General features: G+C 38.9%; 2 protein-coding genes across 2 annotated transcripts in view; both read right to left on the minus strand.

Annotated features, from left to right (window-relative positions):
• Nucleotides 1-4,342: 4,342 nt before the first annotated feature.
• ebpl (EBP like) lies at nucleotides 4,343-50,843 on the minus strand. Its single transcript, XM_028790480.2, has 5 exons — nucleotides 50,542-50,843; nucleotides 48,039-48,108; nucleotides 17,906-18,044; nucleotides 13,898-14,665; nucleotides 4,343-4,464 (listed from the first exon to the last, which is right to left on the minus strand). Exons 1-4 carry the CDS (start codon nucleotides 50,725-50,727, stop codon nucleotides 14,425-14,427), a joined length of 636 nt encoding a protein of 211 aa, XP_028646313.1. The 5' UTR covers nucleotides 50,728-50,843; the 3' UTR covers nucleotides 4,343-4,464; nucleotides 13,898-14,424.
• A 13,887-nt stretch (nucleotides 50,844-64,730) lies between these two features.
• kpna3 (karyopherin alpha 3 (importin alpha 4)) overlaps nucleotides 64,731-144,179 on the minus strand; it is a 287,088-nt gene continuing 207,639 nt past the window's right edge. The window contains 8 exon segments of the mRNA XM_028790479.2: nucleotides 64,731-66,687; nucleotides 70,517-70,611; nucleotides 82,698-82,860; nucleotides 87,312-87,383; nucleotides 104,265-104,369; nucleotides 104,820-104,948; nucleotides 123,452-123,583; nucleotides 123,715-123,759. Of these exon segments, the coding sequence (XP_028646312.1) occupies nucleotides 66,589-66,687; nucleotides 70,517-70,611; nucleotides 82,698-82,860; nucleotides 87,312-87,383; nucleotides 104,265-104,369; nucleotides 104,820-104,948; nucleotides 123,452-123,583; nucleotides 123,715-123,759 (840 nt within the window). The 3' untranslated portion in view covers nucleotides 64,731-66,588.

Raw genomic sequence — 144,179 nt, forward strand, 5'->3', positions numbered from 1 at the left:
TTTGACAGTAAACTATTTCAACCATATATATATATATATATATATATATATATATATATATATACTGTATATATACACACACACACACCAAACTTAGATTTCTAATTTCTATATTGTTCCCAAAACACAGAACTTGGGAAATAACACATCACTTAATTAGCCCAGGAGTCCAATTAAAAACAGAAGTTGGTTGGAACAAAGACCTGCAACCACAGAACCGAGGTTAGGAAACACTGATGTAGAAATTACAACTCTTTTTATACATGGTCTCCCCATTTCAGGACATCATAATGTTTTGGATATAGCAATGGTAAGTATATTAAAGCAGTAATATTTAGTAGTTTGTGTCTCAATCCAAGTGGTGCGTCATGTGGTGGGTGCAGCAATGCGGTATCAACACATGCTCCCAACCACCACTTGCATATCCCTTCCATACAATGACTGCTGGTAGTCTGATTCATAGACATCACCCGGTTGCTGAGGATCTTCTCTGGTGATGCTCTACCAAGCCTCTAATGTAGCCATCTTCAGTTCCTGTTTGTTTTGCGGGTTTGTCTCCTTACATTTTCTCTTCAGCATATGGAAGCCATGCTCAAATTGGTTTAAATCAGGTGACTGCCTTGGCCATTCACTAATTTTCCATTTTTAAGCTTTGGAGGAAAAAATCCTGTGTTGCCTTAGCAGTATGTTTAGGATCATTATCTTGCTGTAAGATGAAGTGCCATCCAATGAGTTTGGTTGCATTTACAAGAACTTGAGCAGATCAGAGGTTTCCATACAACTCAGAATTAATTGCACAACTGCTGTCAGCAGTTACATCATCAGTGAAGATAAGTGTGCCAGTATCTGTACAGGTCATACATGCTTGCACCATAGCACCCCTGCCCCCATGTTTAATAGATGAGGTGGTATACTTTGGATCTTAGGCAGTTCCTTTTCATCTCAACACTTTGCCTCTGCCATCACTCTGACAGAAGTTAATCTTTGTTTCACCTGTCCGCAAGAACTTTTTCCAGAATTCTGCAGGCTCTTTTAAGTACTTTTTTGCAAACTGTAATCTGGCTGTCCTGTTTTTGTGGCCAAGTAATTAATGGTTTGCATCTTGCAATGTGGCCTCTGTATTTCTATTCATGAAATCTTCTGCTGATAGTAGTATCTGACACACACACACACGCACACTCACACATATCTACCTCCTGAAGACTGTTTTTGATCTATCAGACAGGTGTTTGGGGTTTTCTCTTTAACATAGCGAGGGATCTTATGTCATCAGCAGCAGAGGTCTAACTTGGCCTATCAGTCCCTTTGCGATTTCTGAGCTCACCAGTGCCTTATTTCTTATTAATGATATTCCAGGCAGTGGATTTATGTAGTTCTAAGGTTTTACCAATGACTCAGATGGTTTTATTCTTGTTTTTCAGCCTCATAATGTCTTCTTTGACTTTCAATGGCAACCACAAACTCCCAAAGTAATCAGTCGGTAGAAGCAAGCCTAGGTATCTTATGCCTACACTAATGAAGCAATGGAACACACCTGAATAAATCACAAACACCTGTGATGCCAATTGTCCCAAACATTATGGTGTCCTGAAATGGGGGTACCATGTATAAGAAGTGTTCTAATTTCTACCTGGAGTGACTGAAATGCATGCAAATATCCTCAAAGTCTATAATGTGCACTAATCACATCTGAATTGTTTTGTAATTTTAAAATGTGGAGCAAAGGGGTAAATCAAGGAAATATGTATATTTGTCCCAAACACAATAATGATGACAAGTCCACTATGACTCTCTAGCCTTTTTACTTTCTATATGTAATACTTTACATTTATTCACATTAAACCTCATTTAGTACAAGTCTGCCCATGCTTGTCTGCTATCCAAGTCTCTCAGCTGATTCTAACATTATCTTCCCTTCCACCTAATGTGGCATCATCTACAAACTTAATCAGCTTACTCATTATATTCTTGTCCAGACTGTTTGTGTATATTAAAAAGAGCAGCAGATCCAGCAGTGATGCCTGAGGGACACCACTTTTATCATCATCTAATTCTGAAAAGGTTTCCCTCATCAAAAAGAAAATTCGAAGGTGAAATTAATTTCTTACTGCTTAATTTTTTTTGATGAACTTGCCCTGCATAATATAAAAAATTGCTCCACATGTCCTCTGCTGTCGCCACAATTAAAAGCCTATACGTTTATCTTACTGAGCTACTCTAGATCTGCTCAAAGTTTGCCCAACTAAAATAAAATTGAACTCTTTTTGTTTTAGAATATGCACTCTGCCAAAAGACAGTAGCCTTTTAATGTTGTTAAAAAGATGTGAAACCATACTCTATATCAGGGGTCTGCAACCTTCACTATCAAAAGAGCCATTTTGCCCCCTCTTCCTCCAAAGAAAAATAGTCTGGAGCCGCAAAACATAACACAGCTTATAAACTTTTAAAAGTTTTAATCTTTTTTTAGATTTTACATGTTACAACCACGGAATACAACAAACAGAAGTGCAGTGTGCATGTGTAGGCCTACTTTGAAATAAATTTAACTGAACTCTGCAGGCCTATTTGAGTCCTTCCTATACCTGTATAAAATTAAAATAAAAACTAGCCCACTTTAATATAAATAAAACATTTAGCTGTAGCTTAGCAGCTTTAAAAAAGTAAACATAAAATTCCATTTCAGTGTGCTCTCATCCTCTTCAGGTTTCCCTCTCAGCCAGCAATCAACTGAAGCACCTGAACATACAAAAAAACCTACATCTGCTCCGGGTCTGAAATAAATGTGTTTTTTTTTTTTTTTTTTTTTAAATATTAGCCTATTAAATGCTATTGTTCTCACCTGTTTAATGTGACTTCTGTTTCTGAAGTTCGCTGCAGATCATCTCTAGCACTTTGAGCTACTTTTTGTATGAAAATGTGCTATATAAATAAATGTTGTTGTTGTTCTATGTCGGGGCTATACAATGTGACTTTGACCTTCACACAGGACTGCAGGCTCATGTGTGAGGTGGGAGAGATAGTTGGACTTTATGAAGTTCATGCTTGAGAAAACTTGCTCACATAAGTATGTTGAGCCAAAGATGGACAGGACTCCAAATGCATATTTTTTCATGTTCATATATGTTTCGGGAATGGCACTCCATGTATTGAAAACAAGTTTGTCGGGTTTGGGGAGGTTTTCAATATCAGTCCATTTGTGCTCTTTAGCGAGAGTAGCCTTCTGATGGGCGACTTCTTCAAGATCCGCTGTCAGGCATTTGAACTTGGACACCCATAAATCTTTATCCGCTATGCGGCCAGTTCAATTTCTAGATCGGGCTTACTTACTCCTGTGAATGCGGATGTGTTCAGCAGGGATGGGTCGATGTCCAGGGAAGGAGAGAGTGTTTTTTTTCTTTCTGAACTCACTGAATCTTTCTCTAAATGCAGCTTGCATTGCAATAATTGTACGGTGGAAATAATCACAATTTATGTGAATGTTCACTGCTTTGAACTCTCTCAGGGAGGGGAAGTGAGACAGTGTACCTTTCTGTACATCTCTGGCAAACACTGTCATCATGCGCTCAAACACCAAAACATCCTACGCCAAAACATTTAAAGTCAGAGAATAGATGCTCTGTTATTTTTATGAACGATTCTTTCATGTATTCTCCGTCTGTGAACGGCTTACCCCTCCTTACGATCTCTTGAGCTGCCACAAAACTAGCAGCTGTAGTTGATTGTGGAGAAGTGATCCACTTTTTGAAAGTATGTTTGCTCTGTTCAGCTTTCCGTTGCAGTTCCGAAATTGCTCTCTTTCGCTCATCTTCATTTGGGTATTTTTCAGTGAATGCTGAGTGCTTGTTTCGAAAATGTCTTTCAACGTTACATTTTTTGTTGTTCGATAATTTATCGCCACATATTAAGCACACCGGTAAGCCAGCGTCGTTGGCGGTGAAGGCAAATGCTTCTGTCCATGCAGAATTAAACTCTCTGTTCTCTTCTGGGATTTTTCATTTTTGGGATTTATTCATGGTTAGTGCAGGGGGTCGCACACTCCAGAAGCCACCTGCAGGTAAAGGCGAGGGCTATAGACGTAGATGTGACGCATATTTTAGTTGACAAATTATAAATAAAAAATAAAAATAAAAATTAGATGTTAAAGTGTATAACAGTAGTAGTAGTAAATAAACATTATATATATTACATATATTATATACAAATTAAATTAAGAAATTGCCGTTATTCATTTTCATGTTTTTTTTTTTTTTTGTCAAGGCCAAAAGGAGCCATTACAAGGAGGCTGAAGAGCCGCATGCGGCTCCAGAGCCGCGGGTTGCCGACCCCTGCTCTATATTATACACCTAATTTGAGTCCTCAATCTCAAATGCTATCTAGTCGAATCTATACGTCCTCACTAAGGTGTGGTTCATCATCTAACTTGAAATGCTTTTACATGTAAATTATGTTTTACATGAATGATGACTCCCCCACTGTTTTGTCTAACAAGGTGCAAAACAATGGTTACCGCAAAATCCTGCCGGACTACGCCAATTGTTTTGTCTTGGTAGAGTTATTGTATTATTAATATGTAGCCTTAGAATGCCTAATCTCACAGATTTACCACTGTTTATAAGGTATTATTGTATATAACTTATCCCCACCTTCCCTTCTATATCTATAACCTCAGGCAATTAGATGTAGTAAAAAGACAAGCAGAAGTTACAGTTTAAACAACGTATTAGTATTATTGATAATATTCATAAATAATAACAAAATGCAAAGTACATTTGAATATTGGCAACCATACAACCTGATTAAATGGTGATATGTAGTTCAGGCGGCACACAGTCTTCTAGTTACTTAAATGTTTCTAGTTAAGGCATCATTGGTGCTCAGCTTTCAGCCACATGTCTGTTCAAAATGGCTGCTGAGCTGTGCTCTTCATCACAGGATAGCAAGAGAGATGCTTCTTTCAGATGTTGGTTAATAAGAGAGAGATACTGAGGTTAAACACATACATTTATAGATGTTCTGTCCAACCCCGAGAGCCAATAGGACATCATGGTACTTAAAGGCCTCTGAGACAAGCCAATTCCAAACAGCCATACCTCAGACCAATGGGGAAAATAGAACATCTTAACACCTGCCCCCAAACCATATGTTAAAGTACACCTTAGCCCATTTGCGGGGGTAGAAATGACTTTAGCAAAGAAACACTTGCCAAACTGGTTTAAAACACATATCCCCCCAAATCCTGTCGTAAAATTCAAACAGACCCAATCCTAAGGGTGGGGGGGTAAACACTAAATTACATTGCTTTGCCCAAATTAGAAATAAAAGACATACAAAATATTTATCAAGTTATATGTAAAATCTCACACCACAACACTCCACCCCGATGAATGTTTTGTACAATGTCTTTATAAACAGTCTTAATTGTTTAAATAGTCTGTTGCATATCTTGTGCATTGATTTGCAGTATTTGCTGCCCCAGTGTTAAAAGTTGTCCATGACCATTTGTCCATTACATATCTTCTTTATTTCAAAGACAATCTGAAGAACTTGGATGCGCTTCTGATGACTTGTATCTGCTCCGGCTTGCTTCAACTGTTCCTTTAGCTTTCTGCAGTCTTCATATGTCATCAGATCTGGTGGTTCAAAAATGAGACAAGTCCACACCTTCCACTAAATTAGCCCACTGCAATTTAGTCTGTTGTGTGAATTCCTAAAAGTGACCTTTGTTCTTTACTGGTTTTGTGTCTAACTGCTAATTAGACCCCTGTCCCAAACTATTCATTTAAGCATATGCAGCTGTACAATTAACATCAAAATTTCAAAGGTAACATGCCACAGGTGCCAGTACAACCAGTTCTGCCCAAGTGAGAGCACATGTGCCACTGCATAAACTGTTCACAAACCAACCTCTGTGGCCCCTCTTCACACATTTGGGGTTGATTTAGTTGCCTCTTGTGCTTTCCTATCCATGGTGCAACTCTTGACTGCCATCAGCCTTTACTAGTATAGGCTGGCATCACCACCATGAGACATCACAGCTATGCATCTCATCATTCCCCCTGTAGGTAACCCCTAGAGTTGTTTGCTCACCATATGCATACTCGTTGTGCTAAACACCTCAGTTCAGAATTGGCCCACTGGTCCTCTGCTTGCACCACAGCTGACAACCTCAGCAGGGCTTCCGTATTTTCCCAATTAGACTATACCTAAACATCGGAACCCATATGTCTTGCAAATGTACCGGCTGCACCTGCTCTTTTGAAAAGTTTAACAATTTTCTTAGTATACCTTTTCTTAATAATAGTATTAATTATATTAATTATCCCACTTAATTAATTAATACCCAGAATGTATACTGTATGAACCCAAAATTAATCCCCTTATTTTGGCATTCCTAACTGGTTTGTTCAGTTTCCACCCCTTGGAATATAAATTTGCTGCAGTAATGAACAAACCTTTCCTTTTAAACTATAGCTATTCTGACTAGTCCTATTATTATGTGACTTGTGGACTTGTTACTCACTTTAACCCCAGTAAGTGTCTTTTTCTTGCTGTCTGTTCGGTTCTTCTTCATGTCTTTGTCTTTAATCTTTGCTTATTGTCTTTTCCTGTTTCTTTTTTTTCATTCCGCTATGTAGGCAGGTCTGCAAAATGGAAGGTGACAAAGCAGTTTCTGTCCATCTCAACTTTTTGGTTGTTAAACCTGGTGCCAACACTCAAACTTTGCTTCCAGGCATTCATTGGAACAGCTTGGCCACACTGCTACTCTGCTCCAATGTGCTAGTGGTAACCTAATCTCCTGCATGGATTTTACTCTGCTAATTGCCTTCACTATTTGTTACATGCACCAACCCAAAGTCCGTAAAACCTTACAATAGAAGTAGCACTATTACAAAAGACCAGAAAATGGAAAGAGAAATAACTATTTTCTCTTCCCTGTCTTCCTGCGCTACCCTTCTATTTTTTTCATTGCCTGTGTGTCTTTTTTTATTTTTATTTTATGGTAACTGCTACTTGAAAGTGTGGGCTATAACCTCTCCAAAATCCCAGTGCCAGATCCAGCATCTCTCCTAAAACTGACCTGTGTTCTTTACTAAAGACCAGCTCACTTTTCTCCATTTTATTACAGGGAGATTCATAGGCTGTCTTTTTAAACAACTGGTCAGTCAGGTTTTGAATTACTGAGCCTAGTTGTGTGTGCTTTTTAATTACTGCTGGCCCCAGCACAGCTGTTAGGACTTTCACCTCCCTGTGCATTCCTGACTTGCTGCCTGAGCTTGTAAACCTTCCTGCTGCACCATCCCCCATCCTTTGTTCTTTGGCTTGTCCTGTTTCATTCAAACCAAATCCTAAACCAAATCCGACTGTTACAACAATAATAAACTCATCCCTTGACACTGGCTCTGTGCCGCTCACTTTTAAAATTGCTTCTGTAACCCCAATGTTAAAAAAGTCTGGTCTTGATGCTGACAATCTTAACAATTTCCGGCCTATTTCCCACTTACCTTTCCTGTCAAAAGTTCTTGAGCGTGTTGTAGCTTCCCAACTCACCAGTTACCTAACCTCTAATAATTTGATGGAACCCTTTCAGTCTGGTTTCAGGGTGTGGCACAGCTGTGAAACTGCTCTGCTACGGGTAACCAATGATTTGCTTATGGCAGCAGACTCTGGACAAACCAGCATATTAATTCTGTTAGACCTCAGTGCAGCATTTGACACTGTCAGACATGACATCCTACTGTCCAGAATGGAGAACATGCTGGGTATCTCTGGCACTGCCCTCCAGTGGTTCAAGTCCTATCTGACTGATAGGCAAGAGTCTGTTAGTCTTGGCAAGATCAGATCCAGCTCAGCGCCAGTCACACAAGGAGTCCCTCAAGGCTCTGTCCTCGGTCCTCTGCTTTTCTGTATTTACATGCTTCCCCTTGGCCATATTATCCGTAGCTATGGACTGGGTTATCATTTTTATGCAGATGATACTCAACTCTATTTCAATGTTAAAAGTGGAACTTCATCAGAGCTTTCTCAGCTCACAACCTGCCTTAGTGAAATTAAAACCTGGATGGAGCAGAACTCTTTAAAGTTAAATTGCAATAAATCTGAACTCCTGCAAATTGGGACTAAAATGCAACTTAATAAAATGAGCTCCCTTCCCAGTCTATCTTGGCGGTGATCTCATCAGACCTGCATCTACTGTAAAAAATCTTGGTGTCATTTTTGATTCCTCCCTCTCTTATTCCACCCACATAAATCACATTAAGAAACTTCTTACTTTCACCTCCGTAACATATCCTGTGTTCGCTCCTTCCTCTCCTTTTCTAACGCTGAGAAACTTGTCCATGCTTTTATCACATCCCGCATCGATTATTGTAATTCCCTACTGGCAGGTGCCCCTTCTAATCTTATATCACAGCTCCAGCTTATTCAAAACTCAGCTGCAAGAGTCCTTACACGAACCAGCAGCAGCGAGCACATCACACCCATCCTGCTCCGTCTCCACTGGCTCCCTGTGTCTTACAGAATCGAATAAAAAAAAATCCTACTAATAATTTACAAAGCCTTAAATAACCTCGCACCAAACTACATCAGTGACCTTCTCCATCACTATTTGCCTGCCCGCCCACTAAGGTCCTCTGATTCTGGCAATCTTGTTGTGCCCCTCACTAATCTACACTCCATGGGTGACAGGGCCTTCAGCTGTATAGCGCCCAGACTCTGGAATGACCTACCGAAATTAATCAGGTCAGCGGACGCCATGAATTCTTTTAAAAAACAACTCAAAACTCATCTGTTCAGGAAGGCTTTTAGCTCTATTTGACTTTATTACCCTTCTCTCAGTTTACTTCTCTGTCAAGATGCTAATGTAACCTGTATGTGTGTGTGTCTGTGCTAGGCCATCAATTATGTTGTCTGTTTCTTTTTTTTTTTTTCTTTTCTTTTCAGAATTCACTGTCTTAATCTTCTTTATTTGTTTATCTGGTGTGTACAATGCTATATACTGTATACGCTGCCGTTCTCTATTACTGTATATTCTGTAAGTGCCTTGAGCATGGGAAAGGCGCTATATAAATAAAATGTATTATTATTATTATTAAACTGGTGCACTTTTTTTCCAACTCAGTCATTCTTGCACTAGTACATTCAGACCTTTCACACACAAACACTTGAATTCCCTTAATTTCCATTATTCTTTGTTTTAATTCCACACTTTCTTTACTCAGTATCCTTATGCCATTATCCAGTTCTTGCCCTCTAGTCAACAATTGCCATTCACACTCACCAGCTTCTCTGCCTTCTATCTGATTTCTTTGTCCTAAATCAAATTTCAATACAGCACTGGCTACCTTTCCTAACAGTGGTGAAATATCTATCAGTGTAGCATGTTCTTTAAACACTGGACAGAACTCAGAATTATCTGGAGATTGTGGTGCAGTGCAGAATAATAATGGAAGAAAACATCCTTTCTGTTTTCCCTTCCTTTCATCTCTCTCCTTTTCCTCACATTCACATTCCCACTCTTTATCTGACTCATCTGTCTCATGTAAGTCACCCACCCATGTTTTAGGGTTCCAGTCAGATCCCGTTACTATTGCCCTAACTTTCACCATGGGTGGTTTTCCCTCCTTGTTTCCCCTGCTTTCTGTGCTTTCCACTTCAGCAGTGGGTGTTCTACATGCTGGCACTTCACAATTTTCACACCAACTGTTACGTCTTTCAAAACTTTCACACAACATTCCATTTTCACTTTCATTCACTTTGCTATTTTCTTCCTTATACTGATCTTCCTTATTACCAATAATGCAAGATAGTAAACCTCTTATAACAGCAGCTGTCTTCTTTATACCTGATTTCTGTTTTCCTGCTTTTAATCCTTCCAGCCCCCTTCCATTTTGTGGCATGCTAAGCTCAGCTTCTGCTTTCTCTACCTGCACTACAGGTTTCCTAGCTTTAGCCTGCTTGTTTCTGCCACTCCACTGGAAGATGGCTGACTTTAATTTAAATTTAGGCATTTCTGAGTCTACAGTTTTACTCAAATACAATTTGCCACCTTTGTTATGGGTTGGCCTACTTTTGCCCCTGTAAGCAAACATACACATACATACACAAAGATCCTAAACGAATAAGTGCCGTATGAATGATGCATGCATGTCCCATCACTCCCTGGCACTTTAACCACTTAAATGCTGTATGAATGACGCATGCATGTCTCATCACTCCCTGGCACTTTAACCACTTAAATGCTGTATGAATGACGCATGCATGTCTCATCACTCCCTGGCACTTTAACCACTTAAATGCCATATGAATAACGCTTTCATGTCCCATCACTCCCTAGCACTTTAATTAGGGACTCATTACCACCAGCACTAACAAACATGCGGGTTTCCTCGGGACACACATGAAGTCTCTACACTTTGTTGGTTATATTCCATTCAGCAACCAAACAATGTTTTAATTCCACCGCATTTGTACACTGGATGCCCTAAAATTCACATACATAAACACACACATATACATCAACAGTATTTGCAAACAGGGTGCAAAACATGGTTACCCCAAAATCCTGCCCGACTATGCCAATTGTTTTGTCTTGGTAGTGTAATATATATTGCTCTATGTTCCCCTATTGTATTATTAATATGTAGCCTTAGAATGCCTAATCTCACAGACTTACCACTGTTTATAAGGTATTATTGTATATAACTTATCCCCACCTTCCCTTCTATATCTATAACCTCAGGCAATTAGATGTAGTAAAAAGACAAGCAGAAGTTACAATTTAAACAACGTATTAGTATTATTGATAATATTCACAAATAATAACAAAATGCAAAGTACATTTGAATATTGGCAACCATACAACCTGAATAAATGGAGATATGTTGTTCAGGCGGCACACAGTCTTCTAGTTACTTAAATGTTTCTAGTTAAGGCATCATTGGTGCTCAGCTTTCAGCCACATGTCTGTTCAAAATGGCTGCTGAGCTGTGCTCTTCATCACAGGATAGCAAGAGAGATGCTTCTTTCAGATGTTGGTTAGTAAGAGAGAGATACTGAGGTTAAACACATACATTTATAGATGTTCTGTCCAACCCCGAGAGCCAATAGGACATCATGGTACTTAAAGGTACTCTGAGACAAGCCAATTCCAAACAGCCATACCTCAGAACAATGGGGAAAATAGGACATCTTAACACCTGCCCCCAAACCATATGTTAAAGTACACCTTAGCCCATTTGCGGGGGTAGAAATGACTTTAGCAAAGAAACACTTGCCAAACTGGTTTAAAACACACATCCCCCAAATCCTGTCGTAAACTTCAAACAGACCCATTCCAAACGTGGGAAGGGGGGGAAGGGGGGAAGGGGGCGGTAAACACTAAATTACATTGCTTTGCCCAAATCTATACTAATAAAAGGCAAAGCCCTCACTGACTCACTCACTGACTGACTGACTGACTCATCACTAATTGTCCAACTTTCCGTGTAGGTGGAAGGCTGAAATTTGGCAGGCTCATTCCTTACAGCTTACTTACAAAAGTTAGGCAGGTTTCATTTAGAAATTCTACGCGTAATGGTCATAACTGGAACCTCTTTTTTGTCCATATACTGTAATGGAAGAGGCAGAGTCACGTATCGTGTCATCACGCCTCCTATGTAATCACGTGAACTGAAAACAAGGAAGAGATTTACAGCATGACTCAAACGGGGGAACGAAGGTAAATGACGTTAATTGTTGAGTGTCTTTTAATACTGTGTAAGCATACATATTAACACGTGCAATTAAACGTGTGCATTTACGGGGTGATTTCTCAGGCTTAAAAGCTCGCCTTTTATCAAACGCTGGAACGAAGGTAAATGACGTTAATTGTTGAGTGTCTTTTAATGCTGTGTAAGCATACATATTAACACATGTGCAATTAAACGTGTGCATTTACGGGGTGATTTCTCAGGCTTAAAAGCTCGCCTTTTATTAAAGAGGTAAATGCAAACTGTTTTCATTCTGAAGGGCGCAAACCACGTTAGATTTCAGCCATTAAGCGCGCAAAAATGTTGGTACACCAGATAAATAAGCGCAAAATATTATTATCAGTTGTATTGTATGCTTACAATACACATAGAAATGTGTTAATCGTTAACTAATAGTATGGGATGGTGTTTTTCGACTCGCACCTTGATTTAAACGATTCCATGTCTTGGTGGGTTTGCATGGCTTATTGTCAATATCTTTACACCTGTTTTTAAGACTTATTGACTGAAACGGGCTTTCACGAAAAAACTTAGGGCTTTGCTATAGGATACACCCTCCACAAGTTAAGGAAATAAAAATAAAGGTATATATTTCTGTTTTATTTAAACCTTTTAAATTCGTATGCATAGCCCCATTTGGCTGTTTTAGTTTTTTTTTTTTCTTTCTTCAGTAATATTTAATCTCCTTAAAGAAAAACAACATATGCATTTTACTTTTTTTGTATCTCTTTAGTAATATTTTAGTGTAAAAGGATAACCAGTATTTAAACCTTTTATGTTACTTTATAAAGTTATTTTACACAATGTTGAAAAATTAATAAGAAAGCTACATATTTTGGCAGCTGCTGCTTTAATTTTCAATGAAATGAAAAAAGCTCTCCAAGAGAAAACCTCAATGAAGAAGAAACAGTTTGCAATATCTAAAAAGGAGAAACCCTCATTTATAAAGGTTTGCTGCAGATGACTTGACTGAAAATAAATTAATAGTTCCTATGTGTATAATACATATTTATCTATTTGACTTATGCCTTTATTCCACCAACTTGCAACATCTGCGGTACAATTTGTTACATTACTTTTGTTTTTTGCAGCACAGGCAGGTGAAGTGACTTCCTCAGGGTCACACAGTGGTGTCAGTACCAGGATTTGAACTGACAAGCTCCGGGTTTGCTGAAATATTACTGAAGAAAGAAAAAAAATGAAAATGGGCAAATGGGGCTATGCATACAAATGTCCATCCATCCATTATCCAACCTGCTATATCCTAAATAAAGGAGCCAATCCCTGCCAACACAGGGCACAAGGCAGGAAACAAACCCCGGGCAAGGTGCCAGCCCACCGCAGGGCGCACACACCCACACACACCACAGACAATTTAGAATCACCAATGCACCTAACCTGCATGTCTTTGGACTGTGGGAGGAAACCGGAGAACCCGGAGGAAACCCAGACAGACACGGGGAGAACATACAAACTCCACGCAGGGAAGCGAACGCGGGTCTCCTAACTGGCACCTTTCACTGCGCCACCATACCCGCCTGCATAAAAACTTAAAAGGTTTAAATAAAACAGAAATATATACCTTTATTTTTACTTCCTTAACTTGTGGAGGGTGTATCCTGTAGCAAAGCCCTAACTTTTTTCATGAAAGCCCCTTTCAGTCAATAAGCCTTAAAAACAGGTGTAAAGCTAAACTTCCAGCACCGCTATTCAATTACACTTGCCTAATGCCTCTCCTAAGGGGAGATACTGTGGGATCTGGGCATCAGTCAAAGTACCAATCACAGGCCCGATTAGAAAGCGGGAAGCTGTAATTTGTCGTCTCCCTCCCATGTAACAATCACAGCCCGTGTTACAACGCACTACGTATGTATGTATATATGTATATATGTGTATGTGTGTATATGTATGTATGTGTATATATATGTTGATATGTATGTGTGTATATATATATATATATATATATATATATATATATATATATGGATGTGTATATGTATATATATATGTATATATATGTATATGTATATATATGTTTACATAACCTCTTTAACACACTACTTCTCCGCTGCGAAGCGCGGGTATTTTGCTAGTTAGAAATAAAAGACATACAAAACATTTATCAAATTATATGTAAAATCTCACATCACAACACCCACCTTTTCGGTTTTGCCTGGTTTTCATAAATAATGTGTACCTGTATATGATACTCTTGGTAACCTCTATTATCTGTTATTCCTATTACATGCACAGTTATCTACAATTCCAATTGTTATTTTATTCTTAATACTCCTGGCGTTAATGCAAGCAATGTTTAATGTATAACCTATTCTGCTATGGTACTAACTTTGGTCACATATATCTAAGCCCCACTAGGTGGCAGCCAAAGGGTCAGGGGTCTAGAGACATCAGGGCAACTAGATGATTTCTAGTTTGGTTTCCACGTTGTTTAACAAACCCCTGAACTTATATGTGAAACTGGGAGGAGGTTCAGGTCTGAAGTCAGTAGAGGAGCTTGGGATGAAGGCTTAACTTAAGCTTAGTCTTCTCCTTTTGTACATCCCTCCATTGTGCTTTACATTTGTCCTGAATTGTACACTTTTTTGCTTTTTAAAGCATCTTGTGATGTGGGCTTGGTGAAGAGTTCTGTGTAATTTTAAAATGTGACGTAGAAGTTTTATGAATATTTTTTTCCAGGTCTTTTTTGTAGGTAATATGCATCCTGAAACCAAAACCAGGACTGTAAAAGCAACAATACAGGAATAACTATCCAGAGGCCATTGAAGAACACTAAGTAGATCCAAAAGTATAACCAGTTACTAGTGTCCAAACTGGGGCTTCCCATCAACCATTCCGGACAGAAGGTCATCCAGCCTCCATACAGCTCACAGACACACAGGGCAATCTGAAGGAAGTGCCTGAAAAAAAAGTGCAGAATATACTTGATATAAATTGTACATGAGCATTCTTGTAAATCATATAGGTACTAAAATTACTGCTAATAGTGTTAAGTTGAGGAGCATAAATTGTACACTACGCACCCAGAAACACTACATAGAAAAATGGTCAATGATCAAAGAAATTTATAATGAGTCTAACATTTTGAAGTGTAATATATTAGCATATTCTGAAGGTGGTGTAATATTCAAGCAGATTCATTCTTCAGGAAATGCAAATCAATTCATCAATCCAATTAAACAGAAGAAACTGTCACTATATGTCACTGTTGTATGGTGTGCAACAATGACTGTGATCTGGATTCACTCTTTGAGCACATATTGGACCCTGGGTGAAAACTGTCAGTTCATCATATTTATTGATTCCCCAGCCTTCACTCCAACAGAAAAGTATTAAAACCAGAGATGATATTCTTGTGGTCAGGCCTTGTGGTCTCTTGTCCCATAAGTGCATGAAATCCAACATGCGATGGGTTTTCAGATTAATTTCAGTGTTACGCTGGACAAACTTAAATGGGATATAAACTGGGATAATACAAAAAGGGTGCTTCCCACAGAAGGTCTCCTCCACTGGAAAAGGACCCAAGAAAAGATGGTAGGATTATATCTCTTGGCAAATATTAGGTTCATTTTTAAAAGATTTATGATATGTGAACAAATAAGGAACATTACAATCTTTTGCAGGGGCTGTCTCTGCCACAAACACAAAGTTCCTTTCAAAGAAAGCACTCCAAAGTAAATTTAAACTGATGAAACCAGTGTTTAAAAGGTTCCTGTTCTGCAGAGTTCCCCATTTACCAAGAGATTATCTAGGAGAAAAGTGGTACACTAGAAATCAGAAAGGAAAACCATATTAGGAATAACTGAGCAAACAGACATTCCAGTCCATGGGATGCAGCACAGACATGCGGCAGTATGTCCTGTAAGTGAAGTGGGTGCTATAATGAAATTTATGTAAGGTGGTCCGGGTGGGGGTGGAGAGAGAGAGGCAGACACGCAGACAAACAGGTACAGAGATGTCTAAGACGAAGCAGAGTACAGGGAATCACTTTGATTTGCATATTTTTGTAGCCTCTGGCAGTCTTTAGGGTGTTTCCTTATTTTCAAGAAATCACGCATCTTTAAAAAATGGAAAGACTGCAGTTTCTTTTTTGTAATGTCATGCATAGTCATATAAATGTATAATACAGTGATTTGTTTTAATTTCATATTTATTAATATGTACAGCCTATCTATTGAATACTTTCTGTGGCAGAGAAACTAAGGCATTTCAAAACTGGATTAAATTAATCCACACAGTGTATTGTTTAAAATTTTTGTTTTAATTTCATTATATTTATTAACTAAGTGTCCCCCACGGCTGCGCCCACGTAGCAGTGAAACAGAACAAACTTTAAAAATCAATAGACATTGGCACTGTATCTGATTGTGTTCAGGTCTGACAGGAGAGCGTCCCCCACGTGGGAAGAAAAGCACATGGCTGAGATATCTCTGGCAATAAGGAGTTACACTCTATAAAGTGCATTGTAGCTCTAATCTCTCTCTCAAAAACGTTAAATGTTACTTCTTAACAATCTGTAGATGATAATGTCTATTGCTAGCTAAGCGGAGGCAAGGTACACTCCAAGTGGTGAGAGGTAGGCCAACTTGAACGGAGGCTGAAGCGTGCAGGGGGGAACCCCCTAGTGTGTGTATGTGTGTATATATATATATTATATATATATATATATATATGCCTTTTATGTGCCTTCTGTCTTATCCATTTTTCCTTTGTTTCTGTTCTCATGCAAAAACAATGTGTACAAACAATGTGTACACAAACCAATGAAAACTATAATTTTGAATATAACTAGAGCATGTCAATGGGCATTAATCTTTTATATTAAAAATTATTTAGGAAATAAATTGCTTTAATTTGAAATATATTATCTGGGGAAATAAACAAAAATGATCCTTTAGGTAACGACCATGTAGAGCAGTTGGTAGGGACTCCTGGGCGCATTTATTTCTTTATCAAATGCACCATGAAAACAGGTCAGGTTGGGGAGCATGCATGTTGCTGCACCCACCACACGACGAAACAGCTTGGGGATCCTGGTTGGTAACCCCCCAGGCAGACCTGCGGTCAAGTCCCCAAGGTTGGTCCAGCCACTTGGGTCCTCAACAATGAGGATCCTGCGAGCTGGATCAACCTGGGAGAATCGCTCCACATGCAGGTAATGTGCCTCATTCACTAGTCTGTGAGCTCATTCGACACAAAGTCAATCCAGCCATACCCAAGGATTCTCAGAAGAGACACGGTACCGAAGGAGTCCAGTCTTCGTCTCAGGTCACTGGATAGCGTCCATGTCTTACAACCGTATAGCAAGACAGGAAGCACCAGAACTCTAAAGACTTGGACTTTTGTCCTTTGGCATAGATATCGGGAGCGCCACACCCCCCTTTCCAGTGACCTCATGACCCCCCATGCTCTCCCAATTTGTTTACTGACTTCATAGGAAGAGTCACCAGAGACATGAATGTCACTGCCACGGTAAGTAAACCTCTCCACAAGGTCGACACTCTCTCCACAAACAGACACACTGCTGATGGCTGTGTCTAAGAGGTCATTAAAGGCCTAGATCTTGGTTTTTATCCAGGACACTCGTAAGCCCAGATACTCAGACTCCTCACTCGAGCGCCCTGATCAGAGCCTCCATTGACTCCGTGAAAATCACAGCATCGTCAGACAAAGATCAGTGAGTCTTTCTTCACCAACAGATGCATGCAGGGCCGGATTTATATGAAAAGAGGCCCTAGGCTATTCCACTTATGAGGCCCTTTCACCTTCCATTTTTAAGTTTGTAAATTACATGAGAGATAATAAAATTTTGCTAACAATTTGAATGTAGGCCCCTCTTGATCTTGAGGCCCTAGGCTGAAGCCTAGTTAGCCTATAGAAAAATCCGGCCCTGGATGCATGTCATGAAAACATGACAGAATCATATATACAGTGGACAGTTGTTGAAGACACCATATAGTAGCACTCAGATATTGCACATTCTGACCAACAAATGTGCTTTGTTGTCAATTAAAAAAATTTGTTCTCCCAGTAATATTATTTTCCAACAGTGTTGGAAGTTTTCTGGAATAAGATGTCATGTGTTTGTATTTAGCTTTCATTAAATCATTAAAAGTAAATAACAGAAGGAAAACTTTTACCTGTAGAATGTATCCTTGATGATAGAATAAATTAGTATGACAGCTAGGAGGCCAACGAATATCACTGTAAGAAGTTCAATGGATACTATTGTTGGGTCTGAATAGAGCCATCTTTTGTCTGCCTTTCCATACTCTTTCCCTGTGAAAATATAAAATAAATATTCTGTTAGGCTAATGATGTCAAATAAAGAACAGCAATAATGACACTCAACGTTTAAAAAGCCAACACAATGCGACTGAAGCGATCAGACTTTGTCAGATAATTTCAATTTTCAGACAGTTATTGCTTTTTTGGGGGGTTCAGAAGAATTCAGTAACCTCACAATATGAACAGGAAGATTCTGCTTCTGATTGATAACTATGCTGCTCACAGCATGTTTCTACATTTAGATAACGTTCAAGTTGAGTTCCACCCACCCAATTGCAAAGCAGTGCTTCAGCCATTGGATTTGGGCATCATTCGCAACATGAAAATGTTTTATCTCAAAGGAAATGCTGAGAAAAATTCTCATCAGGTATAAGTTTTAGACAGGAGATGAAAATTAATGTGAAAGAAGCTATTGAAATGACGCAAGTTAAAGAAAGCACTATAGCAGGGGTTCTCAAAGTCAGTTCTGGGGGCCCACTATGGCTTCAGGTTTTTGCTTCAACCAGACTCATAATCAGTGACAACTGATAACACTGATCTCAATTAATTATCTGGTATTTTTTTCTCTTCTCTTTATTCTACATTAAGAAAGCACAGCAGCATGATTTTTACATTTAAAAGACATTTAGAAATAGTTCTGCTTTTGCTATAGATTTAAATGTTTAACTCACTTTTGTTGCTTTCATTATATTTTACCCTTTCTTTTTGCAGTTTGCTCCCTTCATTGTATCTTATTAATGACAATTGAAATTGAGTACAGCAGACATGCTGGCAAACGACATTAAACCATGAAAGGCTGCACCTACTTTAGCATTAGACCCACTAATTAGAAAACAATGATCTTTTCTGCTGTGTGCACTATCTGTTATATAACATTATGGTCAGAGGCACTGCAGTTCCCAAACCAGACAGTGATGCATCTGGACAGAATGCTCTCAACGTTGCCCCTGTAGACTGTGGTGAGAATGGGGTGAGGCAGGATTGCCGCCTTCTGTAGCCAATGGAAGTAGAGATGCTACAGCACCACCTTGCCAAAGGAGTTAATTGACCAAGTAGGGTCAACTGCCTATTGTATACCAAGGAATTTAGTGGTCTTGACCAATTCCACCACAAAGACTTCAATGCACAGTGGGATGTGGACAGCATAGATCTTCCTGAAGTCAACAGTCATATCTTTTGCCTTGTCCAATTTTAAGAGACAAATTGTTCCACTTGCACCAGTCTGTCAATTGCCATGTCTCCATTCTGTAAGCTGACTCATTCCCACCATTGCCGATGAGACCCAGCACTGTTGTATCATCCACAAACTTACTGATATTAGAGTTGTATGAAATCATACAATTGTGAGTCAGCAGAGTGAGCAGAATTGGGATGGAAGCACAGCCATAGGGGCACCAGCGCTCAGCGTGATAAAACTGGAGATGTTTGACACGGACTGTCTGGTGTCTCTCTATCAGGAGGTCCAGAATCCAGTTGCATAGGAAGTGTTGCAGCTTAGGGGACTAACTTCCCTATGAGTTTCTAAGGTATGATGATGTTGAAAGCTGAATTGAGGTCAATGAAAAACACTCTAGCACAAGTGTCTCTATTGTCCAGATGGGACAGGGGCAGATGAAGAGTAGATGACATGGCATTTTCAGCAGAATTGTTTGGGTGAAAAGCAAACTGGAGAGGGTCACTGGATTTTGGGAAGTTTTCAAGTGGCTCATGAATTGCCTCTCAAAACACTTCATGAGGACATGTATGACTGCTATAAACAGACAGTCACTGAAGCAAGAGACAGGATTCTCCTGGTGGTTTTAAATCACTTGGAGGTGCTTGCCTGCCATAGGAAAATATTGTCACCCATAGTTCCTGATTTTCATATGTTTTGATAGTCCTTGAGACATTCACATCATTTATGCACTCATTAATGTAGCCAGTGACTGATGAAGCGGACTACTCTCAGTTGAACTGATGGCCATAGATGACAGCTGCTTTAAAAATGGCTGAGTCCCTGTGATTAAAACAGTCCTACAGGGCTGAAATCTGGCCAAACCCTGATCTGTCTGAAAGTTGTTTTGGGCAGTTTGTATAGTGTTCTGTATGCAGGCAGTACTTCAACTAAAACATGATCAGAAAAAAACAAGATGTTGGCGGGGTATGGCTTTGTAAGCATCACAAGATTTTGTAGACATGAGGTCTAGATTAATCTCTCCCCTGATTGGAAAGTTCACGTATTTATAAAAGTTAGGGAGAACAATCCTCAGGTTTACTTGATTAAAATCTTCAGCCACAGTAAGAAAATCACCAGGATTTGTGTTTTGTAGCAATCTAACAATTGTAAAGTACAAAAGTACACTCAGCGCTTCTTTAGAATTGAATTCCAGAGTGATGTAAACAGCCAGCATAAAGATAACAGTAAAGTCACATGGCAAATGAAAAGGACAGCACTAGTGAGCAGTGGCTTGACTCTACTGCACAGTTTAAGCACAAATTTGTTGTTCACATAAACTGCCTTGATGCACCTTACCCATCGGTAAAGCAACTTTGTTTGCTCAGAAAGTGGTCAGTCCATCCAAGTGAATGGCTGTGTTAGGGATGTTACTATGGAGCCACATTTCAGTGAAGGTAAAAATGGAACAGTCTTTCATTTCTCATTGGGTTATCCACTGAATTCAAAGGTCATCCAGCTTGTTGTCCAGTGAGCGAACAGTTGAAAGCAGGAGAGAACTGAGAGAGCTGGCCTGGTCATTTTTTTTTATCTTTTCTGATGTGTACACTAGCTCATTTACCTCTCTTCCGTTTCGGTTCACATTGTTTATGGTGGCAGATCTTTCTCTGGATAGCTTACGTGTGTGAAGCTTTGTTCTCGCTGCCTGGTTTTTGCAGAATAAGTCTGCTCAACTGCTTCCTCAATGCTGGGGTAATGTATGCCGAGTTCTGATCACTGCCTTTGCATGTTATATGCTCAAAATGTTGACTACTGAAATGAGGTGCCACTTTATCTGATGCTCCACTATTATTGGCACCCCTTGTAAAAATTTGTAAGAATGGTTAGAGAAAAAAAAATCACTTTTTGCTGAAGTACCGTCATCCTGCACTGAAAAAATGAGAAACATCTGACTTTTAATTGAAACAAGTTTATTCAAAGAAAAACAAAGCCCTCATCAGGAAGTAAATATTTTTAACAAAAAACATGTGCCACAATTGTTGGCACCCCTGCATTCAACATTTTGAACACCCTCCTTCTGTCAATATAACAGCACTGAATCTTGTAACCTTTTATAAATTTGGGAGAATACATAGCATGGAATCTGAGACCATTCTTCTTTACATAAAAGGGGACAGCAGCCACAATTCAGACAGCTAGAGTCGGGAGGTAGAGGATGAAGCTTGAGGGAGGAGTGGAGGCTGAAGAGACAAGGAAAGAAAGGAACTATGTGGTAATCTGAAACTGTAAATAAAGTCTGTGAAGTGCTGGGATTTGTGCCCCTGTGTGTCTGGTTAGGTTTCACAATATATATGTAAAAAAATTACAGCAGCCCTCGGACAGAACCCTGTGGAACACCACTCTTCATGTCAGCCATTTTGAAAGGGATCCTGGCACCATAACTCTCTACTTCCTGTGTCTGAGCCAATTTTGTTTCCATCTTCAAAACACCTTGAACTCCCACTTCTTTTAGTTGGATGCTCAACTTTTCATGTGGTATCTTATCAAATGTTTTCTGAAAGTTAAGATAAATAATATTATATGCTCCACTTTGAAAATATCCTTTTTTTACTTCCTCATAGAATTCCATCATGTTAGTAAAACGTGAACCCCGGATGACTGTACAGTAAACATTGGTTCTTGGCATGCGTCGCTCAATCTTTCCCTTAATAATTCCTTCCATTAATTTACCCGTGATGCATGTTAACTTACTTTCCTATAGTTGCTTGGATCTGACTGGAAAACCTTTTTATACAGCGGGATATATATATTATATATATATATATATATATATATACTGTATATTTGCCGCATTCCAGTCCTTCTGAATTTCCCCAGTGTGCAGTGATTTCCTAAAAATATGCATCAAGGGCTTATATATGTACTCGTTAACTTCCTTAAGTACTTGAGGATAAACATTATCTTGTCCAGGTGGTTTGTTTTAATTCAGCCTATTTAATCTAAGTAGTAAGTCTCCCTCTATAATTTCCAAATCACTCTGTACTTCCTTAGTAGTCCCTTCTACCACTGGGAGGATATCTACTTCCTGATATGTGAAGACCTCAGAAAAATGCAAGTTGAGAGCATCTGCTATGTCACCGTCTTTCTTTATTAATTGCCCTTTACTATTCCTAATGCACTTCGCCTCCTCCTTGACTGTTTTTACTACTAAAATACTGCAGGAATCGCATTGGGTTATCGTTCATCGTATCTGCTATATTTCTGCTTTTTAGCCTCCCTAATAACTTTAACAGTTGCCCTCATGTTCTTATATGTCCTACGATTCACATTTAATGTATTTATTATAGTTCAAAGAGATATTTTTGAAAAATAAAAACTTGTCTGAAGTTAACATTTTGTTTTTGGTTTAAAATGCTTTTTATTTACCTTAATGGAATAATAGTTAGCATTTTATTTAAATATTATATGTGTAAAGGCCTACAGCACCCTAAGCTGCAAGTGGGAGCTGTATTACTTTAAAACAATTAACAACTGGCCATGTTATGTACTAAAAAATGTACAGGTATTTTTGACACAAATAAATACATCTGAATGAAATGATCGGGGGTTGCATCATAAATCTTTCCCAAATATGTTTATTACTTAAACCAAATTTAAGAAAGAAACCAAAGGCCCCTGTTTATGTGAGACTCTGACCATCCTTTGCAGTACAGTATAGTCAATAATGTCAAGGTGTTAGCTGGCTATCTATAGCAAGACTTCAGAATTATTGTCCATCACCCTTCTCAATGAACTATACACAGCTAGAAAAATTGTTAAGGAAGAATGGGCAAATATTGTTTATTATAATCATCCCAAGCCACCTGCAGGAGCAGATCACAGGACTACTAAGGAGGTACTGATGGATTTGGAAATTGTGAGAGAGAAGTACTTATCAGATTAAATAGGCTGAAACAAAACAAATCACCAGGAACAGATAAGATTTACCCTAGAGTTCTTAAGGAAGCTTGCGAGTACATATATAAACCCTTGACACATATTTTTACCAAGTCAATGCGCACTGGAGAGATTCTGAAGGACTGGAAAATGGCAAATATCATCCCATTATATTATATTAAATTATTATATATAAGCTGAGGAGACTTCGTGCCAGCAAAGCAGTGGGTCCAGATGGAGTATCGCCACGACTGTTGAAGGCCTGTGCATTGGAGCTGGGGAGTCCTCTACAGCGCATCTTCAACCTGAGCCTGGAACAGGGGAGAGTCCCGAGGCTTTGGAAAACATCTTGCATCACCTCAGTCCCAAAGGTATCACATCCTAGTGAGCTGAATGACTTCAGGCCTGTCACCCTGACATCAAATGTAATGAAGAGCATGGAGCGGCTGCTGCTTCACCACCTGAGGCCACAGGTCCGCCACACCCTAAACCTTCTGCAGTTCGCATTACAGGAGAAGGTGGGAGCGGAGGATGCCATCATCAACAATCCCTCTCCCACTTGGACAGAGGCAGTGGTGCAGTAAGAATTATGTTTCTGGACTTCTCTAGCGCCTTCAACACCATCCAACCTCTGCTCCGTAGGGACAAGCTGACAGAGATAGGAGTAGATTCATACCTGATGGCATGGATCGTGAACTATCTTACACACAGACCTCAGTATGTGCGTATCGGGAACTGCAGGTCTGACATTGTGGTCAGCAACACAGGAGCGCCGCAGGGGACTGTGCTTTCTCCGGTCCTGTTCAGCCTATATACATCGGACTTCCAATACAACTCGGAGTCCTGCCACGTGCAAAAGTTCACTGACGACACTGCTATCGTGGGCTGCATCAGGAGTGGGCAGGAGGAGGAGTATACAGTAGGTACTAATCAAGGACTTTGTTAAATGGTGCGACTCAAACCACCTACAACTTAACACCAGCAAAACCAAGGACCTGGTGGTGGATTTTAGGATGCCCAGGCCCCTCATGGACCCCGTGATTATCAAAGGTGACTGTGTGCAGAGGGTACAGACCTATAAATACCTGGTAGTGCAGCTGGATGATACACAGAGCATCAGTATTGGCAGTCCAGTCCAGTTTAAGAAAGGACAGAGCTGACTATACTTCCTTAGAAGACTGCCGTCCTTCAACATCTACAATAAGATGCTGCAGATGTTCTATCAGACGGTTGTGGTGAGCGCCCTCTTCTTTATGCTGCCTCCCCAGCACACCACCACGTAGAAGAGGGACACCTCACGCCTGGACAAACTAGTGAGGAAGGCAGGCTCTATTGTAGGCATGGAACTGGACAGTTTGACATCTGTGGCAGAGCGACGGGCGCTGAGCAGGCTCCTGCCGATCATGGAGAATCCACTGCATCCACAGAACAGTATTATCTCCAGACAGAGGAGCAGCTTCAGTGACAGACTGCTGTCAATGTCCTGCTCCACTTACAGACTGAGGAGATCGTTCCTCCCCCACACTGTGCGACTGTTCAGTTCCACCCAGGGGGGTAAACGTTAACATTATACAATGTTATTGACTGTTATACCTGTCTCACACTCTCCGCCTTAAAGTTTTTAACTTGCACTGTGTTTTTATCACTCTTTAATTAATATTGTTTTTATCAGTATGCTGCTGCTGGAGTATGTGAATTTCCCCTTGGGAATTAATGAAGTATCTATCATTATATTAAAAGTGTGACAGGGCAGATCCAAGTAACTATAGGCCAGTAAGTTTAACATGCATCACAGGAAAATTAATGGAAGGAATTATTAAGGATAAGATTGAGTAACACCTTTCAAGGACTGGAGTTAGTAGGAACAATCAGCATTGGTTCAGAAGAAGGAGGTCGTGTTTTACTGTCATGCTGGTATTCTAAGCGGAGGCAACAAAATGATATGATCAAAGTGGTGTATATGATATTATTTATCTTGACTTTCAGAAAGCATTTGATAAGGTGCCACATGTGAGGTTGGGCATCAAACTAAAAGAAGTGGGAGTACAGGGTGTTGTTTGTAGATGGGTGCAAAATTGCCTCAGAAATAGGAAGCAGAGGGTGATGGTGTGAGGAACCTCATCAGAATTGGCTGAGGTTAAGACTGGTGTTCCACAGGGGTCAGTGGTAGGGCCGCTGCTATTTTTAATTAAAAGAGCTGAGCCTATACAGTTTAAACAAAACAAGATTAAGAGGTGACATGATTGAAGTGTTTATAAATTATGAAGGGAATTAGTACAGTGGACCAAGACTGCTATTTTAAAACGAGCTCATTAAGAACACTTGTTAAGGTTAAATTTCGCACAAACATTAAGAAGTTTTTCTTTACACAAAGAACAATAGACACTTGAAATAAGCTACCAAGTAGTGTGGGAGACAGTAAAACTTTAGGGACTTTCAAAACTCGAACTGATTTTTTTTTTTGGAAAACTAGGGGGCTTTGCTCGCTAACCCCCCGGCCTGTGCTACGCACCAACCACTTTGTGTCTCTGCCGCTCGCGTATGTGGATTTCACTTTCACCAAACAACAAATCTTTAAATTCTCACGGATATGCCTCTTCATTGGGAAGAAAAACTACTTTTACCTTATGGCAACACGAATTAGACAATCTACAAGTCTCTGACTTAAAGTTTAAATCCAAACAATATATTTGATCTGTTTTTGCTGTTCTGTTACTTCACCGAGTAATAATTTCCATTTGTTTGCGCTAATGCGATCTCTACTATCATTTTTTTGACACTTTCTAATTTTAGTACTTTCATTATATCTAACCTGCTCTGCATGGGTATTGCACCAACATTTTTTAACCTCTTTACGACGTTCAACTTTGTCATCTACTCTTTGTCTTTTATTTCCGGCACCGGTGTGGTTAAGTCTCTTGGCACAAAGTCTCCTCTTGCAGGACTTGAAACTATCTCTTTGAAAAATTCACATCTTGTCCCAGGCTAAAAAGTCTTGTCCCAGAATTTTTTTTATATAATAGAGAGAAATAAGTGGATAGAACTATCGAGCTTTGTTGGGCTGAATGGCCTGTTCTTGTCTAGATTGTTCTAAGGTTTTAGTAGTTTGGGACCGAACAAGACTGAGGGTGTAATAATAGGCAGATGTAGATTTTTATTCCATTACAGCTAATTTTAAAACAAGAACTCACAGTTCTTTGTGAAAATATTTACAGTGAAATGTGCATGGTACAAAAATCTCAGCAGCCTTCTGGTCCACCTCCAAGTCTGGTGCACCTCGCACACACTAACTCTGTCTCCCCAAGTCTATACAGTTATTCAAACTGTCTTCCTCTTGTTGCCACAACTGTACTTATAAGACGACTCAGTTCTCCGTTGTAGCATGCATACGTACCGGGAGACACCATTTTTGTCCTAGAGAGGGAACTGCACATATAAAAACAGAAATCAAAGCATCAGACATACATAACAAACACAAATAAACATACTCGATCACCACCTAACATAACCATATATAATCCTACCTAACCTCAAAGTTATTTAAAAAAAATGCAATAGTATAAATCCATCAATAAACAAACTGGACTCCCCTGTGGCTGTCATTCTGGACTCCCAGCCATCCACAACTGCACTAAGCCTTGGCATCAACTTTAAAACACTGGCCAATAATCATGGAATAACACGTGTGAGGTCCGAGGCTGAAACTAACTGTCGATAGACGGAAAATTAAGACACAACCTGCCAGTAAACCCAAAACCTTGTTAAACATTTTCTTTTCCACTGTAAACTCTCTACCAGTTATTTATTAGTGCTGGAGCGAACGCTTTTGGTGTGTCTTGCTTATCTCTGTCAGGTTGTACCATGCTGCTTTGCCATCATGGTGAGGCTATAGTGTTGCAATAAATGCACAGTAATACAATATTAAGATTAATGTTTCCTAGTTAGTTCAAACCATTCACTGACTCCATTGTTTTGTCATAGTAAGGTATTGCAGTAACTCTGTTCTCCCCTTTATTTTCTTTATTATGCAGACCTTAACAGCATGCTTTAAGTCCAGGACTGACTGCTTCTGTAGTCTTGCGCTTCTCCCATCCTTTGGCATGTATAACACCAGGTAACAAGAGAGAGTACCAGAACAGGCAGGAGAAAAGTTGCATTATATTTACATTCACATTTATTCATGTATTGTAGATAATATGTCTAAAATAGTAACATACAAATAAGTGACAAAAATACAATTACAACCCAAGTATATGCTTGCTACACTGTGCCTCTCTGTTTTATGTTCTGTTCCATCTTTTAACCCACAAAGCCTTTAAATTGAGACAGTGATGACAAATGCCTCTTTATCCATGGATGGAAAATGGCAGCAAAAGAGTTGCTTTGTTACCTCTATCTTTACCTTCTCTGATGTATGGTACCACTTAAACCAACAGGACAAGCAGACTCACTACTTCATAGCAATGTGACGATGCACGTTCTACTCTATGCTCCCATCTTCCTTTTGGGAGCTCTTGAACCTGACACCACTGGTGATGTCACCGGATGAGCTGTACAGCGAAGACATCACGAAGCAAGGGGATGGTGCAAAAAGGTGCAAGTGTTTTTATTAATAACAACAAAACCAAAAACAGTGTTCAAAATAAATAGTGCAGTGCTTCTAAAAGTCATTAAATAAATAATCCATTAAAAAAAATCAGTGAAAAGGTGGAGGTTAAAACCCAATGAATAAATCCATAAAAACAAAGTTAAAATACTACAGCTGGAAGCAGTCCTTTAAAACAAAGCACTGTACCTTCTTCTACTGGCAGCTCCCCTGCTTCTCCCATCCAGGCTATGCACCAGGGGAGTCTTCTTACCTGCAGCTGACCTCCTCCTTTGAGTCTGTAGCCCTGTGGTTCCTGGCTCCATAGGACTCTCCAGACTATAACCTGGGTTCCCCAGCGACCAGGATGCTCACGCTGGGGCTGCCACTTCCAAAGCCTCCTGACTCCTGCTACATTTTGCAGCAAGACAACCACCTTCCAATAACTCTTGCTCCTCCAAAGCGCTCAGCAGGAGCGACCACTTCTACCTTGCCCAGAGTGTTGGCCTAACACTCCTAAGGGGCTCTACTCCCAGCTGCCTGCTCTCTCTAGTGAGCCTGCCTTCACCCGCTCGCTCGCTTGCTCACGCATGCACGCACCGGCTTTCAGCTTCCTGCCGTCGTCTTCTCCCTTAACCTCTGTTCACTTTGCACTTTCAGTTCCTTTTCCTCCCCCTCCGCACTTGCACTCCTACTATATATAATGGGGATGTGGCTCAGGTGTGGCGATTAGCAGTTCTCAGCTTCAATTACAGATGTGGACGATTCCTCACCTGTGCACATAGAGGAAATGTCCACCTCACGTTGCATCTGAGAACCGCTCTGGCCACACTACCACCTACCCGTGAGTGCAGCGATTATCTATTTAAAAACTGGGCTTTTGTTCTGAGCCATGGACCCGCTATCACAAGCAACCCCATTCAACCACAACTCCAGTCACAACCCTATTCTAGCCCAGGCGTTCCCCTTGGAGAAAGAAGGGGCATCATAAAATTCTATCTAACCCTTATATTCTAGGCTATGTCAGACTATTAATATGGACTTTGATCTGAGCCCACTGACTGACCAGCCATCTTCCGAGATTTTAACAATACTAGTTTTAACCTAGTTTTTTTTGTCAAATTACATATTTTTATCATAATATTATACTATCTTCATGACATGTAGCGTGGAAGAATAATTTTAGGGTAACATAGTATTCATCTTTAAGAAATAGCATAAAGGGTTAATAAATGTCAGAAACAAGATAAAGATCAAGTGAACAACAAAACGTACACTGAAATATAAGAATTGGTTTAGGAAAAATACTGAGATGGTCAAGTAAATAAAGAATGCACCAGAAGAAAGGTTGATGTAATATACAAAATGTACTAAAGGATGACTTCGGGCTCATTTATACTTCACGCTCATGCATCATGGCTGCCACGCACATTCCCAGCGTTCATTTGATGCGTCCTCGGAGCAGGTCCTCAGAAATTAACGTGACACGTGAGCGAGTTGTAGTACCAGGAAAAAGTCCGGGGGGGCGCAGTGTGATAAAAGTTGGAATGTGACGTCAGAGTCTCTGGTTACTATCTACATGTGACAGAAAGCCGCTTTGCAGATCCTATGAGATCGGTGTGCGCGCTTCTATGTTTGATGAATGGTTCGAAGTGGTGAAGCAAAATGCCGACATACAGATGCATTCGTGGTGCTTTTATATTCAAGCGTTGCATATTCCCGATCATAATGACACGATACATTTTAAAACTCTCACATACCGTCTTCTGTGCCGTCTTTTTTTTCTAGGGATTCCTCTGGTACTGACAGCACTGGCAAACAGCAATAGATCGCCACACTGAGCACATTAAATGTATGATATTCCAACTCTCTGCACATTTAGAATCCTTAGATTTATACTTGATATCACTTTCATGATGAAATGCATTGAACTATATGTTACATTTTACAGATAAATTAGTAATTTCGTTTAAATAATGAATACTGTTAATAATGACACACATGGGGGTGACACGGTGGCAGAACGTTAGCACTGCTGTCTTGCAGGGAGTCATGTCGCTGATATTCCCTGCCTGGAGTTTACATGTTTTCCTGCTGGGTTTCCACAGTGTGCTCCGGTTTCCTTCTAAAAATATGCAGATTTGGTTACACTAAAATGACGCTAGCGTGTATGTGTGTGCTTGTATTCACTTTGCGATGAGCTGATGCCTCATCCAGGGATTGTTTCAGCCTCGTGCCCAATACTAGCTGAAATGGACAAATCCCTGGACTGATGGATTTAATCATTAAGCATCCTTTTCAGAGATATTGCGGTAAGGTGTCATCGGAGTTTAATGGGTGTTCCAGGCAATTCACAACACAGCAAAGCCAAACCTATTCTCCCCGTGATAATATCTCACACTGCCACCTAGTGGATTCCTCCAGATTTACGTAAAGTACGCGTGCAAGTATAAACAGTACAACACTTGCATAGCAGGAGCATCCTCTGCAGCATGCGTCGCGTCACGTGAAGTATAAATCCGGCCTAAGAGATGACTAAGAAATCAGCAGATGTCCTATAAACAACAAATGGACAGAATGGACAGTTATATGCACAGACATTTCAAGGATGGTGGCTCATCTCATAGAAGAACCAGAATATAATAGACTTTTATTTTATATCAATCATTTGGGTGTAAACCAACAAACCAATCAGAGTAAAATGGATGCATTGATTGACACTGTATGTAAATTCAACAGTTTATAAAATGAACCTCTATTCTTTGTTTCTCAGACCATTCTGATCATTCTGACCATGCTGTAACGACTGCTTTTGAAGAATGCTCCCTCCAAGGCATTTTGCTGATGACTAATTCAAATATACAATGAACAGCTTTTCTCCTGCCTGATTAAAGAATTGTCCTGTTACAGGAGGTTTCTTTCTTTAATAAGATGTTAAATTTCAACCACAGTAGCTATTTAAAAATAGTCCATCCATCCTCCTCTGCTTATCCAAGGTCGGGTCGCGGGGGCAGCAGCTTGAGCAGTGATACCCAGACTACCCTCTCCCCAGCCACTTCTTCTAGCTCTTCCGGGGGAATCCCAAGGCGTTCCCAGGCCAGCCGAGAGACATAGTCCCTCCAGCATGTCCTGGGTCTTCTCCACAGCCTCCTCCCGGTTAGACGTGCCCGGAACACCTCACCAGGGAGGCGTCCAGGAGGCATCCTGATCAGATGCCGGAGCCACCTCATCTGACTCCTCTCGATGCGGAGGAGCAGCGGCTCTACTCTGAGCCCCTGCCGGATGACTGAGCTTCTCACCCTATCCTTAAGGGAAAGCCCAGACACCCTGCGGAGGAAACTCATTTCAGCCGCTTGTACCCGCGATCTCGTTCTTTCGGTCACTACCCATAGTTCATGACCATAGATGAGGGTAGGAATGTAGATTAACTGGTAAATTGAGAGCTTTGCCTTACGGCTCAGCTCCTTTTTCACCACGACAGACTGATGCAGAGCCTGCATCATCACTGCGGATGCAGCATCAATCCGCCTGTTGATCTCACATTCCATTCTTCCCTCACTCGTGAACAAGACCCTGAGATACTTGAACTCCTCCACTTGGGGCAGGATCTCGCTCCCAACTCTGACAGGGCACTCCACCCTTTTCCGGCTGAGGGCCATGGTCTCGGATTTGGAGGTGCTGATTCCCATCCCAGCCGCTTCAGACTCAGCTGCGAACTGATACAGAGAGAGCTGAAGATCACGGCCTGATGAAGCAAACAGGACAACATCATCTACAAAAAGCAGTGACCCAATCCTGAGTCCACCAAACCGGACCCCCTCAACGCCCTGGCTGCGCCTAGAAATTCTATCCATAAAAGTTATGAACAGAATCGGTGACAAAGGGCAGCCCTGGCGAAGTCCAACTCTCACTGGAAACAGGTTCGACTTACTGCCGGCAATGCGGACCAAGCTCTAACACTGATCATACAGGGACCGAACAGCCCTTATCAGGGGATCCGGTCCCACAGGATTCCCCGAGGGACACGGTCGAATGCCTTTTCCAAGTCCACAAAACACATGTAGACTGGTTGGGCAAACTCTCATGCACCCTCCAGGACCCTGCTAAGGGTGTAGAGCTGGTCCACAGTTCCACGACCAGGACGAAAACCACCCTGTTCCTCCTGAATCCGAGGTTCGGACCCTCCTCTCCAGGACCCCGAAAAGACTTTTCCAGGGAGGCTGAGGAGTGTGATCCCTCTGTAGTTGGAACACACCCTCCGGTCCCCTTTCTTAAAGAGGGGGACCACCACCCTGGTCTGCCAATCCAGAGGCACTGTCCCTGATGTCCATGCGATGTTGCAGAGGCGTGTCAACCAAAACAGTCCTACAACATTCAGAGCCTTGAGGAACTCCGGGCGTATCTCATCCACCCCTGGGGCCCTGCCACCAAGGAGTTTTTTGACCACGTCAGTGACCTCAGTCCCAGAGATGGGGGAGCCCACCTCCGAGTCCCGATTTAACTATTTAAAAATAGTTTTCTTCCTAATTTGTTGTTATATTTTTTAACCAATTTCATATTTGTTGAATGAAATCCTATGCCACGGAAATCTTAAATGTAAAAAAAGGACGACAGGTGAAAATATTTTTCAAAACATGTCTGAAGATTCCCAGTCATCCAGGTGAAATTATCGGGTAGTTGAGTCATGGCAACTGGACTTTCACTGCTCATCCAAGCAGCTTCGTCAGTCTGCGGAATGTTGTTAGAGACCACAATTTTATCCTCCAGGTTAGTTTCACTTCACACCTGCCCTGATTAGACTTCTTGAGTAAAACAAAGGAAGGGGGAGGTGTGGGTAGATGTAACCGTCACACCTTTTGACAGCCCCTCCTACCCCCATAGAGTGGGTTGTTAAGAGTGGTCCACCTGGTGGAGGTGTGAAATGGGCCCGATTTTCCTGGGGATGGATGAAAGGGAAGCACGATAAATTGAAGACAGGTTATGCCTAAGGCCTCCACCTCTGTTGAGTGAGGGGTTGTTGATTTGCGCATGCAAAGCTTCCCTCACCCCTCTCTCAAACCACTGCTCTTCTCTATCCAATATCTGGACGTTAAAGTCCTCAAATGAGTGTCCTTTGTCCTTCAAATGGAGGTACACAGCCCATTCCTCTCCCCCCCCATCCCCCCCCAAACACCGAGGTGTTACTAATTCTGGGCTGGGCCATCCTCCTCTGTAGCGGCTGTTTGGTCTTTCCAATGTATAGTTCAGGACACTCTTCTCTGCATTGAATGGCATATATTACATTGCTCTTCTTCTGTTTCGGTGGACGAGTCTCTGTCTCAGTGTGTTAGTGGGTTTGAAGTAGACAGGTATGTGGTGTTTTCCAAAAATCCTTTTTAACTTTTCAGATACACCAGCCACGTATGGAATAACCAGGTTCTTCCATTGGTCTTGGGACTTTGACTTTACCGTTGTCCTTTTTCTGGAACAAGATACTGCCTTGTTAAAGGTCCACTTGGGATATCCACAGGTCTTAAGGGCTGTCTTCAGATGCCTGTTTTCCTTCTTCTTAGCTTCTCTGGAAGTGGGAATATTCTCTGCTCTGTGGTGTGGAGTCCTGATAACTCCTAGTTTGTGTGAGTCAAACAAAAGATACTGGTCAGTGTGGGTGGGTTTTCTGTAGATTTCTATTTCTAGCATTCCCTCAGTCCCAAAGATGACTGCACAATCCAGAAAAGCCAGCCGGTTATCTTTGGAGTCTTCCCTAGTAAATTGTATGTTTGTGTCCACTGAGTTAATGTGGTCTGTAAAGGTCTGAACCTCCCGGATCTTGATCTTTACCCAGGTGTCATCAACATATCTGAACCAGTGGGTTGGTGTCGTCCCTGGGAAAGAGTTGAGCGCTTTCTCCTCCATTTCTTCCTTGTACAAGTTAGCTGCAATGGGTGACACTGGGGAACCCATGGCACAGCCATGTCTCTGTCTGTAAAAGTCACCTCTGTATGAGAAGTGGTGTTCAGACACATATCCAAGAGTAAGCAGATTTGATCTGGGTTAAGGTGGCTCCTGGTGGTGAGGGTGCCATCTTCTACCAGTCTCCTCCTTACAGCTGTTAATGCAGCAGTGGTGGGGATGCTGGTGAAGACAGATATGACGTCAAAGGATACCATGGTTTCATCCGTATTCAGTTTCAGCTCCCTGACCATGGAAGCAAACTCTTCTGAATTGTGGATGTGGTGGTCCGTGTGTCCAACTAAAGGTGCTAGGATTGTGGCTAGGTATTTGGCAATGTTGTAAGTTACAGAGTTAATGCTGCTGACAATGGGTCTGAGGAGGGCTCCTTCCTTGTGTATCTTGGGAAGGCCATAAAGGCAGGGGGTGGCCTCCCCAGGATACAAACGATGATAGGTTCCTCTGTCAATGGCGTTTTCCATTTCAAGGTGCTTCAGTAGTACTAGGGTGTTGTACCGTGTTAGCCATTATGAATGTAGAGAAAAGCCAAGCAAAATGACACCTTTTATTGGCTAACTAAAAAGATTACAATATGCAAGCTTTCGAGGCAACTCAGGCCCCTTCTTCAGGCAAGATGTAAGGTGCTTCAGGCAGTCTATCACTTTTTTGTTGATGTTGGTGAGGTCCCTTTTCAGTTTTTCATATGTGTGTTTATCCTCCAAAAGTGTTTAGAATAGCAGTGCATCTTCCTTTGTCTGCAGGCAGTATGGTGATAGTTTCATCCCTGCTAATGGATGACAGGGCCCTTTTCTCCTTACCTGGTGAGGTTGGATTGTGGTGGTTGCGCAGTGATGAGCAATGAAACGTATTTACCTAACAAGAAAGAAGTCCAGTTGCCATGACTCAACTACCAGATATATTTCAAGACACTGAATTATTTCTGGCTCTTCACCTGAAAATTACTGTTTTATTGACAGAAAACGATAATACCTTTGTCTTATGGTGCAATGAGGTCCACCAGTAATTGAACATTACCAAGAAAAAGTAGCTAGTGGACTTCTGACATGCCATAGGATGATGAGAAAGTGGTCATGTTGCAGACATCAATTCCTGGAGTTCAACTAAATAGCAGACTTGACTACATGGACTACAGAGAGCTGTTCTACTAAAAAGAGTGGGGTCATGTTTTTAAGGTCTTTTAATGTGTGTGACAAGCTTATATGGATGCACTAACAATCAATCAATACAGTCCACTGAAATAATTAAAGCTGTTGTCCACCAGGAGAGTAACACCAGCTCAAGGGATGTCAAACACCTGAATAAACTAGTCAAGAAGGCCAGCTGCATTATGAGACAAACTCTGGATTCACTAGATACAATGAAAGTAAAAAGGACAACAGCAAAAGTTAAGGCCACTATGACTGTTTCAATGATACTGTCCTGGAGCACCTTTAACTTCAGCCTCTACCACAAATACTCTGACACTCTACCAAGGGGTGCTACTGGGGCTCTTTTTTGCCTACAGCCATTATACCTGTCTTCACCCTAACCAGATATAACGGACACACTGACATATGGACACAAATGTTAAACATTACTATTAAATGAAAACATTTTTTTTATTTTTATATTTTACTGCTGTGACAATGAAATCACTATTGTCATCAGTTTGTGTTTCTGATTGCTATGTGGTACTGCAGTGACAGTTATCTACAAGGAGATTCAAAAAGAAACTAACACTTTTGAAAATGTATTATCCAGTAGCGTTTCCAGTGTTGGACCAATAAAAAGTTTAATTTATTTGGTGTCTCCTAATAATGGACTCAGGTGAGATCAAGTGTTCACTGCCTACAAAAAAGAGCAAACAGAACCATGTGGGACAAAAAAAAACCTCACTTTGAAAGATCTTGGTTTATAATTTTCCACAATCCTTTTGCTACTATTACATTATCTACCCTTCCTTTTCAACTATATCAACTTAATAAGATATATATTATCTGCCTACTTCCTTAAGCTACAATAAATCTTTATGTTGTTAAATCACATAGTATTTAAATGATTTTTCAGTATTTACATTTGACTTGACAACCCTAACCTCTATGACTTACAAAACATCCATCCAGTTTCTGAATTTGCCTTTTCTACTACAGGATCAAGGAAAGTTGGAGCCTATAAAGATAACATCAATCGCATGAACTTTCACACAAGTACACACATACATCTGTTATATATGAACATGTGTTTTAATATGAGGATAATTAACTGTAAACATTCATGTTTATGGATTTAACCATTTTGTTTAGTTAAAATTCCAAAATAATTTAGTAAATACTGTGAACATATTTACAGTACCCTCTATAATTTTTGGAATAAAGACCTATTTTCTTGATTTACCCCTTTGCTCACAAGTTTAAAATTACATATCAAAAAATGTGCACATTGCAGACTTTAAGGGCATTTGCGTACATTTTGTTCTCATCATGTAGAAATTCCAATACTTTTTCTACATGGTCCCCACAGATTACAGGGCACCATAATGTTTGGGACATAACAATAGAAGATATATTAAAGCAGTCATATTTAGTACTTTGTTGAATATCCATAGCATGCAATGACTGCTTGAAGTCTGTGATTCATTGACATGACCAGGTGCGGAGTAGCTTCTCTGGCAATGCTATGCCATGCCTGTAATGCAGCAATCTTCAGCTCCTGCTTGTTTTGGGGGCTGCTCACCTTAAATTTTCCCTATAGCATATGGAAGGGCTGCTCAATTTGATTTAAACTGGCTTGGCCATTCAAGAATCTTCCATTTTTTTAGCTTTGAAAAACCCCTGTGTTGCCTTAGCAGTATGTGTGGGATCATTATCTTGTTGTAGGATGAAGTGCTGGCCAATAATTTTGGAAGCATTTACTGGAACTTGAGCAGATGTTTCTACACACCTCAGAATTCTTTACTTAAATGAAAGCCTGCAATGTGCACTTTAATTGCATCAGAATAGTTTGATTTGCAATTTTAAACTGTGGAGCAGAGGGGTAAATAACATTGTTCCGGCTAGCCTTAAATATAATCTGTTGGCAAGAAGGTGGTATCTGATGGTAGTTCTGGATGCTTGGTGCCCCCCTAAATACTGTTTTTTCCCTGTGTTTCTCTAAGAGTAAATCTTGGGGATTTTTTGTACCACTCTTATCAATCTCTTGAACTTTGGTTCACTTCCAGTCAAGGTGATAACAGTTCCAGTTGATATGAACTTTTTAACTATTGCTCTAACTAAAGATATTGGCATGTTAGGTGAGTAGCTATTTTTTATTGCAATTCCCTGACTTATGAATATCAAGACACTTTCTTCTCATTTGAATTGTGTTCTCTTAGGTTTTCCATAATGATGGATGAATAAGGGAATTTGGGTTTTGTGCCACCTCACATTTATACCCCAGGTAAACTTTGGTTAGTGCTTGAAAGTGTCTACACACTCAGATCAACCTAAAAAAAAATAAGATATAGTGGAAAAATGCTTCAGTTACATTTTCTTCATAAGAATTTCTAGGAGTGCCAATAATCGTAGCACAAGAGGTTTTGTTAAAAATAATTATTTCTTCATGGGGGATTTGTTTTTCTCAAAATAAATGTACTTCAATTAAAGGTTGGAATTCACATTTTGTAGTGTGAGATTATGTGTAATTCACCAAAAAGTGATTTTTTTTTTTTTTTTTACAACCCTTTTTTTTTTACTCATCTTTACAAGGGGTGCCAATAATTATAGAGGGAACTGAAAAAAATATTTTATATATATTATTTTTCATATATACATTTGTAGCTGGAAACCTACAAAGGAAGCAAATGAATCAGTTATCTTAAAATAGATCCTGACTGTGCCTGTTTTGATTAAAAAAAATAAAGTTAGTTTTCCTGAAGCCTGTGGACTCAGTGTCTTCTCTTGGGTGTAAGACAGAGAGACTCACATGTCAAATGGTGCCAAGAGTAAGGTCTTGCACCAATAGATCTGCAACAGGCAAATGATATTCCTCTCCCACTGGAGCCAGATCAAGCTCCTGCAGGTGCTCCTATCCTTGCCAGGCTGGTGAAGATGGCTCCCTCTAACGACCCTGAGTGTTTATTAGTCCGTTTTAAAAACACAGCAACAATAATGTGCTGGGGCAAGAGAGGCTGGGCAGCTATTTTGGTTTTGAACAAGGAGGCCCTACAGGTTATGCAAAATCTTCCTCCCGAAAGGCTGGATGATTATGACTTCCTGGAGCAACAGATTCTCCTCTGGACGGCTATGAGCCTCTTGGCCAAGGGATGTCAGTTTCAGTTGTGGTAAATCGATCAGGATTGGCTTATACAGGGACAGGTCAAGGACTGGGTAGACCTAATTCAAAGCTGGTTTAATGGAGACATCATTGAGCACATTGTGGAAAAGCTCACTATTGACACAGTCTTGTCAGGGACCTGACCCACAGACTGGAGGGCTCCCAAGCCACCTAGAAACATAGGGACAATCCTGATTTGGCATGGACTTCGACCCAACGATTGCGTCACTGCCTACTGGCCAGTTGCTGAAGCTATGGGTTGCAGCCTCTGCCTCCACCTCATCCTTGCCTCTCCTCAGAGTAGCAGCTACTGCAACACCTGTCTTGGTTTTTCCTGCTCAAGACCAGACTCCTGGAGTTGCTGACGACACTGCTGGGGACACACAAAACGATGCCACGAGTAGAAGGCACTACTGTAGGAAACCCCTAGCAGGGATCAAGTGCAGGTGCTTTTGCTGTGATCAACTGGGGCATCTGGCTCAGGAGTGCTGCTCTCACCTGCACAGTCCATGGACCTCAGTCTGGCTCAGACAGTTTAAAGGTCTCTATTAAATTGGCTGGACGCGAAATCCCAGCTGTGTTGGACTCTGGTAGTGACCGCTGGGTAGTCTGTCATGACTTGCTCTGGCAGATTACCTACACAAATTAAGGGCCGGGTTAACATTTGCTGTGTTCACAGAGATGTTAAAGATGACTATCTTACTCCCTCTAAAATTTAAGGGGAGGAACTTTAAAGTTTGGACTGCCATATCAGACACTTTTCTCTGGCCTCTTTATAGGGAAGAGGATTGCCCTCTTCCTACGGATCTTAGCCACCTGCAGGGCACCCCTCTCTGCTGTTGTGTGCTCGCTACTGACAAGGTCGGTCAAGGAGCCAGCTTAGAGATTGACCCTAATTTCTCCAGTGAGGTAGGGCACAACCCTTCGCCGGAGGGTATGGGACAATTGGAGGACTCTTTGCATCAGGCGCCCACACCTTCAACCTCCACAGGCCAGACAACAGCTACAAGCCCCAAAGAAACAATGACTGGAGAAGAGCAGGGTGCTGCATCGGGCCTTGGGGAAGCAGGGACTGGCACTCCGACTGAGTCTGCACACCTGCAATGAGCCGACAGCAGCATAGACTTACATTTAAACAAGCACATGTCACAAATAACTCTTACTCTTATGGAATAGGAGGGCCGGAATTTCAAAACACCACAATTTTTGATTTAAGGATGGTTTCTTATATCGGGTGATCTCTGGTTGCATATGGGAAGGGCTGATTGAGCAGTTGGTGGTCCCGTGTGGGCACAGAGACATATGGTTTTAAAAATTGCTCACCATGTCTGGAGGTGTCATCTCGGCACGATGCCCAGGGATCATATTTCAAATCGCTTTTATTGGCTGAATATAGGCCAAGATGTGGGACAGTTTCGGAAGTCTTGGTCCGACTATAAAGTTGTTTCTGCTCATAGACCCACTAGGGTTCCCCTCTCACTGATGCTTATTTTGGATGTCCCCTTTGAGCGGGTTGGGTTAGACATTGTTGGCCCACTTCCCAAGAGTAAATTTGGCCATCACCACATGCTTGTGTTGGTTGATTATACAACAAGGTACCCAGAGGTGGACGCTTGGCAGAAGTTCAATGCCCAAGCTATTGCCGAGTCCCCATCAGAAATATTCATGCATATTGGTATTCCTTGCGAGATTTTAATGGACCAGGGTATGCCATTCACTTCTCACATCATGAAGCAGCTGTATGAGAACCTTGCAATTAAACAACTGAGCACCACTGTTTATCACCCACAGACAAATGGCCTGACTGAATGATTTAACAAGACTTTAAAACCGATGATTCGGTGGGTGGCCCATGATGACTCGACCTCCCGAGACACCATGTTGCCCTTCATCCTGTTTGCTATTCAGGAGTCCCCTCAGGCATCCACCAGCTTGAGTCCATTCGAACTGTTATTTGGCCGCCAAACACAAGGGCTGTTGCATATGTTTTGGAAGGAATAGATGGGGGATTAGCAATGGAACTCATGGGGTGAGATTTGTCGATCGGGTCATTTCTCTCCAAAAGCAGATTTCTAAATTGTTCTCTATTGTGGTGGAGCATCAGCAGCAGGAACAGGAGGAAGAAAAACGTAATTATGACAAGAAAAGTAAACTTTGCGAATTCCAATATGGCGATCTGGTACAGGGGCCTCATATATAAACAGTGCGTATGCACAAAAATGTGGCGTACTCCCGTTTCCGTGCTCAAATCGCGATGTATAAAACCTAAACTTGGCATAAAGCCACGAACATTTTCATGCTAGCTCAAACCCTGGTGTACGCAAGTTCTCCCGCTTGGTTTTACAAACTGGCGGCACCCAGCGTCAAAGCAATGCTTTTGCTCCAGTGTGGTTTCCCTTATTTTTTAGATCCACATCCCTGACGCGGCTTTATCATATACACTGAAATTAACCGCATACTGTTCATTTGTTTAAGGCATCTGATTGTAATTAACCTGTAACAATATAATGGTCCACGGAATGGCCAAACTATTCCAAATACCATAGTTGCTTTAGCATTGTTATTCTCACTGCACCTTCTTGTTTTACTTTCAGCTGCTCCCATTAGGGGTTGACACAGCAGATCATCTTTTTCCATATTACTCTCACTGCACCACTCGGAGCAGCTGATCAGAAAGAGAATTATCAGTATACATAATCAAGCACACGCTGCCTCAGCCATTTACTATTTGAACTGCTCTCATCCAACAAACGCTTCAGAGCCTTTCCTGTACAGACCTCGCATTTCAGAAACAGTTTCATCCCAAGAACTATAAATGCACTCAATCAATCCATCAAGCACTCATAATAGAATTGTTTGTACTTACAAGTACAATTACCTCACTGTAAACCAGTTATACAGTTATAAAATTGCACAACCTGCGCCACTTTATAAAGCGCGTATTTACATATGATGACAATATAATTTTTAAGATGAAATACAGCAAAATATGTTTATTACATTATACAGATAAAATGTTAACATCATTTAAATAATCTATATTGTTAATAATTAAACATGTGAGAACACGGTGTCGCAGCACTAGCAACGAGCTGGCGCCTCGATTTTTCCTGCCTTGTGCTGTATTCTTGCTGGGGCTGGCGTGACACTGCAAAGATAGAGGGCTAGAATAATTAAACATGTACTATGAAGATATTTAAATGTTCCTTAACACTAGAATTACCAGAGCCTGCGAAAAAACTCAAGCTGGAACACTCAATACAACTGAATAAAAAAAAGAAAAAAATCAAGTGACGGTGAGATACAAAGAAGGCAGAATCATCAGTGTTTGTGTGTCAGCTTTTACCCTCCAGATCAGAGAATTTCCAGTTCCGTTGCCTCAAAACACCACTCACATCTACAGTTATTCCCAGTTTCAAATAAAAACTATCAGCATCAGATCCTTGGGTTGGGGGGAGGTAGTATGCATCGTGACTGAGAGAATAAAAGTGAAAATAAAACTAACTTTCACAAGTATTATAAATGTACACCGTCTGTTACGGACGCAAACCAAATGTATGTGTGTACTGTATAATATTAACAATATACATTATATAGTTTATGCCACCATTTTGTCATTTACTACTAAAATATGAAAAATGTTTGTTTTAACAATGTGTTTACACAGATAATTGTAGAAATAGAACACACATGAAATGCATGTGTTCCAAATAACGATCTATTATTTCCACTCTAAAACTCCAGCACTTCACCCCCAGATAATCAATCAAGGCATGAGTTGGGAGAACTTTGTGCACGTTCTGCGGCTGTGGGGGGAAAGAATATTAGGCTGCTTGCTGCTTGTCTTTATCAGCACATTTACAGGACAAAAGACGCTGACAGAGAGGTGCGAATGGATTTAAGGTGGGCCGGACCTACGAGTTTTTTCGTAGGCTCTGGTAATTCTAGTGTTAAAGGTTTTGAAGAGTCAGCGTTCTAAGCTTACAGATGGCTTAACATCTATTACAGAGCTGATTGTGTGGCGATTGGTTACTTGGAGAAAGAAAAGGAAGGACAGGAATTGGGGGTTAGTACGTTTGAAAGAGACAGTACTGCTGCAATAAATTATTTCATCGAAGGTCATGCATGGCGCAGCAAGCATCTTGTGGGAGACAGGAACAATCTGTGGACGAGGCGCATGCTCGTCACCATCACTGTGCCACCATGTTCCCATGTTTAATAACATGCTTTAATTTCTATCATGAAAATGATAGCAAGTATACATCTCAGTATTTTAATTATTCAGAGAGCTGTAATATCACAAATGTAATGGATTCTGTATCCTGTTGGAGGAAGAGAAAGCCCGTTTAAGAAGCACATAGTGATTCACACACATAGAAGAACACATACAAAACAAAACTAATGTGCATCTTTGGAATTGTGCATCCGGCGCCGCCGTGAGTGGCAGCCTTTTCAGCAGCTCTGTGTATGTGAATTTCCCATTGGGATTAATAAAGTATCTATCTATCTATCTAGTTACAATAGTATTTGAGAAACTAGTAAATTAAACAATTTAAAGATGATGTTAATGATGTTCTACTTTAATGACAAAATAGACTACGTGATTGAAGTTTAAATTTCAAGATTAAAGTTGGCATTTTGAGCTTTTTTCTCACTGTGTCCCTCTTTTTTTTCTTTTCTCCATACCCTAATAAGCTTTCATATGACACTCAGACAGTGGGCTACGACTCGCCTTTTCATGGCGACTTTGATATCTGACTGCTTCTTTATATTTTTAGGCACTGTGCGACTTTGTGAACTTGAACTTTCGAGTTTCTCTGCCACTCAATCAACTTACTTTTGTTGACTGTATCACTGTTTAAACCAACAAATAGCAAGTTTTTCCTTGCCTCCACTTGGTATTCGCTGAAATTCTTCTATTTTCCCCCGTGCTTTTGCCATTGTCTTTTCACAGAAGGCTGAGCTTAAGGGCTATTTATATTGATTTGCATATTCAAAAAGGCACAATTCTGGGAGGAGTTGGGGCGGGACAGCAGGCGTGTGCACTTGCGTTACTTTTCACGCTGACTGGGATTTATGTAGCGGAAGAACGTGGAAGTTGGCATTCACACAGATGTATGCATCTGGATTTTTTTTGTGCGTACAAATTCTTCCGCTTTTGTCCGTACGCCATGTTATAGTGTGAATTCTATGCACGCCGTTATGCATGAGGCCCCTGGTGATGATCCCTTCTAACCCCCATATATTTCAGGTGAGGTGGCTGGGTCCAGCGGTACTGGAGGAGTATACGAGTCTCCTAAATTACAATGACAAAATACCCAGCCAACAAGAGCCCATGCAAATCTTACATGTTAATCTTTTGAAAGAGTGGCAAAAACCACATAAGGTGTTGGCCACATCAGCGGCAGTCTATCAGACAGAGGATACTATTGGTGATGATTTGACAGACTCCCAGAAGGCTGAGTTGCTATCACTTGGGATTGGGAGGTACTCTAATGTCTTATTGGCTGTGCCTGGCTGGACTGAAATTGCTGAACACAAGATCGTAACTGACCCTGGTGTTAAAATACAGATGCACCCATATGGTCTTCTGGAAGCGACGTGGAATGTGATACGAGTGGAAGTGTAATTAGTGAAAGTAAAAGCAAGTGGTGAAGCCCAATTGTTTTGATTCCAAAGTGGGGCGGTTTGGTTTTATATGGATTTTACATGTTTGAATAAGGTTTCCAAGTATGATGCATACCCAATGCTGCATACAGATGACTTGTTGGAGAAACTCTCACAAGCCTTGTACATTTCCACCCTAGATCTCAAGAAGGGATAATGGTAGGTACCCCTGGAGGCATCCAGTTGCAAGAAAACCACATTTGTCACCCTGGATGGGTTGTTCGAATTCACTAGACCCCCACTTGGGCTCCATGGAGCACTGTTGACTTTTTAGTGGATTCTGCAACCCTATTCCAAGTATGCTATGCTCTGGCCTATCTTGATGAAATGGTCATGTTCAGAAATGATTGGAGGTCGCATCTTGACAGCCTGAAAATGGCGCTTGACAGTTTGAGGACGGCTGGGTTGACAACTAACCCTAAGAAGTGTAAATTGGAGATGTTGAAAACACATTATTTGGGGTACTCTATGGGGAACGGTTTGATTAAACCTCAGTTGGACAAGGTCGGTGAGGTGCTTGGATATCCATGTCCAGAAATGTAGATGCAGATTCGTGCTTTCCTAGAACTCACCGGGTATCACAGAGGATCCATTCCAAACTTTGCTCATAGGGCCGCACTTCTCACTAACCTGTCATAAGGTCGAAAAAAACGCGCCATTGTCTGGACAGATGATTGTGAGAGATCCTTCTCTGACTTAAAGGCTGCTTAGTCTTCATTCCAAGTTCTGGGGAATCTGGTCTTTTCTAAGGAATTCATTCTACAGACAGATGTGAGTGCTTTGGTTTGGGGGGCAGTACTCTCAGTGTTTCTATGTGGAAGAACATCCCATCATGTTTCTGAGCAGGAAATTACTCAAACATCGAAAAGGAATGTTTGGCAATTAAGGGGGTGGTGGAGGCTCTTTGCTACTACTTATGGGGCAGACAGTTTACCCTAGTAGCAGATCATGTTCCACTCCAGTGGCTCTGCCGACAGAAAGATACAAACCCTCAACTCACTAGGTGGTTTATTAGTTTGCTGCCATTTGCTTTTGATGTTCACCATTTGCCCGTCAAAGCTGATTTTCTCCTGCATCTGGCTAAGCCCAGCTTAGACTGTGCCTTCTTTCCCCCTGTTGTGAACAAAGCATGAGGCGCTGAAACTTTCCCAGATGCGCAGTGCGCCAAAAACTCTATCATCGCAGGGTGTGATTGCTTGATTCGTCACCGAGGCAACCGCAGGTTAACAGCCTTGCTGCGGAATGTGCTGGTCAGCCAATGTTTGATGCGGGGAACAGTCTAACCCAGCCACTAACATGGTAACATTACTTCTCGTTTGTCTGTGTGTATTAAAGTGGTATCACTCATCTGAAAAAAAGTCCCTGACTGTGCCTGTGGACTCGGCCTCTTCTTTTGGGTGCGCATATATTGTATAGAATATAAATAATAATATATATATTGTGGGGAACAGCTCGGACACAGACAGGCAGACATGATGGTTTTACCACACACGTGTTTATTTATACAATATATAGTGCACATACCCAGTGCCTCAGCACCAATCACCCCTTAAGTCCTGGCCACACACACAATGCCTTTCTCAGTCTTTGGTCCGCCTCCACTCCTCTCCACCAAGCTTCGTTCTCTTCCACCCGACTCTCGCTGTTGACTGGAGGGAGGCGGCCCCTTTTATTCCCCCTGGAAGGACTCCAGGTGGATCCCAAGGGCTCATAGCCACACCCATGTGTGGCGGAAGCTCCCATGGTGAAGCCGGAAGTCCACCAGGTGTCTTCAAGTCTCTTCCCCCCAGTACTTCCCGGTGTGGCGGAAGTACTGAGGGCCAACACTCCCAAGGCCTTGGGGCGCCCCCTGGCGGTGACCATGGGCTCCTACAGGATTGAGCTTCCAAGCTCCGTACCCGTGGTCCCCAAAGCCACCAGGGAGGACGCCCTCTCGTGTCCTGGAGGAGGCACAAGCCCTTCTCCACTCCTCCTGGGCGTCCCGGCCGGGCATGGATGCTCGCCGGGCACCACAATATATATTTTTATATAAATATATATATAAAATATTATATATATGTGTAAGGTTTCTAAACTCTTTTGGGACTCCCCCAAGCGGGATGACATGCCAAAGAGTGTCCCGAAGTGCAATCACTGCGTCTGTGGAAAAACAGCATATCACCGCGGGCTCCCAGCACTGTGACAGTGTGCCACAAAAACAAATCCGAAAAGATCGCAGTCACGATAGGAGCACCTGCCCTTGACGGGTGATGCAAGGAAAAGTATTATTTGGCCATTAACCTGGCCACAACTCTCCCGAATTGCTGTGTCTGTGTATAGGAGAGTGGTAGATCCCAGTACAATATATAACTGTGCTATTCCTGTTTTAAGCTGAAAAAAGTTGGTTTTGCTAAAGCACTGAGAGTCAGCCTTGTGTTTTGGGGTGCAAGACAGGGACTCACATGTCACTATATATAATATTATATATATATATATATATATATATATATATATATATAGACATATATACAGTTAGGCTTGAAAGTTTGTGAACCCTTTAGAATTTTCTATATTTCTGCATAAATATGACCTAAAACATCATCAGATTTTCACTCAAGTCCTAAAAGTAGATAAAGAGAAACCAGTTAAACAAATGAGACAAAAATAATATACTTGGTCATTTATTTATTAAGGAAAATGATTGAATATCACATATATTTGTGAGTGACAAAAGTATGTGAACCTTTGCTTTCAGTATCTGGTGTGACCCCCCTTTGCAGCAATAACTACAACTAAACATTTCCAGTAACAGTTGATCAGTCCTGCACACCGGCTTGGAGGAATTTTAGCCCATTCCTCCGTACAAAACAGCTTCAACTCTGGGATGTTGGTGGGTTTCCTCACATTAACTGCTCGCTTCAGGTCCTCCCACAACATTTCGATTGGACTTTGACTTGGCCATTCCAAAACATTAACTTTATTCTTCTCTAACCATTCTTTGGTAGAACGACTTGTGTGCTTAGGGTCATTGTCTTGCTGCATGACCCACCTTCTCTTGAGATTCAGTTCGTGGACAGATGTCCTGATATTTTCCTTTAGAATTCTCTGATATAATTCAGAATTCATTGTTCCATCAATGAAGGCAAGCCGTCCTGGCCCAGATGCAGCAAAACAGGCCCAAACCATGATACTACCACCACCATGTTTCACAGATGGGATAAGGTTCTTATGCTGGAATGCAGTGTTTTCCTTTCTCCAAACATAACACTTTTCATTTAAACCAAAAAGTTCTATTTTGGTCTCATCTGTCCACAAAACATTCTTCCAATAGCCTTCTGGTTTGTCCACGTGATCTTTATCAAACTGCAGACGAGAAGCAATGTTTTTTTTGGAGAACAGTGGCTTTCTCCTTGCAACCCTGCCATGCACACCATTGTTGATCATGAATCCACCATCAGGAGAACACTGAACATTAGCCAGTGTGAGAGAGGCCTTCAGTTGCTTAGAAGTTACACTGGGGTCCTTTGTGACCTTGCCGACTATTCCACACCTTGCTCTTTGAGTGATCTTTGTTGGTCGACCACTCCTGGGGAGGGTAACAATAGTCTTGAATTTCCTCCATTTGTACACAATCTGTCTGACTGTGGATTGGTGGAGTCCAAACTCTTTAGAGATGGTTTTGTAACCTTTTCCAGACTGATGAGCATCAACAACTCTTTTTCTGAGGTCCTCAGAAATCTCCTTTGTTCGTGCCATGATACACTTCCACAAACATGTGTTGTGAAGAGCAGACTTTGATAGATCCCTGTTCTTTAAATGACACAAGGTGCCCACTCACACCTGATTGTCATCCCATTGATTGAAAACACCTGACTCTAATTTCACCTTCAAACTAACTGCTAATCCTAGAGGTTCACATACTTTTGCCACTCACAAATATGTAATATTCGATCAATTTCCTTAATAAATAAATGACCAAGTATAATATTTTTGTCTCATTTGTTTAACTGGTTTCTCTTCATCTACTTTTAGGACTTGAGTGAAAGTCTGATGATGTTTTAGGTCATATTTATGCAGAAATTCTAAAGGGTTCACAAACTTTCAAGCACAACTCTATACACACACACACACACACACACACACACACACACACATTTTAATACATATTAGAAGGACTAGAACTGTCAGAAGGATTTCATTCTACCAGATGAGACATTCTGTATTAAAGCCAAAAAAAGTTACCTGGTATTACTAAATACTTGAATATTTAGCATCTTTTAAAGTAACAGCAAGATGGTACACTGAACTTCATAATAAAATGGTGATCATAATGTCCAAACCCTTTAAGGGAACACGACACTACATGAATAAAATATGTGCAATGAAAACAAAAAAACAAAGATGGTAGTAATAGAATACCTACACAATTCAGCCAACAAGTTGTCAGATGTTGCCACCGTGCTTACAAGAGACAGGTAGACAAATGGACCTTCCTAAAAAAAAAAAAAAAAAAAAACATATCCAAAAACACAAGTTTTCAGTTATTATTATAATCATTATTTATTAAATTTAAAATTATGCATTTTTACTCATTATTACATTATTGGATGCATCACATTTATCAGGAACACTATGGCAGTTTGGCAAAATTGCAGGGCTTCCTTACTTATGTGACAATCCCATTAAATATAGTATTGTGGAGATGCATACAGTAAGTGTTGCATATGTCCTCAGTTTCTCTGCATAGGCATGTTAGTCTTCAAACTTATAATTCTTTTAAGTATCCCTAATGATACTAGTCTATACCCTCTCTTGGATATGGCAGCAAACCTTCAATAACCACTTCCCTTCTTTCTTCTCTCCTGTGGCTAATGTTGTAGTTTGCTTGATGTTCCTGTCAAAAGGAAGCAGTCCACTCAGAGCTCCATTTGGTAACTATTTAAATTATTCAATGAGTTTGTACAATAGCAGGCAGACTCCATAACACATTAATACATAATGAAAATACTTCATGCATAACAAATGTGTAATGATTTTAAACCATGCTGTGTTCTTTTTATGTAATCTATACCCTTTTATACATTAGTTAGGTTTTGGGAACAACACAAGGAATGATCTACATGTCTACAGAGCTGGTGTAGATTTGTGTGTAAAGAGGCAGACTACAGTTCAACCATTTGTCCATTTCATCATGCATTTATCCAACTATTCATCTCACTTGTTCTACTACCAATGGACACAGTAATGGAACCAACACTGGCTTGGGTACCTCTCAATTGCAGGATGCATTCACTCTCACTGGGTTAATTCACAGTTTTCAATGAACTTAGCCTGCACATTTCTTGGATATGGGAGGAAAACTGGAGAATCCACTGGGAAGCAAATACAGACATGGCAAAAAATGTGCAAACTCCATACAGTGACTGCTTAGAAACTGACCCTTGGACTCTGGAGCTTTATGGCAGCATTGCTAAGCACTGATGGCATTACAGAACTGAAATAAAAATTTGGGGGTTACAAGAAAAGAGCTACATCTGTTGGGGCTGGTTCTCAGTTATTTGGTGTCCCCCAAAACAAAGACCCACTTCTTCCCATATTCACTGGTCAAAGTCCCATCTTCAGTTTAAAAGTACAGAATTTAAAATTAATGTTGCCCTTCCCATAAATAACTTAATATTTTGGTGAAAAATGCCCACTCTATGTTTTGAACATATGACTACTTAATGGACATATGGATTATGTGACATGACTAATGTGAGAATTCATTCTTTTTTCCCCCCCATTGACATTTCCTACATTGTTTGCCACTCTGTAGCATGAGTTGCCATTTGGGTCTGTAATGCCAAACTTTTTTCTTGCATTCTGCATGAAAATATATAAAATGTAGCAGTCATCACTACAAACTACACAAATTGCAGTTCTAGAGGACAGTGCATAAGTAGTTGGGGGTAAAAAAAAAAAAAAAGGTGCTTGTACAGAAACACTAAATCAAAAGGCACTGCAGAACTTTGGCATGAAAGTGCCAGTTAAATTTTTCTACAAGCATTATACCAAACTTTGCATTCATTTCCCAAAACTGATGGCAACGAAAGATCTACAATATGTTGGCCAAATACCATGTTTGATTTAGCGTAATTCATATATTTTGTGTGCCACAACTACCACGGCTGTCTACTGTGACCTTGAAAGTCCAAATAGCTGAATTGCTTTCTTTCCTTGCTCTTTCTTTAGTTTTTGTGATTTTGACCACACCTTGCTAAAGAAACCAAATGTGACTCCCCATTTTTATATTGCATTCTAGGAAAAATGGTAAATCTAAACTGAAACGATTGTGGGTGTGAGTATGACTTATGATTAAGTGGCACTATTCCAGGATTAGGTCTGGCCTTTGCACCCACAGCAAACAGGTGATCTGCTTGGTAGAAGCAGATCAGAAAGTGATTAGATTGAATAAAGAATCTACAGTTATTTGAAACACTTTAAATGGTTTTCCTCTTCATGTGTGTGTATTTACTGTATGCCTGCAAGTCAGATTTAGATTTTTTTTTTTTTTACTTATCCATAATTGAAATACTGTAACTTTTAAGTAGATAGCTCAGGCCTCTACATTTTTATCAGTTACGACAATGTCGTTTTAACTTGAAAATATTTTAAAATGTAACGTCAACAATTCTGATAAACTTCAAAGCTTTAGATTGAAAGTCTGAAAAATAATTTAACATTCACATTATGCATATACTACATTTGTGCAATTATCCGAATATGCCTTTCAAAAAAGGCAGGGTTAGAGAGAGTTATACTGTCTTCCAGCCACCTGCTTGCTTTTATCTCCATTACTTTCCCCACATCTTTCGGTATACAGAAACACTGCCTTAATTTTAAATGACAATTTTATCGCGGAGGCGTAAATTCTGATGTTTACTTACCAACGTAATATGCACAATGGCATCGTAGCAGAGCCACAGCAGGACCCATCTATCAGTAGAAGAGCAGCGAGCACCCAACCTCTGTGCCAGCACGTATGCCAAAGCCAACTGCAAGCCACACGCTAACAAACAGCGGGCCGAAAGTGGGCTCAGGATGGAGGCGGCGACTTCCGAGTCGACAGACATTTTATTGAGAAAGAAAAATGAGCACCAGTGCTTGTGAACTCAAATCAGCGAACAAGCAGGAGAAAGGTAGCGCTCGCGCTTTCTTCTCTCTCCTGTCCTCTCTTTATTCCCTCTGTCAATTGGCTGCAACAAGATCACACCTCTACACTCAACCCACCCGCCACGAATCGGTGACGTAACGACAGAGTGGCAAGGGACCCCCTGGGGAGGGAACTGTAGCAACAAGTGAGAAACATTTCAAGAACAAAACACGCGGGTAATGCAGAGGAAGTAAGCAACATTCCAATACTTTATACTAATTCTGAATTAAACAGCATTCCAAGATTCAAAATTAATTTCTCTATTAAATTCTGCAGATTCGTCCTTATATTAAAATGACTGATGCGATCATTGTTCGTTTGCTACACGTTTTAAAAACTGAGTAGACGAAAGCTTTGCCCAATATGAGTGAAAAACTCAAAACTAAAGAAATGGACGTTAGTGGCAGCGAGAAAATGTGAGACGAGACAAAAAATGTTAGTAAACTGAAACTAATTTTATAAGAAGCAAAAGACAGATACGCGTCACAGCAGTTATTTCATACTTGTCCATTGTATGTGTAGACCGCAAATTCCGTCACTTATAGTTAACCTAAATTGTTTCCAACTAGCGTCTTTTTATTTGTAACGTCAAATCACATATAATAAAATAAAAATCCGATTTCTGTTTGGGGAAAACATGCTCCGATGTCATAATTAGCTAAACAAAGTTCACCTGTGCGCAGACTAGGGCCACTTTACTTACAAGTCTACGACTCTATTAGGGAATCTACATTGAAATAACGTCTTTTACTTCCTACCTATAACTTAAACTCCGGGGTGGAAGGAAACATGCAGGTAACATGCGATGTGTGAACCAGGGAATCAAAAAACAAAGTTAGAGCTCCGTACATACCGAACAACATACCCAATTACTAATCACATATATAAACCAGAAAAAATGAAACACTCGGCTACAGTGCATTTGTGTCAGTCTTATAGAAGCGGAGAGGGTAAGCTTAAATTGAGACTCCATGATTTAGGGGGAGTTTTTAGATTTCATCTGCAACTCCTTGTTGTTTATCTCAGTCTTCCCTGTTACAGTCTCTTCATCCTACTGTATTTCCTGCTTTGGAAAAGAAACTTGTTCAACTCCAAATAAATGACACCATGAAGGGTAATTCAAGAACTAGTACAGATCTAAGCCTGATCTAACAGACAAATTTTATCTAAATGGTGCAGTGTGCAAAAGGTGATATCCTCCTTCTTCAACCCACATAATTGTAAACCCACATTTCCCACTATAAGCATGATAAAAGCACAACATAGGAAGATATCGATTACTGCATACATGGGCTGATCAACAAGAGTGATCAAACACAATGTTATAATTGGTAAGCAGATGCACACACATTTCTACTTGTTTCACCACTAAGGCAGGCGAGTATAAGGTTTACCTAGTGTTGGAGGCTACACAGTTTTAATGATGTTATAATGCATTGTATTAGACATACAGGGTATGATGTGGAAAAACAGACGTATTTAAAAATGTCATTTATTTCAATTGGCAGTGTTGGTATTTGTTTAGCTGTGCCCTGCCTATGCAACTTTACGTACCACTGAATTATTTTTCAAGTATTTGGTGCACTGTATTAATAGGTGGCAAACCTAATTTCAGATTGAACACATCTTTCTGACAGTTGATTAGAGAATTGCTGCTTATAATATAAATGCTTCAGAACAAGGAATATAAAAAAAAAGACAAAATACAACAATATCAACGCTAAAACAGTAAAGACAATATAGCTCACCTGCAATTACATCCAACAAAAACAAAACAGACTATAAATTGGACAAAACATCTATTTACTATACTTGAGTGACTGTGCCTAATATATTTATCCAACTTGCTGATACTCAGCCCAGGAAACCTGCCTTGTGTCTCAGATCTGTTGAACACCACTGTACTAAAGACACAGTAAATACAAACATTCATTTCCTTTCACATCTTCTGGAGGCAAGTATTCTTTATCCAGCTCTGCACTGCCATATCAAAGCTGATCATTGTTTCTGTCCATCACACAGAGTTTGCATGTTCTCCCTATGTCTGCATGGGTTACTTTCCCACCCACACCCTAAATGTGCACAGTTTATGTTTACTGTCAAGTTTGAATTGGTCTATGAGTGAGTGTTGTATAAAGTGAACTGGCACACTGTTTAGTGCTGGCTTCTGCTGTGTCTGATTCTGCAGCACAGTAGACCCCCGCGAAGTCGCGGTTCAGAGTTCGTGGCCTCAAGTCATTCACGGATTTTTCCTTAGAACCTAACTAATTGTTAGCAGGAACTGCAAATATCGTCCTCAATTTTTAATGTTTTTTTTGTGGCAATACTGTACAGTAGAGAGAACTGCGGCTTGGGATGGTGAAAGTAGCCAATAGAATTTGAAACTGCAACTTCCAGCAGTCCCTGCAGTGGATCCGATTGGTCTTCTGCTGAGGGTGCTGGGGCTGTTGAGGTCAAAGGGTGTCAGCGCGGCTTTTAAAAAGGGGGCCGGTGACCAAAAGCATAAAAAAGTTTTTGTAATTTGTGTTTCAAGTTCCTGTCTGTCTGCCTTCTGTTGGGTTACCTGTACTTATTCATTTTGTCCTGGATCGTTTTGTGTGTCTGGATTGTCTGCTGTCTGCCTGTGTAAACTGAGGACTGTAAGTTGTTTCATGGCCATCCTGCAAAGAAAGGAGCGCTCCTGAACCCGTCTTCACCATTTCAGGAACTACCGGTAGGACTATCTTTATATTCCCATTCAACGTGCGGATCTCTGGACTATCTTTTTTCATCATTACATTTCATCCATTGCCGTTTTCATGAACTTTTTCATGTTTTACTGTGTATGTTTTGTTTGTGTTTTGTTGTATTTAATGTGTAATCGCCGTAAGGTGAACAGGGTGGTATTGTTGTTTTCTTATTTCATTTGTTTTCATTACATTCTTAATTTGCTGTTTGATTACCGGTTTGCTTTGTTTTTGTCTTTGTTTGTGAGTGCACACTGATCGGGTCAAGGCTGGGTGGAATCTCCACCATAAAAATAAATAAATCACTGTCGGCAGTGTGAATCTTAGCAGCACCGGACCACTACAGCGTTACTCATTTCTCCTTGCTGCTGATAGCTGGAGATGTATCACAGTCAGAGTGTTCTTGTGTTTTCCGTTTACTTAAAAGCCTGAACAGCACTTGTCCTTTTTGACTGATTACTTTGTTTCTCTCTCCTCCCCCAGACATTCTCTGCTCCTGTGCTCCCCTATGAGGTTTATCTATTCTTTAATCAATAACTAACTGCATAATGAGCTCGTTTCTCTTCTGAAAGTGACATGTTTGGTTGAAGTGTTTAAATAAAGTTCCTGTCTCTACAATCTCCTGTGTTTCTGTGACCCAAGTGTGACACCCTGCAGCCGCACGAAGACTAGCCTGCCAGTGTCCGTGCTTACCTCTGTGTGCTTGCGTGCAGCCAGTTAAAGCGCAGTTGCCTCAGTGATTTACATCCATGATGTCAGTTGCACTTTGTACATATTGTTCCAGCAGTTTTTTTAAATACTTTTTACAGTTCATTAGCAGTGTGTAAAATGATCAGTGTTGCAGTAATTGCTCGTTGCATGAAAAAAAGTGTTCCATTAAAATTTCACGTCTTCTTTGTTAATTGTGACGTTTACTTAAAGTGCAGCAAAAAAGTATTTGGCGTCCAGGGATGCATTAACCCCCAAGTGTGTGGCAGTTTAAGGGTTAAAGCCCCACGATGCCGCCGAAACGCGCTGTTCTGGCAATAAAAACGTGCTTGCATGAATTACAGTACATAGAGCGGTAACATCGGTATTTTACATTCTAGCACTGCGGGAGACATAGCAGTACAGTATACAGGTTTACCTTTACATTCTTTATTTTTAGGTAATATATTAAGCGCAGTTTGAAATTAAAGGGTTTTGGGGGCATATTTAAAGCTTAAACTATGAAAATAGGCATTTTTTTTTTAAACCACATCCAAAATTCGCGGGTGCTATAGGAACATAACCCCCGCGAATTTTGGGGGTGTACTGTACTATATTTCACAACACTAGAATTAGATTAAATGGAATTACTCGATCACCTCAGCATGTGTACACCATTTTTTGCTTGCAAACCATATCAGACTGTTATTCATACAACTATTTGGCATGGAGACAGTCTCAGCCCTCCTGTGTGGATCTACCATTGGTTTATGTCTGCATTGTTGGCTAATCAAGTGGCACTAATGAGGAGACTGAAACAGAACTATTAAAAAGAAGAAAAAAATATATTGAATTGAACTCTTAATTTTTCCATTTCTGGGATGAATCAAGTAAAATTTAAAACAATCTTAGATTTATCACAAATGTTGTTAAGAATATGACCTAGTTACAAACAAAACAAAACAAAAAAAAAAAAAAAAAAAAAAATATATATATATATATATATATACAGTATTTAATCATGTTGTAGCATTCATAGGGTGAAGAGAAAACCCTTTTTTCTAATTTAAAAGTGAACGTTTGATCAAAATATTTGGGCTTCTTTTGATCATTCAATGTTGATCATGGACAATGAATGATGTGCTTTACATTTTTGTTTTCCTCTGCATTTACTAAGCCAATCCACATTACTAACCGAGAATGGTAAACCAGATGGACGCAGGGACATCTGGCCATGGGCCGTAGCCGCAAAAAGACGTACTGCGCAGGCGCCCCAAGAAATGAGGCACCGTGAGAGGCGGCCGAGACCACAGAAAAAAGAAAACGACATACTGCGCAGGCGCCCCAAGAGGCGGCCGAGACCACAGAAAAAAAGAGTGAGCACAGAAAAAAGGAGTCAAAGAAATGAGGCGCTGCGACCACAGAAAAAAGGAGTCAGCACAGAAAAAAGGAGTGAAACGCCGGCGACGCACACAGCGCCGCACCCATGGGAAGCAACGTAAAATTAGAAATGAGGCGCCCATAGCACACAGAAAAAAGGAATCAGACGCCGGGGCTGTGTGCACGAAGCCCATGGCACATGAAACGGAACACACACAAAGAAGAGAATTAAGACCCACGACACACAAAGCCCCCCTGCAGTAACTGCAATAAGAAATGAGGTGACGCGCCCCTAGAACACCAAAAAGAAAGGAGTCAGACGCAAGCGCCACATAGCACACGAAACGCAAAGCACACAAAGAAGAGGATTCAGACCCACTACACACAAACACCCCCTCCACTAACAAAGATAAAAAAGTGAGGCAACGCGCCCCTAGCACACAAAAAAAAAAAAGAGGTCAGACGCGAGCGACACACAAACCCATTGGACACAAAACGGGACAGACTACGGACATAGCACAAGAAACATACACAAAAACGAGGATTCGGACCCACGACCACACTAACATAAATAAGAAATGAGACACAAAGCCCCACTAGGGTTACCACTTTTAATACAGAAAAATAAGGGACGCATACTACAGCGGGGGCCACATCCCAGTGCCAACACTTTGCAGACTCTACTTAAAAGACACGCCCTCCTCACTGGACAGTTAAAATGACCAATCAAACTAACGATGACATCAAGTATTACCCAATCAAAAGTAGGAAAGGAGGCATCTTCATAAAATGCGTGTGAGATGATTTGCATGAGACGCTGCTTTAAAAAAAATGATAAAAAAATTACGGGACAAAACCCTTCCCGTATTGATTCAAACCGGGACGCGCAATTTCATTCTCAAATACGGGACGATTCCGTATTTTACAGGACAGGTGGCAACCCTGCCCATTACTAAACGAAGCGTCCGTATTAAACATACGTCATCTGAACACATTCAAATTAGGCAGCATAGGTCGATCTCATTATACTGATCCACTATTAACCGTTTAACCACAGAAAAGCCTCCATATTAACAGTGAGTGCGATCCTCCTTATTACTTATCCATATATCTAACGCTGCAGAACAAACAAGTAATGAATTCACGATCACAGGTACAAAACGATACGGCTCAAGTGACGGGACCAAACACACGAACCCGCATGAAAAAAAAAACAATACACATCAGCGCATACAACGCGCTTCTGAAACCCCATAAGAAAAAATGTCTCGGCTCCAAAAACGCAAAGCTCAAGTAACACATTAACAGAAACGAGCGCAAATGGGCAGACACAATGAACGTACACGCATACAGCACGCGTCTCAAAGTGCTGCATCGAAACAGGCAAGGGTTCAAAACGAAACACCTCGAGTCTCACAGATACAAAAACGGAAGCGAAGGGACAAAATAAATAAACGCAATTCATGAAAATTCATTGGGATTACTGAATGTCATTTACAATCATTATCATTCACTTAACTTCCCTGAAGAAACAACTAGCAATACAAGTAATGAATTTACACGTTATTGTCAAAAGGGTCAAATTAGACTGCCTCCTTTACATTCATATCCTGCATATCTACAGAAGCTTCTAACTGACGAAGTACCTGAAAGTGAAAACTTTATGAACTGCATTAGATCCTACAATAGTTCATTTGCTTTTGCATGTAATACCATCCAGTCACTTACTCAACACCATTGATAAACTTCGACAAACGTTGATAAATAATAATATTCCCTTTGGAGCAAAGGTACTTTTATTAGGGGGAGATTTTAGACAGTGCTTAGCTATTGTTCCACATTCCATGCGCTCGGCTATTCTGCAGTCCACCTTAAAATACGCAGACAATTGGCATTGCTTTCAAAAGAGTTACGGAGATATTTGGAACAGCAATCTCATTACACCAAATACCCCTTTTAACACAACAAACTATATTATGTCCAAAAAATATTAATGTTGATCACATTAGTAACCAGGTCATTTCATTACTTCCTGGAGTTGCACAGCTCTTTCTAAGCTCTGACAAAGTTGACTCTGATGACGAGAATGACCATCTTAATTTCCCCTTAGAATATTTGAACACTATTAACCCAGCCAGATTAACACAACACAATCTTAGCCTTAAAAACGGAACAATAATCATGCTATTAAGAAACCTTAACACTAAACAGTGTTTATGCAATGCTACACGTTTAGTCGTCAACACCATGCCACACAATGTTATTGAAACAAAACTTCTTACAACATCACATGCTAACAATACTGTTCTGATTCCTAGAATTAACCTTACAAGTTCTGACCTGGAATTACCTTTTACTCTTAAACGGCGACAGTTCCCCATTAAAACCAACCTTGGCCATGACCATCAACAAATCACAAGGACAAACAATACACAAAGTTAGCATCTACCTCTCTGAGCCCGTTTTGGGACATGCACAACTTTATTTGCTTCCTATATGCGTCATCTACACCTTCACACTATGCTATATCTCATTCATACATCACGCTCTTTGTAATTTCACAACCCCAGGGGTTGGCGAGCGAAGCGAGCAGGGGGCGGAGCCCCCTAGTTATATATAAGGTCCAATTTCTTGTTTTATCACACTATTGTGGTTTTAGGCCCTGCAAAGGGCTAATACTCAGTTCTGGACCATTTCATGCCTTGCATTTCGTACTTGGCTCCTTGAAAACCTGAATTTCTTTAAGCAGGTTTGAGATATATCATGCTCTTTTGGGACCATTTTATTTCTCAATAGTCTATGCTGTTCTGCAGTTAACAATGGAAGTAGACCTACGTTGGGCACTGCATAAAAATAAAGCCCTTCTTTAGGGTCATTTCATACATAAACACTGCAAAACACATAAGGGATTATTGCCATCCACAGAATAATTAAATATTTTAATTAATTTTCAATCCTCTTCAACATCTATATGCTCCCATTAGGCGAGATTATTTGTCGGTATGGTCTGAGCTTCCACTGCTATGCCAATGACACACAATTTTATGTAAGTGTTGATGCAATTGCAACATTTTCACCTGTTGTGCTGACTGACTGCATTCGGGAAATCAATCATTGGATGACAGAATTTTTTACAACTCAATCCTGACAAAACAGAAATCTTATTAGTTGGTACCAAATCTGTCCTTCTCTACCCTTCATGGGCTAAAAATTGACATTGATAGGATCCTGGTTCAACCCTCCGCATCAGTCCATAATTTGGGTGTCATCTTTGATCAGCTTCTTACATTTCAATTACACATTAGCCCAATAGTACAGACAGCCTTTTTCATCTTCACAACATTACTCATCTGCATTCTTTCCTCAGTGTGAAAGATATTGAAACACTCATTCACGCTTTCATCACTACCCGTCTTGACTATTGCACTGCTTTGTTTTATGGCCTCCAGACTAAATATATCAATAGATTATAATGTTCAGAATTCTGCTGCTCATTTACTTACACACACTAAAAAAATCTGCTTACATCACTCCTGTCCTCTATGATTTACATTGGTTACCAGTTTCTTCAAGAATCAAATATAAAATTATTCTTCTCACCTTTAAAGCCCTTCATGGGTTAGCCCCTCATTATCTGTCAGAGCTGCTGCTTCCTTATACTCCAGCCCATGCATTACGATCATTGGACGCTAAGTTACTCACTGGACCTAAATACACTTTAGTAACTATGGGTGGCAGAGTTTTCAGAGTGATAGCCCCTAAAATATGGAATTCTCTCCCTCAGCCTTCACGAGGAAAAATCTATTATTAATTTCAAACTTCTGTTAAAAACACATCTTTTCAATCAGTATTACAGTATTCTTTTTCGTGTATGTAATTTCTACTGTCTTGTTAATGTGTGTATTGAATTGTAAAGTGTCCTTGAGTGTATGAAAGGAGCTACATAAATAAAATTTATTATTATTATTTCATCTTAAGAAGATTGTCTAGAAACTAGCGCAGTACTTACCATACTTGTTTCACAGCACCCAGGGGAAGAAGACTTCAGTCAAAGTTAATTTCACACAAATAATCTGCAGTTAAGGAACATTTTGTGCTTATTAAATTTCAACACCAGCATGGCTGCACAACATTAACTTTTGTGAACTTTTCTTATAGTGACTTTTTTCATTTTATAATTAGAAAAACCTCAAGAAACACAGTTGTAGCAGATGCCTTTACAGAATTTAAATAAGTACTGATCAGTGAAAACTGAGGCAGGTATCCTGAATGATTTTTGTGAGTCATCTTTGCGAGTGATCTCCGCTGTCTGTGCAAAGTCTACAGTTCCTCTGTAGATAGATGTATAGCACTTTATTTGATCCCAGAGGAAACTTAACGAACATTCAACTTCAACTTCTTTTCCCTAGTTGTGGTAGCAGTAAAGCACATGCTACACAAATAGATACTATCTAAAGTAACATAATTTCTTTGACTATTATTTTTGATACAGTACTGCTATGAAAAATGATTTGCTGTGTCAGTCTTTCTGCAATTTTTTCAAATTGACTAAGATCTAAGCCAAAATCTTGAGCTAGGTAAAAGAAACTATGAAAGAATATAGTTATGACATTTACTTACCAGTGAAAGTTATGCAGTACCTCCATAACTGGTAAAGTGCTTTCAGTAGCAATAAATAGACCAAGAACTTTCCAGCGGTTAGAGAAGTCTTAGCCTATTCCTTCCTGCCTATTTAACTTCCAAACACACCTTATGTGTTTCAGATCTTGATTTGCTCCATTACCCAGCTCAACTTCTGCTTCATCTCATCAAAAGATGAACATTCCTTCTAGAATCCATTAATCGTAGAGCAGTAATAATGCTTCCATTAACCCTCAATTATGACATTGCCGCCGCCACCACTACATTACATTACTAGGTTGTACTGCATTGGATTTTTTCTAGACAATGTTGTTCATGAAAAGGTTGAAATTTTGAGTACCCAGTTCATAGAAACACATTCCAAAACATTAGATTTTCAGCTCTATGCATTTTGCTAAAGATGAGTGGAAGCACTTAACTGTATTGTCACTCAAATGGATTAAATTTTTGCTGAAAATCTGATGATGAACACAAGACTTATCACCAAAAAAAGGTTTGCAGGTCCCTAGATGCTATTCTACAGTTCCTTGTATCTTCATGAAACATTATCTAATCTCTTCAGGAGCAGATGTAAAATGCCCAAGCATTTCTCCATTTAGACCATACACTGTGTGCAAAATTATTAGGCAACTGATTATTTTGACCATATTATCACTTTTATGCATATATTCCAACTACAAAGCTGTATTAACTTGAATGCTTATTGGATTTAACCATATCAAGTGATGTGTATATGTGTAGTTAGGGAGGGTGTAGCTTAAGGAGATCAACACCCTATATCAAGGCGTGCATGATTATTAGGCAGCTTGTTTTCCTCGGGCAAAATGGGCCAAAATGATATTTAAATGACTCTGAAAAGTCAAAAATTATAAAAAGTCTTTTAGAGGGATGAAGCACTCTTGAAATTGCGAAGATATTGTGGCGTGATCACAGAACCATCAAACGTTTTGTTACAAATAGTCAACAGAGTCACGAGAAACGTGTCAAGAAAAAAAAGATGCAAATTAACTGCTCAAGATTTAAGAAGGATCAAACGTGAAGCTACCAGGAACCCATTATCCTCTAGTACTGTCATATTCCAGAACTGCAACTTAGAGTGCCCAGAAGTACAAGGTGTTCAGTGGTCAGAGACATGGCCAAGGTAAGGAGAGCTGAAACCCGACCACCCCTGAACAAGACATATAAGTTGAAATGTCAAGACTGGGCCATGAAATATATCTGAAGTCAGATTTTTCAAAGGTTTTATGGACTGATGAGATGAGAGTGACTCTTGACAGACCAAATGGATGGGCCCGTGGCTGGTTCAGTAACGGGCACAGAACTCGACTCAGACGCCAGCAAGGTGGAAGTGAGGTACTGGTATGGGCTGGTATTATAAAAGATGAGCTAGTTGGACCTTTTTGGGTTGAAGATGGGCTCATAATCAACTCCCAAACCTACTGCCATTTTTTAGAAGACACTTTCTTCAAGCAGTGGTACAGGAAAAAGTCTGCATCTTTCAAGAAGACCATGATTTTTATGCAGGACAATGCTCCATCACATGCATCGAAGTACTCCACTGCGTGGCTAGCCAGTAAAGGCCTTAAAGTTCAAAGAATAATGACATGGCTCCCTTCCTCACCTGATAAACTATTGAGAACTTGTGGACCCTTCTTAAATGGGAGATTTAAGGTGAAAGGAAAATAGTACACTTCTCTGAACAGTGTTTGGGAGGCTGTGGTTGCTGCTGCACAAAAAGTTGATCAAGAAACTGACTGACTCTATGAATGGAAGGCTTATTATTGTTATTGAAAAGATGGGTCACTGTTTGATATTTTTTGGAAATGTCAGAAATGTTTCTTTGTAAATTTTGAGTTGCTTATTATTCTCACTTTGACAGATGAAATAAAACAATTGAGATGGGAAAATTTTCGTTTTTCCTTTAGTTGCATAATAATTCTGCACACTAATACTTGCCTAAAAATTGTGCTCACATATGTATTCCCCTGAGAATGTTCACACTCACATTTCCTTTGTAAAACATTCAGGTTTCAGTTTTATTAACATTTTCCATTGACTGATAGCACTGTATTTGTTCCATGTTAAAATGAATCCTCAGAAATACAACTTGCCTAATAATTGTGCTATAGTTCAGACAACAAATTAGTGGAACATCATCTTACAAACATTTTTAAGCAGATTATCAGAAATTTGATTGTGACATGATGTTTCTTGGAGCTGGCATGCAAAAAATTTGACACTCGATACTAAGGCCCTAAATTAGACTTATACTTGACATTGTTAGTTTTAATCTAGTGTTAAAATGTTTAAAATCTATTCACCCATTTTATTGGATGACCCTATTAGAGAGGTACTAAAACATCCAGTCTACAGATGTGTGCTTATATATAACGTGTATGTATATATTATATATATATATATATATATATATATATATATGGATATATGGTTGAAAATTGCTTTACTGTCAAATAATGCAAAGAGTATGCGACACGTGTTTCACCCTAATTCTGGGCTCATCAGGCGTACACACTCACTGCACTCCCTCTCGGGAATCGAACCTCGGACGTCAGCGCTAGAGGCGAAGCCCCTAATGTTGCGCCACGGTGTGTGGTTCGTTCCTTTGACAGCATGTAGATCGGGGTAATTACACTCATGGCATTCGTAGTCTGAATCACAATCTGATTGTATGTGTGGTTACCTACCAGGTAACGCTTGTGGTTGGTCAGCAAGTCGGCTAACATCCGCCACAGTGCCCTCTTTCAGTTGCGAGAAGCAGATCATAGAATGGTTGAAAATTGTTTTACTGTCAAATAATGCAAAGAGTACGCGACACGTGTTTCGCCCTAATTCTGGGCTCTGATCTGCTTCTCGCAACTGAAAGAGGGTTTCTGTAGGGCAGTGTGCAGTGATAGACTTCCAAACTTTTTTTTGGTTGGAAAGATGGACAGGTAGTAATGCAGTTACATGTTACTATGAACCTGGCTTTACAGTTGGATGTAGGAATTAAGGAGCAGTGTCACTATATCAGCCACACAAATGCCATCGCATACAAAGCCCTCAATGATACGGTCATCTTCAATCAAATTTCTGTGCAGCTGCCTGTGATGTTTGAATGAAAGTGAATGCCGTAACTGAGACCTACTATGTTGAACCCCTTAAAATATAGCATAAAAAACAATAAGGAACTACTTAAGAACATTTATGTTTGGTTCAATGCTCAGTGAGGACAGGGCAGTCTTTTAGCATGGAACCCCTGCAGATTTTTTTCCCCCAAGCTTAACTGGAGTTTTGTTTTTCTAAATATATTTTTTCTGTCATCCTTGGCCATCTAAACTTATCCCCGGCCTTGTAATTAGAAAATCCAATTCTATATTTAAGGACTCCACTTTTCTTAATCTTATGTTAGTGTGCATTATTTATTTTTGTATCCTATTTATTTATTACTATTCTTAACTAATTTTAATTTGTATTTTCTTTGCCTGTAACAATTTCTTTAACATCTTTAAAGCACTTTGAGCTACATTCTTTGTATGAAAATGTGCTATATAAATAAATGATACTGTTGCTGTTGAATTATTTACCTTCAGTGAAATCAGAGTATTAATTTCTAAAGCAAAATACTTGCCCTTAACATAATGCCATTCAGAAATTGGGTTATGTACAATTTCTCAAGCAGCCAACATTTCTAAGCTATTTAATGTTGATAGGAATTGGAGGCATCACAACTCATCTACCTGTATTCATTAAATACATTTTCATTTTTGCTCAACTGTACAACCACCACTATTGTAAAGGTACTAATGTCTTTATTGTTATATAAAAATAATGCACATTTTTTAAACAAATTTCCTTTGGATGTACTGTAACAAATTCTTCATTGTCTATATTTTTAGCATATTAACAGCAATAAGTGGCCACAGTTGAAGTGCCAGTGATGTGTGTGTTATACATTACACTTTTAAAATGCACGTGATTAAAAGTGAAAAGGTGCCTCTAAGAGAAGACTTGGCAATTTGTATTTCATAAATTAAAAAAAAAAATATTGATGGTACTTATATTTTGTCAGCAAAAAATAATCATTTTTATTTAGCTTCACTAAAGTCAGGATGAAATACTTAAAAGCACTGTAAAATTTAAACTTTCTTACATTCTGAAATGGCAAAAGGTGTCTCCCCACCCCCCATCTCTCGTAAACTGCAGCATATTTTAAAAATTGCACAAAGTTGTTTCCACAGAAGTTAGTGTGGCTATCTGTTCCACTCTGACATTAAGTGTTGCACTCAATAAAGACTAGTAGCAAGTAGATTTAGAAGGGTAAGAATATAAACCTTATGTGATAGTATATAGGCAAAACACATTCCAGCATCCATATACCTTCTTGATTTTGTAACTGTTGATTAGCAGTTCTTAATTTGACAAAGGAAATCAAGATTAATAGTGACCTGATTCCCCTCCCCCACCAAAAAAATGACATTATGTGCAACACTTTACAAAGCCTACACCTGCCTTAAGATTTATTTTAAATTCAAAAGCTAATGAATGCATTTCTGTTCTTTGAAATAAAATGAACAGCAAGGCACAAATTTCAACTCGCCTTTAATATGCACAAGAGTTGAAAAGGGAAAAAAATATAATGAGCCACCTTAAAGAGAAACAGAATCTAAAATTTATAAAAAAGATATAAATAATCAGAGGCCAAAATGGTATATGTCACATTAAAACATGTTTCTTACGCAAGTAAAATCTTGCAATCTACATAAACTTGTATCAGTTTCTGATACAAGGTAACTTCTACTCTTTAAAGTGGCTCGGTCTAAACTGATAGATAATTCAAGAATGAACATCTGCCATCATTTTTCTGTTTTCATCAACTTATAAACAGCTAATCCAGAAAGCTCTGACTGCAGTCTTATCTGAACATCTTTGTAGTAGTAGCAGCCAAAACATGATAACTACATTAGTAAATGCAACTGTTTATCCCTTTACAAAAAAATGCACTGGGGAGAAAAAGAAAACACATTTTATCTCCATTCACAATAGCAACAAAACTTTTTTCCAATAAGGGTATCATCTTAACAAGATACACACATTAAAACAGAACTCCCTGTTAACTTTAACAGTAAGTACAATGTTATCCTGCACAATGAACTGGATGTACAGGTAGCAGCCACTGCAGCTTTTACATAAGCCTTAATTTAAACAATATAATGTTTGAACAGTTAAATTGACTTTTAGCATGTAACCTACAGAGAAACCTATATATTGTATTGCCAACATTAAGAATCATATGATTTTCACCCTCGTTTGTGATACTTAGAGAGAGAAGCACTGACTGCAATTTTTAAAAACTTGTGCAAGACTGAATTACTGCAAACTTGGAAGCTCCACAGAATAAACTCAGTGAAATCCAACCATCATTGCTACTTGCAATTTCAGCAAAATTAAAATATACTTTATATAGTAATAACAAACCTAAAATGGATATAAAAGCAAAGTGCTAAAAAGCAAGATTCTTATAGATGGACAAAACATTTTTGCTAAATACAAGAGGATAATTGCTTTCAGTTTAGAAACTCCAATTCAGAAAATCCCATGTGGATTACCTTATAATATAGCTGAATCACAGGCTGAAATGGTGGTGGTGTTTACTAGGGTATAAGTTTTCAAGGGAAAAATCTTTCCTGAACATTTTGTACACTAGCTGAAACATCAATTTGTAAAGGTGGATTTCACCATAACAAAAAACGAATTCTACACATTTCATCCTTCTTATAATATCTGCAATGATGCAGCTTCACATATTATTCTGATGATTGTTCATATTGTCATTCTTTCCTTATTTTGATTTTTAAGTTTTGCTGTTGCACAATCAATAAACGTGGTTGTGGTGACAACAAAAAGGCTCAGTCTCTTCCGACTTCTACAAAACTAAGCGTTTCAGTACTTCCAAAAACTTGTGTCTTTTCATCACATAGCATCTAAAATGTCAACATGAACACTTACTTATAAAGGGATTACTGTAAATGAACAGCACATGATATTAGGGTGAAAAAGCATAAAAAAAGCACAACATCAGGATTTTCTTCTCCACTGATATGATGGAATATAAAATGAATTTGTCAATTCATGCACATGGATCCTCTGGCTTCTGTAATAGCTCATTTGGCAAGTGCAGATGGACTGACATAAGGTTTTTTTTTGTTCATAGTTAAATTCTGTTTTAGATTTAGAAGCACTAGCTGAAGATTAACACAAGTCTTCAAAACTTCAGCACATGTTGTGGTTAGTAAAATGTGTGGCATTTCAGAGTTGACACATGTAGCAGAGCAGCTGTAATATACTTCTTAAAATTTAAATTCCTTGGTTTGTAGATTTGAAGTTGGGTCAAAGTTGAATGTTCCTCCCTGAGTTGGTTCAGGAATGAGGCTAGGATCTTCATCAATCTAAGTTTAAAAGAAACAAAAACAAGCCAGTTGTCAGTGCACTTTATAAAGGCCTCTTGCTGTTTTTATGACCATAAACTTTCATTAAAAGATGTATCAATTCGATAAGTAAATACAATAATAGCAGTGTAAAGTTCAGACAAGAAAAAGAGAAGAAAATTCTATCTTGAATCTTGAGCAAGTTTTATAGACTCACACTTGTCAAACTTTCATAAAAATGTATTGCGTTACACAGTTGTAATTTGGTCTCTTTGTCACCATATATTAATTATTTTTGTGTTTAAGGGATGGAAAAAAAGCATTGCTTTATTAGCCAGTAATAAAGAGGATTTACACCAACCAAATGCACCAGGGAAGCAGTGACCACTACCAATATACTGCTCTCTTTTGGAGGTAAATGGCTTTTTCTAGGTTAGATACCAGGGGCATCAACAAGTAAAGTAATCTGGGATGAGCATCTATGTGATCTGGATGAGACTTTGCCAGTTTATTTTATAGTGATTGTGCTATGTGACTTCCTTTGATTCCTATAATCTACTACTGCTTCATAAACTGGAAAATTCACTACTTCAAACACAAGGATATAGTGTGTATAGATTGTGACTTGACCTCAGGATTGTGTCAGTGGGTCACACTTTTTTTTTTTTTTGTGGAATTTTGCTGATTTAAGAAAGAGGGAGTGAATAGGACACTTAATGTCGGCCTACATTCTAGACAATCTAAACTGTAAATAAAGATTTTCATCTTTACTTAAATAGTATCTAAATGCAAAGGTGACATACTATAACAAACATGTCACATTAACATTTTGTAGTCCACTGTATAATTTAAATAAACATAAATGAAAAGTATGTATTTGGAAAAAGTAAGCACACTCCTACATTTATCACTACCTCAAACACTTAATAAAACATTTAGAAAGAGATGCAAATATTAGAAAACCATAAGAGAGGATCTTGAAGAATCTTGTTTTATTTAAACCTCACACATTTAGATTTCCTCGTTGCTGATGAAAAAGCTCCCAAAGGTTGTCAGAAAGAAGGTTACACAGTAGATGCCTATGGGATTTAAAAAGATCTCCAAACAAACCATTCAACTATGTGGAAGATCACCTACAACTGCAGAAAATTTCAAATAACTGCCAACTTGTTTAGGCCATGCTGCCCCAACAAGTTCACCCCAAAAGAAGAACAGAAGATGTTGAAAGAAGTCTCTAAAAAGAAATTCAGAATTTCACCATGGGAACTACAGGCACTTTGGCACCACAAGTGTCAAAGTGAAGGAGTCTACCATTCAAAAGGCGTTGCACAAATTAGATCTAGATGGGAGGTGTGCCAGAAGGAAACCTTTTGAGTCTGGGCAAGAGTACAGTTCCAGCTTGAACACCTAGGCAAAGACCAGAAATTCTGGAACAATGAGCTCTGAAGGCAAGGATACAGTTATTTGGCCACAGTACCAGAATACATATCTGGCAAAAATCAGCGACAGCATACAAACATAAGAACCCGAAATCCACTGTAAAGCATGTTGACTGAAAGGTTATGGTTTGGGTCTGCTATGCTGCATCAGGGACTGTGTGGCTCATCGTCAAAGAATCCACTATAAATTCTTTATAGTACCAAAAGGGCGTTTGAGGATACTGTGAGACCATCTGTTTAAAAACTGAAGCTCAACTGAAAGTGAACCTTACAACATGACAATGACCCTAAACAAATCAGTAAATCCATCAAGAAATGTCTGGAAAAAAAAAACAGAGGGTAGTGGAATGGTCAAATCAAATCTCAGAACCCCACTGGGGTGTTGTGAGGGTTTTTTAATCAGGCCGTGCATGTAACACACACCTCAAACATCACACAGCTAAAGGAATTCTGCATGGAGGGGTTGTAAAAAAAACTTTCTTCTAACCACCGGCACTTATAAGAAACTCCTACTTGAGGTTATTTCTAACAAAACTGACAATACCAGTGTAGCAAGGGGTGCAAAATCACTCAATTATCAGTTTTCCCCTCAGCAATGCTGGTACTTAAAACAACAATACGCCCTCCCCAAGGGTCACCAAGTTAAAAGTAGAGTAAGATACAGCATCTCAGTTTCATTTTCTTTCTTGGAAAGCAGAAATAGGAAGAGATCTCTGTACGACTGATGAAGGATGTTCATAAATCTGCAAACGTCTACCTCAACACATACACTTTCTCTGTTGTGGTCTGGATGTGGTCCAAAACTTACTTTCATAGTTACATGTTTGTTGAAATAAACAAAATACAATTTATTTATAACACAGAAGATGGATATATTTTTATAATAGGATTGCTCCAGCTTCTCTTATGGCCACACCCTTTCAGACCTGGGAATCTGTTGTAAAACGAAGTTATGGCCAGGTTGAGAGCTGTAAGCTAGATGGGAGAATTGATAAGTTAAAGTGTATTTGACGTTTTTAAAAAAAGGAACAGAAGTCTTGTCATTGTTTTTTGGATGCACACAAGTCCATCCTCTTGGCTGTCCACTGGTGCAAACATCAGTTCATCGATGTCATTAATCCTTGAATTATGGACCTTTTTCTGAAGTTAGGTGTCTGGCTTGTACCTCTTAGAGCTATCCCAGATTACTACTAGGTCTGTGATCAATTATCTTATCAGATAAGGAGTGAAGTCGGCATTCAGTACTGGGACCCTGTCATACAAACTGGCATGAACAAGGTCTGGCCCTGGGTTTTAAGCCTAGACTTGTGTAATAGCCATAGCAAAATAATGGATAATGTCAGTCTGTCTAAAATCATCCTTTAGAGCCAAGCATGTACTTTCTTTTTCCCCCCACAGACAGAAATGGCATATATGTTCATTTTTCATAGAACAAATGACTGCAAAGTCAAAATTTTAATTATTTCTTTCTTCAATTACATTTATCTAAGGATACTGTTTAAATAAAGATCAAATCTTCATATATCCAGAAGTTAAAAAAGTAAAAACATTTCTTTGGGTGTATGTACTTATTCAGAGGAGTATATACAGTATAGTAAATGTAGCCTGTTAGCACAGCTGTGGGGCAAACTGTTAGAACAGAAGGTTGCTAAACTAGTAACTACTGTGAAATAAATTAACAATCAACACCAAAGAGAGGTGTTTAAATTTAAGTAATCATTAATTAAAACACAGGCAGTTATTAAGAAATCTCCTAGCTACAGTGCTAGTCTCCTTTGCCCCGAATTAGAAAATACTGAAGGATTAAAAGAGTTACAATGTTAAGAGTACAGTATTCCATAAAATGTGAATCACAATAAAATACTCAAACTCTTAATAGCTATATGTTGCATCTATCCTTGGCCTTATAGGGTTTCTTGGTACTCACAAAGGAGAAATTATAGCATCTTTGCTTGTAAGAATCTAAAAAGCCTTGAGTGGTGCAAACATGTATATTACACAGGTCAGCTAGAATATATCTGTAGGTATCAAAGACTCATCTTTCATAGTGTAATGTTCCTTTACAACAGTGTGTTAAAATCTGATGAAGACAGCATTCATGTTAGGTGGTAATTCAACACTTGAAGCACGTAATGTAACTAAATATTTTGGATTTTTCATTTGTGGCACAAACTCAAAACCAAGCAAAATTACAAAACAAGAGATTGCTTTCTACATTTACAAATACCTGTTTTCACCTTCTGCATTTAGTTGTAGATTGAAAGTACTGCAAACTCGTATATACTCTCTACCAGTATATAAAATATGTACATGACATGCATTTCTCAGTCTTGATGTTGACATTAATGTTCAGATATTAATTAACAGATCTTAAAAGATGCAAAGTGATTAAATCCGTAGAAAATGCTCACATCATCTCCAGAGAAGTACTGGTCAATAATTTCAAAGGCTAATTTGTAGATATCTTCATTTTCATGCTGCTGCAGGTTTTCTATTTTCTCCAAACCTGGAAAAAAATACCAATACAAATAATCTCTTACAGTGAAATCATTATAATATATAATTAACTTTATTTAAAAACACTTTCTAAGTTGTACTGAATACATCTGTCACATCTCTGATTAGTGTTTTATGTCGAAAAGGAATATTAAAATTTATGTCAAGTACACAAAAAATAATTCATAAAACAAAGGAGAGTGAACAGAAAATTATCTTAAATACTCAAATATGTCAGGTTTATTAAACACTTCTTACTTTTTTTCCCCAAAATATTCTTAAACATATGTATATATGCTGGAAGTGTTATCTCAACTATAGTTAAGATATGATGACTACAGGCCTTGCTACCCATCGCGGTGGTAATTACAAAGCGACAATGTGTTGCTGAATATCAAGTCAGGTCAGGTTGGGGAGCACGCACTGGTACAGTGCTTTGCCGCACCCGCCACATGACAAAACAGCTTGAGGTACTGGTTGGCAACCCCCCAGGCAGACACATGGTCCAGTCCCACCCTCAGGAAATGAGCCTCTATCTGCTGCAGCCAGGTGTTATGTGGGCTTTACCTTGGTCTGTTCTAGCCACTTGGGTCCTCAAAAATAAGGATTCTGTGAGCCGGATCACTCTCGGGGAATCGCGGCACATGGTCGCAGTACTCTCTCACAAAGTAGGTAATGTGCCTCATTCGGGACTCCACAAGCAACCGCTCATTGGCACAAAGTCAAACCAGTGGTACCCAAGGATTCTCCAAAGAGATACAGTACCAAAGGAGTCCAGTCTTCGTCTCAGGTCACTGGAAAGCGTCCATGTCTCACAACCATATACCAAGGCAGGAAGCACCAGGAATCTAAGGACTTGGACCTTCGTCCTTCTGCATAGATATTAGGAGTGCCACACACCCCTTTCCAGCAAACTCATTACCCCCACCCCTGTTATAATATGTTTTGTTATTAAGTTTAATGTCACTGTTCTCTGTGCCCACTGTTATGGACTCATTCATACAGGCAGACCAAGTATGGTACACAGGGGCTCAGCATCAGCATTTAGAATTGCCGAGCCAAGCACAAGACTAGAGAGCCAAAGACAACTGGAGAATTGAATAGCCAGACTAGTATATTTCTGTCTTCTGTCAGCACACTATCCTCTATCCTTCTTGGGAGAATGAGAACTGTATGTAGGCATTGTGCTATTCCTGTATTTTTGAAGGTGGGGTTTGAGTCCTTTCCTGTCCTTGTCTGGATCCAGAGAAGGAGCCTGCACATGGAGCAACCAGAATATAAGGATGGACCTACAGCCAACACTTTGAAGCTGCCGGGTGGAAGATTATGTCTTCCATCCGGTGAAAATCCTTTCAGCATGGCGACGAAAGATGGCAGACTGCGTAGGTCAAGACCCCCACATTGCTTGATAGAGTCTGTCATAAGCTTCCTGTCTGTAATACCGCGTGAACCCGTCAGTAAAGTGAGCTAAATTATCCTTTATACTTCTCGTGTAATCTTGTAACCGTCATATGCTGGGGGGGGGGGGGGGTAACACCTTTTTTATTTATAATTATTTAAATTCAGGTTAATTAAAACACCGTGTAAAAGAAGAATGTTCTCCTCAGCACCATGTATTTTGTGTGTTTAGTAAATTAGAATTTTTATAATAACTATTTTGTAACTTGCCAGTGAGAGAAGCTTGGCTTATGAGCTAACAAAAATATGTTATTCCAGGGTTCAGGAGAAATAGTGTCCACATGAATAAAATCTAAGCTGTTTCTTGTGACCTTGTCCCTGAAACATTCACTCTGAGAAAGGGAAAACAAGGCTGCAGAAAGTACATGTAGTTTATGCAAAGGCGTCTCTCCTGTGCTTAGCTTTGAGAACACAGATAATGCTTAGCTCAACAGACATATTGTTTAACTTTGCTGTTTTGATAAGGATGTTCTGTCTTATTAATCATGAAATGCTCAATTATAAAAACCCCTCCTAATTTTTTCTCTGTGTTCAAAATTGAGCTTTGCGGCAATAAGTTATGCTCTTTTGAATCTCTACTTACTGTGACTCCGAATGAATAAAAAAGAGAATTGAGAAATATTATCTGCCTGCTTTCAGTGTGCCTTTTTCGTCCACAACCGCAATTGAAAAGAACACATTTCCAGAGAGCTAATGCCTCTTAAGGAAACAAAATGGCGTCACGAACAGGATTGTGACTACATTAATAACCGTATATTATTTATAAAATATATAAAATATGCTTCTGATAAAGATGGCAATGAAGGGTTCGGTCGAAATATTTAATATATTTTGGAATGGTTGCGCGCTCCGACATGAACTCCTGACCTAGTTAAGATGCCAGGCCCTAATTGGAATGGGGAAATTATAAATTAATAATAATCGTAATTAATCCCGGCAAAAGACAAGAGGCGGTCTTGTAGCGGGCCATGGGCAAGTAAAAGAAAAGGCAGCTGCCAATGACTTGTGGTAGCGTCTGTTAACTATACCATGCAGGTTGAAATTTTAAGTCCAAAGCATGAGTATAAATGTGGGATTAAACTGGAAAAAATAAATAGAAACAACAGTTTTTAAGCTTATAGCACGAGACTAGTTGTCCTGAATAAAATGAAACAGCACCCGCGTGGACAACACAGATTATTTAACTGTCGTACGAAGTCCAAAACCTGCCTGAAAAGTAAATGCCGTGTTGGGGAACACTTATTTAAATAAGTTGCATCGTTTAGCCATTAGAAACAATATTTTGAAAAAGCAATAAAGAGCTGTGCGTTAAGATATGATGTAGATAGGCATGCCAGCACTTACTTTGTATGATGAATCAATCCCGCATCCAGAGGATCTGACAGTCGGTTACTTACAGAGGAACGGTAAAAATGCTGATAAAATCCATAACAGCTCGATCGCGCTCGCTAAAATAAATTGTAGAAATCTTTAATGGCATAATAGAAATCCTATGCACACGGTTCGTCCACGTGTTAAAACGCAGTCAGTGAGCTGGGCAGCTGTTGTAATCACTCTGCCTTAAAGGTTAAAAGTTAAAGGTTTTGGCAACCCCCACCTATGATGGTACTGCTAAAATAATCATGGCGTGTGTTTAAACACACAGAAATTATTGAAATTGCCTTTTAAATATAGCTTAAATTACGAACCTACGTCATAAGCTAACATTTAAAAAGAAACTGTAATGCAAAGAGCTCTAACTAAAAATTGGAAAAAGAAATACATTTGGTTTCAAAACTTGCAACAAGAAACATGCCTCCTGGCCATACTTTTTAAGAAGGGATTAATTGGATAAGTGTAAATTTAAAAATGAGACAGTTTCTCACATAACAAAGAAAGATAATTATCAATTTGTGTAATTGGTTTAAACGCAAACAGAATGTCTCCACTTTTATTTAAGGCTTGTAAATGTGCAAAACATTTTTCTTTTTAAACCCTGATCAAGTTTAAAGGAAAATGCTCTTTTAATAATACTAAATGAGAAGGGAGACAAGTTCTTGCGATAAGCAGCATGTGCCTGATTATGCATGAATGGAGGTTGTGTATTTTAGGTACTATAAAGGAAGAGCATGGTGGCGCAGTGGTCAGCACACTTGATACGAAATAAAGGTTCAAGCACGTATGTTTTCCTTGTTAAGTCAGAATGTTCTTTGTGACCGCGTAACTTTTGATGGGAATGCTTTCTTGTTGTGGAATTTGGCTGTGTAATGTCCCGATGAGTGAATTGTCCTTGATTTGTCGCTGGAACTGTGGATCGCCATGCAAATTAGTGCTTCCCTGCTGTCGCTGAGCTCGGTTTCGCCACGGACTTTTTCATGATCTGGAAACTAGCGCGTATAAAGCTAAGGTAAGATGAGTTCCTAATTTAATGAAAGTGATACCAGCTTGCGGCCTGAGAAGTTGTTTTAATAAGCATGAAGGAAAAGACGCGTTTAAATGTGTTGCATGGTGAAACCTTACAGATAAAAAAAAAAAAGAAGCACAACCTCGAGTGAGTTTATAGCACGTGTGATAGAGATTTTTGTGAATGAAATACAATTGAAAGAAAACTTTATTCTATGAATGAAATGCAATTGTAAAAGAGAACGTGAGTATGTGAATATGTGAAGATATTTGAAAGAATGAAGCAATTGCCAAATACTGTATGTTGAAATGACTGAAACGAGTGAAGGCTGATTGTTTGTGAACAGTTGCTTTCCCCAGTGTGCTGAATGTTGCTTAAAAAGAACTTCTGTTTAGCCAAGTAATTTTGCTTGGGCATGAAGTGGGATTTAGAATCTAGCAAAGAAAACAAAAAAAAAAAATTATTCTTATTCAGAGGCTGGGGTGGCAGATGCCTGTTTATGTCATTTGTCAGTATGTGTTTCTCTGTGTGTCAGCTGACTAAAAAATAATGTGAAGGAAAACCCTAAAAGATGGGAGACGTCCCATATAATAATATAATAACATAACTGTTATAGTAATCGGGAATCGTATTCAAATTTAATTGTTTTAGTAATACATGTACTATCTAAAAATGTTAGCAAGTAAAAAAGTGATCATGACTGGTGATTGGTAATGCAGACTGTGCTTAGGTAGTGAAGCCTGGAATGTTTTTTGAAGCCTACAAGCAGATACAAGTGATAAATAACTGACCTATGCCCTTGCAAGGCAAAAAGACAGCCAGCCGCACAGTCAGTTAAAGAGTTAAGACTTTACACATTTTAAAAATCTGAATAAAGTTTTATAAGCATAAAGTTTTATATATAACTTCAAGCCTATAGATGTTGTTTTTTCTACAGATTCATCAAAACCTGTGGCTAATGGATGAAACGCAAATTATTTTTTCCTATACAAAGCTGCAAGACATAGCTTAATAGCAAGTTTGGGCAGAGAAATTAAATAATCTGACCAAAGGGTGGTGAATGTTTATCAATCATAGATTAATGAACAGCAGTGATTGGAATTATTTTCCTTGCATGCTGATTAGTGCAAGTGTAAGGGTATAACATCTTGTATAATAAAAATGTTTAAATGAAAATATAAAGGTTAAAATGTTCCTATAATTAAAATTAGACTGATTTCTTTCTCTAGTCTTCATATAAAAACAGTATAAAGGGTTTACATATTTTGATGTATAACAAATGATTATTATTATCACTTCAGTAATTACAAAATGTATTAGAACTGAATACATGTATTGATTTGTCTCTGAAAGTGATTACTTTTATGAAGATTTGTTATTATATCAATATATTATGGTCAATACTCAGTTATAATGCACATAGCTAAATAGAATGTTCAGTTATACATTAGAACCATTAGTCTATATGAACTGTGCTGTTGTAATATTTTTAAAGACATTTAAAAGATTTGTCTCTTGATCAGATAAGCTACAGTTTGTTCTGTGGTATTAGATATTATAAGATTTTTGTTCTATGAGAACACTCAAGTTCAAATATGTCATATCTTGTTATAATTCAAGACATCTGTAATGTATAACTGATGTAATGTTTTAATTTTAATTAGTGTATTATTCTACTGAAGAAACCTTTTCATTAGCCTAGTTTAAATGTAATAATTTGCCGTATTTAATTTATCTCAAACTGTTATTTATGATATGAGACTGAGAACTGCGGGTCTAGAATTGTCATTAATAGTGCTGCATTGTATTATACATATGATTGACAAAGAATTGTTTTATGTTATGTATTTGCTCTACTTTTCACCCTTCTTTAGTTAGCCTAGCAAGTATTTTAGTTCTGGCCACTCAATTTAATGGTGCCAAAGTCTCTCCAAGCCAGTGGTAAAAGTTCTATCAATCCTCTGCTAAAAATGGGCAGTCACCATGTGTGCATCTCATGAGCTCTAATGGCAACAGGACTGTTTAAATTTTTTATTTCCAGCAATGGTAAAAGACTTTAGTTTCCTGAAACAGTCATACTTTGTACAGAAGAACCTGCAAAGCCACCAAGCAAAAGACCTATCTACAAACCACTGGGATGGACAAGGCATGAATAGAGAAAGCTTAGGAATAGACTTGAAAATGTTATAAGCGGGGCTCAAAGGTATGAGGATCTGCATAATTAACCACCAATAATGTTTAAATTGTAAATTGACTGGGAATAGAACATCCAAAAGTGAAGTTCGGAAGGATATAAATAATGTACAATTATGCAATAATACTAGTTTAAGAACAAGTAATAATCATAGCAATAGATCTAGAATAGCATCCGAGTTATGTTACAACTATTATAACTTATAACAAGGGATCAGACACCAAAGGGTGGGGTACATATAGCAACATACTGAATTTAGAAATGTTACGAGTACCAAAGAATAGTGAAATCCATTAAGATGCTATATAGAATTATAATACCTGATGCTATGATACAACTGATGAGATATAATGATCACTATGTAGTAACACCATGTTAAATGTAACTGTTTGTCCAAATGTACTGTAACTTGTCATTGTTAATATTTACGCTGGTATTAGATGAACAGTACAGAAGCTATAGTGGTACTACACCTCACATTTCCACAAATGATCTTGAAATGTCTACAATGTAAAAAGGGATCTAGTACCTTTTGATTTGTGGATATGACTTTCAAGTATTGTTTTTTTTTTTGTCACAGATCCAGTGACAAAGGGTGGCTTGTTATAATATGTTTTGTTATTAAGTTTAATGTCACTGTTCTCTGTGCCCACTGTTATGGACTCATTCATACAGGCAGACCAAGTATGGTACACAGGGGCTCAGCATCAGCATATAGAATTGCAGAGCCAAGCACAGGACTAGAGAGCCAAAGACAACTGGAGAATTGAATAGTCAGCCTAAAGACAGACTAGTATATTTCTGTCTTCTATCAGCACACTATCCTTTTTCCTTGTTGGGAGAATGAGAACTGTATGTCGGAATTGTGCTATTCTTGTATTTTTGAAGGTGGGGTTTGAGTCCTTTCCTGTCCTTGTTTGGATCCAGAGAAGGAGCCTGCACATGGAGCAACCAGAATATAAGGATGGACCTACGGCCAACACTTTGAAGCTGCCGGGCGGAGGATTATGTCTTCCGTTCGGTGAAAATCCTTTCAGCGTGGCGACGAAAGATGGCAGACTGCGTAGGTCAAGACCCCCACATTGCTTGATAGAGTCTGTCATAAGCTTCCTGTCTGTAATACCGCGTGAACCCGTCAGTAAAGTCAGCTAAATTATCCTTTATACTTCTCGTGTGGTCTTGTAACCGTCATATTGTGTGCTGGGGGGGGGGGGGGGGGAGAATAATACCTTTTTATTTATAATTATTTAAATTCAGGTTAATTAAAACGCCGCAATTGAAAAGAACACATTTCCAGAGAGCTAATGCCTCTTAAGGAAACAGCCCCCCACCAGCTTTCCCAATCTGTCTACTGACTTCATAGGAAGAGTCACCGGAGGCACAAATATCACTGCAGCAGGTCACAACTGCAGTGTTATCCGTAAAGTCAGCTCCATCAGCCACCCTGACTGCGTCTCTCAAGAACAGATTTGGATGTGCGTAATGCTTTGATTCCTCTGTAAGCAGGATGTGGGTCACTAGACCATAGATGGTGTGTCACTTGTTCACTGATTCCTCTAACAAATGCCTAGTATCTGTCCTCAGAGCCCTCGCAGCCGTCCTTCTCAGTTTCCAGTATAGACTGGAGTTGCTATCAAGTCATGCGCTGCAGCTCCTCTTGATGATATCCAGAGTGCCCTGTGAGATGAAATGCCTCTTTCTGGGAACACTGGTAACACCAAATATGCTGAATATGCTCTGTCAAAATTGCATAGAGGCTCTTACTAAGAAAGACCTTGTAAGGGCTCGTAAAAATCAAAGGAAAATGGGTCCCTGAACCAGATATACTGTATCTTGTACCTTCAGACCATTGCCTCCTCACTCTGTCTTGACCCTTTGCTGAGGTCAAGGATCATGATTTCCACGGTGAAACAGTGTGTACATGAAACTACCATAAAAATTAGAGACTGTTCATTTCTTTGTAAGTGAGCAAACATACAAATTCAGCATTGGATCAAATATTTACTTCCCCCGCTGTATATATAGGCAGCATATATATTACGCACGATTTGATTGACCAGTTTTTGACTATTCAGATATTCAAATGTAATTGGCAACTTCCTTACAAGCTTGTGAGTTTATTAATTTTATTAGACAAAAATGAAAACCTATAATATGCTACGGTAACTACAAGCTTGGATTTGCTAGTCAACACATTTAAGATGGCACAGCACAGTGGGAGAGGGGATTGAGTTTCAGTTTTGGCTTTAAATCTGACCCGAACGATGCAACTTATTCATTCCAGGCACATCTGCACAAAACCAGTTTTCATTCTCTTCTCATCATATTAAGTAGTAGAATTCTTTAGTAGCTGGATTTTAGTAAAGTTTCATTTAAGTAGTTTATATTCATTTCATGGGGAGCAGAGCATACTATAACACTAACACTATATGCTACATGATTCAGATGTACCGTTCAACTGAAGAAACATTCCTTTAGAAAAAAATATAAATGTGTTACCTGATACTTTTCTCCCTCACCTCTGAAAATTCTTTTCTTTTTTTAAATAAAGATTCTGAACCATGTTCCTTTAGATAAGATTGTTATTTCAGTGTTTATTACTGTTATAAAAATATGATTTCACACACACACACAAAAAACTGTTTAATTTAGTTGACTTGGTTTTGTTCTGGTAGAGTCCAATGTGACAGAATTTTTCCTTTCATACTTTTTATTTTGAAGACCTTAAAAAACTGTCTCAAAATTCATACTTTTAAGTTTTTTATTCCTGTGCCCTCAGACAAAATGATGGAGTAACAGAGCAAACAGGAGGATAACATGCCTAAATTATAACAAAATAAAATAAGTGTGACAAAATATATGATTACAGACTAGCCATGGCGTTTTTTCACCTGATCACTTCTGCCCGGACTCAGGATAAACAACGTAAGTCGCATTATTCAAACATTGTGCCAAACATCAGAAGTTGAAAAGGAGAACAGCTTCAAGAAAAATCAAAAGAAATTGCCCAAGACCTCAGAAGAAAAAAAAATCTAATTCATCTTTGGGAACAATTTCCAAATGGCTGAAAATTTCACGTTCACCTGTACAAACACCACATAGCCATCATAACGTTCAGGAAGGTGATGCATTCTGTCTCCTAGAGAATAATGTACTTTGGCACGAATAATACAAATCAATCCCAGAATAAACAGCAAAAGGACCTTGAGAAGATACTGGAGGAAACAGGCTGACAAGTATCCATATCCACAGTAGAGAGAGTCCTATATTGACATAACTTGAAAGGCTGCTATGCAAAGGAAGAGGCCACTGCTCTAAAGCCACCATAAAAAGTCAGACTGCAGTTTGCAATGACACATGTAGACATGTAGAAATATCCTCTGGTTTGATGAACCCAAGATTGGACTGTTTGGCCATAATGACCATGGTTATGTTTGGAGGCAAAAGAGTGAGGCTTGTAAGTCAAAGAACACCATCACAACAGTCAAGCATGGGGGTTGGAGCATCATGTTGTCAGGTTGCTTTGCTACAGGAGGGACTGGTGTACTTCACAAAATAGATAGCATCATGAGGAAGAAAAATTCTGTTGATATACTGCAGAAACATCTCAAGACTTCAGTAAGGAAGCTGAAGCTCAATTGTAAATGGGTCTTCTAAATGGACAATGACCCCATGCATACCTCCATAGTTGTGTCAAAATGGTTTAAGCAAGGTCAATGTACTGGAATGGCCATCACAAAGCCCGGACCTCAACTTGATTGAAAATTTGCAGGCAGAACGGAAAAGAGCATGTGCGAGCAAGAAGGCCTACAAATCTGTCCCACTTAACATCATTTCTGTCCAGAGAAATGGGCCAAAATTCCAGCAACTTATTTTAAGAAAGTTGTGGAAGGCTATTCAAAACATTTAGCTCAAATTAAAACACAATGCTACCAAAAATTAAAGTGTATGTAAAGTTGTGACCCACTGGATTGTGATATGGTCTATAAAAAGTGACATAATCTATCTGTGAACATTGATGGAAAAACATATTTGCAGTGAACGAAATAGATGTCTTAAACTATATGCTAAATTTAGTTTGTTACCACAAAAACAATGCAGGAGTTATAAAGTGAGTTTTAAAGAATTCACCCTAAGTGTATGTAAACTTCGCCTTCAAATAGTACATTATACTCATCCCCATCTTTGTTATTTAGCTAGGTGTCCATTCAATATCAAAATTATGCTCATCTACATAAAGTCCAAATCCCTTGTTAATCTTTAATAGCTTTGCTTAATTCTAGAAGTATTTTTAATATGTTACTTTTTTTACTTTTGCACTAAAATGTTCAATTAAAACTTCCAGCCAACTTCTCTTAAAATTTACATTATGCATATTTGTTTTTACACCATTGTTTATGCACTCATGTACAGTTCTAAATCTGACCTGTCCTAAATTCCCTGCTCCCTTTATTCTCTAGTTCAAACACTCTGGGACTAACCTACTCATATAACTCCTCAACACATTTATACCCCCTAGATTCAAACGTAATGCACTGCAGCAGAAACAGGTCCAATTTGTACCAAAAAGAAACCCAATGTCCCACAAACCTATACTATTCTATTCTAAACTAAGATTTGAGCCACATATAAAGCTTCCTAATCAACCCAGTCTTATCTGGCCAAAACATAGCATAAGCAGGAGTTTGAGACAACTACACTATATTGCCAAAAGTATTGAGACACCTGCCTTTACACACACATGAAAGTTAATGACGTGCAGGCCAAGAGTCTATTCTCCCTCCCAGGAAGGTCTCCTACCTTTTCACCCAGATGGCAACACACCTATGCTTCAATCCCCCACCATCACTAACACAACTCTTTCTGGGGACCTATTTTGAGGTGGCTCATTGGAACTCCCCATGCCTGCCTACCACATTAGAGTCTTCAGAGACACCATCAATTCTGGGAATTCCAAACAGTGTGCATCTTTTGCCTTGCAACTGTGACCAACCGATCTCTGATTGGTCTGGAGTCTCCTTCCTTGCCACTTAGGTGTGCACACTATCTCTCCAAAAGGACAGGTCTGCCAATTTTCTACTACAGCACTGGCCAGTCAACTCCTCCAGTTCAGTGACCCGAGCTTGTGATGATGGATCAGCTGGCATCTCCTGAAGATGAAGCCTGCAAGAAGGACGGACTCCTCCATGCCATCCTCCAAAATGTCCAACATTTATCAGGACCTGCATTGAACTGGCATCATTTTTAAATTTTGTTTTTGATTACCCAACCCTTTTAATTAAATTTAAATGATTTAACGTAATTAAAATGGATAATAAATTAAAGAATTACTAGTTATTTAACACCTTCTGGCCCCATAAGCTGCTGTAATACTCTGTAGCAAGAACACCCGATTTGTATCTTTCTTTGATATTATTAAACTTTACTTTTCCCTATTTTCTTTCCAAACTTTATGCCTCACTTATTACTTTTATTTTGAAGCTCTCTGCTTATACCGTTTTTATTCCTTCATACTGATGAGCCCTTATACGGTTTCCTTGTTAATAATGCTAACTTTCCTGACTGCCAAGAACTGTTCTGTCATTTCTATTTGTTTTAACACTACTTATTGCTTCCTAAGAAATTTGATTACTAAATATCCATCTCTAGCTATTTTACTTATCCTCTTGTCTGTTTCTACAGGTACTGTGTACCTCATCGGTGCTCTCTTTCAAGAAATAATTCCAAGTATTACCAGTATATACAATATTTCAATACTGAACACCTTTAGATGTTTGGCATAGCAGTTTCCTGAAAACAGCATTTAATAAATAAATTACAGTAACAGTATTGGAAACTTCCTTTTAAAAAAAAAAAAAAAAAAAATTGTTTCAATTTAAATGTACTTTATAAAAATGATCAAAACTTTAGGTTAATGTTGACACATATGAAATTCATAACTGAATCCAAAGAATCTCTAATTAGCAAATTTAATGGAAACAATACACCCTACTGTCATACAAAGCAAAAGCATTGAAAAAATTTAACCATAAGTTTCAATGAGTGTGAAATTCCACCCTACCTCCACATTCCTCTATTATCTCAGCTATCGTACTAGCTTCATCACCAGCCATTATTAAAATGTTCTTCAGCCCATCCAGTACTACTTGAACTACTTGTGAATCTCTGACAGCCAGTAGGTTGCAGAAAGGTGGGATGACGTTCTGCTGTACAAGGTATTCAACCTGAAAATAAAATCAAAAAAGGTTGATTTTAGTATAGGTTATCCCATTTAAACTGGATGACCCCCCCCGGTAACTGTAATATATGAATAATGCAAGCATAACACAATGAACAATTAACACTAGAATTACCAGAGCCTACGAAAAAACTTGTAATTCTGGCCCACCTTTAATCCCTTCACAACTCTCATTCAGCATCGTTTGTCTTGTACATGTCTCGGTCAACACAAGCGGCCTGCTATACCATCCCCCCATTGCTGCAGAAAGGGCAAGAAGTTCTCCCAGCTCAAGCCTTGGAGTTTTAGAGGGGAAATAATAAATTGTTATTTGGAACACTTGCATTTAATGTGTGTTCCGCGTCTACAACGATCTATGTAAACACATCATTAAAGCAGAAACATTTTTCATGTTTTAGTAATAAATGACAAAATGTACACATGAAGCATATAATGTGTGAAGCCGGAAGTCCAAATATCAAATAAACACTTCACAAAAGGTACAAGCATAATACGACAGCTTCTGTGGTGCATCAGCAACAACTAGTGACTTGTAATCAAGAGGCTCCGGGTTTGATACTGGCTGCCGCGCAAATGTACCATTTTGAATAGTGAGCTGCTCTTATTGCTAACATTAAACAATAAAAACATACATTTGATTTGCGTCTGTAACAGCTGGTGAAAATTTATAGTACTTGTAAAGTTAGCGTTTCCTTTCACTTTTATTCTCTCAGTCACAATAACGATACAACCACCACCCATCCCCAAACCACCACCACAGATCTGACGCTGTTATTTTTATATTTGAAACTGGGAATAACTGTAGATGCGAGTTTTGTTTTGAGACAATGGAACTAGAAATTCTCTGATGTGGTGGGATAAAAGCTAACCCACAAATGCTGGTGAATCTGCCTTCTTGGTATCTCATTGTCACTTTTTTTAATTCAGTATTATTAAGTGTTCCTGCTCACACTCACGCGGTTACTGATTACAACAGCAAGAAGGCATGCGAATGAATATGAATAATGTTGCATCAGTGCCACAATGTTTTCCGAAATGTACTATACAGGTCATAAAATGAGTAATTTCAATCATCATATATACCTATGTCTCTGTTTTTTTGTCAGTGCGGCTTTAACATCATGGACCATAAGGTGCACACTAATTCAGCGTGAGCAGGAATACTCAATAAAACTGAATAAATTAAAAAAAAAAAAAAAAAAAAAAGTGACAATGAGATACCAAGAATGCAGATTCGCCAGCATTTGTGGGCCAGCTTTTATCTCTCCACATCAGAGAATTTCCAGTTCCATTTTGTTAAAACAACACTCACATCTATAGTTATTCCCAGTTTCAATAAAAACTAACAGCGTCAGATCTGTGGTGGTGGTTGGGGGGGTTGTATAGTTATCGTGAATGAGAGAATAAAATTGAAAAAAAAAAATCCTAACTATAATTACTATAAATTTACATCTGCTGTTACAGACACAAATCAAATGTATGTTTTTATTGTATAATATTAACAATAAGAGCAGCTCACTACTCAAAATGGTACATTTGCACGGCAGCCAGTATCGAACCCGGGGCCTCTTGATTACAAGTCACTAGTTCTTACCGATGCACCATAGAAGCTGTTGTATTATGCTCGTACCTTTTGTGAAAGTGTTTATTTGATATTTGGACTTCAGGCTTCACACATTATATGCTTCATGTCTACATTTTGTCATTTCTCTCTATTATAATAAAAAAATCTTGGGTCAATACCTGATCTTCTTGGAAAGACACTTTGACGTCCCGCGAGACTAGACTTTACAACCTTTGGAAGCAAGACCTGTGAGACGGTGACTTTTGCACATCATTCCCTACTTACAAACAATTTAAAACAAGATCACGGACATCTAACCTCTCAGTTATTGGAATGCTTTTGGCAGACACACTTCACGTGCTCCCAGCTCTTAAAAATGTAATACGTTCTAGATGGCACGTCATCGACTAAGCGAAGAAGAAAAAGCACCCCATCGAAAAGAGACACAAAAGCGTTAGAGAGAAAAGGCAAAAAAGAATGCACAAAAGATCAATAATAATCTATGTGCAAATTCAGCAAATAAGGAAAGTAATAATCAGCCCGGACGAAGTGGAATTGAAAACCTTGTAGGTCCAATCAGGGACAGAAATAAAAGGACTTCATAAAGACGTTCAAAAATGTTGGCACAATACACATGCAGAACAGGTTAGAGATTATGAAAGTAGGGGAATTCGAAAGGCTCAAAAAAAAAAAAAAAAAAAAAAAAATTGCCGCAGTACACATGCAGAGCAACTTAAAGAATGTAAAAGTAGGAAAATTGGAAAGTATCAAAAAAAAGATAATAAAGATCGCAATAGAAGAAACAAATGGAAATTCTTACATAACTGACCATACACTATGAGTACCTGTGGTCCGCAACAATTAAAGCTACGACAAGTTTCATTTCGAAGAAACCACAATTCGGTCAAGTGTATATTTATGATCAGGGATAAGCGATGCAACATAGAATCGAAAGCATATGTAACCAATTCCCATTAAAATAATCTCTTTAAATTGTATATCCGGTTAACCAAACCCGGGGGTGGGCGAGCAAAGCAAGCAGTGGGCAGAGCCCCCCAGTATTACTAAAACATGAAAAACGTTTTCTGCTTTAACGATGTGTTTACATTGATTGTTGTAGACACAGAACGTACATGAAATGCATGCACTCCAAATAGTGGGCGGGATGGTATAGCAAGCTGCTTGCTGCTTGTGTTGATCGAGACATTTACAAGGCAAAAAACACTGATGGAGGGGTGCGAAGAGATTTAAGGTGGGCCGGAATTACAAGTTTTTTTGTAAGCTCTGGTAATTCTAATGTTAAGCAATCAACTTCTTTGGTGGAAAAAACTTCAAAAACTAATTAAAATAGTTTGTTAAAAAATATTGGAAAAGGGATTACAATTTGTTTAAACACTTTAATTAGCTTCAATATTGTACTACCTAATAAAAACTGATTTACACTAAAATAAACACAAAATGTGCTCAACTAATGATGCCCCCTTTCCAGCTCATCTCTGCTCACAGCATTTATTTATTTTTTTGTTTTTAAAGAAAAGCACCCAGGCCATGGAATGCATTTCAAGTCATTATAATGTGTGTGTGACTAATCCTGAAATACTGAAATGTGTAAGGGAACATTGTTCTTTCATTTTCTGTTCATATTCCAGGATAACATTTACTAAAATAAGGTTCACCTGATCCTGTGAAATGGCCTCATATTCCTTGCTACTATGCAACCAAGTCGAGCAATCGTTGGACCTAACAATTCCAATAATAAGGCAGCTTATAACATTAAGGATCATCTACCATGTTTTATCAGTCGGCAATAGTGAAAAATGGGTTGCAAGTATCCTTAAGCTTTCTCCAAACAAAGACAGTATTACTTTTGTCCATTCTCAATGGATTTACGTTTTGTGCTCCTTACAAGAAGTTATGCATCCTAGTGCAAGTCACCCTTGGATTCAGGTGGTTTCCGAATGGTAGCCCTGCAATAAAGCCCAGCTTTGTGAAGTTCACTGACATACCATTTTTGTTGAGACTGGGCCACAGAGGACCCAATTCAAATCTTTCACATTTAGCAACTATCCTGTAAAGTGCCTCTTTATTACTGTTGGAAAGCTTTGATTTTGAGCCACACTTTTTCGTTGACGATACAGGTTGTCCATGTTTGGCACGCGGTGTCATTAATTAAGGCTGTGTTCCCCTTGACACGTAAAACACACCTGTAATTTAGACACTATGTGTCTAAAATGCTTTAAAATATGCTTTAAAATGCACATATCAAAAGACTAAATAGTCTGTAGTCTTATTAATAGCTAGCACATACTACTAACTGGCAAATAACGTAATACAACTCCATTTTTCATGTAGTGTTTCCATCATTCTGTTAACCAAGTGTATATCACAAACACTAGAGAATTGTGTAAAATTACTTATTACTCGGCTGACTCCTTTATCCAACGTCACTTACAAAACTTATGAGATAAAATTGGTTACATTTTTTTTCCTCCTAACCCAATAATTGGGGCACAGGGAGGTGAAGTGACTGCACTGGTCACACAACATCAGTAGAAGGATTTAAAACCACAACTTCAGGGTTTGAAGTCCAAAGCTTTAATCGTTATGCCACACTACCTCCATCAAATTAATTGTATTTTCGATGATATCTGCACAATTCAATCAGTAACATCAGTAGTTTAACTTCTCAAAAATTCACTTTCATGTACCAGCAGTCAATAACCCACAAAGCTGCAGAAATTCAGAATGTACAACTCACACCATGTCTATAATGCAAGCCTTCAAAAGAAATTATAGACATGTAAAATTCTAAGATTTTCAAGAAAACACTATTCCAGAACAAACAAGATGAACAACATTTTAATGTTTTTTACCTGATCTTTTCTTCCACTTATTGTTAAATTACTGATTGCCCATGCTGCTTCTTTCTGTGTTCCAAAATCACCCTGCATAAGAAGGGGAAAAAGCCAATATAAAACAGGATATCAAAAAAAAAAAAAAACACATTTTGATTTAACACTAGAATCCCTGAAGCCTACAAAAAAAACCTGTAATCCTGGCCCATCTTAAATTCCTTCGCGTCTCTCATTAGCGTGCTATCCCCATCCCCCCCTTGACCTAGCTCAGGCAAAAAATTCTCCCAGCTGAAGGTTCCTTATCTACGTGTGAGGTGCCTGGAGTTGTATAGGGTAAATAATACAGTATATTGCTATTTGGAATACAAGCATTTCATGTGTGTTCCGGGTCTACAAAGATCTGGGTAAAGGAAATGTGAGGCAAGAAAATGCTGAACACATACCTAAAGCAGAAAGTTTTCCCATGTTATACTAATAATGACGTGAAGTGTATAATGTGTGAAGACTTTAGTCCAAATATCAAATAAACGTGCACTTTTATTCAAGAATATAACTCAAGTGTAAAAAAAAAAAAAAAAAAAAAAAAAATGTATTCAATTTACATGTTGCTGTCAATAAGTTAAAAAACCAAGATCAAATGTCAATCAACAGAAAGCCAATACGCATTACTGGATGGTGCAGAGATATGTGTTGCTGCCTTATAACCGAAAGGTTGTAGGTTTGAGCCTCGGCATTCTGTGTTTTGAGTATTGAGCTGCTATTATTATTATTATAAAAACTATTGAAAAATGCTATGCCATTTGAACATTTTTTTTTCCCCCGATCTTGCCTGTACTGTGTTATGCTACATGGTACTGAAAAGGCAGACAGACTTCTTATAGTACAGGCAAGATTGAAGAAGAAAAAAAAATGTTCAAATGCATTACGTTTTCAAATAGTCACGTTTTCATGTATGAATGTGTGTGTGCGTGCACAAGAGAGGCAGAGAAAGCTTTGATCTCATTCAAGTGGTTACTGGAATATAAAAGAAACACTTTCACAAAGGTATAACGAAACAAGTGCTTTTATTCAAGAATGAAACTGAGTAACAAAAAATTCCAGTGACAACAAGATACCAAGAAGTCATGATCCACCAGCGTTTGTGTGTGTGTACTTATATGCCTTCAGTGGTATCTTTTACAGGTAGCAAAACTTTACACTGACTGTTACAGACTGAAATGAAAGGCTTCTTGTTTTTGGGCACATTCGCGTTTGGAATTTCTTGCAAACTAAAGTGACTTTAGCTGTCTGTTGTTATGGTTTTGCCTTTGTCCAGTCTGATAGCAGTCACGGGGCATCGTATTTTTGATTGCCGGTACAACAAATAGTACTGAGCAGCGCATCAACGGTCATTGCTGCTCTTGTAAAAAGAATGGAGATGAACGGCATCAACTCAGAGAGGGAGAGGCAAGTTGGTCGAACCACGTGAATGTCACTGACAGAATAAAACAATAATAAAAAAAGCGCTTTTACAAGTAGCCAAAATGTACACCAGGTGTAACAGACTCAAATCAAAATGTATGTTTTTATTATAATTATTAATAGCAGCTCACTACTAAAAACACGTAGTGTTGGGGCTCGACCCGGCAACCTTTCGGTTATAAGCCAGCAGTTCATACCTCTGCACCATCAAGGAATACATATTAGCTTTCTGTCAATTCACATTTGTGCCTGGGTTTGAAACTCATTGAAAGCAACATGATTTTTTTAATTTTTTTTTTTTTTTTTACTTTGGTTATATTCTTGAATAAAAGCACATTGTGTTTATTTGATATTTGGACAAAAGTCTTCACACAGTATACACTTCACGTCATTATTAGTATAAATTGGATAGTTTCTGCTTTAGGTATGAGTTCAGCATTTCTTGCCTCGCATTTCCTTTCACCCTAAACTTACCCAGATCTTTGTAGACACGAAACACACATTATATGCATGTATTATAAGTAACAATATACTGAATTATTTACCCTATACAACTCCAGGCACCTCACACATAGATAAGTAGTCTTGACTTGAGCTGGGAGAACTTTTTGCTGGAATTGAGCTCAGTCAAAGTTGGGCGGGGGGATGAGAACAGCAGGCTGCTTGTCCTGACTGACTGACACATTTACAAAACAAAACACGCTAATGGAGAGGTGCAAAGGAATTTAAGGTGGGCCAGGATTAAAGGTTTTTTCGTAGGCTTCAGGGATTCTAGTGTTAAGGATAAACTCATTTGTATATGATTTCACAAACTCCAAAATTAAGCTGTTTTTATACTTCAAAGGCAGGGACCTTTTCTTAAAATGACAAAGCATCCTAATTAAGCCTTCAGCACATACTCTATATACATAACTACAAACAAAAGAAATGTAGGTAGGTGACAAGTGAAAGGAAACCATTCAGTGAATCAAGCTGATTTGGAATACAGGATACTGTTATTCCATTGGTAAACACTGGAAGAGTGCAAGTTAATTTAATAACACAAAAACAGTGTTTGGTAACACTGGTTCTTGGGGTTTCTTTAAGCACTTACAGGCTTTCTAAGCATAGTTTACATAATATTCTTTCCTAAATTTTGGCTACACAAAATTACAAATAAACTATATCCACACCAAATAAACTTCCCAGCATCCTCAATTTCAGATAATTCTGGTGGTTTATCATTGTAGGTGTCACTTATTTTTTAAAGGCAGATATGCCAGGGTTACATACCAAGTGCACTGCTATATACTTAATAGGTGAGGTCCTAGTAGATCAGAGCGCTCCTTTAATTAATGTTTGAAAAAATTCAAAAGACTATGAAATTACTAAACATAAAACAATTTTAAAAAGTCTATTTAAATTGCCCTCAGTGTGATGATATGGTAGAGTTATTTAACCAAACCCAAAAACAGTTAGTTTCATGATTTTCCCGGTTATCTTATTTGCTCATAGGGCAACACTTTCACAAAAGGTTCAAGGATGATACAACACTTTCTGTGGAGTAATGCTAAGATTTGCTGATTTAGAGCGCAGCCGCCCTGCCGTGCCTCAGAGAACAGAGTTCGATTCCCTGCTGGGGAGAACTGTTTTTTTTTTTTTCTTTGTAACCTCAAATGGACATAAAATTTATAAATTGGTATGCACTGTAAATCGTTTAAGTTTAAAATGTCGATCCCGGTTATTTCTGTTGATTAATTCATGCTTTTATACTTAGAGTCAGAACAGGAGCTTATTCATCTTCTGATCTGACTCTAAGTAACAGTGCCAGTATAAATTCACATCCGATCTGATGCTGTTCGTTTTCAATAATATTGCATTACTTCAACGATGTTTTCCTGATTGGTACTATTCGCGTCATAAAATGAATTCTTCAAAACGTCACATATATTTGTCTTTCTTTTTTAAAATGTGCATTGATCACCGCCAGCATGTTGTAGCACACAGCAACTAGCCACCTGCATCTCCTTGCGCACACTGAATAAGCGCACTGAATAAGACAGCGCTATATGCAATCATCAGATTCAAATGTGAACAGGTCACACCACACGCAAGGATCATCTTTCCTACATTTACAACGTGTGTACACACTCCTCACTATGCTGTGGTTTCTATTACACACCTGAAAGAAAGACAATACTATGTGAAAACATCATCGCACTAAATGCAATATTATTTGAAAGACGAACAGCGTCAGATCGGGTGTGAATTTATGCTGGAACTGGAAATTCTCTGGTGTGGAATCAGTTCTGTATGGTTGTGGGCGTGGGTGTGAGTGGTGGACATAACTGGGAATTACTTTGAATGTGTGTGGTGTTTTGAGATAATGAATAGAGCTGCAAATTACAGGTGCTTTGTTCAGTGTAATAGGAACCATAGCACAGGAGAGGTGTGTACACTGCAACAAGTACACATGTTGTAAATGTAGGAAGGGCGGTCCTTGGGTGTGTGGGAACTGTTAACATGTGAATGTGATGATTTTATATAACGGAACGGAATCAGCAGTTCTTAGCATTGCACCACGCAAGCGGTCATATCAATGCCTACTGTAACTTGCTTTTTTTTTCCCTTCGGTTATAGTCTTGAATAAAAGTGCACTTGTTTTGTTATACTTTTACATCAACATATGTTCCTGTGTTTCAGCGACACGGGCATGCTCAAAAATACACGTGTAATGCCACAAAAAGTGCACGCAGACACTTCGGTTCGCAAGCACTGGTACGAGAATGCAGTCACAAGTACACTGCAGAGCTAATAGCGCGTCTTTATGTTAAAACAGCAGTGTCAGATGGGGAGTGTCTGATGATTGTATATAGCGCATATATATAGTTACTGCTCTTTACTATGCTTTCCTCTGCATGTCCTGGAGTACAAAAGAAACAGCATACAGAAACATGTGGGGACTGGCAAGATCGGGGGAAAAAAATAAAACACGCAGTCACTGATTACAAACCGCAAGATGTTATGCGAATGAATATGAATAATATTGCATCCGTGCCACAAAGTTTTCCGAAATGTACTATACAGGTCATAAAACGAATAATTCCAAATATCATATATACCTACGTCTCTGTTTTTTTTTTTTGGACATTATAGACCATAAGGTGCATACTAATTCAGCGTGAGCAGGAACACTCAATAAAACTAAATAAAAAGAAAATCAAGTGACGGTGAGATACAAAGAAGGCAGATTCACCAGCGTGTTGTGTGTCAGATCCCTATGGGTAGTATGTATCGTGATACACTGCAGAGCTATAGCGTGTCTTTATGTGAAAAAACAGCAGTGTCAGATGGGGTAGGGAAGGATCCTGAACGCGACAGAGAATGAAAAGTGAATAAAAAAAAAAAAAACAAAAACAAAGCTAACCTTTACAAGTATCATAAATTACACCAGCTGTTACAGACTGAAATCAAATGTATCTTTTTATTCTAAAATAGTAAAAATAAGAGCAGTTCACTTCTCAAAAGGGAGTTGTGCAGGATCGAACTCATGACCTTTTGATTCCCAGTCAGCAACTGATACTATTGCACCACAACGGCAGTCATAGTAAGTGAGTGTCAATGTCGCACACTAAGGCAGCTTTTTTTTCTGCAGTTATATTTTTGAACAACTTGTTCTGTTATATTTGTACCTTTTGTGAAAGTGTTTCTTTGATATTTGGACTTCAGGCTTCATACATTATATAGTTTATGCCTACATTTTGTCATTTACTACTAGAATATGAAAAACGTTTCTGTTTTAAAAATGTGTTTACACAGATTACTGTAGAAATGCAACACACATGAACTGCGCGTGTTCCAAAGAACGATCTATTATTTCCACTCTAAAACTCCACTTCACTCCCAGATAATCAATCAAGGCATTAGCTGGGAGAAGTTCCTACACATTGTAAGTCGGTGGGGGGATGGAATAGCCGGCTGCTTGCAGCTCATCTTTACCTGCACATTTAGAAGACAAAAGACGATGGTGGAGAGGTGCGAACAGATTTAAGAAGCGATTTAAGGTGGGACGGATCTACGCGTTTTTTCGTAGGCTCTGGTAATTCTAGTGTTAAGATCAGTTGAACAAAGTACAGGCAAAGCAAAAGAGCTTACAGATAGCGAGCTAATGTTTATGCAGCTCTTGAAACTTAATTCAGTGTTCAGATCTACAGTCTGTCATTTTGCATTTTCCTGCTAATGAAATACTTTTTTTTACCAATTTTTTTTTTTTTTTTTTAAGTTACTTTGGATAAAGGTGTTGGCTAAATAATGATGATTAGTCACTCACTTATAATTTTAATCTATTATTCAAAACACAGAACTGTTCCATTTCTGAAATATGTAAATACCTCACTTCTTTTAATAATATAAAAACGGATACTGGCAGTGCCATTACATTCTGGAACCTCTGACAGCAAAGCATGGTTTTGAGTCAAAAACTGTAATGACTTCATGTAACATGTTTGACCATTTATGAATGTTATTGTTTTCTTGCATAAAACTCTCAGCACTCAAGAAAAAAAAAAAAAAAAAGACATATGATCACTTCTTTTCAATATAGGATAAAGGAAAATTAGCATTTGTTTACAGTAAGCATATATCTGGAAAGGTTGGCAGTATGCGATCAAAAAAGCACGAGACAGTAAAAATAAAAAGGTGGTTTGTCATTTGCATCAACAATGTTATCAGCTCTTACACAAGTCGATTATGATTCACCATTTTTACAGGGCACATGTAGAATTTCACAGTTTGACATTGCAGTAGTTATGCATTTGTGCAGTACCATATCACCTGTTAAAATATTTTATCATTTATAATCTACATATACTTTCTACACCTTTACTCCAAAGCTTTGGGTGTCTGAATCTCTCATGACTAACACTCCCTTCCCACTCTCAAGTGTGTTGCTGTAAAGACTGCTTCTCAGAATCTTATTTTGAGATGCCTTGTTTGCCCCCAGTCCACTTTTATACTTCCTGTCTTGAAAGGCAACTCTCAGCATGCCTCCTATGCCTTTACTCCACTCTGTGTCTCACAATTGCACGTTTTCTTCCCATCCCATTGTCAAAGCCAAACTGACCTATCACACTAAAGCCAAACTGATCAATCACATAACTTGCAGGGACCAGTGACAGACAGACACTCACTCACCTTAGAATGTTATCATAAAGTAGATAATATAAATAACTGGGACTAGAATACCCAAGTTTCAGTCTTGCCAGACAGTTGAATTTAGCTAACATTGTTTTTTTAAAATAAATAAACCAACAACAGTAATCTCTGAAGTTATCCAAGTTTAATTTCAAACAAAGCAAATTTTTTAACTTCACAAAGTTAATTTCCTGAAGCTCAGGAGAGGCTAAAACATTTCAGGTAAATTAAACTTGACCACACAAACAGTAAACCTTAAATTTTGATATTAAAACTTGTTGCATCTTTTCTTAAGTCTTATCAAAAAACTTAATCAAGTACAGGCAGTCCCCCAGGTTACGTATGAGATAGGGACTGTAGGTTTGTACTTAAGTTGAATTTGTATGTAAGTCGGAACAGGTACATTATTTTAAAAAATGTTATTGTTGACCGACTGTAACCAAGTGCTCTGCCAATGAATGATGGAGTTGCACCTCTTTTTGACCTTTATTATTTCTACTTTATTTTCAATGGTGATGTTTTTTCTCTTCTTTACTGTAGCACCAGCACTTGCATCAGATTTGTGTTTCAGAGACATTCTTGAAGGGTGAAGACAAAAGGTTAAGATGAGCTCTTCTGTACAGCACTGTACAGGTGCTGGTCATAAAATTAGAATATCATGACAAAGTTGATTTATTTCAGTAATTCCATTCAAAAAGTGAAACTTGTATATTAGATTCATTCATTACACACAGACTGATGTATTTCAAATGTTTTATTTCTTTTAATGTTGATGATTATAACTGACAACTAATGAAAGTCCCAAATTCAGTATCTCGGAAAATTAGAATATCAATTAAGACCAATGCCAAAAAAAGGATTTTTAGAAATGTTGGCCAACTGAAAGGTATGAACATGAAAAGTATGAGCATGTACAGCACTCAATATTTAGTTGGGGCTCCTTTGGCCTGGATTACTGAAGCAATGCGGCGTGGCATGGAGTCGATCAGTCTGTGGCACTGCTCAGGTGTTATGAGAGCCCATGTTGCTCTGATAGTGGCCTTCAGCTCTTCTGAATTGTTGGGTCTGGCGTATTGCATCTTCCTCTTCACAATACCCCATAGATTTTCTATGGGGTTAAGGTCAGGCGAGTTTGCTGGCCAATCAAGAACAGGGATACCATGGTCCTTAAACCAGGTACTGGTAGCTTTGTCACTGTGTGCAGGTGCCAGGTCCTGTTGGAAAATGAAATCTGCATCTTGATAAAGTTCGTCAGCAGCAGGAAGCATGAAGTGCTCTAAAACTTCCTGGTAGATGGCTGCGTTGACCTTGGACCTCAGAAAACACAATGGACCAACACCAGCAGATGACATGGCACCCCAAACCATCACTGACTGTGAAACCTTTACACTGGACCTCACGCAACATGGATTCTGTGCCTCTCCTCTCTTCCTCCAGACCCTGGGACCTTGACTTCCAAAGGAAATGCAAAATTTACTTTCATCAGAGAACATAACTTTGGACCACTCAGCAGCAGTCCAGTCCTTTTTGTCTTTAGCCCAGGCGAGATGCTTCCGACGCTGTCTCTTGTTCAAGAGTGGCTTGTCACAAGGAATGTGACAGCTGAAACCCATGTCTTGCATACGTCTGTGCGTGGAGGTTCTTGAAGCACCGACTCCAACTGCATTCCACTCTGTGAATCTCCCCCACATTTTTGAATGGGTTTTGTTTCACAATCCTCTCCAGGGTGCGGTTATCCCTATTGCCTGTACACTTTTTTCTACCACATCTTGTTCTTCCCTTTGCCTCTCTATTAATGTGCTTGGACACAGAGCTCTGTGAACAGCCATCCTCTTTAGCAATGACCTTTTGTGTCTTGCCCTCCTTGTGCAAGGTGTCAATGGTCATCTTTTGGACAACTGTCAAGTCAGCAGTCTTCCCCATGATTGTGTAGCCTACAGAACTAGACCGAGAGACCATTTAAAGGCTTTTGCAGGTGTTTTGAGTTAATTAGCTGATTACAGTGTGGCACCAGGTGTCTTCAATATTGAACCTTTTCACAATATTCTAATTTTCCGAGATACTGAATTTGAGACTTTCATTAGTTGTCAGTTATAATCATCAACATTAAAAGAAATAAACATTTGAAATACATCAGTCTGTGTGTAATGAATGAATCTAATATACAAGTTTCACTTTTTGAATGGAATTACTGAAATAAATCAACTTTGTCATGATATTCTAATTTTATGACCAGCACCTGTACACGCTATCACAGCAGATTAGGCACCAGTCGTCAACACGTCTGATGTAGCCTTTTTCATGTTATAGTAACAATGACAAAATGTTGACGTGAAGTGTATAATGTGTGAAGACTGAAGTCCAAATATCAAATAAACACTTTCAAAAAAAGGTATAACAAAACAAGTGCGCTTTTATTCAAGAACAGAACTGAAGAAAAAGAAATTATTCAATTTACATGTTGCAGTCAAAGTGTAAAAACCGAAGCCCAAATATCAATTGACACAAAGTACACATATCCGCTTGGGTGGTACAGAGGTAAGAACTGCTGCCTCATAATCAAGATGGTTGCGGGTTCAATCACAGGTCCTCCCCGCATTTACCGTTTTGAGTAGTGAGCTGCTATTATTATTACTATTATATAATAAAAACTTACATTTGTAAATTTATGGTACGTATAGAAGTTTTCTATTTTTAAATTCAGTTTTATTCTCTCAGTTATGCTCACGCTCCACCCTGATCTGACAATGTTAGTTTTCAAATAAAGACGTGGTATAACGAACTTGCCTCTGCCTCTCTGAGTTGATGGTGCTTATCTCCATTCTTTTCAAAAGAGCAGCGATGACCACAGTTGGTGGCTGATGCCTGGTCAGAACTATTTTTTGTACTGCTAATCAAAGATACGTTGCCCCGTGACCACTATCATACTAACATTTGGCATTTGTGCTTTGACAAAAAAAGACCCACGTAGAACGTGTGAAAAACAACAGATTTCCTGCGAACTTGGACATTTGGCAACATTTTGTTGAGACTGTGTTTTGAGTTACAACCCAGGTCAACATATTACTGTTGATGAACAACTGTATCCAACCAAAGTCTGCTGTCCTTTCTTGCAATACGTCTCAACCAAGCCTGATAAATTTGGCATAAAGTTTTGGATTATGGCAGATGAGGAAACAAAGAACATGTGCAATGCCACTCCTTATTTAGGAAAAATATCCAAGTCGTCCAATGACAGAAAGACTTTGAGACTGTGGCCATAAAGCTCATGGAACAGTTTGTGAACAAAGGCAGAACCGTAAGAACAGACAACTTCTTCATGTCACTTTCACTGGCTAATAGACTGCTGCACGCAAAACAACTTTGCTTGGCATTAAAAATAAAGTGCAACAGGAACTTTCGCCTGCAGTTAAAGTCACTTCAGTACATGAGCAATTTTCCACGCTAGTGTTTAGATCTGGCAGTGCCATGGTGATGTTGTACATGCCCAAAAACAAAAAGTCTGTCTGCATTCTCAGTACCATGCACCATAACGTGGAGATTAGGCAAGATCAAAAACATGTTCAAATGACAACTCACATTCAAATAATGACGTTTTCATGCATGGATATGTGTGTGCATTCACAAGTAACAGTGAGGGGGCAGAGAAAGATTTGATGTCATTCAAGTGGTTACTGGAATATAAAATAAACATTTTCAGAAAAGTATAATGAAACAAGTGTGCTTTTATTCATGAATAAACTGAATAAAAAAATAAAAAAATTTAAGTGACAACAACACACCAAGAAAACATGACTCCACTGTAATTTCAGAGACAAAGAATGATGGAAGATGAGAGAAGTCTGGCAGTGACACTGTCGTCATCTTGCAATTGCTCCTTTATCAGCTGAAAAGAGCAGACAGGTTTCACAAGTGAAAAAAGAGAAACTGAACACACAACAAAGTCAGTGGCCTGTTTTAAATGTTCCCCACATCCAGTATGGTCTTGTGATATTACCAAAGGCAGCACTTTCTTGATCCATCTAGCTAGGACTTTGAAGAGTATCTTAATATCATTATTCAAAAGTGAAATTGGTCTGTACAATGTGCATTTTAATAAGTCCTTATTTTGTTTAGGAAACACAGTAATTAATGCTTGGCGAAACGTTTGAGGTAGAATTTTATATTCTCTAGCTTCTGTAAATGTTGCTAATAGAAGGGGAGCTAGCTGAGTTGAGAATCTCTTATAAAATTTGGCAGGGTAGCCATTAGGGCATGGTGCTTTCCCACTCTGCAGTGAGTTTATAGTATCCAGTAATTCTGATAGTGCCAGAGGTTTATCCAATTCCTTTGCACTGAGAGTATCTATTTGTGGTATCTGTAATGGGTCCAGAAATGCATTAGATTATGTCTTCTCTTCTTTAATCTCAGTAGAATATAAGGATTTATAGTAGTCTCTAAATGTGTGCATTATATCTTTATGGTCAATGATTTTGTCTCAGTTTGTGTTGGCGATTGCTGGGATTGCATTGCGAACTTCTTGCTTGTGGATTTGTCGAGCTAAGATCTTATTAGCTTTCTCTCCATGTTCATAATAATGATGTCTTGATTTAAGTATCAGTTGTTCAGTTTCTTTAGTTGTTAAGAGGTTGAGTTCTGAATGCAGAGCCTGCCTTTTCCTATGAAGCGCCTCACTTGGACATCTAGCATGTTTTTGATCTATTCTAGTAATTTTGTTGATTAGCTCTGATAAAGATATGAGATAATCTGTCCTCTTAAAAAGGCCTTCAGGGTTTCCCCAGAGTGTTCCTGCAGAAACCTCTGAGGACATATTTGTCCTCTAAAAAAATTGATTTGCTTGGATATAAAATTCTGTACAGTTCTCGTCTGCTAATAAAAGTGGATTAAGACGCCATCTGTGGGGCATAGTGATTTTACCTCCAAAATCAGAGGGGCATGGTCGGAAATAACAACAGATTCATATTTACAAGATTTAATCATAGGCAAGCAGTTATCTACAAAGAAATAATCAATTCTTGAGTAGCAATGATGCACTGGTGAGTCGAAGGAATATGCTCTTGAGTTTGGGTTTAGAAGTCTCCAGGGGTCTGATAAGTTGTGGTCACTTACGAACTATGTAATTGTCTTTGCTATCTAGGTCTGGATTTAAAACACAATTAAAGTCTCCAGCCATTGTAATTTTATGAGTGTTCACATTGAGAATGGATGCAAATAAATTTTGCATGATTTCCCTATTATCGACATTGGGTGCATAAATATTTATCAAAATCACTTTACAGTTAAATAAATTACCTATGACAATCACATATCTTCCTTCAGGATCAGATACTACATCTGATACTACAAATGAGATTCTTCTATGTATAAGAATTCCCACACCTCTAGTTTTCTTTGTATAGCTGGAATGGAACATTTGGCCAGTCCGGTCTTTGTGCAGCCGAAACTGGATGTTTTAAAAGATACACTTAGCTTCCAATCTTCGACGCCTATCTAATGTAATATATTCACCAACAAAGTCAAACACCCCAGAGATATTATCATCGTCGGATGCAGAAAAAGCATTTGACATGGTTGAATGAAACTACCTTTTCACTACATTGGAGAAATTTGGGTTTGGCCTGAACATTTGTGGATGGATCAAACTACTGTATACCAATCCAGAAGCTTCAGTTTGTATTAACAACATTAATTCAGACTACTTTAAACTAGAGCATGGCACCAGACAAGGATGCCCTGTCACCACTGCTTTTTGCAATCGCCATTGAGCCACTGGCAATTCATTTTTCAAAATGCTATTGAGATAAAGGGGATTATCAGAGAAGGACTGGAACAGAAAGTTTCTCTATATGCAAATGATACGGTACTATATATATATATCAAATCCACAAAATACTGTGCCTGCAGTCCTAATAGCACTAACAGGATTTCAAAAGATTTCTGGGCTCAGAATCAATTTGAATAAAAGTGTGCTCTTCCTAGTGAATTCTCAAGCATACAATATTAGATTGGACACCTTCCCTTTTATTATCGCAGATCAGTTTAAATACCTAGGGGTAAACATCACAAGTAAGCAAAGCCCTATATCAACAAAATTTTGCCATCTGTATGGAAAAAATTAAGTAAGACTTACATAGATGGTTAACCGTTCATCTCACTTTAGCTGAACAAATGAACATTGTTAAGATGAAAATCCTTTCTCTTTTTATTTCAGAACATTCCAATATACATCAATAGATCATTTTTTAAGAAATGAGATTCAACCAAAACCTCATTTATTTGGAATTCAAAACATCAACGACCCTACAAAGACCTAAGGCAGAAAGTGGCATGGCTCTACTGGGCAGCAAACAAACAAACTATAAAAACATGGACATAGACACAAATAGATGAACATACACAGTCTTGGTCCGCAATAGAAATAAAATCCTGCAGTACTTCTTTATATTCTTGCTTTGCACCCCAATAAATACAAGTTATTGCCAATATACTAACAACCAATTGTGCTTCACTCAATTAGAATATGGAACCAATGTAGGAAGAATTTTAAGATAGAGAAACTTTAATCTGTGGCACCTCTGCACGAGAACCACCTTTTTCCACCATCTCAAACATAAGCAGTTTTTAATGCCTTGAAAACATTCAGGATTAAATCACTTAGATCTGTACAAAGACAACGTCTCTGCATTCTACGAACAATTACACTCCAAATTTAACTTTCCAGCAACACATTTCTTTCACTACCTTCAAATTCGAAACTCTGCTAAACAGAACCTGCCCAATTTTCCTCAACTCCTACCTACCTTTATGCCGGAAAAAATATTGCTCAGTCTCAACTCGGACAGCATTTCCATAATTCATAAAACTATTTTACAGTCCCTCCCTTTCAAAGATCCAAGAGAACAGTGGGAAAAGGATCTCTCACTCAACATTTCAGAAAAGGAGTTGAAAGTAGCAATGCACAGAATTCACTCGAGCTTCATATGTGCAAAGCATAGAATTATTCAACTCAAAGATCAAACCTGTGAACGCTGCAATCAAGTTCCAGCCTCGCTCGGCCACATGTTTTGGGCCTGCACCAAATTAACATAATTTTGGACCAAATATTTCACATGCCTTTCAGACAGCCTTGGTGTCACAATCCCTCCTAATCCACTAACAGCTGTGTTTGGTGTACTTCCAGATGGGCTTAAAGTGCAGAAGTACAAACAAACTGTAATTGCCTTTACTTCACTACTGGCACAGACTGATGATGCTCAACTGGAAGAATCCTAACTCACCGGGAAACTGATGTTATATACTATTTGAAACTGGAAAAAAAAATAAAATTCGCACTTAGAGAATATGTACAGAACTTTTTCAAAACCTGCCAGGATCAATAACATTTTAGAATAAGCATTTAAACTGAGGAAGCAGGTTCTCTCCCCTCTTTTACTCCATTTATGTTTATTCATTTATTAATTTATCTATTCACTTATTTTTTTACTAGCATAAAGTTTTTTACTGCTGGCCTAGCTCTCTTTCTCAGGGGTGGAGGTTGATTTGTTTCGAACCTTTTTTTTTTTTTTGGTAAAACTTGAGTTGTGTATGGAATGTTATTTCATTTTAATAAAGTTTAAAAAAAAAAACACACACACAAAAAAAAACTAAACGTTCCCCACATCAATCAGCGAGTGACAGACGTGTGTGGGAAGCATGCAAACGTGCAGTTGCACCAGCAGAGAACAACACGTCTCTGCCTGCGTTAACCAAGTATCTGTACACAGTACAGTTGTGGGGTTTTCGGGATGTCAAAGATCTCATATCCCCATTGCTCAGCTTTGTTCACATGACAAAGTGACAGTCCAAGTCAGGCCCAGGAGAGGATGTCTGTCTGTTGACATGTGCCGAACCAGGACGATGGCAAACATCAAAATCAAATGGCTGCAAGCTAATAAGCCACCTAGCCACTTAAGCAATATGTGCCACTTAAGCAATATGTGCTTCATCAGCCACTTAAGCAATATGTGCTTCATCAGCAATAATTGAGTTCTCGTTAAGGAACTGGGTTGGAACAAAAACCTGCACATACTGTGGCTCTCCAGGACCGACATTGCCCACCCCTGTGCTAGACCACAGAATTATTGCTGATGAAGCACATATTGCTTAAGTGACATTTTGATGTTTCATTTTAGGGGTCTCGCTTGTTAAGGTTCTCCAACCTTAATGGCTTATTTCAATCTTAAACTGCTGCATTCAGTGTTTTAATTGCTCCTTATTAGCAATAAGATGTAAAAGACAAAGCAGCCAGCAGTTCTCCAGCTAGGTTTTTTCCAGTTACAGCTGTGTGTGTTCATCATGCACTGTTTGATTTAATAAAACACTTAATAGAAAAATGTGACAGACTGAAAATGATCTATTTTAGGCTTCAAATCATTTGGATGATATCCTTGGAAAGGAAAAAAATCTACAATATAAGAGCCTTACATTGCACAGACTAGCAAGCCATAAAATTAAATAAGGTCTGAGATTGGCAATGATTGGTTTCTAATTAAGCAATTGGGTTGGAATGAAAACCTGTAGCCACTGTGGCTCACCAGGATCGACACTGCCTTACCCCTGGTGTAGACTTTAAAGGTGAGCCAGAAATAGCCGACAGGGGTCAATCGTCCATATTTTCTGTCTCAACTGTTCACCCTAATATCGGATTACTACAGTTTTCCAAGGATTATAGTTTCTGGATTTGTGTTTATATCCTTTCCCTGATATTTATGTGGTCTGATCAGAGATGATAAGTGCCTTCATTTGTTGTGCACATCCAGTACCTGCCTTTCTTCACCTACACCCCATTAGGTTAGGATAAACTGTACATATTATACTGAAAGCTGTTCACACGGGACTTTTGTTCATTCATCACCTTCAATCTGCATCTATATCTGGACTCTGTGTGGACTTCACATTATCATGCTTATTGTTGATCTTTTTATACAAAAGTGTTTTGATCTGTGTTAGTGTATTAACTATCGCAGTTGAGATTATTGGAAAGGGTTTCTGTACAGCTTTATTAAGAAACCGCTATAGTAATATATTCTATTAAGATACATTTATATATGTTATGAAATAAGCTCTGTGACAAAAAAATTGCTCCCAAAATCATTGGCCCGATCTGCCCAAGATCAGCATGATCAAATGAACACAAATGTAACGGTCTAAAATAGCAGTACATGTGGGGTGGTTAGAAACAGTAAATTCCCAAGACTGGTGATACAGGTATAAAGTGTTATGTGGCATGGTTTATTTTCACACATTTAATGAGAAATAATTTAACAATACCTTCAAAGAGGCAATGTCCTATATAGGATGCTAAAATACCCAAGGCATATTTGGGAGATGTCAGCCATGAGATACACATGAACACTGTCTAAGCAGAAAATGATAAATGGGAGACCTTATAAAAGATGGACGAAAGCACCTCCTTAATTTATTACTGTGCAGTTAAATTGCTCCAGACAAGCACTGTGCATAAAGTGATGTGTAGCACCCCACATAATAAAAATTTCTAATTTGAAAATGTTTTCCAGATTGGACTCTTGTGTGCATACTCTTCTCCCTATAACTCTCCTTGCCTGTACTATTCACACTGCCAAATAAAAGTGGTCAACTTGTGCAAGAGAACAATATGTTAGATAGATCATATGAATCTTACTTATTTGTTCATGTACCTATGCTGCAGAGGTGACATAAGCACACAAAAGGTGAGAATGGTTTTTTTGTGGTTATTACCTTTTCATGGAGAGGTTGATTACTGTGTTACCTACATCCATCCATTTTCCAACCCGCTGAATCCGAACACAGGGTCACGGGGGTCTGCTGGAGCTAATCCCAGCCAACACAGGGCACAAGGCAGGAACCAATCCCAGGCACGCTGCCAACCCACCGCAGAACACACACAAACACACCCACACACCAAGCGCACACTAGGGCCAATTTAGAATCACCAATCCACCTAACCTGCATGTCTTTGGACTGTGGGAGGAAACCCACGCAGACACGGGGAGAACATGCAAACTCCATGCAGGGAGGACCCGGGAAGCGAACCCAGGTCTCCAGGTCTCTGAACTGCGAGGCAGCAGCGCTACCCACTGCGCCACCGTGCCTCCCACTGTGTTACCGATCACGTGTGAAAACACAACAGAGATACAAAATTAAAAACCTGTATACTTTGCAAAGGTGACCTGCCATGACAGCTCTCATGCAAGACAGGCGTGTAGAATATTTTTTTGGTCATGGAGTTTGTAGATCTAACATCTTGGGGGGGGGGGGGGTATTGATAATAAAAAGAAATACTAATAAATGATTTACCTTTGCAAGCTGGTGTATGATCATGGGAATGAGACCCGCATCAATGACAGCCTGAACTTGCTGCTGGTTTCCAGCTGTAATATTTGAAAGAAACCATACCGCTTCCTTGAGGGAAAGAAAACACTATCAATATTGCTAACCCTGCATAATGTGTGTTAAACATGACAAAAATATTTCAAAACACTAACACCACCAAACAAAAATTCCATTCAAAGTTGCTCCATTTTCACAGTTTGGATAGGGTAGTAAAATTTTATTCGATTAACAAAGAAGCAATATGGAGACATGAACTATCTTAACGGCATTCTATTGGACCACATGAGGAAACCTTTTGAAGCCAGAGAACAGGCATGGTCTATACAGAATATACCTTCGTCTATATGCCAAACGTGAACCTCTAAATGTCATTACTATGGAAATGAAATAAAAAAAAAAAAAATGTACACACACACACAAAGTCATACACACATTTTGTGAATATACTAATTATTCAAACAATTTTCTATGAAAACATCAGTAGTTTATTCACAACTGAAACACTCAACAATGACTTACCTTATTAATCTTCTCTTTTGGGTGTGTTAATAAATTAGGAAAGTGAGAAAGCACATCACAATTTAGTACAACTTGGGTTTGCTCATCAGTACCAGTCACAATATTACCAACTGCTCTTAGTGCTGCAGTCTGAAGGAAAAGAAAAAAAAGAAAAAAAACCAGACATTGTTTTAAAGTTTAAAATTGGGGAAAAATTAATAATTATATATAACAGTATAAATATACTGTTGCTAAATATTGAGGGATAACCATATATACACACAGAGCATCTATTATTGGTAAATAACAAGTACAATTTCCTGTCTGCTCACTATACTACATTGATCAAGATACCTGATGTGGATATTACATGCACAAGGTATTTTTCACATCCTTAAGAAAGGATAGCAAAGACTAGAAGTAAAATTGTAAAAGTTGCAACTTTTTATACTTGTTTATATTAAGCATGCATACACATATACAGTGCATCACTTTTTCCACATTTTGTTATGTTACAGCCTTATTCCAAAATGGATTAAATTATTTTTTTTCCCTCAGAATTATACACACAACACCCCATAATGACAACGTGAAAAAAGTTTGAGATTTTTGCAAATTTATTAAAAATAAAAAAAATTGAGAAAGCACATGTACATAAGTATTCACAGCCTTTACCATGAAGCTCAAAATTGAGCTCAGGTGCATCCTGCTTCCCCTGATCATCCTTGAGATGTTTCTGCAGCTTAATTGGAGTCCACCTGTGGTAAATTCAGTTGATTGGACATGATTTGGAAAGGCACACACCTGTCTATATAAGGTCCCACAGTTGACAGTTCACGTCAGAGCACAAACCAAGCATGAATTCAAAGGAATTGTCTGTAGACCTCCGAGACAGGATTATCTCGAGGCACAAATCTGGGGAAGGTTACAGAAAAATTTCTGCTGCTTTGAAGGTCCCAATGAGCACAGTGGCCTCCATCATCCGTAAGTGGAAGAAGTTCAAAACCACCAGGACTCTTCCTAGAGCTGGCCGGCCATCTAAACTGAGCGATCGGGGGAGAAGGGCCTCAGTCAGGGAGGTGACCAAGAACCCGATGGTCACTCTGGCAGAGCTCCAGAGGTCCTCTGTGGAGAGAAGAGAACCTTCCAGAAGGACAACCATCTCTGCAGCAATCCACCAATCAGGCCTGTAGGGCAGACGGAAGTCACTCCTTAGTAAAAGGCACATGGCAGCCCGCTTGGAGTTTGCCAAAAGGCACCTGAAGGACTCTCACACCATGAGAAAGAAAATTCTCTGGTCTGATGAGACAAAGATTGAACTCTTTGGTGTGAATGCCAGACATCACGTTTGCAGGAAACCAGGCACCGCTCATCACCAGGCCAATACCATCCCTACAGTGAAGCATGGTGGTGGCAGCATCTTGCTGTGGGGATGTTCTTCAGTGGCAGAGACTGGGAGACTAGTCAGGATAAAGGGAAGATGAATGCAGCAATCTACAGAGACATCATAGATGAAAACCTGAACCAAGGCGCTTTTGACCTCAGACTGGGGCGACAGTTCATCTTTCAGCAGGACAACGACCCTAAGCACACAGCCAAGATATCAAAGGAGTGGCTTCAGGACAACTCTGTGAATGTCCCTGAGTGGCCCAGCCAGAGCCCAGACTTGAATCCGATTAAACATCTCTGGAGAGATCTTAAAATGGCTGTGCACCGACGCTTCTCATCCAACCTGTTGAAGCCTGAGAGGTGCTGCAAAGAGGAATGGGCGAAATTGGCCAAGGATAGGTGTGCCAAGCTTGTGACATCATATTCAAAAAGACTTGAGGCTGTAATTGCTGCCAAAGGTGCATCGACAAAGTATTGAGCAAAGGCTGTGAATACTTATGTACATGGGATTTCTCAGTTTTTTTATTTTTAATAAATTTGCACAAACCTCAAGTAAACTTTTTTCACGTTGTCATTATGGGGTGTTGTGTGTAGAATTCTGAGGAAAAAAATGAATTTAATCCATTTTGGAATAAGGCTGTAACATAACAAAATGTGGGAAAAGTGATGCGCTGTGAATACTTTCTGGATGCACTGTATACATACATGGATATATACATATACATACATATACACACACGCACCTTTTAACATTTTTCAGAGCAGACAGATTGGACCAGAATCAGCCGTTTGAAACTGTTTGACATTCAAAACATGTAATATGCTTGTACTACTTTCGTAATGCAGACAATATGGCAAAATGGACACAGAAGCAAAAGAGAAAAGCATCCTTTATTACCTACAGTGCAATACCCCTTTTAAAATAGAAAGTTCAATTTTTTCATTGTTAAGATGCAACCCAGAGTTAAAATTTCTTAAATTAATTTTTACGCTCATTAAGCAACACCCAACATCCCAAAATGACAAACTAAAAACAGGATTTTAAAAAGTTTTGCAAATTCATTAAAAATAAAGAAACAAATATCACTTTAACACAAGTATTCATATCCTTTACTCAGTACTTAGTTGAAGCACCTTTGTCAGTGATTACAGCCTGGAGTCATCTTAGATTAGCAACAAAGCTTTGCACATCTGGATTTGGGTATTTTCTGCCAATTTTCTATGCAGATTCTCTCAAGCTTTGTTAGGTTGAATGGATGGCATCTGTGGAGAGCTACGTTCAGCACTCTTCAGAGATGTTTGAAAGGGTTCAAGTTTGGGCTCTGCCTGGGCCACTCAGGAATATGACAGAGTTGTTCTTAAGCCCCTCCTGTGTTGAGTTTGAATTGTGCTTATAGTCCTTGTCCTGTTGGAAAGTGAACCTTAAGTCCAGAGCGCTCTGGAGCTGGTTTTCCATTATAGTTATTTCTGTATGTTGCTCTGTTTACCTTTCCCTTAACTGCATATTGTAGCTATACTGTGGCTCTACCAACAGTTTGGTGAACTCTATTCTTCATCTGATAGCAAAGGTATAAATCGTAGCTGAACTGACACCTCTGCAGAAACTCTAACAAAAAGGTGCCAAATGAACATTCATGTTAGGTGTGTAGCTTGCAAACTGAACTCTGTCTGGATGGGATGAACAAAATAAGGCACCTATAAGCAGGCACTGGACCTGTAACTGGAAGTGAATTTGATCACCAGAAGTTACACCTTCCTTCAAAATTAGCTACATTCATTTCTTCCCTTGGGACACCACCCACCTCTCTTTAGAGTTAAAAAGCTCACACACTTTCTTTACCCTGCAAGCTACTTTCCACAGAGCCTTGAAGATGGACGTCCTGAAATATTTCTAAAATCCACTCTGCCAAGCCCAAATCTGTACCAGTAACTGTGCCCAGTCTGAGAAAACTGAGAAGGAGCCATTACTTCAAGAAGGGAACTTCAGCACCTACACTCCGCTGCCAGAAAAAAATAATTCTTTTCCATATTTACTTGCAGAGTACACAGCAAAAAGCCTAACAGCAAAAGAAGGACACATCACACAAGGGACAAAGGACTATACAGGAAACACCAAGAGTGCACTCCAACCAAAGAAAAGTCCTCCACTTGAACCCAGAAGAATGGCACTCAACTCCACATAGCATCTGACATTATCCTTAAAGCCTTCATATCATAAGACTGTTTCTGAACCAAGATAATTTAGAACTCTAAATAGCCAGTTAAACAGCCAGCCTCTTCTGTGTTATGTTTGACTCGTGTGTCTTGTGTACTCTCTTCTATTCTACAGATATCATATTTCCATAATGATTGTGTTTATTATTCTATTTCTTGGAATGAGTGTGCTGCAGTTACATTGATACAAATGTAATAACCGGAAATCCCCCCTATGAAGAATGGTAAGGAAAATTAAGAGAGAGCTTTTACCAAATGATTTAATTTATTATTGGCATTACCAAAGTCAAAATGCATAACTACCTGATTAAAATTAATCAATCATTTATCTCATAACCTTATGCATTTTCCGCCAGAGTTAAAATATACTTTTCCTGCATCATGCTTTTCAATGTCTAGATATTGATTTATAGATTGTCTATATTACAACAACTGAATGCCGCACAATTTAATCTTTGTACATCTTACAAAAATAAAGACATAATTGCATCAAAGTTTGGGATAAGGAAAAGGAATGGCAGAGATGTCTACTCAGTAAATAACTGCAGTGAGACTACAATATTTGTGTTGTGCCTTTGTGTTCCTATGTTTATTTATTAAATATATTTTTGAATACTTTATCACTAATGACATCACTGTGGCAGGGAGGGACTGCAGACAATCCCCATTCCATAAAAACTACCTGTATAACATAGCAATTACAGAAATGACTTTGAAAATCAAATGCATTCATGTAAGAAATGACATATTTTAAAAAGTGCACAGATAATTTGCCATTTTATATTCAAATGTTTATTCTAATAGATAATTGAAAAACAAATGTTTTCAAAATGCCTAATGCATTTTTCACAAGGTAAGACAAAGACGTATCTACATCTTGTCCTCACAGGTGGCGCAGTGGTAGTGCTGCTGCTTTGCAGTAAGGAGACTGTGGAAGATTGTGGGTTCGCTTCCTGGTTCCTCCCTGTGTGGATAGCGCTTTGCGTACTGAGAAAAGCGCTATATAAATGTAATGAATTATTATTATTATTATTACATCTTACTAATGTAGCTGGTCTTATACTTAGCAGCTTTTAATTCTAATCTCCTGGATTTGTGTCTCAGTGCTGATGAAAGGGTGACAGTGCAAAGTTTTGTTTTTTTTAATATGGTTGATGCACACCATATGTAGCCAATTCTCTTATACAAAAACACATCACAACTCAGATTTCTTTGGGTATACACTTGAGTACTTCTCTTTTCCATTTGGATGAGTTCAAAATAAGTTTTAATAAATCAAGTAATAAATCAATATTGACTCCCCGTTTCAATGCAATTTATAAATGTATCCTAAAAATACATAAATCGAGTAATAAACCATTAAAGCAAAATTCATCCTAAAGAAAAAAATCCCATAGTTTCTACTGAAGGATAACAAATACAGAAAGGAGTATATTTAAAACTCTCTGCAGGGGGGACTCAATGTACTAATTCATTTAAATACACTAATTATAACAAAAAACAATTTCAAAATAATGCATTTTAGAAAGAAAGCCCAGTCAGAATGACCAATGCTTGGTTCAATGCTAATCTCCTACATTCACTGTAAACTCAGTTATTTATCTTGTCGCTACTTAACTCAATACAATTCAAAAAGTACAAAAGTGTAATGTTTATTGGATATGATTATTTATATATTTTTTCAGTACATTCAATTGAATCACAACATACACCCAAAATTTAAACTGAGCATTTACTATGCTTCTAGGGCAGATCCAAAGAGTATGGCCGAACACATACTCAAAAGCAGCTGTTCGGCCTTTAAATGAATTACAGATCTTATTGTTTTGCATGCTCAAGTGTAATATTAATAAATTACTCATTACTCTGTCTAGATACCCAGCACAAATTTATTAGTATACTCTTATTTAACAGCAATAATAATAAGTATATATATATAAAAAAAAAAAAAACACACACACACACAGAGGCAAATGTGGCACAACATATTAATACTAGCTGATAAAACATGTTTCATTCAGTAGAAATCAACATATTCCCCAGAGGTATCTGAAGAAAAAGACTGTAAAATACTGAGGACAAATCTTTTCATATGATTTGCATAAAAATAAATTATCGACCAGAATGACATCAAAGGTAAATTAAGAAGATTTCTGAAACTGATAATGCATAGATTCCAAACCTGTGCTTTCTGAATGCAACTGGAAGTAAAATTAGTAAACAGAAAGAACTAAAATATTTAAGAAATACCATAACATTCTACACAAATTGGAGTGTAATGGAATACATAATTTACGACATAAAACAGGAATGTAGCAGCTTGATTCAATGTGCATAGCGGAGCTGGATAAAAGTTTGAGTTGCTCTAAAACCCAAGATGTTTAAATTACTTACAAATCAGGAAATATGCATGTACAGATGGCTACCACCCAGTGAGAGGTTAGAAAAACACTGGTTAAATTAGTTATATTAATGTTATCTGTTTAAAGGGGCTGGAGAAGACAACACAGTCTCAAAAACACTACACCAGGCCTTAATTACTGTTTCTCAAAAAAGGAATAAAGACCTCTTAGAGTGTATATCCTAAAGGCCAATTTCCCTGCTATATGAAGCTCCAAAAAAGGGCTCCCATTTATAATAACCCAATATAAACCAGAGGGTCTCAAACTCTGCTTGTGGCGGGCACAGTGGCTGTATGTTTTCATTTTATCCACTTTATGGTCTTTAGTTTAACTTACTTGCCTTGTTAAAATTCGGACAGCTATATTTAATTTCCTCTTTAAACAGGTGCCAGGTAACAATTGAGCTACTCCAGGATCTCCCCACAGTCTATTACAATTAAAATGGATTCCAGTTTTTGCTGCAACCAATTTTGTAAACAAAAGACAAATTTCTACTGTAACGATATGTTGCTTTATTAAACGTGTTGCCAAGGCAATGTATTTACCATTAGCAGCTGGGCTTACCTAGTAATTAAGGAAACAGCTGGAATGAAAAACTAAGAACATTGTGGCTCTATAGAAACTGAATTTCAGACCCTGATATAAAACTTGATTTCTTCAAGATACAGTAGATGTCTATTATAAAACCTTCAACAATTGTTTAGTGCAACACATACTGCTGGAGTAATGGAGCATCAGAAGTCTTGCTACCAAAGGGTTTAGGGAAAGCTTTTGATATGTATGTTTTCATTCTGCTAGAAAAATCTGGGTCTTTCCTAAATATATGTGCATTGAATGTTCCTGCCAAAAAAAAAAAAAAAATTTTTTTACCCTAGGTTCTTGTCTATAAGCCGGACTCATGGATAAGCCGAACGTACTATAACCTATAACTAATAGAAGAGAGGGAGGTCAGTGGTCTCACTCGCACCCATTTAATTTCTTTAAGGGGGGAGAGTGTGTGAGATATTGGCGTCTCTCTCACTCCCCGCATGGTGCGGCCGGAGCGCGTTCTTCCTGCTCTGGGCGTCGCGAGTCAACACGCGCGCGTAGCGGTCATTTAAATTGTGATTTTATATGTAAGCATATTTAAACATATATCGCGGATTTTTTGCTGGTTGATTTCTGCGGACAATGGGTCTTTTAATTTTTGGTACATGCTTCCTCAATTGGTTTGCCCAGTTGATTTCATACAAGGGACGCTATTGGCAGATGGCTGAGAAGCTAGATTGCTTACTTTTCTCTCTCTCTTGCGCTGACTATCTGTGATCCTGACGTATGGGGATTGAGCGGGGGGCTGTTCGCACACCTAGACAATACGGACGCTCGTCTAAAAATGCTGAAAGATTATCTTCACGTTGTTATCTTTTGTAAAGCTCATTCCTGAAACAACATGCTGCACAGTGCTTCGCATACTTAAAAGCTCGAAGGGCACGTATTGATTTTTGACTGAAAAACAAACTCTCTCTCTCTCTCTCCCTCCCTGACGGAGGGGGTGTGAGCTGCCGCCTTCAACAGCTTTGTGCCGTGGTGCTTCGCATACCTAAAAGCCAAACAGCACCATTGATTTGTTTGCTAGAGATTGTTTTCTCTATCTATGTGACATTCTGTGCTCCTGACGCACACTCCTTTGAAGAGGAAGATAGGTTTGCATTCTTTTAATTGTGAGACAGAACTGTCATCTCTTGTCTTGTCATGGAGCACAGTTTAAACTTTTGAAAAAGAGACAAATGTTTGTTTGCAGTGTTTGAATAACGTTCCTGTCTCTCTACAACCTCCTGTGTTTCTGCGCAAATCTGTGACCCAAGCATGACAATATAAAAATAACCATATAAACATATGGTTTCTACTTTGCGGATTTTCTTATTTTGCGGGTGGCTCTGGAACGCAACCCCCGCGATGGAGGAGGGATTACTGTATAAGCCGGATTTATGTATAAGCCGATATTCTATTTTTTCATTTTCACAACTTTTTTCCTTAGATAAGCCGCGGCTTATAGACAAGAACTTAGGGTACTTCAAAGCATGGATTGACACAGGAAGAGACTTGAATAAAAAGTATCTTTTGTCAATGATACAGTGCTGATTCATACTAATCAGTGCACATGTACTGAACCTATTAGAGTAATTCTACAGGATCTCTGGGCTCACAGTCAGTTGAACAGTGTTTCACATTAAAATGGATCATATTCCCATGCTAAGTTCAATGTATTTAAATTTAGTTTTGGCAGTCTGAAAAAGAATCGAACAAGATGTTAGCAGATGATCATCTCATTTCACATTAGCTGGGAGAATTACCCATGTTATAATGAATATTCTTAACAATTATTATATATCACGACGTGAATTTATCTTGTTCATTTGGAATGTAAAAAATCCATTAAACAAAAAGGAGTCGGCCAATGCTTTTCCCAATTTCCAATGTTGCTACACAGTTCACCCCAGACAACCGGAACAGGACAAAGCGGGCGCTTTGCAATATGGCAACTGTGAGGAATACAACAAAACTAAGAACTATATATCTTGGAGAAAGGGATTAAAAGTGTCTAAAAAAGTTCAAGTTAAGCTGCTGGCACAATTCTGAAAATGATAGCATATTAGTTTTAAGAGGCCTTAAACTGGCCACTAACTACAAGAAATTAATCGAGTGAATCAGTTTTATGATCATTTTGGAAGACAAGAGACAAATTAAATACATGGCTTCACTGCTGCCACTTCACATTCCTCTAATCATTAGCTTCCTCATCTTGGCATCACTACAAAACAGGCCTGTAGTTATTCAAGAAACAAAACATTATAAAAGGGTGCAGGACCAAACCTTATTCCCCCCTTTCACACGCAGGCACAACACAGACCAGTTGCGTGCAGTATTTGCAGACATTTTCCACTAGTCTTTGGATCTGTGCACTGCTCTTGTCTGCTTCAATACTTTCACTCCAGTACCCAAAAATCAAGGTTCACAGGCCTGAATGACTACAGACTGCAAGTTTAACCTGTGTTAATGAAGGGCCTTATTTTAACTTACCTCAAGAATGCTAGAAAAGACTTCCTCCTTTTGCATTTAGAGCCAACCAGTATCTATATGATGATGCAATAAATTTGTGTCTAAGCATTATCAACACCTTAATAAGCCAGGGCTATATGTGAGGATCTTTTTTGTGCTTGCCAATACTATCATCCCAGAACTCCTACAAAAGAAAACTCAGCCAGTTCAACCAGACAATGGATTATAGACTTTCTTAAAGATAGGTAAACAGTATGTGTGGGTGGGCAAATATATGTCTGACACTTTAACCCTTAGAACTCGTGAGCTTCAGAGCAGTTTCCTTTCTGCCTATGCTCTTCTCTGTATTTACAAATGACTGAACATCTAGTGACTCATCTATCAAATTTCTAAAATTTGTGGATGACATAATGATGAGTCTATACCGAAAGGGGTAGAACAGCTGACAGTGTCGTGCAGCCACAATAATTTGGACTTTAACATTCAAAAAATCTTAGGATATGATTTCTGGAAACAACCACCTGCTCATGCGATTTGGACAGCAGTCATTTAAGTTTCTAGGCACTTTCAAAAAACCTTAAGTGGGACGAAAACATTACATGCATTATCAAGAAAACCTATAAAAGAATGCTCTTGTGGTACCAGCTGAGGAAATTTTATCTCTCCCAAGCAATACTGGTCCTGTTCTGGACAGTCAGAGTCCATTCTGAACTATTCTGCAACTGTCTGGTTTAGCGCTGCCTCTGTTCAAACCAAGATAAATCTGTAGCACATCATCAGAACCTGTGAAAAGATTGCAGATTGTAACTTACTACTTATTCAAATCCTATACAAGTCCAGGATAAAGAAGCATGCCAGAAAGATTCTCAGTCCAAAGTGGGAAAAGTGACAAACCCTGATGGTAACTCAGTGGAAAGTTCATTAAAAAAAAAAAAGTTTCAAAGTTCCAATATTATTAACATTAATAGAAGTTAGATAAAATAAATTTCTACAAACTTTATGTCAAACATTAATCACAGTTTTTCCTAAGAAAAATAAGGACCTGCACCAATTAGAACTGTTATGATCATGAAATTTTAGTTAACGATTGTCATACAAACAATTGTGATTAACGATTTTATGGACTGATACGTTTGATATGTTTCAGGTTGAATTTATTTCTTCACAAATATGGTATATATGTATTTGCCACACAGAAAAATGTTCTGAAGTTAAATGTTTTCTACACACTTAAAAAAAAAAAAAAATCTTGCCCTCACTGGAGCTTTACAAGGGGAATGGGACATCACCAGAAAATAAAAGCCAAAAAACTTACTGATGAACCAGCAAAACTTTCGATATAACAAAACATGCCTTCCAGGCTTCTGACAGCAAAAGGGATCTGGAAATAATCATTTCCTCTTGTATTTCTGATATTTTTTTGTGGTAAAGATATGTTTTCTATTCACTTGTGTGAGTTCTTGCATAAATACAAAAATTAATCAAAACAAAAACCACCACATGACACGAAAAAAGTTTAATGTGATTTGGTCTTTAAAAGGAAATCACGCCTCCCCACACCCTGGTGAAAGATAATTGAAGAATATAACAAATGTAGAGATGGATTGCAGACAGGTCTTCTTTAAAAATGATTGAAGCTCAGAATATTGGTGTGTTCATAAATTATACAAATAAACTACCTTACAACATCTTACAACATTTTACAAGCAATATTTTACTGCCCCTTCATACAGTACTTTGGCTCAACATCTGTTGTTTTAAATGTGCTTTCATAAAATTTGACTTGACTTGATCTGTGCAAACGCAAGATGGGGCTCAGTACTCTACAAAATATATCCAATACAGTTGTTAAGTTTGAACTTTTTTCTGGTGATGCCCCATTTCCCATTAGCCTCTAGAGTAAAGCACCAGTGAGGGCAAGATATTTGTTGAAATTTATACAAAACGCTTAACTTTAGAACATGGTTTGGTATGGCAAATAAATATACTGTATACCATGCTTGTGAAGAAATCAATTAACTTGAAAAATACAATCTTACCGTTTGTCGTTTTCTGCTCATTTTAAACAAATATTATAGAATAAACCTACACATCCACCTTTATTAAGAATTGTCACTGAACACTGGAATATATTAATAATTTTTTTTTTTAACAAAAGCCTAAAAGGCAAGCAGAAATCCAAAAATTGTATAGGGCAGGTATGCCATAAATAGCAATCAAGATACAAAAATCAAAATAAACAATGTACCAAATTAACATACTTTTGCACCATAATATTTATATAGGTTTCAGACAGCTTTGGTGATACAATCACTCCTAACTCATTAACAGCTATATTTTATCCACACCCAGAAAAGAGGATAGGGACAAATTATATAATAGTCTATACTACACTACTAGGACAGAGACATACTGTATATACAGTAATCCCTCCTCCATCACGGGGGTTGCGTTCCAGAGCCACCCGCGAAATAAGAAAATCCGCGAAGTAGAAACCATATGTTTATATGGCTATTTTTATATTGTCATGCTTGGGTCACAGATTTGCGCAGAAACACAGGAGGTTGTAGAGAGACAGGAACGTTATTCAAACACTGCAAACAAACATTTGTCTCTTTTTCAAAAGTTTAAACTGTGCTCCATGACAAGACAGAGATGACAGTTCTGTCTCACAATTAAAAGAATGAAAACATATCTTCCTCTTCAAAGGAGTGCGTGTCAGGAGCACAGAATGTCACATAGATAGAGAAAACAATCTCTAGCAAACAAATCAATAGGGCTGTTTGGCTTTTAAGTATGTGAAGCACCGCGGCACAAAGCTGTTGAAGGCGGCAGCTCACACCCCCTCCGTCAGGAGCAGAGAGAGAGAGAGAGAGACAGAGTTTGTTTTTCAGTCAAAAATCAATACGTGCCCTTCGAGTTTTTAAGTATGCGAAGCACCGTGCAGCATGTCGTTTCAGGAAGCAGCTGCACAAAAGATAGCAACGTGAAGATAATCTTTCAGCATTTTTAGACGCGAACAGCCCCCCTGCTCAATCCCCATACGTCAGGATCAGAGAAAGTCAGCGCAAGATAGACAGAGAAAAGTAAGTTGGGTAGCTTCTCAGCCATCTGCCAATAGCGTCCCTTGTATGAAATCAACTGGGCAAACCAACTGAGGAAGCATGTACCAGAAATTAAAAGACCCATTGTCCGCAGAAATCCGCGAACCAGCAAAAAATCTGCGATATATATTTAAATATGCTTACATATAAAATCCGCGATGGAGTGAAGCCGCGAAAGGCGAAGCGCGATATAGCAAGGGATCACTGTATGTTTAACTGGCTGAATCCCAATGATCATTTTATAATTAAGTGGGTAACAAATGCTCTATATAATTTGAAATTGGAAAAAAAATCCAATTCTTGCTTGGAGGATCTGTTCCAAACCTTTTTAAAATATGTCAAAACTTAATAAATAAATAAATAAAAAAAGATTAAGCATTCATATGTGGAGAAAAGGTTTTTTTTGGGATTTCAGCTTTCTTCACTTTTTCTCAGGAGAGGGCTGAATTCTTGTTTTATTATATTGTTGTTTTATACAAGGTTATTATAGTTAACAAAAACTAAAATCAAAACTGAAAGTATTAATAAAAAACATTTTTTGTAAACTGAAATAAAATAAGAACGAAATGAAAGACTGAAACTAAATGAAACTATTAAAGTAGCTAAAAAGACTAACAGAAATAAAATGTATTAAAAATATTTTTAGTTTTCGTAACAACCGTTCTTACGGAAGCACTAACCTGGGCTGTAGGGGTCCTACAGAACCAAAATGTATTAATAAGAATATCATATTTGTTTTTTTAAATAAGAATTCCTACTGTTAGTCTTTAACCCTTGTAACTTTTAACTCTAAAAGAGAAAGTCATTCCACCACAAGGCAAAATTCTGTCTATAAATTGTATGTGCCTGAGATGGAATCAGAGATCAATATGGCTGGTAGAAAATAAAGCCCAGTATGGGAAATGTTTGAAAACAATTTTGAACGCATTAATTGTAAGCACATCCTCTTGGAGCAGGAAATATTGTGTGCTGTAGACATTTAGAGAAACAAAACCCTCAATACTTAAACTTCACCTAAATTTCATCATATATTGGCCCATTCTAGACAAGAAAAGGAAAATATGAAACATGCCAACAGTTAGCACACATTTGTTAAGCAAAAATGACATAGAAAATATTTTAAAAATGATAAAATTGTACATATTCAGTATCTGGTTTTGATTATGCTTGTTTTTAATCAGACAAAAACAAAACCAGACAGTAAATCATGTAGTGCAGTAAACTTCCGCTAACAAACTCATATCCAAACCTGTTAAGAGTACAGCCCTGTCTAATTTTGATACAAAACTAAACTCCATAGTAGCTCTTTAACAATACCTTAATTAGTAAAACTAAAATTATTATATATATATATTCACATGGAGAGTACTCTGAAGGAGACTAAAGTTTCAGAAAGTAAAAATTATTCAAATTTTATTTCCCCCCCCCCCCCCTCAATTCCAATTTGGGTACCCCCTTGTAAAATAGTGAGGTTTATTTTGTATGAAAAACACGTAATTAAAAATAACTTCCAAATAGTTTGCCAAAACCAAACCCCTTTAAAATGTCATATAAAAAAGCTGTTTTCTTAATGAATTGATTCTTAATGAATTCTCACACAACTGCAGAAACTTACAGTACTTTGGTTTGTGGATTGAACCAAATGGGGGAAGAGAAAAAAAAAAGGAAGCAGTGCCTTTGTCAAATGATGTCATATATTTCAATACATTTACTATTTCTTGTAATATTATGAAGGTGGTAATGTTTAAATAGGCAGCAACAACTTTGTTTTCTTAATTATGTGCTAGCAGATATCATGAAAGAAGAATTCATGGAGGCCATTTTAGAAGCTATAAAAGGTAGTCAAAATTTCTTTTTCAAGCCAAACTAACTGGAAGAAACATCTTGGTACTACATGCATAGATGGAGCATTTGTGACGCTTGGCAACAAATGAAGTTTCTGCATCAGTTTAAATAAATAAATAAATGCTTTTCCTAACTCAATGTCTTCTACATACATACAGTACACGCTTAGCAGCTATTACCATTTTAGAAAGCACTGTAGACAACGGGAACATATTACGAAGTCCTTTTCTATCTAAAAAGTGAAAAACGTAGAAAAGGACAGTTCAAAAGAGCATATCTCAACTGGATGGACATTTCTAGTCACATATTTAAAGTACATCTTAATTCAGAGCCCTGCAGTAAGCATTAAGGATGATTGTGAAAAACTACCATATGTTTTTGGCCAGACTGCTGCCATATAAGGAGGTTGAAAACCAGCAGCTATGAAAACTTTCCAGAGTTGGAGAAATTGCTTTTAAGGATGGAACCGAGACAGGGAAAAGATGTACATTTTTGCATGGCTTGATCCATTGGCACTTTGGCTCAGATTATATTAAAGTTGAGCAATCAATCTGCAATCCTTTCCTCAAAAATACATATTGCATTAATGGTAACTTTGCCAAAGATGACCCTACTAACCTTGAAACAATGTATGCAAACTTGTCAAAAAGATAATTCACTCAAATGCTCCGCTCTTTCATAAGACCTGGTAAAACACTAGATTCCCTGAAGCCTATGAAAAAATTCATAATCCTGGGCCACCTTAAAATTCCCTTGCACCGATTCATCAGCGTCTTTTGTTTTGCAAATGTGTCGATCTGCACCGGCAGCAGGCAGCCTGTTATCCCATTCCCCACCAATGCAGATTTAGTCGTACACCAAGTTCTCCCAGCTCAAGCCTGTTTATCTGGGTGTGAGGTGCCTTGAATTGTACAGGGTAAATAATATATGGTTATTTGGAACACATACAGTTAGGTCCATAAATATTTGGACAGAGACAACTTTTTTCTAATTTTGGTTCTGTACATTACCACAATGAATTTTAAATGAAACAACTCAGATGCAGTTGAAGTGCAGACTTTCAGCTTTAATTCAGTGGGGTGAACAAAACGACTGCATAAAAATGTGAGGCAACTAAAGCATTTTTTTTTAAACACAATCCCTTCATTTCAGGGGCTCAAAAGTAATTGGATAATTGACTCAAAGGCTATTTCATGGGCAGGTGTGGGCAAGTCCATCGTTATGTCATTATCAATTAAGCAGATAAAAGGCCTGGAGTTGATTTGAGGTGTGGTGCTTACATGTGTTAGATTTTGCTGTGAACAGACAACATGCGGTCAAAGGAGCTCTCCATGCAGGTGAAAGAAGCCATCCTTAAGCTGCGAAAACAGAAAAAACCCATCCGAGAAATTGCTACAATATTACGAGTGGCAAAATCTACAGTTTGGTACATCCTGAGAAAGAATCAAGCACTGGTGAACTCAGCAACGCAAAAAGACCTGGACGTCCATGGAAGACAACAATGGTGGATGATCGCAGAATCATTTCCATGGTGAAGAGAAACCCCTTCACAACAGCCAACCAAGTGAACAACACTCTCCAGGGGGTAGGCGTATCGATATCCAAGTCTACTATAAAGAGAAGACTGCATGAAAGTAAATAGAGGGTGCACTACAAGGCACTCATAAGCCTCAAGAATAGAAAGGCTAGATTGGACTTTGCTAAAGAACATCTAAAAAAGCCAGCACAGTTCTGGAAAAAAATTCTTTGGACAGATGAAACCAAGATCAACCTCTACCAGAATGATGGCAAGAAAAAAGTATGGAGAAGGCGTGGAACAGCTCATTATCCAAAGCATATGACATCATCTGTAAAACATGGTGGAGGCAGTGTGATGGCTTGGGTGTGCATGGCTGCCAGTGGCACTGGGACACTAGTGTTTATTGATGATGTGACACAGGACAGAAGCAGCCGAATGAATTCTGAGGTGTTCAGAGACATACTGTCTGCTCAAATCCAGCTAAATGCAGTCAAACTGATTGGGCGGCGTTTTGTGATACAGATGGACAATGACCCAAAACATACAGCCAAAGCAACCCAGTTGTTTATTAAAGCAAAGAAGTGGAAAATTCTTGAATGGCCAAGTCAGTCACCTGATCTTAACCCAATTGAGCATGCATTTCACTTGTTGAAGACTAAACTTCAGACAGAAAGGCCCACAAATAAACAGCAACTGAAAGCCGCTGTGCAGTAAAGGTCTGGCAGAGCATTAAAAAGGAGGAAACCCAGCATCTGGTGATGTCCATGAGTTCAAGACTTCAGGCTGTCATTGCCAGCAAAGGGTTTTCAACCAAGTATTAGAAATGAACATTTTATTTCCAGTTATTTAATTTGTCCAATTACTTTTCAGCCTCTGAAATGAAGGGATTGTGTTAAAAAATGCTTTTAGTTGCCTCACATTTTTATGCAATCGTTTTGTTCACCCCACTGGATTAAAGCTGAAAGTCTGCACTTCAACTGCATCTGAGTTGTTTCATTTAAAATTCATTGTGGTAATGTACAGAACCAAAATTAGAAAAAAGTTGTCTCTGTCCAAATATTTATGGACCTAACTGTACATATCATGCATGTTCTGTGTCTATAATGATCTGTGTAAATGTAGGATGATAGGAAATGCAAGGCAATAAATGTTGAACACATAGCTAAAACAGAAGCTTTTTGATGTTGTGCTAGTAATTGGCCAAATGCTGACGTGAACTGTATAATATGTAAAGACTGAAGTGCAAATATCAAATAAATACGTTCACAAAAGACACAGATATAACAAAATACGCTTTTTTTTCCCCTAAGAATTTAACCAAAGTAAAAGAAATTGGGATAAGATACGACACACACACATACACATATACGTCTGCGTGGCTGGTTTAGAGATAAGAACTGCTGTCTCCGAGTCGAGAGGTGGCGGGTTCGATCACAGGGCTTTCATGCATTAACTGTTTTGAGTAGTGAACAGCTATTTACTATTATAGAATAAAAACATACATTTCATTTATTTGAGTCTGTAACAGCCGGTGTAAATTTATGGTACTTGCAAAAGTTAGCGTTTTGATTCATTACTCACTTTTATTCTCTCAGTCACGTTCACGCCCCCCCCTGATCTGACACTGTTAGTTTTCAAATAACAGAGGTGAACTCGGATGAGGGTTCTACATCGAAGAAAGAAAACAGAAGTCCTCTCTGAAAAAAATGTCCATTCACATATAAAAATACAGCTGCAACAAGCATAAAGGCGAAAGATGGCACAGTATCGATACAGCAAGAGGTTGGGCGTCATCCTGCCAGTGAATCTGCTACACGCATGTCCTTAAATGAAACAGCAGAGCATACAGAGCTTGCCATGGTATCGTGTAAAGTCCTGTTTGTGATTATGTTTTGTGATGGTCTTTATATAAAAAAAACATTTATATGTTAACTATATGAAATGCCAGATCAAATGTTATTTACCTTGATTTATTTGCTTATCTTCCTATAGCGTGAAGTCACAAGTAGACTGCAGAGCTTCCTGTTTTTGATTGACACATTAATCAAGATGACATTCCTTTTGTTGTCTATGGAATGTCTATGTCTATTTCATGCTCGACAACAGATTTTTGCGTTTTCATGTGGATGAACATTTTTTATAAAAATGGTGTGCGTGTGGACAGGATTTTTCTTTTCTTTTAAAAAAAAAAAAAAAAAAATGGAGGAAGACTCCCAATTAAAAAAAAAAAAAACCCTGGGTACATATGAACAAGGCCTTCATCTCAGGTCACTGGATGTCTTGCAACCATATAGCAAAACAGGAAGCACCAGGACTCTAAAGACTTGGACCATCATCCTTTTGCAAAGATATGGGGAATGCCACACACCCCTTTGTGGCGACCTCATGACCACCCATCCTCTCCCAATTCGTCTACTGATGTCCTAGAAAGAGTCACCAGAGACATGACTGTTGCTGGAGGCAGCGAATAGAAAGTTAATCAAAAAAATAACTAAAGTGGCTATTTCCTGTTTTAGACCTGATGCTGCCAAAATAGGCCCAGGCTTCATATTACAGAAGTATTTACAGCTTCAATAATGGATGCATGAATGGAAAAGTCATTTCCTCAGCGATTTGTAAGAACTTTCGATAGCTACTCAGTCATATACAGTATGGTTTCAGTAAATTACCTAAGATGAGAACTTGATGCCTTTGGTCAGAACCAACCGGCAGTAACTTTATGTCACCAGTCAATGACGTTTAATCATCTTTGCAATATTACCAATTACAAATATTGGGTGCAGTGATCTCCAACCGGAGATGCTGAAGCACCCTCATCACACCTCTTCCAGTACCAGTGAGATCAAAAGTTTACAATACTGTGCAACAGGAAAACTGTCAAACTGACATGGTAAATTGAGTAGAGCTGAGCAGCATTAATACAATATTAAACAACAGACCTGTGATTTTCCTACTTAAAAATGTATGATGTGAACTGATCGGAGGGAAAATGTCACTGCAGAGTTTCAGCAAACAAATTCTTTGAAATCTTCAAAGCCTGAACTTTTGCTGTACAGTGCCATATACAGAAGGATGAACAAACTTGTTTGATCTCAAAATGTTTATTCTCTAAACACATTTTTATCTTGGAAAATTACTCACCTGAACTTTAACCTCTTGGTGGCTCAGGAGGGGAACTAAAAATTGAACTACCCCAGAATCAATCACCATCTGTATCTGTTCATTCCCTCCATCTGTTAAATAGGACAATGCCCATACGGTATCCACAAGAATCTGACACAGCAGAAAAAAAATGCATCAACCAAACACACACACACACACAAAAAAACACAAGTTAAAATCAGAGTGTTCTCAGTTCTCAGTATTTGAAGAGATCTTAAAATCTACACATTTGTCATACTTACATTGATGTCTGTGTGATAAATAAGAACACACAAAGCAGGTAAAATCTGTGGAAAAACAGACAAACAAATGCTAAAATGAAGAACAAATACACTTATTTATAAAATCACCTGCAATCTTTTGCTTTATACAATATGGAGATTTTGTTTTCCCAAATCATTTGTATTGATTGTGTAGGCATTAAAGCTTCATTGATCATTTAAACAATATTGTAAAAAAGTCTCAAAATAAAACTAGCAGCAAGCAATATCTCACTAAGCAATATTTGTTTGGCCCAGGCGAAACAAATTCAACAAAGATGTATTTATAAACAATTTATGTGAGCTAACATTTTGTAGAAGTATAAGAAAGAATGGCTTCACTGGAACTTTAAATTTACAAAGCATATATCTGAACAATGCTGGAACAAACTCAAATACGACATACCAAATAGATGTCCCAAATTTTTGTGTAAATGCTAGGTATTCCACCAGCACACAAAATATTTTATTGCTTTTCCATAAGAACAATAACACATACACAGAACAGCTACAACATTAAAACCACAGAGGTTAACTGAATAACATTATCTTGTTACAATGGCACCTGTCAAGCTGTGGGAAATATTAGGTAGATAGTGAACCGTTAGTTCTTGTAGGTTATGTATTAGAATTAGGAAAAATGGGCAAACATAAGGATCTGATTGACTTTGACAAGGGCCACATTGTGATGGTAAGATGACTGGTTCAGAGCATATCCAAAACGGCAGGTTTTGTTGGGGTGTTCCTGATATATAGTGGTTAGTACCTACCAAAAGTGGTTCAAGGAAAGACAACTGGTGAACTGGTGACAGGATCACGGGCGCCCAAGGCTCACTGATATATATGGGGAGCAAAGGCTAGCCTTCCTGGTCCAATCCCACAGAAGAGTTACTGTAGTACAAATCGTTGAAGGACTTAATGCTGGACATGACAGAAAGGTGTTAGAACACACAGTGCATCACAGCTTGCTACATACAGAAGGGGCTGCATAGCCACATACTGGTCAGAGCACATGTTCTGACCCCTGTTAACCACTGAAATCACCTACAATGGGCACATGAGCGTCAGAACTAGACCATGGAAGATAATGGGCTAGTCTGATGAATTACGTTTTCTTTTAGATTATATAGACGGCTGGCTGCGTCTGTGTCATTTACTTGGGGAAGAGATGGCAGCAGGATACACTATTGGAAGAAGGCAAGCCATCGGACGCATGAGAATTAACCATTTAGATTCATCTTTTTTCCTCTCTTTTCAGATGCTGAATGCTCTTAGCCCAGAGTTTTATTTAAAAAATGGTTTCAGACCATTGCCTGTAATCAATTCTGGTGCTAAACTCATTGCTAAATTTCACCAACAGCAATTCATTACTGACAAGCTCAGAAACCATTATCATACTGATTTTATCTACCCTTGTTTAGTATTACATAATCAAATTAAAGTCCTTTGTGTCATTAATGTGGCCTCCTCTTTAACAAACCCTGCAGTGTTTCTCTCACAGCATTATGAAAGGACATCTTACTGGCTCACATGGGCATTACTTTGACAGGTTGATCCACTAAAGGATGGACTTTAGCGTGGATGAAGATTAATAAATTATACTCTAATACTACTCTAATATCGGTAGTGTTGTTCACAAATTCAGGCATGTCTCACCTAATTCTCACCAAGAAGGGATGCAGATACTCTCCTCCTGTCTCTCTGTATTTTATCACTGGAGCTGTTGGCCAAGACTACAGTAATCCCTCGCTGTATCGCGCTTCGACTTTCGCGGCTTCACTCTATCTCGGATTTTATATGTAAGCATATCTAAATATATAACGCGGATTTTTCGCTGCTTCGCGGGTTTCTGCGGATAATGGGTCTTTTTACTTCTGGTTCATGCTTCCTCAGTTGGTTTGCCCAGTTGATTTCATACAAGAGATGCTATTGGCGGATGGCTGAGATGCTACCCAATCAGAGCACGCAGTTAAGTTCCTGTGTGCTGATTGGCTCAGCGACGGAGTGCTGCATTAACCAGGAAGTCTCACCTCACTCATTCAGCATTAACGTGCTCCTGCTACTGCTTCAGGGGCCGTGTCCAAGCGCCAACAGAAGATGCAAATGATTGCAGAAAAGGTAAAAGTTTTGGATATGTTGAAGGAAGGGAACAGCCACACCGCTGCAGGACACCATTACAGCATCAATGAGTCCACAATTCTTTTTATTTAAAAAAGAGGAAAAACATACAAGATCTACGGCCACAGTGTCCTTTAACCAGGGCACAAAACGAGTTGCAAGTGGACGTGATAAGGTAGTAGTCTGGATGGAATCTGCTTTAGGGATTTGGATTGAAGAGTGCTGGAAGAACAACAACAGCGGTGCTACACAGTCGCCTGAAGAGGCTCCTTTAGAAGAGCTGTAACGCTATCCTTTGTTGTGCAGTAAAATTAAACTCATCGTTATCGGACAAATCGTCGTGTCATTGTTGGTGAGTAACCATAATTAATTATCTACGTATAGTACTTATTAAATGTACATAGTTTAGTGTCACTGTACACACATTTCACTGTATATAGTTTTTCTTGCATTGTACGTATTTATTGCTGGTGGCCTGTCTGTCGTAATGGCTGTAACATGTGTGATATCGGAGACGCTCGATATCTTTAAAATAATATTTAGGTTTTACTGTACATAATTTCAACGAATCTTACCTAATATCTAAGAGAATACAAAGGGTTTATGCTGTATAATTGTGCGGGAAATGTTTATAATAGTGTAGGAGGGTTTATAAGGGCTTAAAATATATAAAAGTAACCATATGAACATATGGTTTCTACTTCGCGGATTTTCACCTTTCGCGGGGGGTTCTGGAACGCAACCCCCGCGATGGAGGAGGGATTACTGTAATCTCATCTAAAAGCTATGATTCCTCTATCCCTTCTAATTACAGGTCTGATGTTAGATCTTTGCTCTCCAGTTTTATTGTATTCAGAATGGCAAGAAAACTAGGCTGTAACACTTCTAATCAGTTCTACATCCAGAATTGTTTTCACTTATTGATACAGTCAGCATAATTTCCAAGTAAGTCTGCAACTTTGGTGTAAATTTGAAATCTACAATCCATAAGTTAAACCTTGGGTCCCATTAGTGCATATCTAATTGATAAATGGCACAAAAATCAATGTGGTTAAGGCTTCATACCCATTTACCACATATAATAATAAAGCACTATTGATAGATGGTTGCCACTTATTTAGTCTGACCTGATGTAGGCTGGCATCACTATGCTGGGTAAGGTAGTCTCCCCAAAAACAACCCTGGAGCAATACTGGAAGAAAAAGGTTTATGATGGTATAAATGAATTGAAAAGTCCACGCCGGCAGCATTTGAGTCTTTACGTTTCTAGTGTCTACTAAGGCTACATTCAGACTGCAATTAAGTGACTTATTGAATAGTGTTTAATTTTGAAAGCGATTCCAATCCAACCTGAATCTGCTAAACTAATAAAAATTAATGAGAGAGACGTGACCTAATAAGCAGCCATGAATCTCAGCTACCTGCCAACTGCAGACTTCAAATTGTTTACAGTGCAGGGCATCTATGAATTCTTAAGCTCATGGTGGCAAGTGCTCAAAGGTGCTTTGGGATCTATCTACAAAACTCTCTTAGGGGGAAAAGGAAAAAAAAATCTGTATGTGAGGCATGACGATGCAGAAAAAAATTAAGCAACTGGCCTGTATTGGTAGGCTTTTTGGGCATTTTTATTTTTTCCAAACATGAAAAAAGAAAATAATTATTGAATAGCAATGTAAGCAAGTTTCACGTAATTAAACCTTCCAGGCTGCTAACAGTTTATGATGATGGTGATAGCATTTACAACTTTATCATGTAAACTGCAAAAACATATTGTGGAGACTGGCTCGGACACAGACAGGCAGACCCGTTCATGTCACCCAACACACGTTTATTTACAGTATTATTTACAGTCTTACTGTGCTCACAGACCCCAAAGTCCTGGCCACAACACAATGCCTTCTCTCTCTTCAGGCCGCCTCCTTGCCGTCCTCCCGACATCATCTTCCTTCTTCCCGACTCTCGTCAATGACTGGAGGGAGGCGGCCCCTTTTATACACACCCGGATGTGCTCCAGGAGCTCCCCGGCAATCTTCCACCGGCACTCCCCAGTGTGGCGGAAGTGTCGGCTGTGTACCCGGAAGCACTCCGGGTGTCCCGTCTTCTCTTCCCCCCAGCACTTCCGGGTGTGGCGGAAGCGCTGGGGTCCAGGGTCCCCAAGGCATGATACTCCTTGTGCAAGGTGTCAATGGTCGTCTTTTGGACAACTGTCAAGTCAAGTTTGCAGGTGTTTTGAGTTAATTAGCTGATTAGAGTGTGGCACCAGGTGTCTTCAATATTGAACCTTTTCACAATATTCTAATTTTTCAAGATACTGAATTTGGGACTTTCATTAGTTGTCAGTTATAATCATCAACATTAAAAGAAAAAAACATTTGAAATACATCAGTCTGTGTGTAATGAATTAATCTAATATACAAGTTTCACTTTTTGAATGGAATTACTGAAATAAATCAACTTTGTCATGATATTCTAATTTTATGACCAGCACCTGTACAGTGCTGTACAGGAGAGCTCATCTTAACCTTTTGTCTTCACCCTTCAAGAATGTCTCTGAAACACAAATCTGATGCAAGTGCTGGTGCTACAGTAAAGAAGAGAAAAAACATCACCATTGAAAATAAAGTAGAAATAATAAAAAAGGTCAGAAAGAGGTGAAACTCCATCATTCATTGGCAGAGCACTTGGTTACAGGCTGTGTGTAATGAATGAATCTAATATACAAGTTTCACTTTTTGAATGGAATCACTGAAATAAAATCAACTTTGTCATGATATTCTAATTTTATGACCAGCACCTGTATACTCACTGCATTGAGTTCCTACAGTTACAAGCAAATTGCATTAATTCAATCTAACAAAGAAAATTCTTTTCCCCAAGAAAAATCAAATTATTTATCTGGATACAGGATATAGTACAACTGCTTTTAAAGCTTGCCAAAAAGACTAGATTACTTGAGCTACCTGTTCCACATGCACATTTCAAGGAATGAAACAGTAGGTTTTTGATGGTCTAAAGATTTAAAAAACGCATGCACTTTCAACTGTATGTGCATTAGTGTGGACGGCGCCTTAGTTTACTTTTTGACCCATTATGCACGAAGGGGTTTTTGGCATTACTGCAACCAATTCACATATTCGAAAATACACAAGCATTACTTTTAAATTGCATTAACATTACAAAAAGTATATGATTTACACCAAATTCAACTAAACAAAATAATTGGTGCTTTAGAGATTTCTCTCCAAAAAACTGGATTTTACAGTACAGCGGAACCTCGGGTCACGAACATCTCGGAACACGTACAAATCGGGTTACGACCAAAAAGTTTGCCAAACTTTTGCATCTGTTCACGACCACACATTTGATGACGAACAAGCCAGTTTCCCTTCCGGTTCGTACGCACCGATGATTTCCGCATGTGTTCAGTCTCTCCCTGTGCATTTGCTGTGAACACTTTGTGCTCTATTTCGTTTCCCTTCCGGTTCGTATGCGCCAGTGATTTACATACATGTTCAGTCTCTCCCTGTACAGTACTTTGTTCTCAGTCAGATGTGCATCGTGCAAAGGGACTTTACCTCAAAACTGTAATCTCAGCTCCACCCAGTTCCTCACTTCCTTCATGCCAGAAATCGACTCATGCAAGGTTAGTTTACATGGTTGTTTATGGTTAGTTTTTTGTATAAATTACAGATTTTTCAAATGTTCATTTTTTTCCCTGTGCTTAAAACTCATTAAAAGTGTTTATAGTGATCGGTTCATAAGGCTATAGTGTGAACTCCTGCAATGTTAGCTTTCTCTGTTCAAGGTTTTCTCAATGTTATTCAATGTTTTTACATTTAGTTTACTATTACACTGTGGATTCTATGGATTCAGATTATCTCAGGGCACAACGTGAGCTACCACAGCTATGCTGATGACACACAGCTGTATTTATCAATAGCACCTGATGACCCCAAATCTCTTGATTCGCTAACACAATGTCTAACTTGTATCTCAGAATGGATGAATAGTAACTTTCTCAAATTAAATAAAGAAAAAACCGAAATCTTAGTGATTGGCAATAATGGATACAATGAGGCTATTAGAAATAAACTGGATGCATTAGGATTAAAAGTCAAATCGGAGGTAAAAAGCTTAGGGGTAACCGTTGATTGTAATCTGAATTTTAAATCGCATATTAATCAGATCACTAGGACAGCATTTTTTCACCTAAGAAACATAGCAAAAGTTAGACCTCTTGTATCATCGAAAGATGCAGAGAAATTAGTTCATGCGTTTGTTTTCAGTCGACTAGATTACTGTAACGCACTCCTCTCAGGACTACCCAAAAAAGACATCAATCGTTTGCAACTAGTGCAGAATGCAGCTGCTAGAATCCTTACCAGGAAAAGAAAATCCGAACACATTTCTCCAGTTTTGATGTCACTACACTGGTTACCTGTGTCATTCAGAATTGACTTTAAAATTCTGCTTATGGTTTATAAAGCTTTAAATAATCTCGCCCTGGCTTATATATCGGAATGTCTGACACCTTATATTCCAAATCGTAACCTCAGATCCTCAACTGAGTGTCTCCTTAGAATTCCAAGAGCAAAACTTAAAAGAAGTGGTGAGGCGGCCTTCTGCTGTTATGCACCTAAAATCTGGAATAGCCTGCCAATAGGAATTCGCCAGGCTAATACAGTGGAGCACTTTAAAAAACTACTGAAAACACATTATTTTAACATGGCCTTCTCATAACTTCACTGTAATTTAATCCTGATACTCTGTATATCTAATTCATTATAATAACTATTCATTCAAAATCTGTACTAACCCCTACTCTCTCTTCTGTTTCCTTTTCCGGTGTCCTGTTGGTGGTGGCGTGCGCCACCACCATCTACCCAAAGCACCATGATGTTCCAACAATGATGGATGGATTAAAAGCCAGAAATCTGTATGACCATCAGCATCAAGTGACTCCGTGAAAAACCCGAACTACAAAGAGGACTATTTCATTTATGTTAAGTAGAATGCCCAAAGGGGACTGGGCGGTCTCGTGGCCTGGAACCCCTACAGATTTTATTTTTTTCTCCAGCCTTCTGGAGTTTTTTTTTGTTTTTTCTGTCCACCCTGGCCATCGGACCTTACTCCTTTCTATGTTAATTAATGTTGTCTTATTTTAATTTCTTATTTTGTCTTTTATTTTTCTTCTCTCCATTATGTAAAGCACTTTGAGCTACTTTTTATATGAAAATGTGCTATATAAATAAATGTTGTTGTTGTTGTTATGGTATCATTGACTATTTTTGTGCTCAAAAATCTTTAAAAAAAATATTTACATAAAGCTTGTACGGTCCAGAACGGATTAATTGTATTTACATACAATCCTATGGGGGAAATTACTTCGGGTCACGACCAAAATGGGTTGCGACCAGAGTTTTGGAACAAATTACGGTCGTGACCCGAGGTTCCACTGTATATAGCCAAGACATTTTATGATGCACAATTCTGAAATAAAGTTTCTTTTGTGCCCCAATCTGTTAGCCATCCGCACTAAATGGTCTAGCCCCTGCCTACTTGAGTGTCTTGCTCCATCGTCACAATCCCCCTCGTGTTCTTAGATCCGCAGATCAGCTGCTCCTAACCGTTCCCAAGGCACGTTTTAAAGTTCATGGTGAAAGGGCTTTTTCCGTCTGTGCACCTAGGCTCTGGAACTCCTTACCTTTAGTGGTTAGGCAAGCCGCTTCAGTCGCCACATTCAAATCACACCTAAAAACGCACTTCTTCACATTGGCTTTTAATTCTTAACCTGTCTTATTTCCACTTGCTTTTTGCTATTTCTCTGTTTTATTGGGTCCCCTGACCTGTTTTTAGTGTCTCTGTTTTAATTCTCTCTTAATGTTTGTTTTAATATTTTGCTTTTAGTCTTGCTTGTTTTAACTGTACAGCGCTTCGGTCAGTTGTAATGCTGTGTTTTTAAGCGCTTAACAAATAAAAATGGTATGGTACCAGGTTTACAAGTCACATTCCATAGCATATGGGGCTACCACAAATGATTATCTTGTAAATGATTAATTGGTCAACTATTTTATCGATTAATTGATTAATCTAACAACTAATTTTGTCCAAATAATTCAAGTATGACTGCTGTAGTAATTGAATAATTTTATATGTGGAATTTGAAAACATCAGGAAATAAAAAATAAATAACTCCAATAAGACGACAAATATTTTATTGTTGACAATATTTTCATAAGTCAAAAAATATTTTTGATTAATAATGGACTGAACATAACTTCATGTCATAACTGCAATTTGAAGCAAGACCAAAAAAATTAGGCTTTTGGGTCCTTTTAGACCTCAGTGGTAAAATGGAGGAACATTAACATGTCCATATGTTCAATGCTAAGACTGGCTCACTTTTTTTTTTTTTAAATAATATTTCCGGTCACTGAAAACATGTGCTCAGATGCAGTAGATGTGGCAGGTACACTCTAATATGATTCTGCCAGAATAGCCAATGTGGGAAACCTTGCCTTATCTTTTCACCACTGCAGTTGGTTTTCCCTTTTGGGAAGAGGATGCTCCTCAAAATATATTAGAATCTCCTTTCTTGCCATTTGGCTTACTATGCTTTCTTGTATATCTCCTCCATTGTCATTCTCACTGTCATGTGGTTCTGAGTCAGACCCTAATAGTAAGTCCAGTAAAGTCACTTGCCTCTTCTCCTTCTTAGCATGAGCCGAGTTTTTGAACTCATTGGTGGACTGCTGTTGCTTCTCCTCCTCGCTCATTCTTTTCTTTGCTTCCAGTACAAGGGCTTGCACTTCTGCAGACAGAAATTTGAGCTTATGAAACCTGGGGTCAAGGGCCACAGCAGTTACATTTACCATTGCAGAATCACCTCCAAATGTCATCTCCAGCTGCCATCTTTTGATAATTTCTTGTGAAATCGCCATCTAGAATGTCTGCACAGGAGTGGTGTCAAAGGTTGCAATCTGTGTGGACTTGAGGATTCCTTTGATGAGTCCAAGTAGAGCAGAATGCCGGCACACAACATGGGGGGCATGGGGAGGTATAGGAGGGATGATTACGCGATTAATAAGATTTCATTTTTTTTTTTTTTTAGTTGATTACAATCGATTAATCATGGCAGCCTTAATGGAACAGTAGTACTGTTTGTGCCTGTTTGGAAACAGTGTCCCTTTTTGGAAACATTTACTTTCTTGTACCTCTCAAAATAAGAACTGCAGTTGTGGTTATACATGTACGGATTATAAACATAGTGTGGACCAATGGAGTGCGTACAGCCTCCCCAACCCTGACACAGACAGGCAGGACACACATTCCAGTCCAGCACAAACGTTTATTTACAGCTCGGGAGCGTTTTTCTCTGATTCCCACAGCACAGTATAAGAAGTCATCCTTTCTTTCCTATCTTTCTTCTCCACTCCTCTCCTGACAAGCTTCACCCACTTCCTTCCAATTCTGGCTCCCCGAATACAGTGAGGCCGCTCCTTTTAATTACGTTGTTGGGAGTTCTCCAGGTGGCTCATCAGTGTTACCTAAAATCACTCCCAGGTGTGATGAAAGTCCAGTGTAGAGTTCCGCAGCTTCCGCTGGCAGACCCCAAGGAACTCAATAAGGCTGTATCAAACTCCAAGTCCCAGCATGTTCTGTGGGAATCCGTGGTGCCACAGTCACCCAGGAGGACTGCCCTCTAGTGTCCCAGGGGAGGTACTGCCTCTCTCCCCGGTCCTTCCATTCTGCTGCCGTTCCAGCAGGATAATGGCTGTGGCCGCCCATCAAAATAGATAGATAGAGTGATACACATATATACAGATCTCTCTCTCTCTCACCTCACACACACACTAGCAGGACCAATGCACTTCGCTGCACATAGAAATCGATTAAATAACGATAAATGAATGTTACTTGAATACATTTCTCAAAATATTTAAACTAAAGCTTCTTTAAATACCACATTTTAGTTTGTCCTGTCTGAGCCAAAATGTACGAATATGCCAGTTCCTCTGACATGCCACATAAAACTCGCTGTGTAAAAAGCAAGACGAGCGCAAATCAATGCAAGCAGCCAACAGAATCTAACTATAAACAAAGCTCAAGGGCAAAGTAAAGCAAACTCTTATAGAGAATTGTAGTCTTTTAAATTCAAAGGGATAGTCGTGAACTCCAGCTTTCTGGAGTTTTTTTTTTTTTTTTTCTGTCCACCCTGGCCATCGGACCTTACTCCTTTTCTATGTTACATCTTGCCTGAAGAAGGGGCCTGAGTTGCCTCGAAAGCTTGCATATTGTAATCTTTTTAGTTAGCCAATAAAAGGTGTCATTTTGCTTAGCTTTTCTCTCCTTTTCTATGTTAACTAATATTGCCTTATTTTAATTTCTTATTTTGTCTTTTATTTTTCTTTTCTTCATTATGTAAAGCACTTTGAGCTACTTTTTGTATGAAAATGTGCTATATAATAAATATTGTTGTTGTAGTCACTGGGGATCATTGGAATCCGATGAATAAATACTTTTTCACCTTTTGCACACCCCAGTTATTATTGAGGATTCTGTGATATTGGATTACAATGAAGTCACTCTGAAACGGGTCCGGTTACATAGTTTCGGAGTATTTAGATTTTGTAACAACATTATTGGTGTACCAACTTTAAGGAACTATTTATTAGGAGCCATTCCAGGAGGATTAAGGGAATTCAAAAAATTCAATTTGATAATGAACTGCTTCTTCATGATCTAAAACAGTAATAGACAGATTTTTTTTTCATTATAATTACCGTGTAGTTTGTCAAGCAGATAATTATTTTGCTTTTAGGCGATAGTATGGCTTTCACATAACCACATATCAATTTTTAATGTAAATTTATAACCTCCGGTTACAGTTTCCAAAGTGATTTCAATATCTCCAGGTCTCTTATATTCCCATTGCCGATTTTTAAAAGCAATTGTGAAAATGCACCAGTTAAACAGTCTCCCTTCAATGGAACTCCCATATTAAATTGTAAGAGTTAATTTGTGAATTTTACACCATATAAAGGATGACTTTATGAATGCCCTCACCTCATCGACCATGGTACCTCTTTGAATAACCGGGAGAATATGTCAAAAAATCAGCTGAAAACAGAACAGTCACTCTGCCCATTAAATTTTCATGGTCTCTTACATCCTTAAGCATTCTGTTCAGAGCTTCTGTTTCCCCTTTGTGGGAAACCTTGCTTTCATCCCAAATAATAACCCTATAATCTTTTAAAAGTTGAGCTAGACGAGTTCACATCTTGACACAACACATAGGAGCTTCACTGTACATTAGGTTTAATGGCAAAATAAAAGCTGATTGAGCAGTTTCCCTCCCTCCAATAAAGTTGCAGCAATGTAAATGGACGCTACAACCATTGCAATTTTATAATGTGATCTAATTTCAGCCATTATTAAATTAAAAAAAGTTTTTAACTGGCCACCCTGGTGAATCCAAAAAGAATATTTTTCCCTGATTCTTGTACACTCTCTACAGAATTTCATCGCAACTTTATCATCTTTCACTAAACTAATGTGAATAATATGATTCATATCCTTTGTTCCAGTGCCCGAAGAGCACAAAATTGAATGAGCCACAGGACGAACCGTGTACCCTTATACAGCTTGATTGTGGTGGGGGAGTAGTGGAGCAAATGGGTGCATTGGGCTGTACACCCGCCACCTCCGAAGTATTGAGAATGATTTTAGTGAAAGTATATTTTACGCCGGTTGGTCTGGTTGGGTGATGACACACAAGAGTGCCTTCCAGCCCAATGATCCCGTTGGTCTCAGATGTAGACTAGAGGCAGCAACCGCAGTGTGAGGAGATGCAGACATCTTATTAATAGTGAATTATTTCTTCTTTATTATGTATTAAATTAAATAAGCATACATACTATACACGTGACAACTTTCAAGTTTCTAACACTTTTGAAAGTAGGCTACCCCAATTCAGTGTTTCAGATTTTTCCCATCAAGGTGATAGCATTACACTGCCATGTGCCAAACTTTAACTTAACTCATTTGAAAGTCGGTTTCAAAATCGGGCAAACATACATACAATCAGCTTTATATACTGTATATATGTTAGTCAAATCGTGCAAGATTTTCATGTGACTTTTCATGCAATGCATATTTTTCTTCAAAACCGTACGTCATATAGTACACATGTACATATTTTTCGTCTTCATTTGGAGAATACAATGATACTATTATGTCATTACATCCGATTTAATGTGCATACGTCAAACAAAAAATCTTAAATACATCCTCTCTGCTAAGAACAGTACTAGTTCAGTTACGTATTAGCAGTCACCAAATAAAGCCTATGTAATGGCACATGCTTACAAATTGTAAATCTGCATAAACATTCAATTGCCTGCAAAATCATGACTGGGGATTACACAGAAGAAGAGAGAGAGAAGTTGTGTTCCTTCCACGTATTAAGTTAGGTACTGGTGATACTTCAGCAAGTAGATTACCAATCATCTTGCCTGGATGACAATTTCTAGTAGTTTTAGCCTTTCCAGTAGTTTTAGGGGGTACAACCCCAATTATATATTTAAAAAAAAAAAACATACAACACAGACACACACAAGCACTTTATTTCATAGTGAAATATGTAAACAGTTTGTAACTACACTGCCTGGCCAAAAAAAAAGTTGCCACCTGGATTTAACTAAGCAAATAGGTACGAGCCTCCTATTGGAGAATTACTGCATGGGCAATTATCTTTCAGCTGGCAACAAGTTATTTAACCCCAACTGCTGCAATGAGTTGCTTCTCATTTCTTAAACAACCATGTCGAAAGACACATCTCGTGGTTGTGGAAAAGATGTTAGTCTGTTTGAGAAGGGTCAAATCATTGGCATGCATCAAGCAGAGAAAACATCTAAGGAGATTGCAGAAACTACTAAAATTGGGTTAAGAACTGTCCAACGCATTATTAAAAACTGGAAGGATAGTGGGGACCCTTCGTCTTTGAGGAAGAAATGTGGCCAGAAAAAAATCCTGAATGATCGTGATCGGCGATATCTTAAACGTTTGGTGAAATCAAATCGAAGAAAAACAACAGTAGAACTCAGGTCTATGTTTAATAGTGAAAGTAAGAGCATTTCCACACGCACAATGCAAAGGGAACTCAAAGGATTGGGACTGAACAGCTGTGTAGCCGTAAAAAAAACCACTAATCAGTGAGGCAAAAAGGAAAAACAGGCTTCAATTTGCTAGGGAACATAAAGATTGGACTCTGGAGCAATGGAAGAAGGTCACGTGGTCTGAGGAGTCCAGATTTACCCTGTTCCAGAGTGATGAGCGCATCAGGGTAAGAAGAGAGGCGGTCAGACTCTACCATCATCAATGCAAGATCTTGGTGAAAAATTAATGCAACACTGGATGGAACTAAATCTTGTGACATTGCAGAAGCTTATCGAAACAATGCCACAGCGAATGCGTGCCGTAATCAAAGCTAAAGGCGGTCCAACGAAATATTAAGAGAGTGTGACCTTTTTTTTTTGGTGGCGACGTTTTTTTGGCCAGGCAGTGTATATCTGTATAATTCTGTACTGATCCAAACCTTTGCTTTTAAATGTATTTTTTATGACAGTCCTTTAAACAATGACATTTATCACTAGACACAGAGGAAGCTTACATTTCATATACAGTGATACCTTGACTTATGAATGTCCCAACTAACAAGTTTTTTGAGATACGAGCAGTCTCTTGGCAGATTTTTTGCTTTGAGTTGAGAGCTAAAATTTGGGTTACGAGCCAGCTTCAGATACCCCACCCCACTGCTAGCTCGTGCAGAAAGAAATTATAGAAAAACATGAGCAAGGTGTGCGTGTAGTCAATTTGGCAAAGCAGTACAAGCGTAGCACTTCTGCAATCTGCACCACACTGAAGCAGAAGAAGTCGATAAAGGCTATAACGCCAGCCAAGGGCGTTAAAATCATTTCTAAACAGTGGACATCTATCCATGAAAATATGGAGAAGCTGCTGATTGTGTGGTTGACGGAGAAGCAGCTCGCAGGAGATACCGTGACGGAGGCTATAATCTGCGAGAAGGCACGAGCGATTTACGCTGATTTGCAGCAACAGATCCCAGGCACTTCGACAGACTTGGCATCAGGCGAGCCGATTAAAGCCAGTCGGGGCTGGTTCGAGAATTTTAAAATGAGGACCGGACATTCACTCCATTGTCAGGCATGGTGAGGCAGCGAGCGCGGATATGAAGAAAGCTGAGGATTACCTCAAAACTTTTGCAGGAATTATAGCGGCCAAAGGATACATCCCCCAGCAAGCCTGGACATGGATGAAGGTGACATCAATGAGCTCATCGAGGAGCACTCTGAGGAACTGACAACGGAGGAGCTAAAGACGCAGCAGCACAAAGAGGTTTTGCAGGAAATAAGTGACACGGAGGAGGCGGAGGCAGTTATCCCTACAAGTGAGATAAAGGAAATGTTGGGAATGTGGGAGAAACTTTCAGACTTTATTCAAAAGAAACACCCAGAAAAAGTTTCAACTGGGCACGCGACGGCGCTATTTAATGACACTTGCATGACGCATTTTAGAAACATTCTGAAAGGGAGGATGAAACAGACCTCATTGGACAGGTTTTTTTCGAAAACCCCTGCAGATGAAAGTGAGGAAGGTGCGGCGAAAAGGGCAAAAATTAGTGAATAACATTCAGTTATTCAGTTCAGCCTTTCTCCACCACCATCTTCAACTCTTCTGATCTCCAAGGTAAATGCTGTACATTATACTGTACTGTACTTAATAAAACCAGTTTATTACAGTACATTCTATTGTATTGTGTTTTTATACAATATTTGTTATTTATAAGTACATTTTTCTTATTTAAAAACATGTAACAAAAAAATTGCAGTGTTTTTTTGGGGGGTCCAGAACAGATTAATGGCATTTCAATTCATTCAATGGGGAAAATTTATTTGAGATAAGAGCATTTTGACTTACGAGCTCGGTCACGGAACAAATTAAACTCGTAATTCAAGGTATCACTGTACTAGATTGGGAATTTTGCACTGCAGTTCACCCATCTTCTGTTGCACTTCAGGTCTGGAATAAGCCAAGTACATACAAACATTTTCATACCAGCTTCTTCCACTGCTGGGTAATGGGGGAAGGGACAATGCCTTTGCTGGCAGACCTGAACACAGGTTAGTTAACAGGCGGTCCTGAGCACAGAGCTAGTCATACAGACTCAAACACCTAAACCAGTGTTTCTCAGAAACTTTTGAGTCACAGGAGGCTGTTGCCGGTTCTTGAGCATAAGATGTGTTTATGGTGTAATCTACTTTTTCCACTGTGAGGCCACCGAAAGGATTGACACAGCCTTGTGAGACTTTTTATCCTGTTTCTAACCACTCTCTCTTTAATCTCCCCATGTCCAGGGAGGGGCATGAACAAGTAACTAGCCTAATTTTTTTTTTCCTTTCATCATATGCTCACAACACAGCAACACAAGTGGTGTGATACAGTGACAATCAATCTGGTGGGGGGGGGGGGGGTCCTCATGTGAAACTTCAAGAAGCACAAGTACAACATAATTACTCTTTGGTACAATACGAAACATTGCCGGTACTCTAAGCTGAGATTGAAAACTAACAATGCAGAACTTGCAGCAGATGGCCCCCAGGTGTAGTAATTGAATGTAAGGCGCTTGAACTGTAAAACTACACTCTGCAGAGTTTCAAAGTCAAACTAAAAAGTACTTGTAAATCAAGCATAGCGTCGAGTTCTTCAAAGATGTAATTCTCAAAAGTAAAAACTTTGCTCAGAATCTGACTTGAGCTTTGTGGTTATGAAAGAAAATGTAACTGTTTTGCAAGCTAGGGTTAAAGCTGTTTTGCTATAATGGCAGGTTATTCATACAGGTGTCTGTCATAAGACAATTTGCAGTAAGCTGACCTAAGACAACTTCCTTTTCTAGGAACATGTCTGTTACACACAGGAAAGATGACCTTTCCTTCTTTGGGGCCCTTCTGACACGTACACAAAACATGATTGGCCAAATTGCACAATATAAAATGAAATACATAGTTAAACGATATTTTGCTTTTTTTTTTTTTTGTAAGTGAGGGGGAGGGAGAAAATATAAAGAGCAGACTGAAAAGCGGAACTTTGCTCGTCTGCCTTACAACATAAAACCCATGTACTCATCTGCGACTGAATAAAGACTGATTGATTGAACTATTATCGTCTTCCTCAGAGATCTCCTTCTACAGTTTTTCTGGTGCCTGAACAGGAACAGATGGCAGCTGCAGGCTCCAGGTCCAAGTCCAAGTGAAGGATCCACAGTGGACCATGAGATAGTTACGACTGGCGAGACGAGCTCCAGGAATAGTTAGAACTGGCTTGTCTCCAGGCTGGGAGCCATGAGTCTCAGTTCCCCTCCTGTTGGAGAACCCGAGTGAAGGTGCAAATTGCAGACAGGAACAAGATCAGTGACTGATGAGTACAACTGCTTTACTGTCCGGGAGAGATACTGGGGGCGTAATGATAAGAGCGCCTCTTGGAATGAGACGGAGTCCTAAGTTTTAGAAGGAAGAGGTGGAAGTTGAGTAAAAAGGGAAAGTACCTCCCGGTCGGGGAGATTCAAAAATAAAAGGACAGTGTGCAGCGTGAAGTGTGAAAGAATTAGTGAGGTGCTGGGAATGCTGAGTTAGTGCACTCCCTGGAATGAGACAGTCTTTTTAGAGGCTCGGAATAAAAAAGGCAGGGTGGAGAGAGTGGGAAGAACAGATAGTTGGTAAACACTTCATGGTCGGGGAAAGCACCGTTAAGTGGGAGGGAAATATTCTTCAATTTGATAGTCTGGTTACATTCCTGACTCAATGGGTTAAGTCTGTCGTGGAAACCATGAACGGTAACCAGCTTGACTGTTAGTCCACTAAAGAAGGAAACAACAAAGTGATCGGGGAAAGGAAAAGATTTGGAGTGAAGTGACATTGGGGAGGTCACAATGGGGAATGTATTAAAAAAACAGGGTGTGCATGAGGAGCCTCTGTCTGGAGGATTATTTTTGTAAAATGTACCAAAGGGAAAGAAAGGTGGCTCTCCAAGACGCTACGTGGAACAGAAACCAGGGATAGATTTTTAAAATTATAAGAATGTAAACTATGGAATAAACAGAGCTGGGGCAGGTAACAATGCTGTAGTCAAGGGCCATACAGAATGGAAATGTTTGATAAATGGGAATTGATAATTAAAGATAGAGCCCTGGAAGCGATGCAGAAACGCAATGAGGGACTGCAAAGCCAAATCAAAATTATGGCAGAAAAAGAAATGCTGTTCTTGGTAATGCGAGGACCACCCCAAAAGTCAGGACAAAAGAAAGAACAATAAAAATATTATATTATATATATATAAAGAATAGATTGTACCCTGATTTAGCGACAGAATGCGCTCCCCCCTCCCTATGAGGACAATAGTCCAACACCACCACCTCAAGGGGCTGATGGAGGACACAGTGATGATGAGGAGGATCAGAGAAGTGAAATAGAACAACAGCAACACTGACTCGTTTGTCTGTTGCTGCCAAGCAAAACCACTTAAAAAGCTTCAAGTCCTCACTCACACTTTCTCCTTTTTGGCCAGGAAAGGGTCTGTTGTTTCAAGCACCGCTAATAGAAGTGCCCAATGCAAGGTTTAACCCAAAACATCTGGTTAGTGACCAGAATCATCCCACTATCTTGGTACATAGGAATTGGGTCTTACAAGAGTTAAAAGTGGTGCAGGAATTACCAAACCCATGTGATGAAGACCATGGAGAGGCTGCTGCTTCACCACCTGAGGCCACAGGTGCAACACGCCCTCGACCCTCTGCAGTTTGCATATCAGGAGAAGGTGGGAGCGGAGGATGCCATCATCTATATGCTACACCGATCCCTCTCTCACTTGGACAGAGGCAGTGGTGCTGTAAGAATTATGTTTCTAGACTTCTCTAGCGCCTTCAACACAATCCAACCTCTGCTCCTTAGGGACAAGCTGACAGAGATGGGAGTAGATTCATACCTGGTGGCATGGATTGTGGACTATCTTACAAACAGACCTCAGTATGTGCATCTCGGGAACTGCACGTCTGACATTGTGGTCAGCAACACAGGAGCGCCACAGAGGACTGCAATTTCTCCGGTCCTGTTCAGCCTATATACATCGGACTTCCAATACAACTCGGAGTCCTGCCATGTGCAAAAGATCGCTGACGACACTGCTATCGTGGGCTGCATCAGGAGTGGGCAGGAGGAGGAGTATAGGGACCTAATCAAGGACTTTGTTAAATGGTGCGACTCAAACCACCTACACCTGAACACCAGCAAAACTAAGGAGCTGGTGGTGAATTTTAGGAGGCCCAGAGCCCTCATGGACCCCGTGATCATCAGAGGTGACACTGTGCAGATGGTGCAGACCTATAAATACCTGGGAATGCAGCTGGACGATAAATTAGACTGGACTGCCAATACTGATGCTCTGTGTAAGAAAGGACAGAACCTGTTATACTTCCTTAGAAGGCTGGCGTCCTTCAACATCTGCAATAAAATGCTGCAGATGTTCTACCAGACGGTTGTGGCGAGCACCCTCTTCTACGCGGTGGTGTGCTGGGGAGGCAGCATTAAGAAGAAGGACGCCTCATGCCTGGACAAACTGGTGAGGAAGGCAGGGTCTATTGTTGGCATGGAGCTGGACAGCTTGAAATCTGTGGCAGAGCGACGGGCGCTCAGCAGGCTCCTATCAGTTATGGAAAATCCACTGCATCCACTAAACAGTGTCATCTCCAGACAGAAGAGCAGCTTCAGCAACAGACTGCTGTCACTGTCCTGCTCCACTGACAGACTGAGAAGATCGTTCCTCCCCCAAACTATGCGACTCTTCAACGTTAACATTATACAAAGTTATTGTCTGTTTTTACCTACATTGTTATCAATCTTTAATGTAATATTGTTTTTTGTAACAATATGCTGCTGCTCCTAAACAATCTCTCTCATCTCAGGAAGGAAGGAAGGAAGGAAGGAAGGAAGGAAGGAAGGAAGGAAGGAGAGAGAGAGAGAGAGAGAGAGAGAGAGGAGACTTTATTACTCCCAATCGGAAATTCACAAGCAGACAATGGCCGACGGTGGGATGAATCGCGTTACAGTCGTAGTAGAGGAACTCCAGGCACTCGACGAACAGATTCAGAAACTCCTGTCCTGACGAAGATACCTTACAGATCTGAAGGCTCGGCTGCTGGATAAACCGTCCTCGCCATCTTTAATCGGCGTAACATCAACCCCGCGTTGTGCCGCTCAAGTGAACTTCACCCCCGCGCCTCGTAGGAGCGACACCGATGATGACCTCGGCGGATTTCAGCTATGCAGGCGGGGTTTCAAGGCCAGAACACCTCCATCAGCACAGGCAAGCATCTTAACTCAGAACTGGTTCGACCCTCTCTGCGTCCCCAGTTCGCCTTCAGCCCCTGGTGATGTAATAGTGGTAGGTGATTCTATTGTTAGAAACCCCAATATCGCATGCCCTAATAGAAAATCATTTGTTTGTTTTCCCGGTCCTTGTGTCCGAGATGTGATGAGACGTGCGCCGGCAATCTACGAGAAGCACAAGAACAGGGCAGTTGGTGCAATTGTTTTGCATGCCGGTGTAAACAATATAAGGCACCGACAATCAGAAATCCTAAAGGCTGACTTCACAGCATTAATTAAAGACACGAAGGAGAGGACCCCATTGGCAAAGATCTTTATTTCGGGTCCACTGCCTCTAGTCAGACGATCAAACGAGTACTACAGTCGTCTGCTAGGATTAAACAACTGGCTGCAGGGCTTCTGCAAGAATCAAGACATCGGGTTCATCAACAACTGGGCCCTATTTTGGGAAAGACAGCGTTTCTTCAAGCAAGATGGCCTGCATCCGAATAGTTTCGGCGCCCGGGTCCTCTCCGAAAACATATCTAAGGTAATCCGTTTATCTTGACTATCTATCTCTGCTCTTAACCCCTTCCGAAATGCTACTACTGTGCTAGGACATGATAATTGTTTAACAAAATCTTCCATAAAAGTGCACAACATAGATACTGTAATACCCAATCTCAATGCACGTAGAAAATCTAGGCAATACGGCATAAACAACAATTTAATTAAAATTACTACTTTAGATGAACAATGTATTAAAACTATAAAAACAGATTATAGATTAAACAAAAAATACACACAGAGCGGCGCTAATAACTGTGCGTTATTGATAATTGGAACAAGAAATTAGTATTCATCTCTGCCCCTCCGAAACATTAAATATGG

Source organism: Erpetoichthys calabaricus, chromosome 4 (assembly GCF_900747795.2).
Source record: "Erpetoichthys calabaricus chromosome 4, fErpCal1.3, whole genome shotgun sequence".
Lineage (NCBI taxonomy): Eukaryota > Metazoa > Chordata > Cladistia > Polypteriformes > Polypteridae > Erpetoichthys > Erpetoichthys calabaricus.

Coding starts and splice junctions, on each gene's coding strand:
- ebpl (XM_028790480.2), bottom strand. CDS start 50,727: ATGTCTGTCGACTCGGAAGTCGCCGCCTCCATCCTGAGCCCACTTTCG. Junction 18,045..48,038: donor CAACTTGTTGGCTGAATTGT/GTAGGTATTCTA, acceptor ATATTTTCACAG/GGAAAGAGTATGGAAAGGCA. Junction 14,666..17,905: donor ATCAAGGATACATTCTACAG/GTAAAAGTTTTC, acceptor CTTTTTTTTCAG/GCACTTCCTTCAGATTGCCC.